General features: G+C 33.0%; 20 protein-coding genes across 20 annotated transcripts; 6 read left to right on the forward strand and 14 right to left on the reverse strand.

Annotated features, from left to right (window-relative positions):
• Nucleotides 1-8,403: 8,403 nt before the first annotated feature.
• On the forward strand, nt 8,404-10,112 carry TRIADDRAFT_61539 (uncharacterized protein; the record flags this gene model as incomplete). Its single annotated transcript, XM_002117476.1, has 6 exons — nt 8,404-8,439; nt 8,674-8,787; nt 8,873-8,972; nt 9,036-9,175; nt 9,224-9,320; nt 9,877-10,112. 6 exons carry the CDS (start codon nt 8,404-8,406, stop codon nt 10,110-10,112), a joined length of 723 nt encoding a protein of 240 aa, XP_002117512.1.
• A 3,252-nt stretch (nt 10,113-13,364) lies between these two features.
• Nucleotides 13,365-14,720, forward strand: TRIADDRAFT_61540 (uncharacterized protein; the record flags this gene model as incomplete). The annotated part of the gene is made up of 1 exon (XM_002117477.1): nt 13,365-14,720. The coding sequence occupies one exon, from the start codon at nt 13,365-13,367 to the stop codon at nt 14,718-14,720; it is 1,356 nt and encodes a 451-aa protein (XP_002117513.1).
• Nucleotides 14,721-18,628: 3,908 nt separating this feature from the next.
• Nucleotides 18,629-23,498, forward strand: TRIADDRAFT_32641 (uncharacterized protein; the record flags this gene model as incomplete). The annotated part of the gene is made up of 12 exons (XM_002117478.1): nt 18,629-19,105; nt 20,649-20,919; nt 21,066-21,281; nt 21,367-21,614; nt 21,745-21,956; nt 22,199-22,367; nt 22,432-22,514; nt 22,604-22,625; nt 22,716-22,938; nt 23,050-23,125; nt 23,221-23,290; nt 23,361-23,498. 12 exons carry the CDS (start codon nt 18,629-18,631, stop codon nt 23,496-23,498), a joined length of 2,205 nt encoding a protein of 734 aa, XP_002117514.1.
• A 1,531-nt stretch (nt 23,499-25,029) lies between these two features.
• On the reverse strand, nt 25,030-27,014 carry TRIADDRAFT_64355 (uncharacterized protein; the record flags this gene model as incomplete). Its single annotated transcript, XM_002117517.1, has 1 exon — nt 25,030-27,014. One exon carries the CDS (start codon nt 27,012-27,014, stop codon nt 25,632-25,634), a length of 1,383 nt encoding a protein of 460 aa, XP_002117553.1. The 3' UTR covers nt 25,030-25,631.
• Nucleotides 27,015-28,977: 1,963 nt separating this feature from the next.
• Nucleotides 28,978-30,324, reverse strand: TRIADDRAFT_51073 (uncharacterized protein; the record flags this gene model as incomplete). Its single annotated transcript, XM_002117518.1, has 2 exons — nt 28,978-29,420; nt 29,541-30,324. 2 exons carry the CDS (start codon nt 30,322-30,324, stop codon nt 28,978-28,980), a joined length of 1,227 nt encoding a protein of 408 aa, XP_002117554.1.
• A 2,030-nt stretch (nt 30,325-32,354) lies between these two features.
• TRIADDRAFT_32645 (uncharacterized protein) lies at nt 32,355-33,710 on the reverse strand (the record flags this gene model as incomplete). Its single annotated transcript, XM_002117519.1, has 1 exon — nt 32,355-33,710. The coding sequence occupies one exon, from the start codon at nt 33,708-33,710 to the stop codon at nt 32,355-32,357; it is 1,356 nt and encodes a 451-aa protein (XP_002117555.1).
• A 2,012-nt stretch (nt 33,711-35,722) lies between these two features.
• On the reverse strand, nt 35,723-38,317 carry TRIADDRAFT_32725 (uncharacterized protein; the record flags this gene model as incomplete). Its single annotated transcript, XM_002117520.1, has 9 exons — nt 35,723-35,846; nt 35,950-36,093; nt 36,168-36,241; nt 36,338-36,439; nt 36,502-36,555; nt 36,640-36,804; nt 36,916-37,121; nt 37,203-37,347; nt 37,526-38,317. 9 exons carry the CDS (start codon nt 38,315-38,317, stop codon nt 35,723-35,725), a joined length of 1,806 nt encoding a protein of 601 aa, XP_002117556.1.
• A 6,906-nt stretch (nt 38,318-45,223) lies between these two features.
• TRIADDRAFT_61546 (uncharacterized protein) lies at nt 45,224-53,471 on the reverse strand (the record flags this gene model as incomplete). The annotated part of the gene is made up of 26 exons (XM_002117521.1): nt 45,224-45,331; nt 45,423-45,584; nt 45,672-45,842; nt 46,042-46,174; nt 46,271-46,347; nt 46,450-46,713; nt 46,804-46,965; nt 47,049-47,231; nt 47,303-47,434; nt 47,519-47,687; nt 47,757-47,824; nt 47,968-48,186; nt 48,285-48,475; nt 48,550-48,642; nt 48,767-49,052; nt 49,159-49,490; nt 49,583-49,666; nt 49,752-49,890; nt 50,008-50,050; nt 50,127-50,204; nt 50,543-50,665; nt 50,758-50,835; nt 50,969-51,067; nt 51,228-51,299; nt 51,491-51,607; nt 53,431-53,471. The coding sequence occupies 26 exons, from the start codon at nt 53,469-53,471 to the stop codon at nt 45,224-45,226; spliced, it is 3,624 nt and encodes a 1,207-aa protein (XP_002117557.1).
• Nucleotides 53,472-60,230: 6,759 nt separating this feature from the next.
• TRIADDRAFT_32659 (uncharacterized protein) lies at nt 60,231-61,379 on the reverse strand (the record flags this gene model as incomplete). Its single annotated transcript, XM_002117522.1, has 1 exon — nt 60,231-61,379. One exon carries the CDS (start codon nt 61,377-61,379, stop codon nt 60,231-60,233), a length of 1,149 nt encoding a protein of 382 aa, XP_002117558.1.
• Nucleotides 61,380-69,769: 8,390 nt separating this feature from the next.
• On the reverse strand, nt 69,770-71,104 carry TRIADDRAFT_38448 (expressed hypothetical protein). Its single transcript, XM_002117523.1, has 2 exons — nt 71,081-71,104; nt 69,770-70,946 (listed from the first exon to the last, which is right to left on the reverse strand). Exon 2 carries the CDS (start codon nt 70,903-70,905, stop codon nt 70,390-70,392), a length of 516 nt encoding a protein of 171 aa, XP_002117559.1. The 5' UTR covers nt 70,906-70,946; nt 71,081-71,104; the 3' UTR covers nt 69,770-70,389.
• Nucleotides 71,105-74,982: 3,878 nt separating this feature from the next.
• Nucleotides 74,983-75,889, reverse strand: TRIADDRAFT_61549 (uncharacterized protein; the record flags this gene model as incomplete). Its single annotated transcript, XM_002117524.1, has 3 exons — nt 74,983-75,239; nt 75,632-75,657; nt 75,810-75,889. The coding sequence occupies 3 exons, from the start codon at nt 75,887-75,889 to the stop codon at nt 74,983-74,985; spliced, it is 363 nt and encodes a 120-aa protein (XP_002117560.1).
• A 2,371-nt stretch (nt 75,890-78,260) lies between these two features.
• TRIADDRAFT_32734 (uncharacterized protein) lies at nt 78,261-78,623 on the reverse strand (the record flags this gene model as incomplete). The annotated part of the gene is made up of 1 exon (XM_002117525.1): nt 78,261-78,623. A coding segment is annotated over one exon (363 nt), but the record flags the coding sequence as incomplete, so codon positions are not given.
• A 7,961-nt stretch (nt 78,624-86,584) lies between these two features.
• TRIADDRAFT_32712 (uncharacterized protein) lies at nt 86,585-87,049 on the reverse strand (the record flags this gene model as incomplete). The annotated part of the gene is made up of 1 exon (XM_002117526.1): nt 86,585-87,049. The coding sequence occupies one exon, from the start codon at nt 87,047-87,049 to the stop codon at nt 86,585-86,587; it is 465 nt and encodes a 154-aa protein (XP_002117562.1).
• Nucleotides 87,050-89,620: 2,571 nt separating this feature from the next.
• Nucleotides 89,621-90,361, reverse strand: TRIADDRAFT_4073 (uncharacterized protein; the record flags this gene model as incomplete). Its single annotated transcript, XM_002117527.1, has 1 exon — nt 89,621-90,361. A coding segment is annotated over one exon (741 nt), but the record flags the coding sequence as incomplete, so codon positions are not given.
• A 7,164-nt stretch (nt 90,362-97,525) lies between these two features.
• Nucleotides 97,526-97,810, forward strand: TRIADDRAFT_32688 (uncharacterized protein; the record flags this gene model as incomplete). The annotated part of the gene is made up of 1 exon (XM_002117479.1): nt 97,526-97,810. A coding segment is annotated over one exon (285 nt), but the record flags the coding sequence as incomplete, so codon positions are not given.
• A 7,575-nt stretch (nt 97,811-105,385) lies between these two features.
• On the reverse strand, nt 105,386-106,396 carry TRIADDRAFT_61553 (uncharacterized protein; the record flags this gene model as incomplete). The annotated part of the gene is made up of 1 exon (XM_002117528.1): nt 105,386-106,396. One exon carries the CDS (start codon nt 106,394-106,396, stop codon nt 105,386-105,388), a length of 1,011 nt encoding a protein of 336 aa, XP_002117564.1.
• A 9,906-nt stretch (nt 106,397-116,302) lies between these two features.
• On the reverse strand, nt 116,303-117,109 carry TRIADDRAFT_61554 (uncharacterized protein; the record flags this gene model as incomplete). Its single annotated transcript, XM_002117529.1, has 4 exons — nt 116,303-116,482; nt 116,556-116,698; nt 116,773-116,872; nt 116,969-117,109. 4 exons carry the CDS (start codon nt 117,107-117,109, stop codon nt 116,303-116,305), a joined length of 564 nt encoding a protein of 187 aa, XP_002117565.1.
• A 6,154-nt stretch (nt 117,110-123,263) lies between these two features.
• On the forward strand, nt 123,264-126,000 carry TRIADDRAFT_38449 (expressed hypothetical protein; the record flags this gene model as incomplete). The annotated part of the gene is made up of 10 exons (XM_002117480.1): nt 123,264-123,372; nt 123,800-123,933; nt 124,263-124,340; nt 124,418-124,574; nt 124,675-124,732; nt 124,845-124,973; nt 125,072-125,217; nt 125,288-125,358; nt 125,463-125,574; nt 125,780-126,000. The coding sequence occupies 10 exons, from the start codon at nt 123,264-123,266 to the stop codon at nt 125,836-125,838; spliced, it is 1,053 nt and encodes a 350-aa protein (XP_002117516.1). The 3' UTR covers nt 125,839-126,000.
• A 2,212-nt stretch (nt 126,001-128,212) lies between these two features.
• Nucleotides 128,213-130,031, forward strand: TRIADDRAFT_61556 (uncharacterized protein; the record flags this gene model as incomplete). The annotated part of the gene is made up of 8 exons (XM_002117481.1): nt 128,213-128,266; nt 128,574-128,734; nt 128,906-129,002; nt 129,146-129,179; nt 129,391-129,495; nt 129,586-129,643; nt 129,760-129,841; nt 130,017-130,031. The coding sequence occupies 8 exons, from the start codon at nt 128,213-128,215 to the stop codon at nt 130,029-130,031; spliced, it is 606 nt and encodes a 201-aa protein (XP_002117517.1).
• Nucleotides 130,032-132,044: 2,013 nt separating this feature from the next.
• TRIADDRAFT_61557 (uncharacterized protein) lies at nt 132,045-138,036 on the reverse strand (the record flags this gene model as incomplete). Its single annotated transcript, XM_002117530.1, has 19 exons — nt 132,045-132,131; nt 132,249-132,304; nt 132,405-132,462; nt 132,686-132,808; nt 132,903-133,001; nt 133,260-133,355; nt 133,462-133,530; nt 133,601-133,675; nt 133,822-133,942; nt 134,200-134,277; nt 134,417-134,453; nt 134,817-135,403; nt 135,550-135,657; nt 135,749-135,831; nt 135,938-135,980; nt 136,097-136,177; nt 136,295-136,365; nt 136,578-136,755; nt 137,969-138,036. The coding sequence occupies 19 exons, from the start codon at nt 138,034-138,036 to the stop codon at nt 132,045-132,047; spliced, it is 2,118 nt and encodes a 705-aa protein (XP_002117566.1).
• Between the last annotated feature and the right edge of the window lie 6,143 nt (nt 138,037-144,179).

Here is a 144,179-nt window from a genome sequence, read left to right on the forward strand (position 1 = left end):
TAAATTATCAACTAGTCGCCTTCCAAAATTTGTGTGAATTGATAGAATGGAGTCATTAGTATATTAGAACTCTCAAAGATTAAATGTTAAATCTATAATTTCAAAAAATACCAACAAGGTTGTAAGAGATTGCAAATCCTGAAATGCATTCAAATCTATTTGCTCTATGTTGTGAGAGGTCAGATCTCTGAAATATTACCCGTTAAAATTCATATTTCAAATTAAAATAATTAAAATATCTGCACCAACTCTTACGATACTTAAAAGTATAGAAGTAAAAGAATACTAAATTATATTTAGCTATTAAAGTAAAATTTCAATTTACAATGTTTTCAAACTTATCAGACCATCCAGAGTATTATTGTTCAAAGCTTTCAGGTAACCGTTAGAATAGTAACTATTGAATACATTTTATAAGTAATTAAGTAATTTAATGTACACAAGAATTGATAGTAGATCATGCTGCTATAGTAGTAATTATCTTGTTTCTACATTACTTACAGTGAACTTAGTTGAGTAGGCAATTTAAAAATGTTTCCGTGTAGACTATTTACCTTAATGTCCTGCAAATTTCTGTAAAAAATTTATTAATTCAAATGCAATTACGTGATTCAATACTTCTTCATAATAATTTACGTTCATTTTCCTTCCGTTTCTACTAGTTAAGCGTAAGTCCGAAATATTCTGTAAATCTTATTTACATATTGCAATTAAACCATTGTAGTAATAGCAAAGGAACAATTTTAATAATTCTTTTTCTTAAATCTAAGCAGTGCCGTAAACGATGATTGTAGCTCAAAAATTAGATTATGTAAATAAATAACCTAACTTACAAATATTTCAAGTTTTCTAGGCAGGCCAAGCTATCATAAGCGATGTGAATAATTGGATTAAATTTCAAATTCCTATTAGAATAAGAAATTTAGTTGCATTTATTTAAATGAATAACTAGATAGAAATCCGCATAAATGAAATAACCATCATAGCTCTTCGAAATGGATTGTTCATATTAGCATAGAATGGTAGATGTGGTAACGGTGTGAATATAAAGCAGCATTAGATTAATTACTTACAAGTTTTTTAGCTGAGTCAGTTTGCAGAACGTTTTGGATCGGATAGTGCTGATTGAATTCCGACTGAGACTTCTAGATGGCAATCATATTTTTAGTTATTTTTTGAATCTTTCTTTAAGTTACAATATTCATGTATCGTTAAATAAACAGCGTTACCAGTGGCTATTACTCTACTATCTCTTCTATTACACTTTCCATCACATTATGATAAATTTGATAAATTTACTATAATAATGCTCACAAGGTTTCCAAATGATCTAAGCAATCATGGCCGGCTATCCCTATATCAGTCAAGCTATTACCATCTAAAAGTCTATGATATTAAATTGAGAAAGCCTTAACATTATCAACAAATTATCAGCTAATATCTACAACTGTCAGCATATCTTACCCTGATAATACGATATTAGAAACATTTAATAGGATGAAATCATGGATTACTCAAATTTGGTAATAATTTGAAAACATTTGCTATAAAAAAATTATAACCACTTAAGAGTTGCTTTAGTGATAGGCTGATATTGCACTATAACAACTAAATAGTAATAATAATAAAAATTAGGCCACTAGAACTAAATATTTCGGCCTGTCAAATACTTTGCCATACTCTATCTAATAACAAGCCATTTCTGTCTTATCAAAATAATGTACTCGTATAACTGTGACACTTACAGCATCTTCAATTGGCCCAATGAACAAAGAGCTCGAGTTGCAATTGCCGTAATGCCATTGTAGCAAAGGCTTCTATAGATATAAGAAATATATTGGGATATTCATTTAGTAAATGAAATTGCTGCTATTAAATAGTCCACCGTATTTACTCAAAATTACATGATATTTGTCAGGATTAAAACACGTAAATATCCGAATTACTTGCAGAAACATAATTTTAAATTAACATGTTGCAATATATAGAAAATTTTTTATCGGGTAAATTAGAAACCAGATACATTTACATTAAAACTAATAAAACAGAAACCATTCTTATTAGATATCACTTTTTATTTCGATTACCTAAAATCACACAGCATATCGTAAATTATGATTCAAAGACTGAAAATAAACTGCAATGTTAACAATTAAGCTAAGTCTTCAGAATTGGTAACTATCTGCTCTATACTTAAAGTAACGCTTAAAAATTCGATAATGTTTACCGTGAAACAGAAAATTCCTCTATTATCATATTGAATTATGTAAATAAGTACTTCAGTTGAAGTAATAATAAAAATTCATCTTACCAAGAGGATTCATTAAATTAATAAATAATATAATTCATGGTTATTAACATCTTATGTTACAATGAAAAAATGCGAAAACTTCAGGAATCAGAGTTTATATTATTAAATGTGAGTTCACTTCACTTTTTCAGTAAAGGTGAATCGAGTCTTACAGGGTATTTAATTGCCAAAGCTGATTAAAAGTATCATTAGCTATTTCATGAAGGTAGTTGCCATCTAAATTTCTTGAAGATAAACATGATCAAGCCAAGGAGATACATTAGTATTATTTATACATTTTAAATAAATATTTGGTAATGTCTAAGTTGCATTTTATAATCAGAAATCATTTCTGTTGTAATAAGAATTAAGCCTACAAGTAAATTAACTTATCCAATGAGTAAAATGCTTCTTTATGAATACTTTTAACTTGATTATTTTCCAGAGATCTTATTGAAGAATAAAGAATTAGTAGAAAACTGTAATTAATTTTTATCAGTCTAATATTACGATACAATCATTTCAGTATATTGTTTGTAACAGCAGATGCTCAAGAAATTAAATCTGATTTCTATTGTTTTAGCCAAGTTTTCCTAGCTATTATGTCTAGTTTTATCAACATAATAACATTTGAAAAGATTATAAAAAATTTCGAAGCATTTGAAAAAATCATTAGGTGGATGTTAATTGTAACTTATCTTCGAAGCTTGCAAATTATTTAACTAATGTTAGACTGGAATAAAATTATCATTAGCTTATTATTAGCACATTTTATAAGCGGTATTTAATACGATACAAGCTTTAGTTTCAGTTTGATAGCGTTAGCAGCAGAAAATAAAATTACAAAGAATGTCGAATAGTTGAATTTGACATAATTTATAGTTAGATATATGTACATAACATTCAGGCGATCATTTATTGAACTTACAAAGACTTTAAATTTGGAAATTTGATAAAGTTGTTCCTATAGATAACATTAATAGTCGATGAGGTAATTTTCCTAAATTCACAGAATGAATTCATTATTCTCGGATATAGGCAATTGATCCTTTGTATATCCGGCAAATATGGCTTTTACTTTTTAAAAATACGGAAATTTTAGATTCAACTCACAGTTCAGTTACATCCAACATTTCCTTAGGTGAAGGAATGAGACTCATGTTATGATCATGGCATAATATCCTGATTTTACTGCAGTAACATGATCGAGGACAGCAATCTAGATATAAAAGATGTACGTACGTAATTTGCTGTACAGGTATAGGATCATTGTCAATCTACACAGAGATGATGTCAATTGTATACTTTCATAACGATCATAAACGAACATAAAATATTTTAAAGCAATAGTTATACTTGTGAGTTTGTGATATACCGGTAAAATGTTACGGTACTGCATCAATTACAATTTGCATGTCTTAAAGGTAATATTAAGTTGCTCGTTTAGCTGAATGTAAATTTATTTGTATTGACTTCATAAATGTGAATAAATTTCTGTAAAATCAATTTCACCTGCGTTAGTAAATACTTGTGCTGCAAATAAATAAGATTAATCAGAAAGTTACAAAATATAATACCGGCGAAAAATTTCTTTTACTTTAATCTTTCTTCTTCAAATAATTACATTATTTTGATTTCTTAGCTATTCTACTTGGTATTGATACAAGAGATTGAAATGGAAAGAACAAATGAGTATTACCTGTTACAACAATCAACCAAGACCATATCAGGATAATCGCCGTAACTTTTAGAAAAGTAAATTTTCTGGACATCTCCATTGCAAAAGTGGCGATCTCAAATTGAAAAACTGAAGACTATAGCTGACAGACTAGCGTTCATAAATGTAAGATCTAGTAGACTGCAAGATGTTATGTAAGCTCGATGAAATATATGTAACGTGAATATAAGTAATTAATGCCTGCTATTACTTCCTTTAAGTTAGCAGATTCAATTATTAATGTCAGTAGCAAAAAATCTCATATAGACATGATTAAAAATGAAATAATCAATATCTTTGTTAAATAGCTGAGTTTAAGTTACAATGCTTTCAAATATTATCAATAGAGAGGATAGTGATAATTAAATGGGAGGAACAATTATCTTCTGTTCTCCTTATATGTTAATAAATCTCGTAATGCTTTTCATGATGTGAAAGAATTGGATTCAATTATTGACTATCTTTACGTTAAATAATAGTTCATTAATACGATAGTAATATAAGGCAAAACAATATTATTTCAACATAATAATAGGTAGTATTGATATAGTAAATCTAGATATTGATTGTTTAAAGCCAGTGCTAATTTCGATTTATCTATTTAAATGATAGTAATCTAATAAATAATGCAAACTTAGCTATCAAATGAAAAAATATAAATAAGGGCTAGATAACTGTAAAGGCATTTTATAGATTATAACAACGGTAGACGATTCAAAATGTAAATATGCAATACTTTAAACATGAGGGAAAGCTTGAACGAATCCGGATAATTTATATTTTTTGGGAGTTGACTCTTTATGCATTCGAAATATAGCACTCTTACTGTAAAAATTGTATATGGATTAATAATAGTACTAATTTGTCAGTACAAAAATCAAATTATTAAAAGGGTAGTTCTTTTTAACGTCAAGTTATGTAGATTTGCAGGATCAACCACAGTAAAAAAAAATTTAAGTTTTAATGTTTTAGAAGGTTGTACGTTTGTCATAATCGAAGAAAAACAAGAGAAATAAATTAGTGAATAGTATTGTAATCTTTATTGCAGCTATTGTGAGAAGGAATCCTGTAAAACATTACAATATAGAATAAGTAAAGTAATCTAGCTAACTGAGTAACCAACGGCGCAGAACTAAATAAGTTTGAGGCATAGATCATTAGTATATATACATATGGTGGAGAGATAGGATACATTTAGAGAACAAGACTTGTAGTATCGACAATTTTAGACAAAGTAATGTTGAAAATATTAGCGATTTGATATTCTCTTGCAATTTTCGAAGGAATCAATGGTGATAGATTATATTATACACATTTACTACTTATGTCACATTTTCGCAACCTTTCATACTAAAGCTTGGGTTCATTTTTCAATCGCTTTCTAGCTGAATACTTGTAGTAAATCTTACTAATTGCGTGGGATCAAAGATATATAGTTGCAGCGCTGAAATAGCTTCAGATTAGGCTCAAAATATCGTGTAAAAATAGTTCATGTTGTTTGCTAGACGGTAAGAAGACGAATTCATGTTTAGTTTAGCTAGTAGTTGGAACTTGTTAGAAGGCAACTTCGTTATTGTTGAGCAGTCGATTACTTAATGTCAGAAATATGGTATTTTTCAAATGGTGCTGTAGCTGATAGATTTTTTTATATCGATATTTAACGCTCTTAAATATAGATACCTTTACAATCTTATTTCGCTTTATTCTAATATAGCTTGTCATGTTGAGATACCGATTGCACTTACGGTCTTCGCCATTTTCTATAATCATTTGCTATAACATAGTCTATGATGGCATATGTTGTATCTAATTATAAAGTACTATGCATTGTGGTAGTCTTACAGCTAAAAGAATTCTACTTAAATTTTGAATATAGTAAATTATGCTAGATGAATCGGTAAGTTTTAATCGAAATGATCATGCAATACCGGTAATTTATGACGAAAAATTGCAGATAATAAGCTGGACGAAATTTGGTTCTAGCTCCTAATAATAAATTGAAATATCTCAGATAGGTAAACTACTTATTGAAATCTACTTTACTAATACTTAGGTCCAGGTACATTTTAATGTTATAAATCAAATGACTTATAGCGGAAAGATGAATTAGATGCCAAATATGAAGATTGAAACTCTTTTGACCGGTAAGACATTTTATGACACTTATATGCAGGACAAAGCTCACAATAAATAGTCAAAAACTGCATTATTCGACAAATCTACGTCACAAACTTTATTTCACAGTTAGAAGAAGAAAAGTTAAGGTAATTAAAGAGAATTGTAATTTGTTGATCGTTACTTTTGACGTTATACGCTTAATTAAGATGTAGAGATGACAATTTAGATCGAATAAAATGTATTATTATCGATAACGCTTAAAAACACAGTAAAAAAGTTAATGGTCATGTCTTTATTGCAATAACTACGATCAAAGGCTAAAGAAAATCGATTTACATGGTCATCTGTACTGGTTAGTAAATTGTTATTTATCTTTCGAAGCAGTAGGTATATGTACTTTTTCGTTACCATGTGCTGTATATCCAATCTTTTACATATTTACGAGTGTAGTAAAAGGACTAAAAGTAGAGTCCTTTGTAGTTTTTAGTATGTAATTAGTATTATTTTACTATAGAAAATACCTAGAAAGTGATAGTGTCTTTAAGTTTTACCTTGCCAAATCATCATGTCGCCATCTTTTCTTCTTCATTATTTTACAAGGTATTATATAGATTACTATAGAAGTAGCCCTATAGAGCAAATGCCTAATCTAAAGAAAGGGCGTTCGATCGTCTATTCAAATTGTAAAGGAATTTGACTTAGTAGCAAAACCCTATCCTTAGAGAAAGGGGATTTATAACATGACGATAAAGTACTGTAATGTAGTCTATAATCGTACAGTTACAGTACAATCTGACGCTAAAACATCAACTGTCAATACTCGCGAATACTACGCGATACTAATGTCAGGAAAGTAGTCGTAGTAGTCATATAAATTTTTTTTATAAGCGATTACTGTGATCTTTATAGAAACCGAATTTTTCCGGATTTGTGTCCGATATAGTTTTCGGATTCTGCGACCGGTCGGGTTTGTGTCCGATATAATTTTCCTGTTTTGGAACCGGTCGGGTTTATTTTTAATTTATGTCTGAATTATAATTTTTCTGTTTTAATTTTGGATTTTTGTTCATGAAAAATATCGTAAGAGTTGATTTTTGAGATTTGGACTTTTTGTTATGAATTTGAAACTTTGCAATTTTATGACGTGACTTGAAGTCACATTAGGAGATTTAGTAAGGAAAATAGAAAAGAAGATGGAAATTGGCAGAGGTTGTGTTGATTGTTAGGTAGTTAGAATGTTGTTTTTATGACTAAATCTTTATGTTTAAAGGTTGATTTTTAGACTTTTATAGTGTATTAATGATACAAATTATGTTAGAAATGAAGTTTGATGTATTTTTATTTTTATAGTTAATTTGTTAGTTTTGTAGTGTTTAGTAAGGGAATCGTAGGGTAAATTGTGTCTGAACGTTGAATGGTTTTTGTTTTCGTAAATGGTACAAAGTAGTTTTCTAAAACTGATCTTAAGAGCGATTGGTTAGCAAATGTTTAGTTATGAATACCTCAGACGGCTCTACGAAGCCTATAAATGATAGTGCAATTAGAAAATTTAGAGGGAGAGTAGAAGAAGATTTTATTTGAAGAACTTGTTTAATTTAAAAGGCCTTCGGGGTCGAGTTGTCGTAAGTTAAAACGTTCTTTTTTTTGAAAGGTTTTTTGGTCGTTGACAGTTTTTAAGTCTGTCATTTATTTTAATAATACTTAAAGCTAAGTATTTGTAAGGTTATTCGGTTTATACTTCTCTCCATTTTTGTTTTGAAATAAATTGTTGTTCGGTTATTTCCCCAAATTTTATTTGGTGTCAAAGTATTAGCGTTAAGCCGACCGGAGTGCAACGAAAGTAGAATCAAAGTTTGTTAAAGTTTTGTAGCTTGATCTCTACACTTGTCATTTCATTACACGAGTATTATATTTTCAAAACATTTGGGGAGATTCCAAAGACTATCTGTTATACCAGCACCCTAAGATTTTGCCGTATATGCAAGATAATGCTAATTGCAAGTTAATACTAATTGCAAGTTAATACTAATTGCAAGTTAATAGTAATTGCAAATTAATACTAATTGCAAGTTAATGCTAATTGCAAGCTAATACAAAATAATATGCAGATGTTACCTATTGTCTAAACTATAAATAGGTTCAATTTAATAACATAAAGAAGTATACGTGACAAACACTAAATCTTATATATTGTTTTTCAAGTTACATAGAAATAAAAATAATTAATCCTTTACTTATGATTCAAGTTAGAATTAATAGGGACAATATAAGAGTAATGATGAATCAACATAAAGGCTTAGATATAGAAAAAAAAGTAGAGTATCAATAGGCTAAATGATTAACCATTATTGCCAAGACTGATATCGTTGTAACTTATAATGATTAACTATTACTGCCAAGACTGATAGCGTTCTAACTTACCAGTATTGTTGTCTTTATAAGACTGTGTGTGATTATAATTCACTTCTCATAATTCTCTACGTTTACGCTAAGTTAAAAAAAGATGAAGTATTTTATTTACAGTCTTTTGATTCTATTTTGCTTGCAGTTGCTATTATTTAGTTCTGCTAAAACTACTCCGAACTCAGTCAATAAAATACAGTCTATTCCGATTTTAATTAAAGTGCATTTATTAAATGATAGTTCAGGACCGTTGCTCCAGGTAAAGTTTGAACTTCAAGATATTCTATACCATTGTATTACTCTTTCCATTTTCGTCGGTTTATTTCTAAATTAATGGCTTTTAGATACCTTTGAAAGTTGGCTACATCAGTGGGGTTGTCTACGTTAATGGTCAGTCTGTGACTAATGGGATAGTAACAAGGCTTCACATGCAAGTAACTGCAAGTAAGCCAAAAAGTAGTATAGCATTTCCTAAACGAGTACATTCTAATCTTACCTCCATGATAGATAGTGAAAAAGCTGGTCATAAGTACCAATCCAATGTTCAGATTCAAGTCAGGATTTTCGTTAGGCAATTACCTACAAGTAATCAAAATAAGTGTCGCACTGCAGTAGAAGAAGAAGTGGTGGAAGTCGATTCATATTCGGTAAGAATAACAAATAACTGCAGATTAATTGATTATTGTGTATGGTAGCTGACAAAGAGTATATTACCTTTAGGTTCAGCAACCAATAGTCGAACAAGTCTTGCTATACGACGATTGTGCTGGACATCAAATCCAATCTACAGTTGTAAGATTAATATTGGAATACAGCAAGATATATTCGATGCGTAAGGAGTATGATAAACATATATATGTTAGACCGAAAATGAAGGAAATCAAATCATTTTCTAAATCCCATAGCGTCTGAGGTGAAATTATTTCACTAGATATTCTATGCCAATTAAGAGGGAAATCCCGTTTATGGCTAGCATCCTATTGAAAGATTAGTTTATAAACACTAGCTTGTCGATCTTTCAATAAGATCAATCGACACTATTCTACTTATCCCTGTTATTAGCATTCAATTCAATGATTTTTGGCTTGATTGATTTTATTCAAGAGTCATGATGAAGAAAATGCTAAAGGTTTCCTATCGCTATCTGTAGTGTATTGATATTTCATGATAATTAATTAAAGCTTACGTATCCATTTCAACGTCATTGATAGTCTTGCTTATGTACACGCAAGTACCAGTTATAATATTGACTAATGTGGCAGTTTTAGAATTCACTAGTGCAAACTCCCGTCGCTTTGCTGATGTCTATGGCATTTGTTGCTTTCGCCTTCTATGACGTTCACTGTAGTGTTATTGTTATCGCAAAATCCATTTTTAACACTTTGTTCATTCCATGTTACTTCATGGCAGCTTCGATGTGAGCTTCTGCAGCTAGCTGCTGTATGCCTTTCGAAAAAGAAAATGAATAAAAGCTATAAAAATGATACAATCCATTTTTACATGTCGTTGTCGTCGAGTATGATAGACGGACGTGTCCAGATTGGAGACACCGCTCTGTGTATCTTTTGCGATAAAATTCGTTGATAAAGAATACATAGAGTATCTCTTCTAGATTCAACATGGGATGTAAATTTGATCAAGGGTTACACAATCTTGATATCAATGAATCTCAACGAATTGGAAGACGTTACGATCATTAATAAATACGCATTTACGAAAAAGACGTATTTTGATCATCAGTACTATACGTGGTTGTTACGATTTCATTTTTGAAGATTTACTTTTAGACACTGTTAGAAGAGTTTACTAGAGCTTGAGTAGTTGTTATGATACACTGCTCGTTTTGATATTAATTTGTTATAGCTTGTGTAGATTACAATTAGCTTGATTTAGTAATATACTGTTAATGTTGTTGTTGATCAAATGTTTAAGGTGTTAGACAGTCATGTTTGTGATAAGAGCTTAGCACTTTATTAGTTTACTGTTAGCTGCTAACAATACATGTTGGTAATGAATTTTCCATACGGAAACCTTAGTGATAGCTCTTATTATGATATATATACTTTTGGAAGGGTGTTTTTGTTGTTTTCGCACCTGATCTTCCACAAGAACATAAAAGACCGGTGTCTGACGATTGAGCTCGACAGTTAGAGCGTATGTCAGTCTAGTCTAGTTGAACAGAGTTAGATAGCTAGTAGAGATAGTAGAGGTAGCTTGCTGGTTGAACCAATACTGTTAAATTGTGTAAGTTCTTTTAAGTAATAAATATAGAAATAATTTTTTTATTACCTTGTTCACTGATTTGTAGCGCTATAGCTATAGTAGTATTCGGTCATTGGGACTATTGTACGTCGTACTATATGCAAATCATGTCTCTTTCGAGTTAGTAGGAGACGTTCTTTATTTAGCGTTAGTGTGTGGACATACTTTGTTACTGGTGGACAGTGACAGTAGTGAACTCAACTTTATTCTAGATAAGATTACCGTTATAAGTAGAAAACTAGGCAATAACATGCTAGAACGGCATACTATAAATACTAACGGACATCTTATCACATCAATCACATAAATAGCTAATTTATGACGTCCGTCATCAAGTAGACAGGCATTGCGGTAGTCGTGTTATCTAAATCGTAATCTTTATTACAGATTTTTTCTAAGTGAAAATAGGAGAGTATATTCTGATTTACAAACAACCCTGTCGAGAATGCAAATCAGTCATCTAATTAAGCAAACTAGTGTCAATCAAGTACCCAATACTACTTCGTAGCAGTTGTATTATTATTAATCGCTAAATAGATGAACATACAGTATATTGACTTCGTTTTAGTATACATGGACTGCACCATGCTACTGAAAACGCTGCTGCTCAGATATAAGCTCTGCTAGACTATCATTGCACTGAGCGTCAATATCGAGCCATACTGAATTTTTCACTCATAGTGAGTCAACAAGTGTGCAAGAGATTAGTTAAAATATCTTCAATAAAATAAAAATAACCTGTCCGTACTCGCCATAGAGATAAAAAAAAATCCTTTCCATATACTGTATCATGGTTTACCAAAAGAAGAAGACGTTTTGTCTTAGTTTTGTTCTATTTTGAAAGAAATCTTCTTTTAGTAATCCATGCATGTACTCACTACCCACACCTATCAATTGGTGGCCGAGGATACCCTATCGCGTACGGTATGTATGTGAAATGCTAAAGTTGATTACGCTGCCTAGCGATGTGTTTGAAATCCAGCAAAGGCTAGGCATTTAGTATAAAATGGGACGAAAAGCAGCTGATTAGCGTGTATGAAAATAGCGTTGGACGCTGCCAACTATTGCTCCATCTTATAAATGAATCGATGCAAAGCGCCTTAAGAAGGTTTGATGTCTTTCAATTTTGAACGTATTTACTTTGAATTTGGCTACAATTCTACCACATCACTGCAACCTTGAGCAATTATTACTTGATGTCTTTTTTTTGTTCACTTTGACTGAATTATTGACTTATTTTTTTTCTTTCAAATTCCAAATACAAGCCCAAATACTAATTCAGTTACTTATACGGTACGCGATACAGTACGGTAGAGCGAGCGAGTGGTTTGCATTACAATGTAGAAAAAGGCTTCATTTTTCTCTAAGGCGCTAATTTTAATTTCACTTTGAGCGTTTCAATCATCAATGAATATTGTTCATTTTAAAGCATATGAAATGCGAGTTGTTTATTTAACTTTGAATCAAATTAGAGCGGTAAAATTGTCGGGAATTCGATGACTTAATATTAGTCTTGAATTCCCAGTGTAACACACAAACCATTATATATATGAAAATATCGTTATCTATAAATAATAAATTTATACTATTATATTGTATTATTCGTTAACATGTTCCTAATACTAACAGAAAATCCTGAAACATATAAGATTGAAATAAATAATAATCATCGTGTTAATAAATTAAATTCAAACAAAATAAAGATTATCAAATTATCATGTTGAAAGAGCTTTTACTGCATGTTTGGTATCTATTTTACAGTATATGACCAAAGTCTGTATTATTGAAACTATCTGATCCTCTGACACTATTATAACTGGATGCAATATATACTTCATTGCGTACTATTTTACGCTAATAATTATAAATATATATACTGTATATATATGAAAATACCGTTGTCTATAATAAATAAATTAATACTACTATACTGTATTATTCATTAACATGTTCCTAATGCTAACAGAAAATCCTGAAATATATAAGATTGAAATAAATAATCATCGCGTTGATAAATTAAATTCAAACAAAATAAAGAATATAAAATTATCATGTTGAAAGAGCTTTTACTGCATGTTTGGTATCTATTTTATAGCATATGACCAAAGTCTGTATTGTTGAAACTGTCTGATCCTCTGACACTATTATAATTGGATGCAATATATACTTCATTGCTTACTATTTACGTTTCAGACCTCTATCTAAGCGAGCGGGTTGTAAGCTAGTATATTATAACAGAAAGAGAGATGGACAGACTCGTCGACAGCGTACAGGTGCTTCCCTACAGTCACCAATCGATCAGTGTACTGTAAGTACACAGTACACTGTACTGTAACCAAGAGCTGGCTAGACTAGCCCGATCATCCAGATGGCACGTGACCTTTTACAAACTGAAGGCCCATCATCGCCATTTCTTCTCCATCAGGAAGCAAATCCAACGCCTGCGATACTGTACAGACTAAATTGATTTCCATTGGACATTTTAGTGAGCTATTAGTGGAGAAAGATTGCCAAGAATAGAAGTAGAGACAGATGAAATCGTTCTTGATTCCAATATGTGCTCTGCTCATCACCATGAGCCAAGCCTCAACTCGTAACCAAGATCTTATCAAAGTGTTGCCTGGTTTACCTTATTCACCACCCTTTCAACAACATTCGGGATATTTGCAAGGTCTTGCCAGCAATCAATTACATTATTGGTTTGTTGAATCACAACATAATCCTAAAACTGATCCCTTGCTATTATGGTTAAATGGTGGTCCTGGCTGTAGCTCGATCGATGGCTTATTGACAGAAAATGGCCCTTTTGCAGTGAATGATGATGGTAAAACACTCTATTATCGTAATACCACTTGGAATAAGTTTGCTAATGTGTTATATCTGGAATCGCCCGCTGGTGTCGGCTTTTCCTATAATCATGTTGGTAAATATCATTGGAATGACGATGTTGTCGCCCAAAACAATCATGCGGCCTTACATTCCTTTTTCAAGAAATTTCCATCATTTACTAAAAATCCATTTTTTATTACCGGTGAAAGTTACGCTGGCGTTTATATTCCAACGTTAGTGGCTCGATTGCTCAACGATAGTAGTATTGCCTTGCAAGGTTTTGCTATTGGTAATGCTGTATTAAGTGCAAAGTTCAATACAGATTCATCAGTTTACTTTGCTTACTATCATGGCATTATTGGGGATGATTTGTGGGCCCAATTACAGTTATACTGTTGTACCATTGATGGTTGTCAATTTTATCAGACGAAATCCCAGCAGTGCAAAAAGTATTCCATGCAAGTTCGGCAAATGGTTAGTAATCATTTAAATGATTATTATATTTACGGTGATTGTCAAGGTGTATCGGCAAAGCAATTTCGAATTCAACATATCTTGGATGATTGGGATCAAGTAACAGGGACTGGCCATCCTAAGGGGCATCCAACGGCGCATCCGACACCACCAGTTTTGCCGTGTATTGATTCCAAAGCTGAAACGATCTATCTTAATCGACATGATGTACGCCAAGCTTTGCATATTCCACATTATGTACCTCCTTGGCGAGTATGCAGTGCAGCGATTAATAAAGATTACAATCGAAATGTTCGTTCTCCCATCGATTTATTCCCGAAGTTACTTAAAAAGTTTCGCGCATTGATCTATAACGGAGATGTGGATATCGTATGCAATTTCTTGGGCGACGAAATGGCTGTCAGTTCATTAGATCGTCGTGTCATCGAGGAAAGGCGGCCATGGTTTTATAATGATACTTTAGGGCCACAGGTTGGAGGCTATGTCGTCCGATATGATAAAATCGATTTCTTAACCATCCGTGGTGCAGGACATATGGCGCCTGCCATTAAACCATGGCAAACTTACCAAGCTATATATAATTTTGTATTTAATCGTACCTATAGCGATCTACCTAATATTGTTTAGATACCATTCTTCAGGAAAATGCTCTATTGAAATATCAGTGATAGAATAAATTTAATATCGTATGCGTTGGTAGACGTGAATCACATTCGAAAGTTGTTTATATAATAATAATAATAATAATAAAGAAATAGAATAACTACAGTAGAAGACTCGAATAGAAAGCAAAGCTACAGCTCCATCATAAATATTTTATTCGCTCAACAAAATTGATATGTAGTCTAGCATGGAAGAAATTCTTTCTGCAATTATATTCCTTCCGTGCCTAGTTCTACTGTATCATCTTACTTTATGTACGACATCACCTTGTATTCATGACTGTAGATTAATTGTATCAATAGGAAATTATTAATTCTAGCCCTACTGCGGCTGCAAAGTTGCTTATTATTATTAGTATGGTATTATAGAATATCCATGGTTATTTGACTAGAATAGATCTGACAACAATTGGAAATGGTTGATATTTCAGATATTTCAGTTTTATAACTATACTGAAATACTTTGTGATATTATTTTAAAATAAGTCAGAAAATATTGAATTTGAATTTTATCTAGTTATTTTTTTAAATGATTCAAGATACTTTATATTATTTCTGATATGTTTTGCACTAGATGCAATAATGTGTACTAGCTTATTATGCTATCGATGTGAATTTACAAAGGTGTATTTTTGTACATGGATCGATATCCGAATATAAGTGTAGAATACATGATGCAAGTATTGACCTATCCGACATGCACATCGACGTGTATTTAACAAGTGTAATATAACATAGTTTAAGATGAATAATTTCTAAAATGAATAAAATGGTGTATGACCTTATTTCAGCTACTAAAAGTACGCATAAATCGAACGGTATACAGTACATCCATTCCAATCACCTTCTGCATTTGATGTTAACACTTTCCACCTGCTAGTACATCTTCGTCTTTCACTGTCAAATTGGAGCGCTGAAATTAATGAGCTAATTATCATTACTGGCCAGCATACCAGTAGTGAAGAAGTGATTGTAGATTATACACTGAGTCTACAGTACGCAACTAGACTGAACGATTCACGATCTGGATGAAATCTTGCAAGTTTAGAAGACAGAAATAAAAGGGAATTCATGCAATGCAGTACAAGCGTTAGCTATCCCTATTGCCTCTCCGTCGATATTTTCCCTATAGATTCAGTCCCGTCCATAGAGATATAGAAAGTACCTCTTCTACTCCTCTTTGTGGGGATTTTCCATATAGATTTAGTCCCGTCCATAGATATAGAAAGTACCTCTTCTATTCCTCTTTGTGGGGATTTTCCATATAGATTTAGTCCCGTCCATAGATATAGAAAGTACCTCTTCTATTCCTCTTTGTGGGGATTTTCCATATAGATTTAATCCCGTCCATAGATATAGAAAATGCCCGTTATACTTCTATGGTCCCGTCCTGTCCATAGAGATATAGAAAATTTCTCTAATACTTGTTGTACCTCTATGGTGCCGTCCATGGAGATATAGAAAGTTCCTCTTATACCTTTATGATCCCGTCCATAGAGATATAGAAAATTCCTCTTATACCTCTTTTGTATTCCGCCTAGAGATGTAGAAAATTCTTCTCTGCCTCTTCTATTTGTATGGTCCCGTCTATAGACATACGAAAAATTCTTCTTATACCTCTTATACTTTCATGGCCCCATCCGTAGAGATATAGAAAATTCCTCTTATTCCTTTATGGTCGGCCTATAGAGGTATTGAAAATTTCTCTTATACCTTTTATACTTGTATTGGTCATGTCTTTTGAGATATAGAAATTCCCCTTTTAGCTCTTATACTTGTATGGTCGCGTCTATAGAGATATAGAAAACTCCTCTTTTACCTCTATGGCCCTGTCCTTAGAGGTATAGAAAAATCCCCTTCTACCTCTTACAAGTACTTCTATAGTCCTGTCTATAGAGATATAGGAAATTCTTCTTCCACTTATTATACTTGTATGGTCCCGTCTATAGAGATATAGAAAATTCCTCTTCTACCGCTTATGCTTCTATGGTCCTGTCTATAGAGATATAGAAAATTTCTCTTCTACCTCTATGGTCCTGCCAGTAGAGATAGAATATGTAGAAAACTCCTCTTCTACCTCTTCTTCTTGTATAGTCCCGTTTATAGAGATGTAGAAAATTCTTCTTCTACCTCCTCTATTTGTAAGGTCCCATATATAGAGATGTAGAAAATTCCTCTTCTACCTCTTCTATTTGTAAGTTCCCATATATAGAGACGTAGAAAATTCCTCTTCTACCTCTATGGTCCTGTTCATAGAGATATAGAAAACTCCTCTTCTACCTCTATGGTCTTTTCCATAGAAATATAGAAAATTCCTCTTCTACCTTTATGGTCCTGTCCATAGAGATATAGAAAACTCTTCTTCTACATCTATGTTCTTGTCCATCGAGATGTAGAAAACTCTTCTTCTACCTCTATGGTCCTGTCCATAGAAATGTAGAAAATTTCTCTTCTATCTCTACGGTCCTGTCCATCCAGATATAGAAAATTCCTCTTCTACCTCTTCTACTTGTATAGTCTCGTTGATAGAGATGTAGAAAACTGCTCTACCTCTATGGTCCCGTTGATAGAGATGTAGAAAACTCCTCTTCTACCTCTATGGTCTTGTCCATAGAGATGTAGAAAACTCCTCTTCTACCTCTATGGTCTTGTCCATAGAGATGTAGAAAACTCCTCATCTACCTCTACGGTCTTATCCATAGAGATGTAGAAAACTCCTCTTCTACCTCTATGGTCTTGTCCATAGAAATGTAGAAAATTCCTCTTCTATCTCTATGGTCCCGTTGATAGAGATGTAGAAAACTCCTCTTCTACCTCTATGGTCTTGTCCATAGAGATGTAGAAAACTCCTCTTCTACCTCTATGGTCTTATCCATCGAGATGTAGAAAACTCCTCTTCTACCTCTATGGTCTTGTCCATAGAGATGTAGAAAACTCCTCTTCTACCTCTATGGTCCCGTTGATAGAGATGTAGAAAACTTCTCTTCTACCTCTATGGTCCTGTCCATAGAGATCCAGAAAACTCCTCTTCTACCTCTATGGTCTTGTCTATAGAAATGTAGAACATTCCTCCTCCTCTACCTCTATGGTCCTGTCTATAGAAATGTAGAAAATTCCTCTTCTACCTACTTTTTATGATCCTGTCCATAGTTTAAAAGAAAATTTCTTTTACCTTCATGGTGGGTAGATGAACTAGATGATGAGCCTAGAAGGAATCATCAGAGTGGATGTTCAGCGCTTCCCAAGCGAAGTTTGTAGTCATTAGTTAGGAGACAGCGATGCGTTCGATACACTACCTTCACCGAGTGGATTGGTTGAGCCGGTAGACAAAAACACTCAGCCATTGTAGTCAATACTATAGACACGTTGGCTAGAAAAGAACAGTAAGCAGTCGGTGAGGGCAGTTGGGCCATTACCCCATACAGACTTGTATTGTCAGCTAAGGTTGTAGAAAGAGAAGAGAGGAAAGAAATTTGGCAAACAGTCGCTCGGCTTGAAAGTGCAATCATTTGGATGGTCTTTCTTGGGCCTTTTTCATGTTTTAAGTTGGTGCAAGTTGAGTCATCGTAGGGTAGATACCATTGGTCATCGTGGAAGAGTGGATTGAAGGGTCAATCTTTGCGAGATCAAGGCAACAACATGGCTGATAGGCAGTCAACAGCATGGCGTGGACGTGGTCGCAGTCGTGTTAATCCTTCTTCGCATCATCAAGGAATGATGGAGAAATCGCAACGACGTGATCATCCTAAAATGGATAATCAGTATAGTCGAGGCCAGAGGGGATCGCGATCCAAACGTGCTTATCCTCATCATCAGCAGCAAGCAGTACCAACTTCTTCTAATCCAATAGCAACAAGCGATCAAGAGGCACCAATGCAACAAGCGGAAGAAAAACTACGACGAAAACAAGATCAATTCAATCAAAATGCGGCTACTATCATCAATGAATTAAGTAAAAATCAACCGTTGGAATCGTCCTCTGAAGAAGAAGACTTGGACGATACCACCATTATTCATCAATTATTTGTACGCTATGGCGATCATCAGCAAGAAATGGACAAAATGATCCAATATTTTCAAAGTTGTTGCCGTAGTGGCAGTATGACTTGCTTGATTTGCATCGGTGGTGTTCGCCATCAAGACGCCATTTGGACATGTCGATTATGCCAATGCATCTTTCATTTGGCATGCATTGCTAAATGGTCCAAAGAAGGTTCCGTCCATGTCAAGCCACAATTGTCAGCACTCTTATTTCCACAACAAGAGACAAAATGGTTATGCCCCAACTGTCGTGGCGAATATACAGCCAAGGATTATCCAACCAAATATTATTGTTATTGCGGTAAAACTGTAAGTCTCATTCAGCCATATTGCACCCAATTCCTTTCAATGACAAGAGGACAACTAGTGTCTCATTAGACCAGCTGATGTCCCATCGGGCCTACTCATGACTTCAACATTAAATCATGCCATTATTTCTACATGTTGACAGTGAGATAGACTGCTAGACATGCTAGCATACAGTAATTTATTATCAATGAATGCTTGCAATGATCCAATGGCTAGGCTAGTCTGCAATACAAGATTACATAAGTGTCCATGGAATGGCATCAATGGGCTACTGTAATCAGCAGCAATGAACAAATTCTTTTTTTTCAAATGTATGCCATAGTAGTGTTGCTACCTGTACAAATTCACTCGTCAGTCTTGAGAGTATCCACTCCCTTCTTAGATTAGAGTAAAAGGATGACTGTTATTGCTTATCTTGCATGATGATTCTGGACTTCTTTTTGAGATCACATAACAACCATAGACTCAATCAATTAATGAATTAATCAACTATGGACTATGCTATTTTCTGCGTAGACAGCCCTTAAGTACCATCGATTGCAGTCTGCACCAATCCAGTCCAATTGAATGAATTACAGTAGATTACTCTGTCTACTTTATACTTAACTTAAAACAACACAACTTTTCCACGCACGCTTTAAATACTCCATTTTATTTCATATTCGTTGTTGGCCCAACTTTTTGCCAAATGACATGTTCAATAGAGGATAAAATAATGCCTAGCCTGCTCCTTGTTTTCTTAAAGTGTTGATAGCGTTCCGCCTTCTTTAGAGAGTGCTTAATAACAATCTCATTCGTGATTCATTAATATTAGATGATTACAAATTATAGACCGATTCTCCGTTCCCACACTTGATGCACACTTTACAAACAATTGGAGGATGCTGGCCGTTTCTAAGTAATAGTGGCATTAAACTACTACATTATAAATAATGCTGTCGACCAGAAAATAGCATTAAAGAGGATACTTAAATACAAAAAGTACGATTATTTCTATTCTCCAATTCCAAAGAATAATTAATTGCTGCAGTAAGTAGTGTCGTGAATAACATTGCTTTATAAGCTATGCCAATAGAATTCAAAGTAATGCACACGAGTCCAATTGCTATATCAAATCAGATTTTAATGCAAACTCTAACATTAGAAGAAAATGTTAGTCGCTGAAGAAGGAAATACGCTAATTGATCTTACAGTAGTATCAGTTGCATACCTCCGTGCATAAATGCAAAATGTGGCTAAAGTATTGCTAAAGAATACTCATGATAAGTGCAGGATTAGATCTGCTCGTACCAGTATTTAGTCATAATTGTAAAATGCGGATAAAGAGGGAATTTCACAGAGCTTTATAATCATGATAGTGAGATGCCATTAGTCGATCTCCCAAGTTGAATTACTTTCATTCTAATAATTTATGTCACTAGTATGAATACAGGTATAAAAACTTGTATACGATTCGATTGCAAATCTGTATAGAGCATAAGATATACTTATATCTTTACACATACTTTGGTCTATCGGTAAAGTTAATATTATATTCAACTAGATTGATCCTAAATTCAATCCCTGGCTCGTACCTCACTCTTGTGGTAACCTATGCGAGCGTCTTCTACAGCCTGAATGCGGTCATCGATGCCAATTACTCTGCCATCCTGGCCCTTGTCCTCCATGCCCACAAATGGTAAAGTCTACATGTTACTGTGGTCAAGGGGGAACAACAATTCGAAGATGTGGACGTCAAGAATGGAGCTGCGGTCGGCCGTGCAATAAAATGTTAACATGTAATAAGCATAAATGCGCTCGATTCTGTCATTCAGGTGAGCTAAAGTAGAAAGTGATCTTAATCGTAACTTAGAATAAATCGCTTATCCTAATCAGTACCTGATTAGAATAATTATTAGCTTTACTTAACGAATTGTGGATAAACAGGATGTAAAATATTCAAATAATTATTGTTGAATAGGCGAGTGTCTGAAATGTGATGAAGTAGTGGAAAGATCATGTCGTTGTGGTAAAGAAGTTGCACATAGACCTTGTGATGAAACCGATTGGCAGTGTGATAAGATTTGTAATAAGGTTCTTTCTTGCGGATTCCATCGTTGTGAACGAATATGCCACGATAATGCATGCGGCAATTGTCCACGTTCAGGAGAGCGGAGTTGTCCTTGTGGCAAATCAAGTATGTATTAATCATGATTTTAATCATTACAATAAATAACCCTTCGCTGCAACTGTTTAATACTATATTCGCTCAATTCTTTTAGAATTTAATCTGCCGTGCACAGACGATGTTCCATCATGTGGTGATACCTGTGGTAAAATCTTAGCATGTGGTAAACATAAATGTACTGACAGATGCCATCATGGAGATTGCTATAAATGTCGACAAATGGTCACTAAAATGTGCAGATGTGGAAAACATCAGAAAAGCCTACAATGTCGTTTAGATTTTACATGTGAATCAAGATGCCAAATCCTAAGAGATTGCGGCAGGCACCAATGTAATAAAAGGGTTCGTATTCTTGCCAATTTATAAATATAAATTTATCTTCATTTGTCTTTGGCTTTATCTTTATTATGAAAGTGGTAGTAAGTATTTCGTTCATTTCCTTTTTTTCGGCCATGGAATGACCTTGTAACAGTGTTGTACTGGTAATTGCCCTCCTTGTGAACAGACTTGTGGCCGAACCTTGGGTTGTGGTAACCATAAATGTCAGACCAGATGTCACAGTGGACGGTGCTATCCATGTCCGCAGACTGTCGATGTTAAATGTTATTGTCAAGCAACTGCCGTCACTGTTCCTTGCGGGCGCGAAAAATACATCGATCCCCCGAAATGCAAAGAACTGTGCCGGTAGGAAGTCTACCTAACCTTATACTTTTTACACTTAGCATGTCATGATTTCACAAAAATGCATTGATTAAATTTCAATATTTCACCATCGGTAGGAAGTCTACCCGATCATACTTTTACACTTAGCATCATGTTTTCACAAAAATGTATTGATTAAATTTCAACATTTCACCATAAAGTTACCGAAAGCAGTGCTTGCTTATAGAGACTAGTATTCTTTCTAATCGCCATCAATTCGATAGTATTCCACCAAAATGTCATCATGAAAAGCGCGAACCGCACTTATGCCATTACGGAGAATGTCCTCCATGTCGACAAATATGTAACTTAATATTAAAAGACTGTGAACACTATTGCCCTGAAATTTGCCATACCGCTGTTGCCATAGTGCAGAAAATGACAGCGTTACAGGTACAGTTCGTTATAAAGTTTTACTTTACTTCTTGTCCTATACTGAAAGCCTCTGCCATGATAGATTACACGCCTAAAAAAAGGCGAAAAGCCAGTAACTCAATACAAAAGTAAGCCTTGCCTTCCTTGTGTTGTGCCAATAGATCGGTAAGTTGCGATTATAAGCTGCATGCAGGATTGCGTCCTTTGAAAGGGTATGCTATTTTAATGACTATCTTTGATAATTATAATTATAGGAAATGCTTAGGAGAACATGAGGTGGGTTTAAAGCTAGCCATCTTTGCTTAATTTGAATTAGCGATTCATCTAACTTTGGAGTATTGAATGAATATTACCGATCTGTTGTAGATCCAATCGTTTCCATGCCATCAGCTCAGACCATATTCGTGCGGTCGGCTATGCGGGCGAAGCCTACAATGCACGAATCATACGTGTAGCTTAGAGTGTCATATAGTCACTAATGCTCAAGATGAGTACAGTTCTGGATCAGAGTGCTTACAATGTGAAGAAGCCTGCCTCAAACCAAGACCAGATGGTTGTGACCATGAGTGTCCATTACCTTGTCACCCCGGTATCGATTACGAAAATTAATGATGATAACCTTGTTTCTAATACTGCATATATGATGCAAAATATTATCTTACTATTAAGTTAAATAAACAAAGGGTTTAATACTTTACAGGTGAATGCCCAACTTGTACACTATTAGTTAAAAGATGGTGTTTCTGCCGTTTAGTTCTTTTACATATCGAATGCAAGTAAGTATGCAAAAACTCTCCGAATATTGCCAATTAAAACTAATACTCTTATGTCTTAGCAGTTAAATATTAACTTTAGTTTATTTGATCTGTAGTGAACTAACCACAGCTGATGATGAAAAAAAATTGATACTATTGTCATGCAAAGGCCAGTGTCCGAAAACGGTATTAGAATGGCATAACTATGTGCGAAAGGACAAAAATTTTTACTTTATAGATAATATTTTTTTTTCAGTTAACGTGTGGACATAGATGCGCAGATGATTGTCATCCTGGTGAGTGCCCCAGCTGGACAACTTGCAACAGGAAAAGAACTATTCGTTGTGCATGTAAAAGGCTTAAAAAGGTATCATGCGTAACCGTAGATCTATAAATATGGTGGTGTTTCGTAAATTACTTTGTAGTCTTACTAATGTAATACCTGCTAATAGGCTGTAACATGCTCTAGCATCCCTCTCGATTATCTTCTTGATTGCGATGATGAATGTAAAAGAATTGAACTAGAAAAGAAAAAAGTAAGACTTGACTTAACTGCCTTTCTATAATAATATAAGTAGCTTATATTATGCTATATTAATAATAATAATCAATCGAACCTAACACCATCCGTAGCTAAAAGAACAGCAGATATTAGAGAAGGAGGAGCAATTAAGGAGATTAGACCAGGTTGAGTCTAGATGGATATTTAAGTGTTCTTGCAAACTTGACATCGTTAACTTTACTATCTTATAGGAAAAGCAAGATCAGTCACAACGAGAACCTGGTCGTAGACGGAAACGCAGAAAAAATCGAGACGCGCTGGAAGAAGATTCTAATGCATCATGGTCTTCTCGGCATCCTACTTTAGTTAACTTAATTCGAATTTCGATTATCGTTTGTATAATAGCTGCTTTTATTGCCTTGATTATAAGAAAATGAATGAGATTCAAGCTATGATATAGAACTGTAGTTAAACCGATATTAAGACGCAAAGTTCTACACTATATACTAGACTATCACTGTATTTCCCTAATACATAACTACTGTAATTAGCTGAAATTATTACAAGAATAGAATTACATCATCTGAATTTATTTGGGCTTGCCTATCTCCCTCATCAGTAAAAACTGAATCAATTTTTTATGCATTTATTATGTATTACTTGTAATGAAGATGAAGAGCAAGTAAACAAGCAGTATCTTGGTAAATAGGCTTTAGTACTAATTTATCATTCTAATGACAAATGACAACTGTGGGAAACAAATTCTTTGTTACATAATTCGTTGGGCTTTCAACTTAGAATTATTATCGAAAATGCTAAATTCCTCCTATTTTTATATTTAACCAATACAGAATTATTAATTATAATACTGCCATTTTATAAATAAAGAATTCTTTAAATGAAGGCGATTGCCTACATATACGTTCGTATTAAGGAACGTAGTTTTTACACGTTGTTATAGGGAATTGAAACTAAAGGTAGTTGTATTGTCAACAGCGATTTATATGATAAATGCAATAATGGTATTGCTGTACATTATTTATTGTAATTTAATTATAAGGACTATGGTCACAGTTTTCGCGATAGTGCGCCTTAAATATTCGTATTAAACTAGGGTTTGCGATTACATGTATTATATTGGTTGTAGAACCGAAACTACTAAAAATGTTTCGTTGCGTCTTTCCATACTCAACTCACGTAGAAAGGTTGTCAAACTTACTCGTATAATCCGCCTTAAGTTCTTTTATTTAAAATTGCATATGATGTCGGAGCCTAGAGAAGTTTAACAAAATCTCTGTGTGTGCCTGTATTAGGCCGTCCTATTACAATAAAAAACTACTGTTTCATTGAGTTATGACAACAATCAAGATAGAAACTCACTTTTAGAAATGAATCTTCAGTTAAGTTAAGCATATCTTTGAAAATCAAAACCAAGAGAAGTAATCGTTTATCTGCTCTTAAGCTATCTAAAGACATATAAAAGCTGCTGCGTATTTGTATAAGCAGCAGTACATGTTGATTATGAGAAAAAGACCGAGCCATTTTTGGATAATGCATGAATAGTACACACTCAGTAAAATCAAATGTTTCTAACAGCGAAAAGATCACACGAATCTTGCATATAGCAACATATTCAATTTAGGTCTGGTAAAGTATCGCTAATAGAAATCTCCATAATCAAGATTCAACAATTACTACAATAAGCAACCGCAAGCTTAGACAATATAAGTATCGTTCGACAGACTAACTATTGCACTAATCTACCATCTTGACAGATTAGTCAGTTATAAAAATGTTAAGAGAAAATTAAACTTCAGCAAAGGCATTTAGTCTCTTGCAAAATTTTACCATTTAAGGAATCTGACACAACAACGCATTCATCATATGCAACAAAGCCAAGAAATTTACAGCTATATTTTTATTCTTTCTATAGACCAGTAACTGTCGGAAATTTCTAAGTAAAACAGCAAGTAACTAAATTATTCAAGCCATTTAATCTAAAAAGGAATCAATGTAGATAGCACTTTATGGTACTACTTTAGTACTGTAAGGCTTATTGTGGATAAAATTGTAAATCATTTGGTAAGCTTGTTTAGGCCGATAAGTTGGCACTTGATGCCCTGCACCGCGAACTGTAAGGAAGTCAAGTTTATCAAAGCGAATAACATAGCCACCAACCTGTTTACCATTACTATCACTATAGAACCAAGGTTGACGAGGTTTAACTTGCTTACGATTTAATGAATGGACAGCCATCTGATCACCTAAGAAATTGCAAACCATGTCAACATCGCCATTATAGACTAATGCACGATATTTCTTCAATAATTTAGGATATAATTTGATGGCTGAGTTGTAAGTGGTCGTATAATGAGCACTAACAATGTTACTGCATCCACCCCATTTTGGCAAGTGGGGAGCGACATGCAATGCTTTTTGTACAGCTTTGATGTTTAAATAAGCGATAACGTGGACCGGTAATTGATCACTACCGAAGCTGTGATCGCCTACACTAGGAAATAATTCAGGATGAAGGTAGCGATATAAGATCTTAGCCTGAGAGTCCATGAATTTAGCTGGGGCACAACCTTCACAATCAGCATAAATATCATAATTATTTAAATCATTACCCATGATTTTTTGTGCTGCTGTTAGTGCTGTTGTGCAATGGCTATTTTTGGGATTATGGAAATTGCAACTACCATGAGTACAACAGTATTTCTGCAATTGTGACCAGATACGCTGGCCAAAAATGCCGTGATAATAAGCAAAATAGATCATTGTATCATCATTAAAGCGTGTATCACTTAAGCCATTGCCTACAGCGAAAGCTTTAAAGTTGATTTTAGAATCGTTCATTAATCGTACAGCCAAAGTTGGAATATAAATGCCTCCATAGCTTTCGCCGGTCACATAAAATTCATTCTTTGCAAATTCTGGAAATTTTTTAAAGAAAGATTTGAGTGCAGCGTGATTATTATCAGCGACAGCATCATCGTTCCAGGTATAATTTTTTTTCGGATTATAAGAAAAACCAACACCTGCAGGCGATTCCAGGTAGATGACGTTGGCGAAATCATTCCATGATGTATTACGATAAGTTAAATGTTTGCCATCAGTTTTCACACCATATGGACCATTCTCAGATAATAATGCAAGCAATGAACTACAACCTGGCCCACCGGTTAACCACAAAATCAAAGGAGCGGCTGATGGCTTTTTGCGTGATTCAACAAACCAGTAAAAAAATTTATTTCCATTTAAGGCGTCCAAATAGCCAGAATATTGCTTAAATTTGGGCTGATGTGGCACGCCAGGCAATGAAGTGATTAAATCGCCTTTCGGTGCTGCATCCACATAACTGCAAAACACCAAAACTGCTAAAGTAAGACAGATTAAAGTCTTCATCTTGGCTACCTCGGTATCTTCTCAACTTGGGAAGTCAATAAAGCTGCCCAGTTAATTAGCTAACGGTAGTCGAATCTTTTCATCATGCGGTAGTCATGGAATCATGTTATTGTCATGTGACTATGGGATTTCCGCCAATATTCCTGTGAAATGGAGGCAGCGACTCCATTAGCATATTCTATAGCATGCATTTCTGCACTCTTGCGTGGGTATGCTGATAGAAATTGCTGTCATCTAATTAATTCTTAATTGATCTTGAATGATATAGGAGGAAATCATACAATATGGATAATTACTATGTTTCAACAGAAATATGCTTTAAAATCCTCCTTAGGTAGCTTGATTTAGAGTTAGAATGATATTATTCGATAGCAATTCGATGATCGATACAGATAGAATGCTTTGGCTAGGTCGATTTTCTAACCATGAAGAACAAGCAGCATCTGCCATCTCGTTAGGCTTTTCTTCACCTTAATTCCTGAAAGGGTAACTGATATTGTTGTCGAACAATTGCGTTCAAGTAGACTATAATATAACTGATCTCAAGCTGAGAGTACCCAAATGTTAGAAGGGGAAATGGGTATAGCAATGCTTATACGTATGGAATTACAGTTTTATTTCAAACTGACGATGAAGCTGAAATGTTCCTTTATTATAGATTAGAGCTATGTATTTTTTAACTTAACTTTGTGACGACTGTCGAAATGTCTAGTCGTAGCAGGTTTCATGACTATTTGTCTATTTTTTTTTCCCCGGAATAGACTAGCGGATAAAATATTCAGGTGATAGATTTCATAGCAAAAGATTGGCGTTAATCAACACTATTCAAATTCAAATAATGATATAAAAAATAAATCCCATAAAAACGAAGTATAATATCATTCCAATTGAGGATAGCTTTTACTTGTAAACGATTTCGATGCCTAGACGCATCCGCTTTCATGATCATTACCTGCTAGAACTATTGCGTTGGACGAGAAATAAAGCAATTGATAGCAATATTGTCGTATCTATGGATACTGAATATACATGAGCAAAGGTGTTGAATCCTATCTTCCCACCTTCGATTCACTTTTGACGACTACTCATGAAGGCAAATACGAGAATATCCTAAATTATCATATCTTGACAATTCATGGTTGGTAAGTTTAATGGAGTCATCGTTATTCAAGAAACTTGTCATACCTAGATAAAATGGCGAATAGAGGTAGCACTAAAGCGGACCACTAAATTAGACTACCACAGCATGCAAGCACTAAAATCTCACATTCTGTTCATAGCAGCATAAGTAAGGTAGGCTAACATCCGTAAATAACATGGATTCTTTGTTATACAAATTCTCGAAACACTCCTGATAGATGCGCTCATCAAGGGGTAAATAATGTCATTTAATCAACTACCCCATCTAATTTCCGAATTATAGTAGGACAAGTAGTTTGCAAGAAGTATTCTCAGGTTGCATACATCTTATTCGGAATACCTTAATGGTGATGTTGATAGGGAAGAGATCGAAAGACACTCGTAGCTAAATCCAATTTTGTCTTAATATTATTTCAGTGCAAGCTTCATTACAAAACAGAATTTATTCACGACTTTTCAAGATTGATATACTTTACATCGAATTGCTCTAGTAGTATACGATAGAGTAAAAACGAACAAGTACCTTTTTGATTATTGCCACATACTGTTAGTATGCCATAATCAACAGACGTGCAATTCATTATCATACAATTACATTTATATGGTGTTGCCCTGATAGTCCATCTATCGAGGGATTACTTTGACTCTTTCGATTTTAAGTAAGTCATAATCGCTATTGCACTTTTACCATCTATTAAGTTAATCGATTAAATTAACGTTAACAATAATAATATACTGTAAATAGGTCGAAAGTAGAATATGCATTCGCACACGTTAAGAAAGTTCTCTTGATCTATTTCATACGAGTAATTTCAATGTAGAATCATGGTACTACTTTAGTACTGTAAGGTTTGTTATAGATAAAATTATAAATCATTTGATAAGCTTGCTTTGGCCTATAAGTCGGTACTTGATGACCTGATCCACGTACTGTTAGAAAATCGAGCTTATCAAAGCGAATAACATAACCTCCAATTTGTTTACCATTACTATCGCTATAAAACCAAGGCTGACGAGGTTTAATCATTTTAAGATTGAGCGAATGAACAGCCCATTGATCACCTAAGAAGTTGCAGACCATATCCACATCACCATTGTAAACTAATGCACGATATTTCTTCAAGAGCTTAGGATATAACTTGATAGCAGAATTATACGTTATCGTATAATTTGCGCTTACATCACCACTACATTCACCCCATTGCGGCAAATGATCGGGTATATGTAATGCCTTCCTGACATCGTTCCTATTCATATAAGCAATATCTGAGGGTAATTGGTTACTGGTGATTTTAAAGTTATCATCATCGAATTGGATAGGATAATTGTGTGGATATAATCGTTTGAGTAATGCTCTAGCTTGTGCGCTCAACGATGATGCACAACCATCGCAATCGGTGTAAATATCATAATTATTTAGATCATCATTCATGACTTGTCGAGCAGCAACCAATACTTTCTGACAATGTTTATCGGTTGGATTATGAAAGTTACAAGAGCCACGAGAACAGCAATATTTTTGTAATTGTGACCATATACGCTGGCCAAAGATACCATGATAATACGCAAAATAAATCATGGAATTATCATTTAAACGCCTATCACTCAGGCCATTGCCTACAGCAAATGCTTTCAAATTGATTTTAGAATCATTCATAACACGTACAACTAACGTTGGAATATAAATTCCTCCATAACTTTCGCCGGTGATATAAAATTCATTTCTGGAAAATTCAGGAAATTTCTTGAAAAATGATTTCAAGGCAGCATAATTGCTATCGGCCACTTGATCATCATCCCAGGTATAATTTTTCTTGTTATTATAAGAGTAGCCAACACCAGCGGGAGACTCTAGAAAAATGACATTGGCGAAATCATTCCAAGAGGTATTACGATAAGCTAAATTTTTCCCTCCTGGGCCAGGATTAAAAGGTCCATTCTCAGTCAGTAAGCCAACCAATGAACTACAACCAGGGCCACCATTTAACCACAAGACAAGAGGATCACGGAAAGGTTTTCCTTTCGACTCTGTAAACCAGTAATGCAATTGATTGCCATTGCCACCATCTAAATAACCAGAATACTGCTTAAAAGTTGGCTTATGAGGTAATCCAGGTAAAGAAGTGATTAAATCTTCCTTTGGGGCTGCATCAACCTCGCATACAGCCATTAAAACCACTATACTAAGCCAAAGCATGATAGCCATGATGAAGGATTGTCGATATTCTCCTTGGCTACGGGCCTGGAAATGATGCAGGGTCGAGCAAGGATGTTATGTATACCTTTATAACACGCTCCCTATAATACAGTATTTATGTATAGCCTGTCCGAGTAGTTCTATAGCGAAGTGTGAATCTGCGCCGGAGCGCTGTCCTTCTGTCTTTCGCGTCTGTCACCGTGACTCAACCATTTTCAAGGTGTTCAAGTCTAGTAAGGATACTTAAACAGCTGATAATCAATAGAGTTTACTATTGAGTTTGTTTTACAGTCTTTTATTTAGACGTTGAAGAGGCCTTCTAATTTGAATGACCACTCAAACAGCTCATAATCAATATAGTTTACTATGGATTGGTTTCCAGTCTTCTTGTGAATAGGTTGAAGGAGATGTTCTATATAATCCAGCTGTTGCAACACCACCAACTGAAATCAAGATGGCTTACTATGGATCGGCATCCAGTCTTGCAGCGAGTGGGTTCAAATAACGCAATTAATTAGTTTACTAGACATGTTAGAGCTCAAACTGCTTATAATCCGTATAGCCTAATATGGCTCAGCTGCTAACCCTTTCGTGAGTGGGTTCCAAAAAATGCCCTATTGCTGCAGTCGGAGCTCAAAAAGCTCATATCGAATTTACTTTTGCATTAGTTTGCAGTCTTGTATTTCCACGTTAAAATTAACAGTTTAATTGCGTGGTGTACACTATACATGCTACAAGATAGAATGATTTTGTCATAATCAATATAGCCTACTATGGTTGGCTGCCAACCCTTTCATCAGTGGGGTTCAAGTAGGATCAAAGAGGTGCACTACCTCTGCAGATGGTGCTCAAACAGCTCATACAGGATTTACTTTTGCATTAATTTGCAGTCTTGTATTTCCAAGTTAAAATTAGTAGTTTCATTACGTGATTTACACTATACATGCTACAAGATGGAATGATGATTTCATAATCAATATAGCCTACTATGGTTGGCTGCCAACCCTTTCATCAGTGGGGTTCAAGTTGGGTCAAAGAGGCGCACTACCTCTGCAGATGGTGCTGAAACAGCTCATACAGGATTTACTTTAGCATTAATTTGCAGTTTTGTATTTAGATGTTAAAATGAGCAGTACAAACTTGTGATTGCACAAGATGGAATGGTGATATTATGGCTTGGCTAGAAATTGCATTCAATTTAATTTCATAGTGTTATTTCTATTACATATAAGAGCATATTGTTGAGGTTTCAAATATATTTAAATTGCTAAACAAGTTGTACTGAATTCGTATTATATATTAATATTATTCAATCCACACAGATATTTCAAATTCTGCACAACATATACTGTAGCAATGATAATTATATAATTATTAGCCAAATTTATACATTATGCAAAACGTATAGGAGCACTCTTTACATCTTAGTTTGTCATCCTATGCAGTAATGTAAAATATAGAATACCAATCATTCTATCCAATGTAAGTACGGGTATACTACAAGGCAAAATAACTTATCTTTTGGTATAAAGATTGGATAGAATTGTATTTCACCATGTTACGTCCATAGCATCGTCGTGGTCTGTCATAGATAACATCTATAAGATATAAACAAGCCAGATTACTTTACAGTTAGTACTGTAATGAATGAATATAGGTAATTTCATTGAAAGTCCACGCAAAAAGTATGCGCTCATCATTGATATGAACCTAATGCAAGCTGTTATTAGTTGTTATCGTCATAAATGAACATTATTATAACGGAAGGCATTAAACGTGGGCTATAAAAGCCCCCCTCGACATAAAAAGGGGTTGGGGAGGAATGTCTTATTTCATTAAAATGCTACGCATAAAGTATAATCCTTATCAACATGAATCGAATACAAGCAGTTATTAGTTTATCATCATAGATTGCTAAATTAAGTATCAATCAGCCAGAATCAATAAAGCCAGCTTGATTGAAGTCCAATTTTACCATACTATCGTACACGAGCATGGCCAGTTTAGGGCACTACCTTAGTGCTATATGGCCTATTATGGATGAAATTATAGATCATTTGGTAAGCTTGCTGTGGTCTAAAAGTCGGTACTTGATGACCTGATCCTCGCACTGTGAGAAAGTCAAGCTTGTTAGCGCGAATAACATACCCTCCAACCTGTTTACCATTGCTATCGTTGTAAAACCAAGGCTGACGAGGTTTCACAACTTTAAGATTGAGAGAGTGGACAGCCCATTGATCACCTAAGAAATTGCATACCATATCCACGTCACCATTATAAATTAAAACACGATATTTTTTTAACAATTTGGGGATTAACTTGATTGAAGAATTGTATGTTGTAGTATAATTAGCACTAACAGCATTACTACAATCGTTCCATGCTGGTAAATGATCGGGTATATGTAATGCTTTTCTGACATCTTTCCTATTCATATAAATAACATCAGGAGTAACTTGATTATTACTCATATAGGGTTCATCTAATCGGGAAGGATAGAGTTCTGGATGCAGTCGTTTGAGCAATACCTTTGCCTGCGAGCCCATCGATGATGAACAGTGAAAACAATCAAAATAGATGTTGTAATTATCTAAATCATCATTCATAACCTGTTGAGCTACAGCTAATGCTTTCTTACAATGAATATCACTTGGATTATGAAAGTTACAAGAGCCACGGGAACAGCAATATTTCTGTAATTGCGACCATAGATGTTGGCCAAAGATACCATGATAATAAGCAAAATAAATCATGGAATTATCATTTAAACGTGTATCCATTAGACCATTCCCTACAGCAAATGCTTTCAAATTGATTTTAGAATCATTCATAGTACGTAGAACTAACGTAGGAATATAAATTCCTCCATAACTTTCGCCGGTGATGTAAAATTCATTTCTAGAATATTCAGGAAATTTATTAAAGAAAGATTTTAATGCAGCATAATTACTGTCGGCAACTTGGTCATCATCCCATGTATAATTTCTCTTGTCATTATATGAATAGCCAACACCAGCAGGTGATTCTAGAAAAATGACATTGGCGAAATCATTCCAAGATGTATTACGCAAGGTTAAATGTTTACCGTCGTAGCTGGGCATAAAAGGTCCATTTTCCAGTAGTAAACCAATAATAGAGCTACAACCAGGCCCTCCATTTAGCCACAATACAAGTGGATCACGTAAAGGTTTTCCTTTAGATTCAACAAACCAGTAATGCAATCTATTGCCATTACCACCATCTAAATATCCAGAATACTGCTTAAAGGATGATTGATGAGATAATCCAGGCAAAGAAGTGATCCAATCTTCCTTAGGTGCTGCATTCCCGGGATGCAATGTCGTTGTCCATAAAATCATCGCAAAGCAAAACAACATCGCCATGTTTACGTCGTTGCCACCTTCGTTGTAATTTGAAAGATTGCGATCTCAACCAGGCAATTCGATATTTTATCAACTATTTAGACTGTCTGCTTTTCGTTACCAAGCATTAAGAATTCAATGATGGTCTAAATGGATAGAAAATGTCTGTAAGAAGATTTCTGTTTGGCATCAGTAGCAGACTAGTAGCAGTTATTGTGACTTTAGAATAATTATGCAGAAATGGATACTGGGCAAGAAGAAAACTGCACCATGATGGTCATATACTACTGTCGTAATGGGTAGTTTTATACAGTATGCTATAGTAATACCGTTCTCGGATTCGATAGCAGAGATGCTGTTTTAACATACAGTTAAGAGTATAGATGCCCGTACCCTCGCTACTGTTACTCGTTTTCTATGGCAATTTGTTGTTATGGAGTCCAGTATATTTTTCACCTTTCAACTTAGTTTAAATTAGTCTGCTTAGAATAGACTTTGCAAGCTCTGAGCACTCTTTATTAGCCTACTTAGCATAAACTTGCTTAAATAAAGAGTAAAGATAATAAGACAGCATTAAACAGATACCTATACAATAGCTATTAGTCAACCTACTACTGCTCATTTTCTATGGCAATATGTTAGTACTGATTATTAGCCTGTTTAGAATAGGCTTGGAAGCTCTGAGTACTGTTCATTAGCCTACTTAACATACGAGTAGACTCGTCTAAATATAGTGCTAGTAAGGACAATTAGATAGCATTAAAGTGTAGAAAGTATTGATAACAATTTCATAGCTACTAGCTACAAGGACTATACTGTACTACTTGCTTTCCATGGTAATCTAATACTATCGAGAATGCATGCAGTCTGTTGCAAAGTTTATTCAATTACAGTAAGCGCCTGCTTCCGTTATAGATTTAATTTAACTTTATGACTTGATAGTATTCCCTCTAATTAGACAAGACGTTTTCGTAGACTAGTTTAAAAGAGGCAAGTGGAAGACACAAGATGTATACGTACATTTACATGGACGGAATAATACTCATAAATCTGCTGTAGAGTGAATGTACTATTTATTCTTATTTCAATTGCGTACGATCGACGGCTACACAGATCAAGATCGCAAATTATAATTTGAAATAATAAAATAATGCCATTGATAAATTTCCTACGATGTTGAACAATGACGTATTCTTCATATCTTAAGGTAAGCTACAATACAACCTTTAAAGGAGAGACACTAGACTACAAGCTCTCACTATCGCAACACGTGGATATGGGTAACTAACCGTTAGCACTTTATGTAGAGATATATTCCACGTTAAGCTATGAAATAATGTCCTATTTATTTCCATCTTTGTAAAAAATCGGACTGACGAACTATGATTAATATAAGGTACCATATCAGACAATGTCTCATGCTTCGATAGGTTTCTAAATTGGCTTTATTGAAACATTGTCCCATCGTTAATAGCATAGGCAAACAATCGATAAAATTAACTGAAACAATTTGAGCGACAACTCTACGGTGTTGAGTCCATCATAAAAATTTCATCGTACCGAAGCACCATCGACTCAATGGTGTTGCTACAGAGTAACTCTTTTATCATATGTAGTAATACCAGAAATTAATTAACTCCATACGTGAGATACAATTTAAAATCAACTGAATTTATCCTGTGCTTCCTTAAAGAAAATAGGAATACTTTCAAATCATGAGCTTAAATAATGAACTAGGCATCAATTAAGCGTGGAAATACTTTTTAGTTCGGTAATAATCTTCAATTCCATATCAGCATACGGTCTATACCTTACATTAGTGTATCCTAATAATAACATTACATTATTGATTGATGTCTATACGAAGGCTAACATGATCATGAGGTGTACAAAAGTAATATGTTCATGACACAATCTGAGATCAGTAGGCCCAAGATTGGACATGATGATATTCGAACAGTCTACAAATAATTCTGATATTATCCGAATAAAGTTATACCTTCCAATATTTATGAGAGACCGAAACCAGCATTTCCATTGTTAATTGCATAGAGTAACCGTTCTTTAAGCTTTGCTTTACTGGAATAATTACATAACATTAACACGTTGAAGCATGTATGAGAAGTCGGTAGCCTAAAAATCATACATAGAAGAAATAAAATACCTGTCATTTACACTTTCTATTTACGAATAGTCCTACGACCATTACCGGTATAAAATATAGAAATAATTTTACCTAGTAGAATCGTCACCATTTTTAATAACGCGAAACATAATTTTTGATAATCCTCCAACTGGTACGCGATCACTACCAGTCGTAAATTTTAAGAATTTACGTTTACTTTCTTCATCGAAAGAATGTACTACTTCCCAAAGATCCCTGCCATATGACATTTTATAAATAAACCGTGAGTAGCAATATTTGTACTTTATATGAGCACTATTTTCAATTACTTGACTAAGGTTGAATCTTTTGTTAATCCTCCATCATAATATGTAACTCTTTCTAGCTCATGAAAATCTAAACACTTTTCCTACATGATATCATTACATAATAAAGGATTAAAAATTAGTAATACGATGAACAGTTTACATTTATCTTGAAGAATATCCTGCAATCATACCTTACTACCGCATACAAGCATATCAACTTCATCAGGTCGAAACAAGTATTTGAGCAAAGAATCCTCAGTTACCATGTTGAAACCCTTTTTGAAAGCATCAAACTATAAAGAACATAGCACTTAGTTTTATATCATAAGGCTAACTAATTAAATAAAGAGTTTACCTGATTTTTGACCGAATTTGTTAATAGAAATTCCGTGTAAAGTCTAATAAATTCCTAATACAGTAAAAATATTACATTCAGTTATTGGTAAAGTAATAATGTAATCATCATAAAGACTAAAATTGTTTTCCTTCCAACCTCCCTGTTGTTCTTATTTACAGAAATTTCACCACCATTCTCCACAAGATCTACAGTAACTGCATCACCAAATACGTTTGTGTAACTAATTTTAAAAGTATACATGAAGTCATTTTCCACATCGCCTTCATAATTTAATAAGTTTACCAAGCTTTGCCAAATTTCCTAATAAACACCAACATAGATGTACCTATTACATACCAGGCTATAATAATTTGTACTACGATCTTTATTAATAAAGGATATATCGATTGAAGTATACTACTATATTCATACTGGAAAGCAATCACTTAAGTCTTCCAAAATTAATTTCTGCCCATATAGTTTCCTATACAAAGCCATAGGGAAGGTAACGTCTAAAATGATGCCATTGTAGATAGCTAATCCTACAAGTATACCAACTAGCTTATATTGTGCATCTGTTTCATAAGAATCAGGTGTAAACCAATAAGTCCCAGCTTTTTCATTGTACCTAAACATAGCTTTAGGAAATAAAAGCAAAGCGGAAGGTTAACAATGCTTAGATTCAAGGAAGACATGATATTTGATGTCATAGTAATTACCATATTCTGGATTAAAAATTTCCTGATTGATAAGTACGAAAAATTCCTTGGAAAGTCCACCATCGTCTACACCTTCTTCTCCGACAAATTTAATTCTCAATTGTTTTAATAAAGCACTTGGATTATCATCTGAAACATGCTCCAGCTGTATAATAATATTATATAAATAAAATAGTGTTGATTTAATATTATATAAATAAAATAGCGTTGATTTAATAAATATGTTACAAATGTAATATTGAACAAATGTATCTGCCACTATCGATCAGGTTTAACACTATAGCAACGTAACGTAACATTCATAACTACTGCTGTTGACGTACCTGCCATAAAGCATCTTCAATAAGATGATCTCTACGAACACGAATTATTAAAAATGGATTAGGTACATCACGATTGAGTAGGCTTAAAATAATTGCCGCGCCAATTTCGTCATTCTGTCGTAAACGACAATCCAACGAAAGATACTGCGTTTTATTAAAGGGCATAATAACGCAAGGAAAGTCCAATAAACATATGTCATTAACAGTAAATCTTCGATAATCGTAGCGAGGATCGATTGCATCACTTAATGCCTCATTATAAAATGCACTAAACGTAACGATTGGGCGACGGCAAATAGCAGGATCAATATTAAGTAGTCTCTGTAGCTCATGATGTCTAATGTCTTGTTTTCGACGAAGCCCACCAACGGTTCTCATAAAGACGCCAACTTGATCACTTCTTGCATCAGCATTGGCGGTAGTACTAGCTTGATTTGTTACTATCTCAGAATGAGCAAGGTTACTTTGACGTGTTATACCGCCTAAGCAGTTAGCCAAATAGAGCATGTCTAAGTTGTATAAGATGTTGGATAGAGAAATATCTATCGATGTCAGTATATCGGTATCTGAGCATGCGAGAATATTAACGACGGTACATGTTAAGTATTGTTGTAAAGAAATAACAAGTTGAAGCATTTGCGATTCATTAAATTTTGCCCAAAAGCGTACAAGTTCAGCTTTTGCCGGTAATGACAAGCTGCGAACTAATTGACAAAGTCTTGGTAAAACATTCTCGAAATACTCTGGACTTTGTAATTGTGGATTTTCGTATACTATAATAATTATTGACATTAACAATTGATCGTCAATTCCACCTTGTAAGTGTTCCATTAATCCATTGGTCGCAATAAATAATCGCTCTTCAACAGAAGAATGGAAGTGGTCAGAAAGGATAGTATAAATCTTTCGAACATAAATAATGTCTACAAGTTCCACGCTGTCACCATTTATACAAAAGTAATTCGATATTGACTCTGGAGAGGAGAAAATATCGGCAATTACGGTATTTAAGGCGTCGTAATTATTACTTTCTTTACACTTAGCCGCAGTGCAGGTAAGAAAATGTTCTGTTGCCTCTATAATATGACATAGTAATGAATCAGCCAAATACATTAACAATTGATGTTATAATTTCACTGTAGCAGACAGTAACTCCACTTCTACAGGTGCATGGGTCAATAAAATAACTAGAGTATAATGAATTAATTATTACAGATATGCACAGTATCAATTCGGTTTATTGTGTGCTAATTAAAAAATACTGCAGTAACATCTTTCCATGGAGTTATTTGACTAATAATTCATCACTGGCCAGACTACTGTACCATGTCCATATCAATAAATTGAAGATATGTCAACAGTATTTTTACTGTCCCATAATCACTGAGTTAGTTATATACAAACCGAAATCTCTACATATTTTCCTTTTCTTGTTGTCTAAAACTTGATTATCAGAAGTACTGCAATCATCACTATTTCCTTCCCTATAATGAGAAATAATAGAAGATATTTTATAAATCAATTAAAATTATTATCCTGACCTTACAGACACTTCGATTTGACTTCAAATGAGAAAATATGAAAGTTGTACAGTACAAACGGCATATTATAATTAGTGATATAATGGCTGTACGAAATCAATCGTAAGTTATTTTATCGTTTGTTGCTCACAGCTACTTATAAAGCAAAGACGGCTGATGTCAGTACGACTGTGACATTAAGAAATGCTTCATTAGCAAAGTCGGCAGATCTTATATGAATTAAAGTTTAACTACCATTAAATTCGCGTACTATAACCTTGAATAGCGATTAGTAAGTAAGCAGATCATTGGCCGTTTAATCCTCTTACATCGAAGTATCGATCAAACCTATGCTAGACTTTGATTATATGTACTCTTGCCAAAACAGCAAGACTGTAGCTATTCTTATTTAATAGTCATCAATTTTACATGAAGCCATTGTGCTATGTGGCTTGATTAAATGTACGAGTATATGATGTTTATAATTTATTAATAAAGTATTAACTCATCTAGATGCAGAAAAGTTGCTTCCAATCATGGCCCCTAGCCCACAAGAGGGAAGTAAGAGTGCAAGGATGAAAATGAAATTAGCCAGTTAATTTATTGCTGATGCTAAATTGAATAATATCAATGTTGGCCATCTCGATGTGTAAAAGTTGTATCCAAGCATGATCTCTAGCACATAAAAGGAGAAGGTACTGGAAGGATAGATTAGAACAAGTCAGTTGATTTATCACTGTGGCCAAATTAAATGATGTCAATGTTTCATCAGTGCTTGTGTACTACCCAGCCTACTTTTCATCCATCCTTTTGTTATCATCGAGTTGCTAACAAAGTACTACCATCTAAGTTTAGCCGCCGCCAATGTGCTGTTTACTAGGCAAACTTCCCATTCTTTTTACTCAATTGTTGTAATCACATCGAAAGCTGACAGTTAGTACATGGTGGTTTACAATATCTTATTTGTACACCATTATTAGTGTAAACTTTGCCTAGCAGATTGATTGAATTTATTCTGTCTGCATTACATTATTATCAGGTGCATGGATGAATGTTGCTGAAGGATAACAAAGCTGCATCCTATAACTATGATTTTGTATGATTGATAGGATGGGATCGCAGTTTACCCAGTAATTTTGTTATTGATCTTACTGCACGTATTAGTAATATGAATGTTAATCCAATTTATAATAACATCGTATACGCATACAATCATCCATCCATAGTTTATGTAGATGATTTTTTTATATATACATTCTGTTTATTCGTCACAACATCAAGCAAATGGATGATTGCTATTGAATACCAATGAATGTTGATGAAGTTCCACCCTATGATGGAAATTTTCTAAGTTTTCTATGCTAGAATTGCAGCTTAGCCGATCAAAATCTGTTGTTTATTTTTCCTGTTTTTTATTATTATGATCTGTTTTCTATTCCGTTGGCTAGTACATCAAGTTTATATGAATGTTAATAAAGTTACCCCACACAACTGCAATTATCTACGATCCTTCCGGCAATATTTAATCCAGTAGATATGAATCACTTTTTTTACGGTATGAAAGGGTAATATTGAGCGATAAGATTAGTATGGGTTATGATCAATCCTAACTCTACTTAAACATGGGAATACTAATGATCTTAGCAGCAACTTATATTGACAACATCATCAAGCCGTTCAATTGAACATTGCAATTTCAACGCCGGTAGAAAGCGTATGGATTGATCCACCATAGCTATACCTTGCAAGCACATTCTACTCGCATGTATTCCATTATCGCTAATGGAAATGGATATTTTGCTAGAACTGCCATCGATAGAAGAACTTACATTGTTTTTCGTTAACAGGAGATCTTCCAGTAACGATGTTGAGACGAAGTACTTGCACAGTGCTGAAGTTTTATAGCCTGCAAATGACTTCGTTTTAGCCACAATAAGAAATGGGATACAACTTGATTTCAAATATATCTGCAATATAAAAATATTACAAGAATAAAATTAAATACCGTGCTGTATCTGTATGTAACGGTCGATCTGTCTAGTTCTATGTTAAACCAAGTACTGTAGTTTTTATGTCCTTTGAGTAAATGGAAGCGTGCTGCGTAGAAAATAGAGTTTATGGTAATCTATACAGAATTCTTTAACAACGTGTTTTGTAAACATAGCAATCTAGTTACTGGTATGTTACACTGTTTATGCATGAATGAGTGATGATACAGAAAAGGATTAATAAAAGTAGTTATAGCAATCATGACTGGCTGAATGAAGATCCAATGGATAGCCGAAAAGTATATTGTACGACATTGGATCATTGTCGATTTCATTGCTACAAGAGTAATGTATTCAAGGATTACGTCAAGTATTGAATCCATCATGGTAAGCCTTCTTTTTCTCCATAGTTTTTCTATTCCTTGATAAAATATAATGTTCAACATCAAATTTGCACAACACCTTGTCTCTCTCTCTATCCACATCTAAAGACGCCACTTAAATAAATCATCCATGATATTTTACACAGTTCAACCAGTAGAAACAGCGTCCAAATATGCTTGGACGTCTCCTTTGTCTATTTGTACAGCAAGAATCCAATACAAGCATCTCTCATTTTCATCTGATTGGCTGCGATAGAAAACAGTAAGCAATGGAATAGTCTAAAAGGCTAAAAGCTTGGACTGTTCGCGTATACAACAGGGAGAAAAAATTGAAATCGCTATCGTTCAATGAGCGAAGAGGATGGTTTGAGCGGCCTGAACATCGATGACGACAATCGGATAGCGATCGCCAGCCAACTGACGGAAACTATCACTGTCGAATGCTAGCTTACTCGACTGCTTGTCAACAACTCCAATGCAAGAAATAAACTTAGCTAGCTATCCAAGTCCACTTACCTAGAAGATAACTTGAATTCAAGAGGAAAGCAACGAGCAATAGTCCGATTGATGTTGGAGAGACGAGCAGGCATCCAAGGCAACCCTTTGAGGAAGAAGGTTGAACCAGGCATCCAATGTCTGTCAGTCTGTTTGGCTGTACTCCCCTGTCACGTCACGCCGTTCAGTACGTCACCCATCGCCAGCCAACGGCCTGCCTGGTTTGCTGGTCTCCAGCCAGACTAAGCTTTAGACTGCGCTTCAAGGTCTTGTTTGAGCATTCGACTGGAGTGTTGTCCCTTGGCGACCGTTCATACAAGCGATAGCTCTCTGTCGCTAACAGCCCATTACTCCCTATCCTTGACTATAGGCAGAAAAAGACTTCAACAACAAGAGCTGACTTTCACCAACAGCGCTCTGCAGGAGCTAGTTATGGCCGATCTGGCAACAACGCCCGGGCTAAAATGATCTAGGAGTAGACTTGAGAAGGAGCCATTAGCTCATTTAACTACAATTCTGAGAAGCCAGTCATGGCCGATCATACAGCAATGTCCAGATTCATAGATGGCATCATAGAAGTGATGAAAATGATCCAGGAGTAGGAGGTTTAGCAACAATTTTGAGGAGCTAGTCATGGCCGATCTGGCAACAACGCCCGGACTAAAATGATCTAGGAGTAGACCTGAGAAGGAGCCATTAGCTCATTTAACTACAATTCTGAGAAGCCAGTCATGGCTGATCATATAGTAATGTCCAGATTCATAGATGGCATCATAGAAGTGATGAAAATGATCCAGGAGTAGGAAGTTTAGCAACAATTTTGAGGAGCTAGTCATGGCCGATCTGGCAACAACGCCCGGACTAAAATGATCTAGGAGTAGACCTGAGAAGGAGCCATTAGCTCATTTAACTACAATTCTGAGAAGCCAGTCATGGCTGATCATATAGTAATGTCCAGATTCATAGATGGCATCATAGAAGTGATGAAAATGATCCAGGAGTAGGAAGTTTAGCAACAATTTTGAGGAGCTAGTCATGGCCGATCTTGCAACAACGCCCAGACTAAAATGATCTAGGAGTAGACCTGAGAAGGAGCCATTAGCTCATTTAACTACAATTCTGAGAAGCCAGTCTTGGCTGATCTTGCAACAACGTCCAGATTAATAAATGGCATCTTAGAGGTGATAAGAATGATTTAGCAGTAGACTTGAGAAGGAGGTTTAACAACAATTTTGAGGAGCTAGTTATGGCCGATCTTGCAACAACGCCCAGACTAAAATGATCCAGGAGTAAACTTGAGAAGGAGCCATTAGCTCGTTTGACTACAATTCTGAGAAGCCAGTCTTGGCTGATCTTGCAACGACGTCCAGATTAATAGATGGCATCATAGAAGTGATGAAAATGATCCAGGAGTAGGAGGTTTAACAACAATTCTGAGGAGCTAGTCATGGCCGATCTTGCAACAACGCCCAGACTAAAATGATCCAGGAGTAACCTTGAGAAGGAGCCATTAGCTCGTTTGACTACAATTCTGAGAAGCCAGTCTTGGCTGATCTTGCAACAACGTCCAGATTAATAGATGGCATCATAGAAGTGATGAAAATGATCCAGGAGTAGGAGGTTTAACAACAAGTCTGAGGAGCTAGTCATGGCCGATCTTGCAACAACGCCCAGACTAAAATGATCCAGGAGTAGACCTAAGAAGGAGCCATTAGCTCATTTAACTACAATTCTGAGAAGCCAGTCATGGCCGATCATGCAACAACATCCAGACTAATAGATGGCATCATAGAGGTGATAAGAATGATCCATGGGTAGACTTGAGAAGGAGGTTTAACCACAATACTGAGGAGCCAGCCATGGCGATCTTGCAACAACGCCCAGACTAATAGATAACATCATAGAGGTAATGAAAATGATCCAAGAATAGACCTAAGACTTACAGTAAGTCTACTCCTGAATCGTTTTCCTCCTCTGTAGGATGATATAATTAGTCTGAAAGTTCTTGTTAAGATCGGTCATGTTTCTCGGAAGTGCTGTTAAATGAGCCATTGACTCATTCAGTAGCACGTCTGAGAAGCCAGTCATGGCCAATCTTAGAAGTACAGATAACATCAAAGTAGTGATGAAAATGATGCAGGAGTAGACTTGAAAAAGAGCCATTGGCTCGTTCAACAGCCCTTCTAAGGCAGTCATGGCCGATCTTAGAAGATCGCCCAGCCTAACTTATATCATCCTAGAGGCGATGAAAATAATGTAAGCACGAGCACGACTAAAAGAGAGACGGACAGCAGATTGAGAAAGTGACTTGAAGAGATCAGGCTTGGCTAGCTGTAATCACTGGTCAAAGCTTTCTCTTTTCTTTGTTACTAGATTCTGAATAAAGTGATGCAGCTGACTTTGCTCAAGACTATATTACATACTTTTTCTTATCGCAGTTACCTACAAAAGGCAAACCCAGATCAAACTCAAAATTGCAATCGCCAATTCCATTATATTTCAGCAAAATTGTAAAATGTCAAACATACATCATGCCTCCTTTAAGGACATCATGAAATAAATGTATTTCTAGAAGATACCGTCTCTCTGTCGATCAGTAGATGCTGATAAAATTCTAAGATTAACATAAGCATGTACTAATGTAACATCAAAGCCAAACATTTATCAATCACTAAAAATCTATCCTGGAACAGCGTAAGGCATCATCATTTTACTCCGGTATACCATAATGTTGTACAGCCTACGATCGTATACTACCAATACTACAATTTACTGTTTACATACCAAGCTATAAGATGACTACTATTATACTTTAGATCGTTAAATAGAAATAATTGATGGTACTCATAACGCCATCATGGTAAGCCAATGTGTATTCCTAATCTAACAATTCACTTTATGCACAATTTCCCATCATCGCATCATCACAAAATAGAATACCATTTTGAATTTAAACTATAAACGGAGAAAGAGATTTACAATAATGATAATTTCTCCTTTAAAGTCAATTGTCCACAACTTAAATCATACAGTAAAATGGTCAATACTTTGAAAGAACCGACTCTTTCAACATCAACCTATATTTTCGATTGCAACGTGTGACCATCCAATCAATAACGAATACATACTACTAACCAACATTACATTAGGCTTATTATAGACAACGACAGTTTAGCAATTCCTTATATCGATCCAATGAAAAGTATTGGTCATATCGTAATTTCTGCGTCTTTCAATTAATCAAATTTTAATATGATCTTAAAAATTGTCAATCTGCCACAAAATAATAACTTGAGCGCTCCATAAGCTATATTATATTATATTAAAGTGTTTCTTTAATTCTTTAACCAAAAGCCAATCGCCTTTTTGCATCTCATCTCTAAAATAATTCTTCAAGACATCGATTGAATCTCGACTAATCTGGTTTGTAAAAAAGTTATGTACATTTCAATCATACATTTCATAAATGACATTCTCATACAACTCAAGGTAAAATTATTTAAAAATATACCTTGCTGACAAGTAGATTAGTAGCATCGAAATGGCGCCCGTATAATTTAGGTGCATCACCACCAATATTTTCGATCTTTATGCAAACTTCCTGACCTTTCTCGCCGCATTCAATCTGTTTATGATTCATTTCTACACTTGTAACAACACCAATATCTACGTGCTGTGACATAATAAAAGTAGTCTTACCATTTATTCGCAAACTCATCAAATCCGTAAACACCTTTAAAGTAAGTAAATATTTGTATACCTCCTTAGTTAACGCTGTCAGTGGTGTACCACTTCGAATGGTACCATCTTCGATGCGCACTCCAACAACGATCGGATCGCGAGTATTGAAGATATATTGGGGTGCGATACGCAACTTTGCTGGAAATATTGCAAGATGTTTATGCTGTTCCTTTAATTTTTTTATCGCTTCCTAAATAGTACAAACGAAAACCAAATTTTGAATACAGATAAATTTTTGTAGCAATCAAGAACGCCTAGACCATAGTAAATGGGACGTACTCCACATTCAATGTTATTAACAGTTATTTATAATAATGTATACTTATACTAATATCATAATCACACTTCCCAACTACTACACCTGTTAAAGGTACTACGACATCCCTCACCTCCCTAAAAGCCATAAATTTATCAAATAAATGATAAATAATATCTGCAGAAAAGATTCTGACACCAAGTTTCTTAGCCATGTCGGTAGCATCTTGCTCAATTTTCACATCAAAGGCTAGGATTACGGCATATCTAAAATGAACGTTGTATTTTCAGAAACTGTTCAGCTTATGCACCTAAGAAAATGAAAACAATTACTTGTTAACATTACGTTCTCTGGAAACTTACTGAGCATCATGTTCCAGCATTACGGATGCTTTCATAACGTCCTTTTTATGCACAGGACCAACGTTAATACCTGAATACTATTTCCATTTAAGAAAAAAAATATATACCAACTTAACTCGTTTCTGCATTGTATCATGCATAATAAAAATCACTCATTTCTTGAATTATTGCGAACATACAGGAATTTTTGACGTTTTCAAAAATTCTATTAAAGCTTCTAACGAGCCAAGAGTCGAAGCTTGTACATAGACACCACGATCCGATAATTTAATAGAATTTAAGGATTCTGCCAATCTTGCGCTAACTTCTTCTTTTAGTATATCCACTTCATCTGGTTTCTTTGCAACAAGTACTGATGTACCAGCCAAGATTTTATCAAGATCTTTTCCGATAATTTTAATGCCTTCTGCTGCTTCAATTTCGCTATGTTGTATATATTGACTCTACAAAACAATGACAATCGCCAGCATATAAAATTTATTTACTGTACAATACGCGTATAATATGTGGCTAACGATACTATTATTACCAACCTTGACGCGAATTTCTTTCAGCGGCGGTGTTGTTAATAAAGCACGGGCTTGTGTTACAACAGGACCATCAAAACTGCTAAAGACTAACGTATCTCCTTCTCTCAATTTTCCGTTAGTTAGTACAACATCTACAGTAGTTCCAAGGCCAGGTAAGGCTTTTACCTAATAAAACAGATATTAGCTTATAACTTGCACCTCTATTGGAAATAGGTAGAGAAATATTCACATCTTTTAAACGATACTACCTCCATAACGCTACATTCGATTTCATTAGAATAAGAGAGTCTTGTTGTTAACATTGTCTGGCTCAACTTTACAATCAGGGCAATCAAATCTCCCATACCATCACCAGTTATTGCTGAAGTTGGTACAAGTGATACAAATTTTCGTGGATCTTGATTTTCGTGAAATAACGCAGCATTTAAACCCTACAGTAAAATTTTCAAAGGGCGTTAACATTTACGAGCTAAATTTAATTGTGTAATTCATAATTACTGACTTGCTCAGCCAGTGCAGTGATAGCAATTCTACAACGGTCATCAAATTCAAGTTTAACATTCCGCTTTTGTTTCTTCAACGCATCAGCAACACTCGTATGAGGAGCTTTCTTCCATTCAAATAATCTATCAACCTAATATTGAAGCAATAAACCCTCAATGTGTGAACATTTCGTCACATTTACATAGCTATAGATGAAATCTAAAAAAATTTAAACCTTATTTAAGGCAACAATAAATGGGGTTTTTCTCTTTTTTAACAGATTAATCGATTCTATCGTTTGAGGTTCCAAGCCATGCATGAGATCAATTACCAAGATAGCAATATCACACAAGGATGAACCACGATTACGAAGATTACTAAACGTTGAGAACTGCTCATTAATACTTTGAGAAAGCAAACACAGTAATCTAGACCAATCAACTATGCAGGTATCAGGCAAAAAAATACGATACCTGAAAGATTCATGTCCTGGAGTGTCAATAATTAATAATCCCGGTAATTTTAAATCAAATGTAGCAAACTAGTTCAAAAATTAAATTTAAGAATGACAATCCGTAAGTTATATGGTACAAACATTTATCCGTAAATTAATACATTTGTATGGATATTCATTAGTATTGTTATTATTCAAACGCAGGCAGCATCTAAATATTTGAAAAGTACCTCCTTAATATTTTTGGTTTGCTCCCTTATAGCTTCGACTGGCACCTTCGTTGCACCGATTTGCTGTGTAATTCCACCAGCCTCTCCATCTTGTACATGAGTCCGCCTTATCTTATCAAGAATCTTTGTTTTACCCGTATCCACATGTCCAAGAACACAAATAACAGGGGCTCGTAATTTATTAGGGTCGCGGTTTTCTTCATTTTTCCGCCTACGCTCCTATCAAGATTTTGATAAAGTATTTCTTTCAATTAAAAACTACATAAAATAAACTTGAACAGCTGTAACATCATCTTTATTTAAATTTTTCTCATTACTTGTATCCTATTTAAAGCTCTTTCACGCCGACCCTCAGCAGTAGTTGTGTCATTATCGCTATCGCTAGAACTTGATTCAGAAGATGATTCTTCTTCGTCAGATTCCTCCTCGCTTTCCGATTCTGCTACAGGTGATTGAACGTCAGGAGCCTTTCCAGCTTCTTGAGGTATTGCTTCGTCGACCTTAGCTTCTAAATGTATTTATATAATCTTGATATAATTTTGCAGATCCAGAAATTAATACCCAATTAAATATTTAATATACCCGTATCATCTTTATCATCAACTTTCTCAAAATCCAATTTATCCCATGATTCAGCAGTTGCATTGTCATCTTGAGCAATTTCTTCTTTGATTCCTTTTAAAGAGGCAATAACGGTTAAGCTTATATAAAGTTATATAATAACAAGTCGACAAACTTTAACCGTGGATAATTATCAAAGAAACAGTTAATTTTAGCTTTATGCTTGATTACTTATTACCTTCAATAGCTACTGACTCTTGCCTTTCTTTCATTACACTAGCACTTTCCTTTACAGATGCATCAGTTTGTTCTTGCGCTGACTGAGCATTATTTTGATTCGATTTCTTCTTCTTGCCATACACAACCCGTTTTTTAGGTTTTTCCTCATCCGCTTCCAGACCGGTATCTGGGACACTAAAACCTTGCTGTCTCATACTTTCCAAGCGAGCTTCAATTCTTGCTTTTTCTTGTTTTTGAGCTTTTGTCAATAATTTACCTTCTTTTTTGAGCCTTTCTTTACGTTCCTATTGAATCCAATAATGTAGGTTACTTAAATGCAAGAAGCTGTTTGATACCTATCAATTCTATTTCTTAGGCTATTTAACATTGCTTCGAAAATAAAACGGTAACCTTTTCCTTTTGCTTCTTCCGCTCACGTTTCTCTTCCTCTAAACGTTTTTTTTCTAATCGAAGACGTTCTGCTTCTTCTTCCTTTCTTATTCTTTCTTCTTCCGCTGCTTTCATCGATTCTTCTTGAAGTCTTCTTTGTTCCAATGCTTCTTGCATTAGTTTAATTTTTGCTTTAGTAGGCTTTTTTGTTTTCGAGGCGTCGTCTTTTTCACCCTTCTTCTTCTTTTTTCTTTTCTTTTTCTTCTTACCTTCACCATCGCTTTCATCCTCTGATCCTGAAGAAGCTTTTTCTGCTGGTGGCTGTTCTTCTTTCTTTCCGGTTTCAGGCTTACCTGAGCATCAATTTATAACACAGCCATCTTACACAAGACCATCATTAACAAATCAACAAAATTATCATTTTCGGTGTTAAACAGCTACGTACCATGAGTTGGCTGTTCCGTAGTTGCATCAGCAGAAACTTCAGCTTTCTCATTACTTTCTGAGGCTTTAGACTCAGTTACCTTACCTACGGTATAAACATAAAATTAGCATGAATTCTATGTTAACGATCATAGTCGGTGCCATAATGTATTTCAAAAAATGCAAGCGACCTTTCGGTTTCTGTTTTTGCTGTTTTTCTTTATCAGCTAACTTCTTAAGCCTTTCTCTCTCTTTCTTTTCTGCTTTCTTTTGAGCAGCAGATTTTATTACTACGCCTTCATCATTGTCCGTCTTGGTGGTTTCTTTGACCTATGAAACAATGCATATTTTACCGTGGATGGAATTAGGCATAATCTAATAAGACGATTTCTAACGCAATACAGATCAGATTAGCAAATAGAAGACATTAAGAAAATGTTGACAAACCTTTTCTGTTGTTTCTGTTTCAATATTTTCATCATTAACTTCTCTATTAAGTTATAAATATGTAGCATAAAGTAGTCGCATTTATATCAATAATTTTAAATAAAATTGAGCATCCGTACCTCGTCGGTTTTTCTTCAACGCTAGCTGTGTCAGTAGCAATGCCCATTTCCTTCTTTATTTCCTCCAAATCATCATCACTATAATGCGAAAAAATTGTTAATTTTATTTGATAAGCTAAAAAAGGTAAGGTATTTATCATGTATAATATTACAGTATTTATGCGTATAGAAGAAAATTTTTCATAGTGTTCAACAGGCAAATCAGCAGGCGCTTTATATTTTAGTTATTACTAACAGATTCAGCAATAGCGCAATTTAATATGCGACACGATCATTTATAACGATATAGCAACCCGTTAGCAGGTAAATAGCCACGCCTAATATTAATTTTAGGCATGCGATTACTACTATGTGTCATTTTCTGATCAAATACTGTAACATTCATTATTACGCTGTATCGTTAAAGTACGACATACTAATCGTCTATTTCTTTCTTTTTCTTGTTTTTCTTACTGCGACCTTTCGATTTCTTACTAGCTGCCGCCTTTTCATCTTCTAAATCCATCTCTTTTATTAAGTCTGCCAGATCGTCTTCATCGCTAAAAGTGATTGAATAGCAACGATAGTTGTGCAATATCTTTAGACAAATTGCAGACAGCACTAATATAATCAACAAAATACGTAACATTACAGTATTTCTCCATGTGTCTTTCCTTTCTTCTTCGATTGAGTCTTGGGCTGAGCTTCGCTTTCAGGCTCTTCTTCATCCCTATGAAAATTGTATATCAAAATAAAATTTAGACATGGACTACTTATGGCGTTAAGCCTACATCAGTATCGACTTTTAAATGGGGATAAATAACATTAATGTATGAAATATAGCTAATGAATAAAAATGCTACCATTTTTGTTTCGTTTTCTTTCCCTTCGACTTGGCTCCTTTCTTTCCAGGATTTTGATTTTGACTGGCATCATCTGCTTCCGCATCAGCTTTATCATCACTAAATACGAAGTCAACAGTATCAGTACATATCTAAGTTGAATATAATAATGGCTTCTATACAGTCAGTATGGTAACTGCATCACGTATAAGTATAAGTCATTCAAGACAGTATCCAGCATTGCTACCATCATACTGTTTCTAATTATTAATTGGCTTACTTAGGGTTTAAATCTTTGCCACGGCCTTTGTCGTTTTGGGGGGTTTCAACTTCCATTGGTAACTCATCATCACTGCAATAAGGTCATAATTAAAAACATGATAAGAAGGATTCAAAATTAGCAGCATGTAGCAAAGGATTCATCTACAGCCTCTTATTGTAATGTTCATTCGATTTAAGTAAGTTCAATGCTAATAGCCGTTGAATTGATCCTTGCTCAATGGAGAGTCTAATAGACTGACAGTAAGCTGTCATAGCACTTACGAATATTCCTGGCCCTTCTTCTTACGACCCTTCTTATCATTTCTTTTAGCCACTGGAGCAGCAGCTAAACCTTCCTCATCGATATCGATAGTATTTTCAACATCAGCACCTTTAGGCCTATGGTGCAAGTCATCGATACGATATTAAAAAATTAGCTATAATTTGGACTGGTGTACAACAGAATTAGTACATAATATCAGAGGCAATGTAAAAATACGATGGGCTAATTTCTAGAGAAAAGTATTTAGTAAGCAAACAACTACAACAGAAATAGTGCATAATATCAGAGGCAATGTAAAAATGCTACGGGCTAATTTCTAGAGAAAAGCATTTAGTAAGCAAACAACTGCATAATACAACAATTAGTTAGTTACAATACAAAATAGAATATTTTAAATGTATATGTACTTTCATGACCATAAATTAAGTGATAAATCACAACTTCTCATGATAACGGAAGCAACTATTCTATTATTCAAAGTGAATTAATAGAGTAAGGAATGTATTGAAGTGTAGCCTAATGTCGCTGATGTTGATGACAAAGTTTTAATATCTCATTGATGTCATACCAAATCCCATTTCAATTTTCTACCTCCATGTCCAAAATTATCGTTTTAAGAATCAATTTACTCTCCAGAAACCATCATCGATGACAGTTTCAACATCTTGTTCTTGCTACATGAAACCGCATTTCAGTTTCCATTTTTATTAATTATTGATTACTATCATTAAAGAATTAATTTTCTATCCTGAAATTGGCATCGTTTCCAAACTATCATAGAGTAGTCATTGCCCAAATCTTATTTCTGTTTCTACCTCTATCCCTGAATTATGTATATCATGAATACATGAATCTATTTTCTATCAGGAAACTATCATCGATGATGTTTTCAAGCTACCGAAGAGTAGAGAAGTCATTGAAGAATCCAACCTAGTTTGTCTTTTTAGTATCTTTACTGCACGATTTTGATCAGTGTATGAGTAACTAAGTATAGCTTAACTTTAGTCATGCTGATGATAAGCTTTAACATCTCATTCATCCAATATAAAATTCCATTTCACTTTCTACTTTTATGACCGATCAGTATCATTCAAGAATCCATTTTCTATCGTCAACCTGTCATCGTTTCCAAATTACCGTACCATAGTTATATAGAATCGAACATGGCATCTCAATACCTATACTACATGTTTGTTGGATCTGTCTATGAGAAATTTAGCACTTCTTCCTGTCACTTATGTTGCTAATAAAACTTGAATATCTTATTTACGCCATATCAACGCTATTTGAGATTCTACCTTTATCCTTCCATTCAATCCTCAATCAATCCATTTTCTATCCTGAAATCATCATTGATGATGTTATCAACCTACTGAAGAGCAAAGTAGTCACTACACAATCCAATAAAGCCTATTAAGTATCTTTACTACGCATTTTGGATGGGTTCCATCGCGATTTAATACGAGTATAGCCAAGTTGTAGTCATGTCGATGATTGACTTCAATATCTCGTCTTTGCCCCTACCAAGCCCATTTCAATTTCTACCTCGATCCTGATTGGTATCACTAAAGAATCCTTTTCCCATCCTTGAATCATCATGTATGAAGATTCCAAGCTCGAATTATACACACTATTCATTACAGAATTAGCAAAGACAACATGATATTGATGACTACCACTCCTCCATGGATTTTTCACCCAAATAAGAATATTCCTCGACATTTGTAATCCTCGATTGCATTGCGATCATGCACGTCGCTATAATGCAATCAGACTAGCTTCCATAGGATCAAGCCCATATCCTCCATCATGGTATTGTCATTGAAGGGAAGAAATTGAGTAGAAAATGGCGATAGAACATGGATGATGGATGCAATGAAACATACTCATCCTGTTGACTATTGAAAATGAATTGCTTTAGGGATCATTTTCTACTTACTGCTCAGCTGATTTTTTCTTGTCCTTCTTAGATTTAGCCATAATCTCTTGACAATAATTCAATCCTCTATCCACTTAACATCAATGTACCAAGACTAATAGTAATGATCCTTTCACTCCAGTGCTACTAATACACAGTTAAGATGGATAACTTGCAAGTTGAATAAGCAATTAATGGCCAAATGGAGCAAATTGAGCAAGATGAGCAAGATTGGAAGAGGTTAATGGATGCCAAGTTCCACTACCACGTTGGAATTGGCGTTTTGACCAGTGGCCACCGACACCAAGCTATACTGTAGCCTAGAGTGTAGAGTCGTTACCCAGTCAGTAGAGTATCGAGGGTTCAATGAGTCATGGTGGGGTTAGGTGGGGTGTTGTAGGGTTTAGTCTACTGTATGATACCGTCGTTCCATAATATAGAGATAGTATGGGATTACAGTCGGCACACCCAAGCAACTATCGACTATCTTGGAAGTTTGCCGGGTGGAGTCATGCGTTTCCGAATCATACGCTATAGTAATCAAGGAATAATCAACTCTTGATTGATACATCCTATAGCAAGAACCCAGTTGGCCCACATGGGAATACTGAGTTTGCGCAACCGGTACGCAACCAGGCCCTGGGAGAACCTTCAGTCTATCCGTCGTCTCCGCCTAAGATCCATTTGGCATCTTCTAGTATTTGCCAGACTTGTTCAAGTTGACAATATATATGTTATATATCCAAATTCGAGTTTCAAAACTTTATTTACTACTTCCTTTGGCATAATTGTATGTATTAACATTTCCAGAAGGTTTTTGATCAGTATCGAAAAAACCTTTACTGAAAGAGTCTAGGAATAATTAATTAATTGTCTAGAACTCGTGGTATATTGACAAAGCAAGTACTGCTCAAATAGCTACTGAATCAGGCTATATTCTATTTAATGTTTGTGCAAACAGCTATGTCTTTGAGATACACAGTTATAGCCTTGATATTCTTGGGATTTCTTTGGACAATCCTGAGGAAAATGCAAGCCGTTCCTTAGGAAAGGCCAGCCAATCTACGCTAGTGGTAATACATTTGTTGCCTCTCTCCGTCCAAGGGCTGAACTTTAATGTCCCAGTCAACCTATTTCTTCTAAGTATAGCAATTATCATTAGTCTGTACTGCTCATTGCAAGATCAAGCAATATCTTTATTCGATATATAATTGATTACTGCAACGAAATGGCTGGAATTGACTTCGACATTCCTTAAGATTCAAAGGATTGACCGTAGCAATAGCGTAACGAATTATCGTTCTGGATGAATTCGAGAGAAACGACTAGCCTATATCGTATTCAGCTCTATCTTAGAAGACTTGACTGTGGCGGATTCATTTCGTTAAGTAATCATGACCATGCTGCTCTATACGAGCTATCCTAAGATATACAGATAGTGACATGCTACAATTTCTTTTACAATTCATGCTACAATTCAGGTATGGACAGTCTAGGAGCAATAATAACCGTGCTGCACTGCGCTATCATAAAATAAAATGATTAATCTCGCTCCGCTTAATCCAAAATCGCTTCCGTTTAGAGCTGCGACTGCATACAGTATATCTGAATACTTCAATGATATGTCAAGCATTGCCTCGTAAATAAGATACAACAATAATATAATCTAATTGCATATCAAATGGCAATGTGTACAGTATATCATTTCCATACCTATATACATCGCTATAACGTTCAATCGTTAACTAGGTATGAGCAATGATTATGATTATGGTCAATAAAATCCATTTTATCCATAAATAAATCAAGATAAAAATACAACCATGTTTCATATCAGATCGAAATTCGATAACGCGTATAGTTAGCATCTATAAAATTTCAAGTGCCGTGCAAATTAGAAAGGCTAACCTATTCCTTTTCATTCATGCTGTCTTGCTTAGCAAAAGCTAAAATTCCCATCCTCTTTAGCGGGCAACGTAGGGCAATATTTTGAGTTATTGCTTCCTGTACGTTATCCATCGGGTAAGCGTGGCCACTGCTACAGTCTCATTAAAACTTATTCGTGGAAAGGCTTACGGTAGTTAAGAAATGCTTATGGAGCACATTAATCTCCACTGGATCAAGTATGGAGGAGGTTGCACTTAGTTCGGGCACCATATGCATCATATAGTAATGATGATTTGCCCAAATAGAATTATCGAACGTGTGTTACAGATTTGCAGGATACAGCATGATATAATATTATATTCTAACAATCCGAATAGGTAAGCATTGCCAGTGGACAAACTACAGTCGCATTAAAGCTTATTCTTACAATGCTTAGCCAAGAGTTGTTAGTGAGAACTACAACCTGTAGGGATGCAATAGGTAGAACTACAATCTGTAGGGATGCAATAGGTAGAACTACAATCTGTAGGGATGCAATAGGTCATAGTTGGATGTTCATAACTGTACAACCCTTGCATCGTTATAAGTGCAAGGCCAATGATGTTGAGTTACAATCGCCAACGCGATGGCATAATCATAGGCTCAGTGCTCGTGAAGAAGTGCAGTCTCTACGGTAGAAGAATCAAGCAGAGTGCAGCTAATTTTTGCCTTTGTACAGTCTTAAACTTCAATCCAAATTTGGTCTTATAATTATATTCTAAACCTGCAGCACAATATAGGTTACTCCAAAAGTCATAGGCAAGCATTAACATGAGTAATCCTAAGGACACCGCTGCAGGCGCATTGAAACTTATTCTTGCAAAGCTTAGCCAAGAAAATTCTATCAATCTCTACAGTAGAAGAACGAATGAGAGTGCACCCAATTTTAGGCCCCCGGTATTTCAATTTCAATCTAAATTTGGTCAATTACATTCTAAACTTGCCACACCGTACACATCACTGCGAAGTATTAATTACTACTAGAAACCCTTGAGAGAGGGCCATTTGTAATGTTTACTCCGTCAATAGAGCAGAATGTATCCCAATTTTGGCACCATACAATGTTGAAGCTAAATTTAGCCAATTCTAATTCTACAACCTGGAGCACAGTACTGAACTCCAACAGCGCAAGCATGTAACCATTCATTCATGCTGTGTTTATTCGTACAGGAGCCTGGACCAATAAATATATAGTCCAGTCCAGTTAGATAAACATCTTGTCAGGTTCACTTGGCAGTTTCTACTGTATTAAAGAAGCATAGAGTATAGCAGATAGACATTATTTGAAAAAGAAGACGAAAATCTCATCTACAATCTTTGATCACGAGCTTCGTTTTCGATACATTCATAAGAATCAATTGTTGATGATGGCTGGCTTTTTGAAATAGAATTCAAGATTGGTGAAATTACTAACGTGTTTATTACCCTTTCTCATGGCCGCAAGTGGATATTGGACTTATAGATCTGACATATCAAATGGCTTTAATGTTCCCAACCCTTGCAATGGAGCAACGATTTGGAACGGCATGGGTCACTAACAATCGGGCGGAGGCGGCCCCAGAAATCCATTTGGATTAGCTTTTGCATCGCAAGGAAGAACATAGACATTAGCACTATGTCAAGAAGATAGCGATGGAGACGGTAAGACAAACGGTGAAGAATTAGGCGATCCTCAATGTACTTGGACTAAAGGTGCAACTGCCAATAGGACAACTAATCTTTCACATCCTGGTGTTTGTGAACCCATTAACTCGCTTGCCTGTTGTTCTAAACAATCATCGTGGCTGTCCTGCATGAGAGATTGCTCATCAATTTCCACTGAACCCTCAACAAATGCTCCAACTCCATCCAACCTAATCACCACAAGACTAGTGCTATTAATTCTACCAGTAGCAATGCCCTATAGACGACGGCCTCTGCCACATCATCGAACGGTGCTTCTACAAAATGGACTTTCCGCGGTATCATAATCAATCTCATGGCGATACTATTTCTATTTGCTCTACAGTAATTCCCTATCATCATGTTGCTAGTCTTTCTTATGTACCAATATCCTATTTAAATTAATTAGCCTAAATAGATAGGGATTAATACGATGCTTACTGCTTCTCACCTACTAGAATGAACTAACTCATAATAATCCACTGTCTGCCATTGAATGGCTTCTATAATTATACCATCTAGAAACTAATATAGATAATTTAAAATCATATTTCTAATATATATTGTGGCTTCACTGCTTAAAGGATTCTTGCTTGTATAAACGATATAATTTGTCATTCTTTCAAATACTATGCATGCTGCTAGAACGGGCCCTTATGTAAGGGATACCGGTAAAAGCGTTTTTTGGTAAGGCAGTCGTTAAGTATTATAGCGGAAAAAGAAGGCATAGATTTGCTCCAAATAGATCAGTCGTCAATTCCTTAATTACTAGACTTGATATTATATTCCACAACAGTTTTTAATGCCTTGGTCACCATGCTACTGTACAACTTTATAGATTAACCCAAAAAGAAAGACCCCCGTATATCCTAAAGGTATACATTATTCCAGTGGCTATTCTGAATATTTCATTCCATTATTTTATTTCCTTAGCTGCTATACCATTATCTTGCTATGGGAATCCTTCTTCTGTTCAAAGACGTTAGGAAACTTATAGGAATAACAATAATGATCAATCTTAAGTATTTACGTCATGAATCATAATATTGGCCATCCTATATTTTCGCTTCATGACTTCATTTTTCGTCGCTCTTGTACTAATGCCGGCCAACTTGATCGATGATAGATGTAACGCTATAAATGATTAAAGCATCGACAATGAAAAACTGAAGAAATAAGCCTATCATGAGCTCGGTAATTTTAAAAATGAATTTAGCAGAGATTAAAATTCTCCTCCCTTTTGCTGCTCTCGTAATCTTAAATAATATTGCATTCGATGGCATTGATATTGAATAACAGATCATGAGGTAAATCAAATAACCATCGGAGAAATAAATGATAATAGATCGTAAATAGTGATAGCCTTCATTATCAGTTGTTAGAGACTCTTATTCCTTGCAGTTGCCCATTTTATAACATCTCGTAAAGTATCAAACATAAAGAGATGTTCACTTCGATTAGACCAGTAAACGATCCTATTGGCCATCTCCAATATTGGACTTAATGATTTCATTTTTAGTCGCTAGCTAGCCAGTCAATTTCCTACTCGCCAAATTCTTCTATTTCAATCTCACTGTAGAGAATATTGCATTAGAAGGCATGGATGGCACACAAGAAATTGAGGATAAGTGAAATCACAATGAGGGAAATAGAACGATACCCGTCATAAACAGAAATAGTCCTCCTTTAGCATTACTTACTGCCTGGTAAAAGATTTTTATTCCTTTCGTTTGCTATTCTATACACTGTAATATCAAAATTGGCTTAAAAAACTAAACATATGAGTAGATACACTTTGATTGACTCTGTAAATGATCGCATTACTTGTCTCGAAATTTTGACATCATGACATTAGTTTTAATCGCTAGCTAACATGCAAATTTTCAATTTGCGAAAATTCTTCTCATTTCAACCTCAACGGAAGGGTAACCTAGTAGAGAATGAACTAATAAGCTGTAGGCTGCTACACAATCTCAATTAGATCGTAACCTATCCATAACGTTAACATGGATTGATTTCGTCTAGTAACTAGTGGCAATAGGGTATCCTGTCATGTTCTACACTATGTAAGTGATGAAGTAGATGTTAGCTGAAATTATCTCTTTGGTAGTCGTAGGAACAAATACATTTATGAATTAAGTTGCTGTAAGAGAGTATGGTATTCGATATAAAAATTTCTGTATCAGCAAAACCAATATGGCTGCTACTTTATTTATCCTAATAATTTATTCTTCCTGCTGTTATGGTAATGTTTACCTCTCCATTTCACCGAATAACATACACTCAACAATTGATAAAATGTCAACATTGTGATAGTCATAAATAGTGATACGTAAAAAGACACTATCTTAAAATCTTTAGCATGATCGATTACTTCATCCTTTACTATAATACAGAAATTCATAAATCCTGACAATAAATAGCATACAGCCAAATATAATCTTTCTAAATATGAAGTATGGACTACCAAAATAGCTTAATTCATTTCAAAATTAAGAATAACTTGGACGTGAACAACTGTTTGATACAGAGTCATTATAGCAATGTTTAAATACGCATACAAATATATTATGGGCAGGAAATAAATAATAAATTGTCGTCTAACTACGTCATAAACTCTTTACAGTTACACGGATCTAGGCAATAATGTGGCGTAAATCGATAGACTAAATTGATCATTATTTAAGTAAGCAAATAATTATGCCATTGCTAAATACATTCAAAATGATAGATTCTGACTCACTCTGATGATACTGAAACCTGATTCTATCTTATTAAATAAATACGGATCTAGATACTCTTTACAGTTATCTTCACGCAGTCCTAAATTACGCATTAAATCTCAACAAGGATGAGTCCTAATGCACAGCCAAGAAATAGCATGGCGTAATTTGATATTGTAAATAGTGATCGGCGACAAAGTAAGTATATTTGCTCAATATTACTGTAGAATACGCTCGAAGTAGATGGATTATGGCTCATTTCGATGATACTGAAACTTGATTTGCATGTTACGAAGCACGTATGGATCATGTATAACTTAAACATCAATTTGGATGAGATTTAGAACATTTTTACCTAATTAAGCTACTTTCTTGCTATCGAATGATCGTCAAATAAGATCATATCATTGAATGCAAATCTAGGAAGTAATATGGCGTAAAATGCTAGACAAAATTGGTGATTAGATGACAAGGTAGGTAAGTGAATAGTTGCAATGCGGTTGAATACATTCAGGATGGTGTTTCTGGTTTATTTCGATGAAATTGAAATTTGATTTTCCTGTTATATAGTAGATACGGATCTGGATACTCTTTACAGTTGTCTTCATGAGGTCCTAATGTATAACTTAAGTCTCGATAAGGACTGGATTGAAGACCCTTATTTCCAATTCGAGCTATTTTCTTGCATACATTGCATAAGCTATTCCTGAGCGACCTTAAGTGAATATTATAATTTTCTCGCCACTGAAAATACGAGTTATATAATTTATCATTACTTGCTACTTTTTCGATATAATTGGCCAATTCTCGGACATTAGCAAATTTCAAAGCATCAATAAAAGATTGCGGAGGTAGAACATGCCAATCAGAGTAATTGGCTCCACTGATAATAATCGGAATTAGGTTATTTTCGAAAGCATTTCGATATGTCTTTTCCGTTAAATAGCCATTACAAACGCTGTTTTCTAAGCTTAAATAAAATTTATAATTGGACTGAATATGTTGCCAACAATGTTTATTTCTAGGGCATTTCTGACCACATCGACCAAAGACATCGACATTAGTATAATTTTGCAATGCACGAATGATATGCATTCGATGTGGATAACACTCACTAGATACAATGGCAATCATTCTGGATCTATTTGCAGCATATTTAATGTTGGGTGAAAATCCATTGTGATACCGGCCACGAGTAACATAGCCATAAGGCGAAGGAAGATCTACTTCTTTCATGTAATTCATGATCCAATCGAATGTATTATTGAAAAATTCTTTTAGTAACGGTTTTTGATCTAGTTTCAAACTCAGAGGACTCTCTAAAGTATAATAAATCCATCGCTGAAACGGAGGCTTTACAGTATTATTGGGTAAGCTATCCGTATCTTGCAAAATGTTTATATCGTTTCCATGGAATAATACAGCATCAGCACTAGAATAATAATTTCTATCACTAGTAAAATGGCACTGCACCGACGATAATCCGCAAGAATGATAACCAAGAGGCTCTGGCCAACTATTAAAAAACAAACCAGTCCAATAGAGTATCCTTATAACTCTTAACGGTTTTGCTGTCATTACTGTAGATGTCTTTATCGTTTCATTTCGAGAATCCTTAACGCGTTTATTAACGCGTTTAATAATATGCTTTAAAAGCATAACCGGCGTTTCAGTAGGATATATAAAATAAATTAATGTGTACATAGTTAGAATTATACAGCAGTATTGCAAAATTATTTTTAAATTTTTCCTAGCCATGATGATTCATTATTGAAGATTTGTTTCCTAACAATCATTTCACCATATTTCTTCAAAAGAAGCAACAATAAGGATTGCCTCTAAACTGAGATCCTTTTTAATTTATAAAACCAGGCTTAGATAATGACCGAGCCAAAAAGGATTAAACGTTTCCAAAAATATCTTCTAAATACTAAAAAGTGAGTTAAATATAATTGCTAGCACAATAAAGCAAAACTAGCCGTCTTGAACTACAGAAGCTCACAATAAAATGACGCTAAAGTGTCGAAAGGCTGGAATTACCTTCGTAACGAAATAAACAGCAACTGTCTTCGTCTTCTACAAATAGCTTTATCGTTTATTTAGTCACTGGCTTTCATAGCGTCATCAAACTAATTATCGGTAAGCCTTTCAATCCGCTTAATATAGAAAATTAACCGGTAAAACGATTTATATATTGGTCAAGACTTAAAATTTGGCAATCAACCGCAATTAAGCTAAAATAAAATCCATGCCGCAGCTGAATACAACTATCAGCGCCATTTATTATTTAAATAAACCTATAGATTAGCTTATAGCGATCTGGAAAAGTAGTTGAATGTCAGCATCTGTTTGAATTTTCGTCTTTGAAGAGACTCTTAAGTGTTTTCTTTAAGCTATATGATTTTCTAAGCTATTTCTTAGTATTTATTACAGCTTTCTACCTAATCTTTTTCAACAGGTTTCTCCTTGCAGAAGTGGCTAAATGGCTGCGCATGCTTCGTGCATGCAGAAGGGACTACCCTCGCTCAGTTTCTATGGTTTCTGCTCATTCAATCGATATAGACTACTGCTCTAGAATGTAAATAAGCAGGTAGAAACTTTTTAAGACTTTAATACGTTTCTTATTTATACATTCAGAAGTTTCCAACTAGTTTATTCGAGAGTGATGTCAGACAATGTAATAGTTTTAAAAAATCACAATGGATCTTCAGTAAAATACGCGTACTTCAATATTTACTGCGAATAAGGATAAAAAAGTTAAAATCTTGACCGTAAATAGGGTCTGTTATTAGCCGGCTGGAGTTAGTTCAGTCATACTTAGTTTCCATAGTTTCTGCTCATTGAATCGATACTTACTACTCTTTGAGGATTTCTTCTTGGCAGTCCTAAAGCATGAGAATACGACAGCTAAATTCTGGACAAGGACAAGAATGAAGACACTTTCCACCTACTCGAGCTATTTCTCGTACAATCAATTGACCGTTAAATTATGCTACATATCTGAATGCACATTGAACAAATAAGAAATAACATAGCTTAAATGGATAAAAAATAATTAATTATATTATTAGTTGATAATGTAAGAGGCGCATAGCTAGACCATGGGTGAGTGCGTTTAAAACGATTCATTTCGATGATCTAAAATTCCGTGTTATTAAGTAAGTATTGATAATGCATAATTTAAATCTAGATATGGATAAGATTTAGGATACTTTTGACCAATTTGAGCTGCTTCCTAGCAATGGAATGGTCGTCCAATTACGCTATATACAGTAAGTGATTATACAACTAAAAAGTTACGTGGCGTAACTTGATAGACTAAATTCATCATGAAGTGGCAAAGTAAACGAATGGTTATACCATTGCTTAATTTATTCAAAATAGATAGATTCTGATTTATTTAAATGATACTGGAACTTGATTTCCATGTAATTGAGTTTATATAGGTCTAGATAGTTTTGATATTTGCCTTCACTCAGTCCTAAATCATATATTAAATCTCGCCACAGGAGATGGAGAAGACCTCTTCTCTATCTCATAGGCAAGTCTTGATGCACAGCTAGCTAATATTATGGTATAGATAGATAGATTAACTTGATCATTAAATGACAAAGTAACTAGATTTACTATTGTTAAATAGGTGAAAAATAGATAGTTTCTGATTTATTTAGGTGATACTGAAGGTTTATTTCCATGTTATGATAGGCTTAATTGATTATTAAATGACAAAGTACGTAAATAGATTTACTACTATTAAGTACGTTCAAACAGATAAATTCTGATCCATTCAGATTATACTGAAACTTAATTTCCATGTTATGACATTTTTCAATACATTCAAATAGATTCTAATTCAATTAGATAATACTAAAGCTGATTCCATATTATTAAATAAATGTAAATCTAGATGCTCTTTACAGTTGTCTGCATGCAATCCTAAATTATACATTAAATCTCGATAACAAATGTATAACCTAAATATCAAAAAATGAGATTAAGGACGCATTTTAGCTGCTCAAGCTATTTTCTTGTAATGAAATGATCGTCAAATTGTACTATGTCATTTAATGCAAAACTGGAAATTAACAAGACGTAAATTAATAAGCGAAATTGGTCGTGAGATAACAAGGTACGTAAATAAATAGTTGCACTACAGTTTAACACATTCAACATGAATAGTTTCTGGTTTATTTCGATGAAATTGAAATCTAGTTTTCTTCTTATTCAGTACATGTGAACCTCGATATTCATTACAGTTGTCTTCATGAAGTCCTAATGAGGTCCTAATGTGGAACTTAAATCTCGATAAGGACTGGATTGAAGACCCTTATTCCCAATTTGAGCTATTTCTTGCATACGTTGCACATACTTCCCTAGTACGACTGGACTTGAACATTATAGTTTCCTCACCACTGAAAATATGAATTATATAACATATCATTACTAGATACTTTTCTTAAATAATTGGCCAATTCTGAGACATTAGCAAATTTTAAAGCATCAATAAATGAATGCGAAGGTAACACGCGCCAATCAGAATATAATTGGCTCCACTAATAATAATCGGAATTAGATTATTTTCGAAGGCATTTTGATATATCTTTTCAGTTAAGAAGCCATTGCAAACACTGTTTTCTAAGCTTAAATAAAATTTATAATTATATTGAATTTGTTACTAACATTGTGTATTTCTAAGAAATATTTGACCACATCGACCAAAGACATCGACATTAGTATAATTTTGCAATGCACAAATAATATTCATTCGATGTCGATAACACACACTGGATACAATAGCGATCATTTTAGGTCGATTTGCAGTATAGTTGAAGCAGGGTAAGAATCCATTGCTATGCTTGCCGCGATTTACATAGCTATGAGGCGAAGGAACATCTACTTCTTTCGTGTAATTCACGATCTAATCAAATGCACTGCTAAAAATTTTTTTAGTAACGGTCTTTGAATTAGTCGCAAACTCTGAGGACTTTCCAAGGTAAAATTAATCCATCGCTGAAGCGGAGGCTTTACTTAGTTATTGGGTAAGCTATCCTTATTTTTTAAAGTATTTAAATCATTTCTGTGGAACAGTACGGCTTCAGCAATAGGAAAATAACTTTTATTGCTATTAAAATAGCACAATACGGACTATAATCCGCAAAAGTGATAACCAAGAGCTACTGGCCAACTATAAAAAAGATCAGCCCAATAGAGTATCTTTATAACTTTTAATGATTGTATTTTCATCGCAATAGATATCTTTATATATTATTTCGAGAATCCTTGGTGCATCTTATAACATTCTTAAAGAGCATAACGGGCGTATCACTAGGATAAATATAATTTATTAATGTACAGAAAACTAGAACTATATAACAGTATCGTAAAATTATTTTTAAATCTTTCCTAGCCATGATGATTCATTAATTTATTATTGAAGATTTTTTTCCCAGCAATTATTTCTCTATAATGGATCAAAAGAACTAGCATTACCCATAACTTCTAAATTGCGATCTTTTTCGACTTATAAAACCATGCATAAGCAATGACTAACCAGTAAAGAATTAAACGCTTTCAAATGCGTATATATTTATAAGTATGATACAGAAAAGTTTATTCATCTAACTGTTGGCACAATAAGCAAAAATAACTGTCTTGAACTGTAGGAGCTCACATATAATGACCCATAGGTTATTAAGCGTACTTGAGCCGGCAACCAACCACGGAATGACCTAGAATAATACCGTATCCATGCCACAACTGAATACAACTTTTGATGTAATTTGTTTTGAAAATAATCTAACAGACTAACCTCTAGCGATCTGGAAACGGAATTAAATGTCAGTAACTATTAAAGTTATTTAAATATACAAGTAGGCCAATACTTGAAATCAGCAATCAACTGCAGAACGAGTTTGAATAATACTATGTCCACACCACAGCTGAACGCAACTATCGATATAATTAATTTTGAAAATAAACCGACGGACTAGCTTCTAGCGATCTGGAAATAGAATTAAACGTTAGCAACTACTGGAGTTTTCCGTTAGATACCACACGGAAAAAAGACTTAGAAAAGGGCCTTTCTCTATTTAGAAGTTTGCTATTAATGCTTTCAGCAGTTTTTAATTAGTTTTTAAAGAACGATTCCGGTATAGGGATAGTTCTAGAAGAATTGTAATGTCCCTGCAGTAAAACTATTTCAATTCTGACTGAAAGTCAGGACAAAAAGTTAAAATCTTAATTGTTACAGAGTCTGTCATAAGCCGATTGGTGCTGGCTCTTTCATACTTAGTTTGCATGCCTTTCATGGACTGAATAGAGGCTTACTACTATTAGGTGTAGAAGAGGGTAGAAACTATTGATGAATGGATCATAATATCAATATTTTTTTACGTGTAAAATTCATTTGTAATGGCGTAATATCCAAGCATTTACCAATCCTACGCTTTATCAATAACCGCATCTGCCAGAATACGAGATATCGTAGTATCCGTTCATTATTGGTAGAAGTCCTTTTAAGACTTTAGTATATTTTACCTAGTAATACCATTATACTGGTAGAAGTCTTTTTAAGTCTTTACTATATTTTATCTAGTTATACTTTTAGTAGTTTCCAACTAATATCGCAAATTAAACTTCGCGAGTGGTCCTTTATTTGATATAGTAGTCGTCTTACCATCCTACTAACTTGAGAGATTTACAGAGTCGATTAGTACTGAGATTGACGAAAAGTGGTAGTAAGTTTGATTGAATTGAAAAATTACTTTATTAAACACTGATGTGATTACAATCTAAGTCCAACACGATAAAAGACTTGATCATAATTAATTACTTTTATATCATAACTTGAACTGGAAAATTGGACTTACGAGTATGTCTAGCATGCTAAAGCAAACTGACCTAATTATCAGTTAGTTATCATTTTATTAACTCCAAGATTGCATAAGAATGATTTTATTACTAGGGACCAAATTTGATCTATCGAATAACGGGTATACTAGATCAAAGTCTATTTTACCTCACTGTACATAAATAGACAATCGTCCCGAAACAATGATCGCCAAACAATAAATCGTAGCACATGAATTATCAATACGATGATTGGGCAAGAATAACCTTAATCCGATTACTGAAGTGAAATTAAGCGATTTTTAATATGTAAACGGCTTTAGTACGCCTAATTCAATTTTCATCCTACAAAATGATAATTGGGTAAAAATGATTTTATTCCAATTATTAAATTGAATTCATCTCATGCCTAATAAATTGTATAAGTTTCAGAATCTAAGTAATATGATTAAACAACTGATAGCGATTGTAATCAAATTAACAGTTTAAATTGAGTTCACGTTAAAATATAGTACTTTAAAATGATTCATGTCGCAGCTACTTTATTGCCGAATAAGGCTAGTCAAAAAGCTGAAAACCCAGTTGGCTTATAAATAGAAAAAAATTCTATGCTAATCTGTATTCTTTAGTATATTCGTAATCAATTCTAGATTAGATTATCAAGAAGTTTCAACAAGAGTAAACTATTTGATTTCGATATAATACGATAGACCGTATTTAATGGGTGAAACTATGGTGTAGGCAATTCAAATTAATAAATTAGGTAGAATGAAAATTAATTTTCTTGCTGAAACGTATCTTTAATTTTAATATAAGGTAATATGCATTATTTATTTAATAAGCATGTTTGTCGTAGAGGTGGTTCGATGTAGTGAATCAGGTAACGTGAAAGATGTTTTACGTTCAGGTTAATTTTTTTACTGGTAGAATTGCAGTATGCAGAGTACGAGCTAATGAAATTCAATAAAGCGAAAAAGAAATTTCCATTTTTAAATCTATATCCAACCCACTATTTCTTGCATTTATGCCTGTCTGGAAGGATTAACATTAGCGTATCTATTCAATACAGAAGAAGGGGCCATTCAGCATTAATTTAATTAATATTGATTGTGTCAGTTTCAGTTGCAGTAGCAACAATGAATGCTTTCCAGGTAGGACATCTACTTGATTTTACCTTGTAATAGATCCCCTTTATATTGACTAACAACAAGTTTATTTTCTAACATGCTACAGAATAATTATCTCTATAGAAGCCAACCCAATTGCAAACTAATTTCTAAACCGCGAGCAATATGACAATGAAAGTAAAATTTCATGTGCCAATTAAGTTGTTTCTTATATACTAGTACTACATTACAGCATTATATTGAAGTAAGTTCTGACAATGAATCTGCTTTTATTCATGTTCCATCTACCAGCTTTCTACTCTCTCCTTATCCACAAATACATGCGATAATAATAAAAAAATTGTCGATGAAACCTCGACAAAATTTCCTGTTCAACATAACACTAGCGCTAATTTAATGGTCCTACCCAATCGATTGTCGATGGACATTGATGGGCCATCAAACACGTGATCTAATGTCAGTTATTCTTCTATTTTTCAGGCCATTAGAAAATTGAATTTGATATTATGCTGGTTGCTATGGTATTAAATTTAAAATTTTAATCACTGCTACGGTGCTAAAAGAATGTCTATCGAGTAAAACCATCATATCATCCATATTGACTCTTATAGGTGTCAAAATTGATCATTATTTCACAGTTTAGAAAGAAAAAGATCAGAATGATAGAATAAAAATATTGCTTTCCTTTCAGACAGTATCACACACAAATCATCATGGCATACAAAATCAAAGAAATAATGAGGGGTAACTATACTCTTTAGAGAGCCATGAATTAGCATTTTTAATGGTCTGATGGAGTGAGTATCTGGCAGAGTAATATTGATTACCGACAGCCTGATCGAAAGATAAATTAATTCGTTACCATCTAGCTCACTGCTAAAGCGCTTTATGGCTAAAAATTAAACGCTGAAATCAAAGCCAAAAAAGTCAGCCGGTAGAGAGAAAGAAATAGGGAAATCAGTTTAAGCCTAGCGACATCAATTTGATCACGATGGTAAATTTCAATTTCAATTCTATCCTATTGCTATCAAGCTTAATAGCAAAGTAGAGTCTTTACGAAATTAGCCAGACTTTAACAGAAAACAACCATTTCAGGTCATCAAATTAATCGAAAAGTAAGCGTAAGAATACAGATATTGTAGAATATAAAGTAGTAAGGCTGCAATCAATTAGTTGCCCTCCAATATTTGAAAGAAAAGAAAATTCCTCAAAAGAGTTAAAAGGAGCAATGCCGTTACTGTAGTTTGATAAGGACATTATTTGTCTACAGTCTAATTATCGATGAAAGCTTTGAATTAGAAATTCCTAAAGGTCCATACTTGTGATCGTTTACGTGGCCATTCAATATCATAGATTAGATGAAAGAATAAGAGTAACTGTCGAAAGTATTCCCCATGATTAATATATTGTAATCTTAACAAAGACACTAAAAACACTATTTATTCCGTGAGAATATGATTTCGATAGATGGTTCATCGAGGTCGAAAGCTGAAAAAGCAAAGTCGTTGTCACAATGATATCTTCTATCTTGTGGCTCTAATAAGCATTTCGTTCATCTTTACTGTCATTGATAGATTGATCATAGAGTGTTCTTAAAATGAGGATGATTTATCTATTAAACGCAAATTGCTATGTCAGCATGTATAGCAGGCAGTTTACATTGAGAAAAATTTGGATAAGGCCATATTAAAGAATCAAATAAAACGTTATGTTAATGAAAATTCTAGCAATAGCAGAGTTATCCTAGACTGGGGACTTGACGGATAAGCTATTGAAATTCATCTAAAATAATATTTTTTACTTCAGAAATAAGACAATTTTTTAGCGAATTCAAGGGATAAAGAAGAACTCAATTGCAAAAGTATGGCGATCGTAGCTTGGATTACGTTACTAAAACTTCAATAAGTGACTCAGCATTGATTGTGGCTGCAACAGAAATATTGATAAAATAAAACTAAAATTAAATTAGTTTGCTTCGATATAACTGGTGATAAAATTGCTACCATCATATTTTCCTTGTTCGATGGAATATTTATTTTATTATTTATTGATATTAGCAATCGTTAGCATTGCCTTCAAGTTAGTACACACAATACCATGTAATTGGGCTATAAAAAAGCAAGAAAATTTTACGGATCCACCGTAAAACACACTATCATCTAAGGCAAACATATATTAGATTAGATAGAATAGTAAAGAAGACTAGTAGAAGACATGTCCATTTCGGTGGACAAGTCTTCATGTTATAACACGGAGCTATGTTGCTCTACTTTATGCTATATTATTCATCTTGTATTCATTTAAGATAAGCGTAACTAACCAAAAACACTTTAGTCTACTTTGAAAACCAAAGTATTCGCTGCAACAACAGTCAATTTTGAATACGATGCTTTAATACATCAACGACATACTATTGAAGAAAACTACGGATATATAATTTGATGTATTCTTAAACGTATTTTATTACTAGCTTCTTGTATAAGTGTTACTACGAAGAATTAAGGAAAATTCTAGAACTTTGCTAATGTAACCCGAACTCAGTAAAGGTTACGTTTTACTAATAGTTGTTAGCGACTACACAAGTAGATAATTTATATATTATCGAGTAAAATATTTCCTTGATATCCAATCTATTCAAAATCGATCTATGCCCACGTTCAATATCAACAAATTAACGTAAATGAGAGTCTTCATTACTGCAAGGCGCAGATAATTAAAGTAACTAGGACAAAAAGTACGTTATAGGTAAGAGTGCGGGGAGCTCCATTAGTCGTTGTGCCTGTAGGACATGCAACACCGCATGACAGCCATGATTGCTTGCCACAACACGTTGCAGAATTCATTGGCTCACAAATACCAGGATGAGATAATCCAGTTGTCATATTAGGTGCACTACCTTCAAGCCATATGCAATCAGGATCACCTAATTCAGCACCGTTTGTCTTGCCATCACCATCACTGTCCGCTTGACATAGTGCCATAGTCCATGTGCGGTTAGCATTGGCAAAAGCAACACCAAAAGGATTTCTTGCTCCACCACCAGCAGCAGCTTGATGACCAACACCAGCCCAAATTGCATTGGATGAACTACATGGGTTAGGTACTCTTGCACCATTAGGAATTTTAGTTTGATAAGGTAGATATCCATAGATATCGGTAATAGTGGTGAAAAAAACGATGGTAACCAACAAGTACGCGTATTTTGCCATGGTTAAAATTACTTTTGGGAGATTTACGATTTGTTCAGGGTCTAACAAAAATTGAAATGATAAATATTAATAATAGCTTTATGAAGTGCTATAGAAAATAGTATTCAAACTCTAATAATAAATTATATTGAGTCTGTTCCATGAGGAAGAGAAAATGAGAAATTCTCCAACTCACCGTCAACGACTTTTTCCAATTTTGGGCTTTTCTGAGAATAATGAGTCTAGACCACAAGTAGCAACGGCTTATAATCGTTCAGCACGTAACCAGTGGCCTAGTCGATAGAATAATAGTATTGCCACCTATCGTACCCGGTATCAAGCTATAACATTGTTTAGTAAATCAATTAATCAAGTTTGAATGTATAGTTAATTTACACATGAGTCAGCAGGTCATTTTGCGATCAAGGTTTATCGGTATAAAATGCACTTCTTCAACCGCATGAATATGAAGGAAGTTCATTTAAAAGTAAACAATATCATCCATTGGAGAACAAATAAACTGCCCGATTGAGGAAGGATTCTTTACCAATCAGAAAGCGATGAAATGAATACAATTTCAAGACTAATGCTTGATTGGCACCCAACAACGGCCATAATAAATATGAGATAGAAAAGAAATGCACTATTGTTGCTAGAAAATGATTCATGATTATTATTTTTGGGGGATGATAAATATATAATTAGAGTATGCAGCATCCGAGTAACAAAACAGTACACTCACTGTGACATCATCCTTGATGACGATAAAAGGAATAATAGTATACAACACCTCGCCTTATCTTGATCATCCAGCAAACATCTTCATTATTAGCTTACCTGAATATCATGGTGGATCATATTAGTTAAGTAGGTCTACAGAGTATGATTAGGTAAGTTACAGTAATGAGCGCAATGCAATTTCCATCTATCCTATCGTGATAGAGAATTGGTCAAGCTTTCTAAGCTGCTAGTTTCCATTGGCGTAAATTAGTATTCGAAATTTCGTGTGACTTCTTTTAAGTTATCCATAAGCCGACCAGGTTAATAAACATATTGATCCATGCAAGGATGGATTAATTAATTCATAGAACATGGATACGCATCTGTTTATCATGAGGTTTATACGTAGATGGCGTGGCTATGGACTTACAGCTATCGAATTATTATGGAAGGTTAAAAGCACGATGATAGCGCGTATTACACATTCTTTTGTTAGCGCTGAATGATATTTACTTGGATACTATTTTTGTGTACTAATATTGCCAAATTTTTAGACCGTAGTGAGTATTTCATTTAATACGTCGTGACTAGCATTTATAAGAACATGAAAGGGTTACAAATATGAGTCACTTTTAAGTTTCTTTTCGCCATAGCCATTCGCAAATTGCCTTTAAGGATGATTCCATGATCGAGAATTGTTTTAGCAGAGAGCTAAGAAGAGGAATTGAAATATCTTTTTATGCTAATGTTACCTTTCAAAGGGTTATGAAATAGAATATCCTTCTCGATTTAAACCTGTATACTGCAGTACATTACCTTAGTTGAAGCAAACAATAGAGAAAAGAAAGAACTAAATTTCCTTATTACTGTGGCCTATGTACAGCACTAGGTTCAAGGAGATCTCGTTAACTTGACTAACAAAATTTAAAACGCTACTTATTGCAAAAGGCAAGCAAATTCTTGGCATTGGTTATTGTCAATTGCCAGATAAATAATGACAGAAAAGTGTGCCCTAAATCAATATAATGACCAATATCTTGATGGACTAAGATCCATTCTGACAATTAAACGCTTTAACATGGATATTTTGAAACTATAACTTCCACATAGGATTCACTTGCAGCAATTAATTATTAATTAGACTATATCAGAAAGATTAGATTTACACCAAGAGGCATTGATTTATCTTACAACTTAGCATGGAAAGCATTAATTAAAGTATAGTATAAGATGTAGTTGCTAAGGAGGGCATTGTAGAAGAATTAGCTGTAACTGTTATAATTTGCGTATGGCACCAGATGATTTTGTTGTTTGGATACCCTCACAAAATTCATTATCCTACAAACAAAGACCTAAGACCGATGAGCATTTAATGAAACTATTATATCATGCATTTCTCTAACGTTCATATTAGGATGGATTTTAGGCCTATAAGATTGATGGGAATGTTTCGTTAACACTCCATTTATGTCGAATAAGGATTTATACGATATGGTCAGATATTAGCTGTAATCCTAAGTGAAGTCATCATCATTACTGCTACTTACCAAATTCTAAAATGGCATGGATCAGCATAATGATAAAGAGTATCATCAAAAATTTATTACCAGTATATTAGTTTATACCATTTAGCTCTCATCTTAGTTGGCTCTCTTCTTAGTCTTTTGCCTCACAAGAAATCGCATAAGAGTATCTGATATAGATTTCGCTAAAGCTTTTGGAGGCAAGATGCATGTAACAAACTCATTTTCTGAGATTTACCGTATTTATTCCAACTTGAAATAAGTCTGATTTACTAGCATATTAAACCCAGGATTTCTATCCTGTCAGTAAAACAAGTTTAAGGTTATGAATTTAATATTTCAGCCAATAGTACTGTTGCAATGACATTAAAGCATAGGATGAAAGCATTGCTGACGTCAAGAGAAGAAATGTAATTTCAATTTTAGCGTAAAAGTGTATTACACTTTTCATGCAACATCTATATTCTGAACTACTATCGCCTTTACTACCTTTATAGTAAGAAATGTCGATCTCGTGTAAATTGAGCGATGACAAAAGTTGCACCAACTAAACTAAGGTCTTCAGTCACGTTGAAATTTCATAATTAGTAACTAAGATAGTCAAAAATAACTTTTACCTGAAGACACAATATAGCATAATGTTCAAATTAAAGGCGTATAAGTATAGCGTGATGAAGCTATTAAGCAGCGGTAAACATTCTAAATGTAAACATAGCGAAAGAATTACCAGTCTATTCCAAGTTAAAAGAAGTTCCTTGTAAAACTTAAATGGACCACTATGTCAATTGAAGTAAATTGATGTATGATAATGCTGGAAGAGACTCATCGAAAATCAAAAGCTACATTTAAAGCAATCTACTCTTCAACTTAATATACCCGTTGCTATACAAAGCTATCTGATAACTCTAACGATAATTTTGTAATTCTGCCATCACGCCATAAAGACTACTATATAAAGAATGAATGATATTATCTATTCATTAATTAATTAATTATTAACCAAACTAATAGTATGTATTACCATTAACTAAAAATAAATTATTTTATGGAAAAAATCTTTATCACTAGCATCCGTGGTCAGTAATGATAGAAAAGTATGTCGGAATATCTGATACATTTAAAGATTGAACATGTACTTATCATATACAAAATAAATTTTATTCCTTAAATTAACGTATAAACAATCTACTACCGGTACTTCAATCTATGAGGGTGTTGGTTCTTAGTCCTTAACATAGCACCATGTTATATCAAAACGGAATTAGTCATTTATACCAATATTCTATGGCAAGTAAGCTTTGTTAATAAGCTAAATTGATATACGAATACTTTTACTGGTTGATTATAATTTTTGAATAGAATATTTAAATTTAGGAATCCTAAATTCAAGATACCAACGGATATAATCTAATCAGAATTTCTCATCTTTTGGACTTACATAACTCTGGTTAAAGATATTTCAGTCTCATGAAGTAGAAATATTAAAATAAATGTAATCTTTAGACTTTGCAGAAAGTCATCGTTTCTTATTTCCTATAATAAAATATAACACTATAGTAACATTTAATGAGGATATCAACCAAAGCACTGTAATAAGTTATTTTAGCACAAAAAATTTGTCAACAAGGCCATTAAAAGAGAAATAGACTAATATGCGATTATGCTACAATCTCCATTAGTCGTTTTAGTCCCTTTAGTCATACATAGGTTGGGTTGTAGCTTGTGTTATAGCAATATTACAAGCAACGCCGCACAACAGCCATGATTGCCTGCCCCAAAATTGTACAGAATTCACTGGTTCACAAATGTCAGGATGAGATAACCCAGTTCACATATTACGTGCACCACCTTCAACCTAAAGGCAATCGGGATGGCCTAATTCTTCAACATTTGCCTTACCATCGCCATCACTATCCATTTGACATAAAGTGACTTTCCAGCTTCTACCAGCAGAGGCAAACCCGACACCAAAAGGAATTCTCAGATTACTATCGGCAGAGGCCTGATGGCCAACGCCAGCCCAAACGTTATTGGGATTAGAATTACATAGATTTGGAACACTCAAGCCATTAGAAATTTTATTTTGGAATGATCCATAGCCATAGGTATCGACTATAGGTATCGACCATAGCACAAGAAACGACTAGCATAAGCAATTAGTTTTCATATCTCGCTATGAATCGCAAATTGGGAATGAGTAAATGGAATGGAACATTCTGGTGAATTAATTTTACACCCCAAAAATAAGAAAAATGATCACAATCAGTTGCACGACTTGATTATTTGTAAGTCAACTATAAATAGGTAATAAATCGTCGAAAAACTCAGAAAGAAATTGTATATTTACGCTGCTGATCTCGAAAATATTCTTTAGAAGAAAAACTTGATGTCCACTATTAAATAAATAGTAACAATGAAGTCCAAATGGCGTAAAATTGAATCAGAATAATGAATCAGTTATGATTGTGAATCAGCACAAGATTTCTCACTCTAGTGATGCTAACCTCTGGATGTATAGAATAGATGCCTTCTATTGCATGATCAGTAAGGTTAAAATTAATATATTTACTACTGATTTTCATTGTATAGTACTTTTTATACATATTAACCTAATCAATTTTACCCGCTGAATCAGAGATGAAATTACCTTCAACTCAACCTAATGCTAATCTCAATTCTAACCTGATAGCGAATTGTTCTTGACCAATAATTAGAGAATTTAAGGCATACAAAATGAGACTTGAATGAACTAAATGAACCATTTTTACATCATCTTATATTGAAATAGTTATCAAAATGATTTGCATATGTAGTTTCGGAAAGATTAACTTATGTACAGAATTTATTGTTTCAATTTGCTTGCTCTATGAACTTTGATATTATAGCTAATTCTGTACCTCATCTTTTAATATAATATATTAATAATAATATTACGACTATTTCTGTTCTATCTTTATAATACAGTAAATTAATAGTGTTCAAAAATTTATTTAATTGATTTAATATGCTGTTAATCCTCATAAAGTGGTGACATTATATTTTGACAAATACTATTCAATACTACCTTAATACTAGGTAAAGTTAATTGACGTACGAAAACAATTCTATTTTGAGTTAAATTAGAGTACTGATTTACCTTTTAAAGCTACACTAAGTATGGCATCATCGATTTAGCTTTCGAGATGACCAATTCTTAAACACATGCTGTATTTATAACTTTAAATTGTCAAGGTTCAATCAATAAAATCTAATTTTATAGACTAGATATCTCTCTTTAATCAATACTATAAATATTGATTAAGAAACAATCAATCATGAAGGCTATTTCGGGCTTAAAGAACTATCTATACTTGCAATACCGCTATTTAAATTCCTTCACAGTTCATTTATGTTCGTATTGATACTTATGAAAAACCAGTCTGTGTCAAACCATAAGAATTTCAAATAAATGTAGTAGTAAAACTAGTTATTGGGGTCCATAGGATGATCCATACCGAGTTAAACAGAGTGATATAGAGGGAAGTACAATCTAAATATTGATATCAATTACTTGGAGTATTTTAAATATGAATGTTGTGATTTTAAGTTTATACGATATTACATTATCTACAATATATAGAATATGTATAAAGTAATCCATGATAGAAATGTTGGTGTCAATAACCGTATACATTTTCTGGTATCTGTTTATGACATCAGCCCGAATTTTATTTTTCTTTCTTAAACCACGGCTCCATCAGATTATAGTATTGTAATAGATGCTATATAATTATATAAGGGAGACTATAAGATATGAAGCAGTAAAATGTTCTGATATTGATTTCTAGCTATGTAATATAGTGCTCTATAGAAATTATAGTTGAAAAATTGCATTAGTCCATGAATTCAAACTTTATTCACTAATCTGAAAGATAGTAATAGTGTAATAGATAGGATATTGTCGTATAACAGAGTTTATACTTTATGAATCATAAAAATACTGCAATATTAATTCTCAAATAATTATTAAATTCCAAATATTTAATATTGTAATTACTTTTAATCTTGAAATCACTACGCATTGCTGATTTAAAAAGTCACATAAATAGAATAGATTATTGCAATGGATGGAACTGGATAAACCATTTCATCATTATTAATGCTTCTCAACATCTAACGCTGAGCGTTTAGGTTTTTAAAGACAGGATCTGTGTAAGAAATTTGGAGACTAGCAATTAAGGAAAATGGAAATAACAATCAATCTATCGCTCATTCAAAAGTTCAGTATGTACTTTAAGGCAAGAGGTAGATAAGCATGAAATGGGCTTTCGTCCATTCATTTTACAATAGTATGTAATTTATAATTGCTAATAGTATAAATATGCCGCAGTAAGGCCCAAATTGAACGACTCCATTCGTTGCAGTAGCACCAATGGGTGGGCTGGTGGTTAATTGAGGAGTTTTTTGAGTGCTAGCTTGACTAGTTGCATTGGTCATAATTTGAGTATTGGCGTTAGTTATACCTGTAGTAGTTGTAATCATCGATTGCATCGTCGAATTTGTGACGGGTTTAGTTGTAGATTGTGTTACAGGTGGCATTGTAGGTATGCTAGTAGATTTTGCTGTGGAATTTATGGCTTGTGTTGTAATGTTTGGTGCAGCCTCAGTCATTGCTTCAGTGCTTGCTTTTAGTGTAGCATCCGTTGCGACTTCAGTCATAGTTTCTGTCGAGGGCTCCGTATCTGCTTCTGTCATGGCTTCGGTTGCTACTTCAGTATTTGCTCCTGTTATGGTTTCTGTAGTCACTTCTGTATTTACTGTTGCATTTTCTGTTGTATTTCTGTTGTATTTGCTGTTGTTTACTGTTGTATTTACTGTTGTATTTGCTTCTGTACTTGCTTCTGTTGTAGCTTCCGTTACGGCTTCTGTTGTGGCTTCCATTGTGGCTCCTGTTGCTGCTTCCACTGCGGCTCCTGTTGTAGTTTCTGACATGATTTCTGTTGCAACTTCTGTTGCAGCCTCTGTTGTAGCTTCTGTGGTGGATTCAGTGGTGCCTGCAGTGGTGGCTTGAGTCGTTGACATAGTGGTTGGACATGTAGGATTACACGATAACCATGGCTGCTTATTACCACAACATGCAGGTGAGTTGATCGGCTCGCAAACTCCTGGATGAGATATCCCGGTTGTACTTGGTGGAGTAGATCCTTCAGTCCAGACACAATTTGGATCGCCAAGCTCTGCACCATTGGTTTTACCGTCGCCATCGCTGTCCATTTGGCATAGCGTTGTGCTCCAAGTGCGACCAGTTTTAGCGAAATCGGTTCCAAATGGATTTCTAGCCCCAGCACCAGCCGTTGCTATATGACCGATACCATACCATTTTGCGCTAGGATTACAGGGGTTAGGAACATTATTACTATTTGGTATCCTATCGAGATAATTATCATAGCTGCTAATAAACGTAAAATGGAAGGTACATAAGAATGTAACCGTAAAATAGAATTTTAAAACGATCATTTTGAATAACGAAATGGTTAAGAATGAAACTAATTCAATCTTTCCGTTATGCGGATAGATAAAAGCTAACTAACGATAATAGAATATTATAGCAATGAAGAAAATGATGTTCGATTTGATTCACGTTCAAAACTGCTTAAAATGACGTTCGATTTAAATCACGTTCTAAACTGTTTGAAATTGGAAATTCACACAATCAAAGGCCCGCATTTAATTCAGCTTTCTGGCTCACTGGCATACACTTAAACTAGCGGATGTAATAGTTCTACCATTATATAAATAAATGAGTTTATTAACAATTGGTGACCTATCCAATGTATAATGACAACGCAAATACTACTCAAAATTACTATTCAAATAGGTTCCAGTGTTATTCTATTTTAGCAGGGCTTGTTGACTATTATCTGATAGGTAACCTATTGAAAGTTATCCAGTTGTTTACGCCCAACTGATTGACATTTCCGAGTTCGGCCTACCTCAGAATTCTTCAGTGATTCTAATATTAATACCACTAGCTTACTACTCCAGCTGGTACTGAATATAATTTACATAGATAGAAAAATGGTCATAAGTGATCCTATGTAGGTACCCTGACTTAAGCAGGTACCTAATAGTAAATTATCCAAGAAAATAATTTAGTGCTGAGGTTTAAGGCAGGGACTACTCAACAAAAATTTCCCATCATCTTACCGATACTCCTGTTTTTCCCCAATTACAGCCTTTCTTCGTACAAAATTATTTTCCTCTACGGCGTAAGATTTATTGAGTAAAATTGATAACTTTGGCTTGCTACGGCATTTGGTATCAGTTAGGAAAATTTTTGCTGAGTAGTTCTTGACCATACCATGATCACATGAATTCACAAAGCTAAACGTCACGCGGTTAATATAACAAATATCTTCAAGATATACATATATATATATATGAGATAGTTTACTGCGATTGGACATACTAGTAAGTGGCCTCTGGTGATACAAAAACCCAGAGAAAGTCTCTCTAGTCTAGGCTTCAAGATAGATCTGGAAAAAGTTCTAAAACGTATCCATAAGTTGCAGACACGATTGAATACGCATATTTTCATTATTATAGCACTACTGATGATAAATACGTAATACTATTACAAGCATTTCTAGAATAATTAATTAATATAAATAGATCTTAAAGCAACAGATATTCAAATGAAAATATACCGTACTATTATTGCATTTCTCTATCATGAATAGCATGCTGGTTGTTAACGTTTAAGACATTGGATTCGTGTTCAATGCTATAATTTATTAAAATAATTGCATGTCGAACCAGAGTCTACTATGCTAAATAGAGAATGAAGCATGCAAAATTCTAGACATATAATCATCCAAGCAGATCAAATGGATTGCATATCTTGACATCCTGTTACTTCTTTGGCACTGAAAATTATATTAACTACCTCCTATTATAATAATATTATGACACCCGATGAGTGCTATGACAACACCATTTGTATTCGTGATTTTATATATTCTTTTTCAGTTCTTGCTATATCGCACCGTTCAAGATAACACACTACTTATAACGAGGAAAGAAACATCAAGAAGATAATCGTTTAACATACTTACGTTAAAGGTTATGTCTACTCTTGCCATACATTCCTACGAGAGCATTTACAGCATTTAAGAACTTGCATCCAAATTTGGAGTTTTATGATATTACAAAATGGCAAGAATTTTTGAATGAAGATCATTCGGTTTAGTATTATACTCAAGTAAAAATGTCGCATGTGTTGAAATTTTTTCTATTACAGCTATTTATGCACGTATAAGTCTGCATATAATCTAATATACAGAGATGTATTTGGCAAGATAACTAACCATTAGATAATGTCAGAAAAGCAAAATCGTTGGTTATTGTTAAGCTTGTAGATAACGTAGTTTTATCAGTCACATAGTAAATTAAGGATATCTTAGTTTCTATTTACGCTGTTTGATGTTGAGGTCGTATCTAAAACTTAAGAATAGTACTACGAATCAAGATTAGATTAAAATTCAATCTCGTTATTCGTTTGTTTTATTATTTTTCCATTGACTCTGATCATCATAACTCCGGTTTTAGTAAAAAACTGCCAGCACTACTGATAGTTCTTTCATATATTTAGAACAGATACGGTTAACATTGCAGTATAGTAAGTATTTCCTCATATATGCATCTTATTGACGTAGTTCTAATTTGTATATTTAAAATGCTAAAATACTACTGCTATAAATTAATCTATCATCCGCTGAATTTAAAGTATCGAATCTACAATAGAATCTCAAGCAATCTTTATTCAGTGTTAGGAGAGCAAATGATATTTAGTTAGCGAAACTAACTGAATGCGACTAGACAACAAGAACTGTTCCTAATAATCTATTTGTCAAGCATAAGTTGAAATAAAGCCAGCATTATGATATTACCTATATTCAAGCATTGTCTACACAGTTATTTCCTTCATTAATTAAAATTGGGCTCCATGTATTATACTAAATAAATAAGGTATCTGATTGAGTCTAATAGCAACAATATTCATCACTGTAATGAAAGTTAAGGTCCTTCCATTGATGACTACTAGCCTAGCTAACATAATTAAATCATTTTGAAAAAGCTAATGTCGCAGTTTTCTATGATTGTACATCTTTTCCTTATTTTGCTGTTAGATTTCACGTAGTCATCACCGTTTGTATCCTAGCTGACCATCATCCAGTAAAACTTATAATTGGCATCCATAATTAAGGCTGTAATAAATTCTAAATCGATAAACTTCATAAACATCTGTGCTAATGAGTTATCGTTTCATTTCATGGTTGTATTTAGTGTAGAGTAAATAACCATTGAACCATCACTACATAATAAATACAATCCGTTTTGATCATCCCAATTACCATACTTGTTTTGCCATTAAGAAAGCACTATTCGGCACTATTTTGCTATATCTACGTCCTATCTTATCTGTAAAGTTGATCGAAGACTACTGTTACGGAGCAAAGCACCGTACTTGCTAATTAAATAGAATTTGTTAGTATTTAGCTAATGGATCATATTGGTAAGTGATAAATGAAATTAAGAATATTAAGAATGTCTAGATTGCTAGACAACAAAAGGCATAATTGTATTTTGCAATTAATTAGTAGACCCTATATAGATATTAATAATGGCGACACGTTAGCACCCGCTAAATCATGTAAATCTTATATTGTCAAGTTACTATGTGTGCACCACGAATTTAGTGGAAGAGTATAAAAGGACGAGCGAATGCTCACTTTCAGAGTTCTTTATTAGATCATGTAAGGGAAGGTACTCGGCTACTCTATTAATAAAAACTATACTAATCATGTAGAACAGTCTTATCCCTGTGTGACCTTAAGTAGTATAGAACTACCATACAGTAGATCTCCAGGTGTAGTAGAGCAAGGTATAAGTAATCTATTAGTTTAGTGTAGTAGTTCGCAACATAAGTTTGTGACAACTACATATAAAAGTGCGAGTTAACACTTCATTTGATAGAACAATCTGTTGACAAGAAGTCAGCTGGTAATAAAATAAAATTAACAAAAATGATTCATCCTACACATATAATTTGTAAGTATTAAATGGTACAGCTAAAAGTCCGTACGTACAGTATATCACATAACGCGTATATCTTATTTTATGTAAAACAATAGATATTTCTAGATGAATCCACATTTGTGATATTTCGCGTACTGTGTATATTTATACTTTCACTTTATATTGTCACTATTACTTCGCACTGAGTATATTGCATGTATTTGACCTAATAATTTAGCTTATATCATTGTCTATTCAGCTCATTTGACCGCAGGTTTTTGCCCCAAATTTTAATTTTATTTAAATATTATACCTGGCATTTACTTACGTGCTACGTTAAACGAAGAAATAAAGATAAATATTATTGCCTGGAAAGATGTTGGATGAAAAACAGATGTACCGGTAGCTAGCATCTTCTTTCTAGCTTAGTTGAAGAACTGTTTGTTTGATTTATTTAAGATCTGCTATCAGAAAGTATTGCCATTGCTACTCGAAAATTTTGCTTTAACGTAAACGTGATCATTTTCCGTATCATTTTAAAATTCAGCCCACATATCAGTTTAGCATGAAAAGGTATTTTAAATTTACCAGCACGTGACTTCAATATTAAATTTAATCCAAATTTAGCAGTAATTTAATCTACGCAATAGAACTATTGAAGCCAAGAGTTTGAGTCTACTTATTTATCAAACGATGTCTAAATTCAAATCACCAGTTTTTCAGACATGAAATCTACTGGTGCTGCCAATCAGTAGAAAAGTAATGATTGGTTACTAGAGATACCGAAAAGTGATATGCTGAGATATTTTTATAGTAGTTTTTTTAAATTTTGATACAATATAACTCAAATTTTAATCTGGAAGTTAGTAATCCTAATTTGCAGTAAGAAGTTAAAGTAAGTATTTTTTTATATCCCTTAAATTATAATCTACAATTAGAATGAATATAAGTTTAGCATTAAGAAGGAAAACTACGTCAATTAAGTTCATCGTATACCTTTATATATTTTTAATGGTATTATTACCATTATGTATGTTTTTTAAGTATATTCTGTACAATAATTTCGTTAATAGACTGCAATACTGTTCATAAGCTACATAATACGGTCTACAGTAGTTTCATAAGAAATAGCTACCTGATTAATGATAAAATTTTAAATTAAGATTAGTTAACATAATATTAAGCCAACATTGAACGAAATCATCATTTGATGCTTAAATATTCGTGTATATCCATATTTCTTTACATCAAGTGACGTGCATTTGTAAGAGGATTGCCTGAATGATCTACGCTCAAATTCGGAACTTTAGTCATTAATTAAAGCCACTTTACACGGTGTTTATAATCTAATATGATAGACCAGTCGTACTTGCTGGAGGAGAACCTAAAGTTCAGATACAATTTGGATCGCCAAATTCTTGACCAATAGTCTTGCCATCACCATCGCTATCTTTGTGATATAGTGATGTAGTCCAACTGTGACCAGCGTTAGCAAAATCGATTCCAAATCAATTTCTAGTACCCGCACGCGCTGAAACTTCATCACCAATACCAGACCAGATCAAACTAGGATTGCGATGGTTACGTACCTTATTACCATTTTGTAGTGATGCATCCATATTTGATTATGCGGATAGCTATATTTGATATAGTTAGGTTACTTTGAAAAGATACTAGTGCAAGCTCCCTTCGCTTTGCTGACGGTTTACGATAATGTGCTCATTTAACAGATAGTATTACTATTTGATAGACCTGTCAGAGATTCAGTAACTTTTTAGCGTGTATCCGTGTACTACTGTACAGTACTTTTACATGTTGACTAATTATCGTGCAAGATTTATGTAGCTAGAAACACTGTAGTTGTTAAGATGCCCTTCGAAGAATGGGCCTAGATGTAAATAGTAGAGTAGTGGCATTTTAAGTAGAATGATTTAGATTGTAAAAAATGATGTACAATTAGAGAAAAGCATTTTGTTTGATGATTCATGCCTGATTGTATATGAATCAAGCTGTCATAAATGGTTTTAACGAAATGTTTATAAGAACTGCAGAGATAAGCCTACAGGAGAGAAGAGATTACACTTCGCTTCGAGCTCGGAATACTTTAGATTTTAGACTAGATTCTTGTAGTAATTAATTATTGCTCTACCATTCCTAAAACTTTGTAATAAAAGCCTTTTAGAAAATACTATTTGACAAAGATAGTTATAGTGAGGCGCATTCATTACACCATTAGGAATAGAAGTTTGATATATATTACAGCTGTTCAAATAACTGATCTAGAGGGTATAAAAGATTAGTGTCACGAAGTAGCCTTAAATAGTAATCATTTGAGGTACCAAGCTATCTAGCCCCCAAAAATACATTAAATAATTCAACTCTAGCATTTTACAAGTGGATTAGTTAAAAACTTTTAGTCGGTTGATAGTAATGAATATAAATTTTACAGTTTAAATTTCCTCTTTTATTTATAGGACTACTTAAAGAGACAATTTATACATCCAAATTCGAGTTTCAACTTAATCTGCCCCTTTATATGGACATACTCGTATAACAACATAACCAGTACACTTTGATCAGTAGGCAAATAAACTCCAAAAAAGACTCTACTAATTGTTAGCTGTCTAATGTATATTGACATAACAAGTATTACTCAAACAGACACTGAAGCAGCTATATTCTATGCAATGTTATTATCATAGTGAGACATATTGAGCATTATTTACCTATTCTGATGATTAATAACAACAACTGCAAACGGGTCTGAAGCTATAGGAATTATTTATAGACAATCCTTTGCCATTTTAAACAGCTCCATTGATTGTGATTATAATTCTGCAATAACTCTTTTCGAAACAGAATCTATTTCCAAAAATTAGGAGATAGCTTTGCAAGATTCCGTGTAATATTACAGTACTTTCACATGACAGTATTGGAGATTAGTAGCAAAGGAAGAAAGAATCTGGATAATATTTTTAAGCCTCTTATTCGGTATACAGTAATTATCCTATATAAATGCTAGCAAAGATCACTCCTTATTGTTAGGCGTTTTAAGAACTAAGTACCTCATAATGAACAACTTTGATGTATTAAAATGTAATAAACCAAACTGATGCCTGTTTAAATTCGTTATAGGTTGCACGAGTCATGCAGTATTAGAAGAGTTTTTAAGGTCTGTAATGTCATGAAGTACCTTAAATAGTGCAATAAAAGTAACTGTGGCGTAATAAACTAAGAGTTATCATGCTAGCATTACTTGTGGTCAAACTGTATTCTCTTGAAGTGTGATGAAAATTGATAATCAGTTGACGAATAGAATGCAATATTACATATTTTCTTTTTATATTATAGTGTTTGGACATGATATTCAGCCAATAGAAATAAAATAGAGTACCTTTACCAGGAAATGATTACCAGTTATCTAGCGTTTTGCTAAGGAAGTGATCGGTTATACTTGGTTTAATCAATTGCAAATAGCCATTAAAAAATGAAAATTTTTAATCAGTACGATTACTGCGATCAAAATTTTCTCGAAAGCGATAGAATCAGGACGCCAAATATGCCTATATTAATTCAGTTTAGTTAGTTTTAAAATCGAACCCATTCAAACTTACAAAGTACGGTAAGGCCGGCATTAACGAGGGCATGTTTACTAGCCCTTGCTATTACGAGTTACGAGGCGATTTCAAGGATTATAATTAATTATACTACAGTACTTGCATCGACAAGAGAGTGTTTTTCTTTCACCATAACAATTTTTAAAATGGATTGCCTGGAAGTAAATAACCTATCATTATTCGGCTATTTTTAGATCTTATAAAACTTAAAGAACCTGGACTTCTAAGATCTACAAATACTGACAATCTGTAGTTATTAATCTTGCTTAGCTTAATTACGGTTTACGATTAATCTAGGTTGGCAAATGTATTTAATTATAGATCATTTAAGCGATAATTGTATACCGTACCGGTAACTTACGATATATGTATTAATATATAACATATATGTACACACGTACATCCTTTCGATGCCTGTATACGTCTTCGTAAACTTAAGTATTCAACTAGCTATTAGAATAAGATTGTATTTAATTTATTTTCGATAACGTGGACTTCATCTGTGATCATTCAAGACAAAATACACTAAAGTTTTACTTTAGACAGGAATTCGATGCAGTAATCATCAAACAAATTTAAGAGTGCAAGTACTGCCTTGATTACAAAAATACTAACTCGTTCCTTTTAAGCTCATATTACAATACCTAGCTATAGTGATATTCTCATCATCTTAAATAGTAGAAAAATATTAGGAAATACGCTTCACACTTTTTAAAAGAAAGAATTAAAGCCATTTGACACGTTGGTCATTAATGCTACGATGTAGTTTGCATGTAAGTACGATTATAGTTCGGTGTTGGATGGTTTGTTTTCCGTCTTATTTGGGCAATCGATATTGCAACTTAGCCATGACTGCTTCTGACCACAACACGTAGGAGAATTGAGCGGCTCACAGATTCCTGGATGAGAAAGACCGGTTGAGATTGACGGAGTTGCACCTACAGCCCATGTACACTCAGGATCGCCAAGTTCTTCACCATTTGTTTTTCCATCTCCATCACTATCCATCTGACAAAGTGATTTAGTCCACGTATAGCCAGCATTAGCAAAATCAACACCAAATGAATTCCTTGCATCAGCGCCGCCAGATGATTGATGGCCAACCCCAAGCCAGGGATTACTGATGTCCTCATGGCATGGATTAGGAACTTTTACACCATTTGGGATTTTTTCAGTAAAATCGCTGTAACCATTAATACAAACAACTTGAAATACACACAAGCACTTGATTATTAGCCACAAATTCATCGCGATCGTTGACGTTGAAATACACGGGAGATCTTGTCAATTATAAATTAATTTCAAAATAGAACCAAAGCCAATTCTAACTTGTCACTTTTATCAATATTCTAAATGGCTAAGCAATCCCTAATGCAAGTATCACCAGATCCAAGAATAAGACTTCAGTTAACAACTTGGTTTGAAGAAGCCAATCCGCCTTAACTCACGATGAAATCTTCAGCTTGCGATGCCACTGTTATCCACTATCTTCTATTAGTGTATATGGGCTCGTTATCTTCGCCTACCAGCAATAGCAATAGACTCATTTAATTGGATCGCTAACCAATCAGACAGAGAATCAGACTAACGATGATTTTCGATTGTCTACTAATCTATTCTTATCTAGTCGACGATTGTTATAGAGACAATGGAATAGCTGATAGCACAGAGAAGGAAAAATCGAATGTAGAGAAATACTAGCTAGAATTGACAATCTTTTGGTCAAACCTAGTGCGGAAAATGGTTTAGGACTTTTAATCGGTGGTGAAGATTTCTTCTTCTCCTATAATACTATATCAAGGCGTTTTATAAGCCAAAAACGTGGACTACGAGATATATTAGTACTAGTAGATAGATAAACTTGAGAAGTATATGACTAAAAAGGGCTGAAGAGTTGCTACTGGAGACTCTAGTACTAATATTAGACGGATAAAATGCGTTTGCTCAGTTGCATAATGAGTTTGCGTAGTATGCTTTCAATCAACTACTTGATTTTATAACCGACTTAATGTAAATCAGATATTTTTGTGATTAATTAATTATTAAGGATCGATATTCAAAATTAATCATTAATATTATCATATATCCCACCTTATGGTAGATCCGAGAAGCGGTATAGCAATTCTGTACTTTATTCAATGAATATAGAGATTATGATTAACAACAACTACTTGCTGGGGCCATTTATAATTATATACCGAATTCGTAAATTTAACTCAGGAATAGTTATCAGTACTGTATTTACATTAAGTATTAATATCTACTGATTAATTGTAGTTCAACGGACTACTTGCTGTATGAAGGCTTAAATATGCATACCTGCTGGATATCTATTACTAGCGTCCATAAACTGTAAAACTAGTGTTATACTTATATATCCATCAATGTATGTGTGGTAAATAGTTTCACGCGTCAGGTCATCAAGACTTCATGCTTTTTGAACTAGCGTCGATACCGATTCACGCTTTACTTTATATGATCGTCTATACGTCAAGGAATATTTTTACCTGCTGGGTCAGTGAATCTTCATACTTAATAGCGTTAATAATAATTAGTTATCCGCTGTAATTAATGTCAAGTTATAGAATTTGGATGCATTAATGTTGTTCCCAATCAGCTATACGTACCAATATTGATGCAACGTTGATTTATCGATACTGTAAGAATGAAAGATCCTTCAGATATAATAATAATACTTTAATATTAATTGTTTTAACATGGTATTCACAGCAATGACAAATTGAAGATATTTTCTTTCACCAAGTTTAAGGTTATATTCTAACGCTTGTTAATAACAGAAGTAAAATTCGTCATATTTTGGAATCAACTGATAAAATAGTAATATCCGAATAATGTAAAGAAAGTATTCTGGTACAACATCTCCGTTATGATTTTAATTTATATAAGAAATTTTCAAGTCTTACGATATAAGAAGCGTGAGTGTCGTAAAGATTATGTAGAACATCTGTATCATAGCCGCTAATTAGTTAAACTTAATTATGATTAAATACATGAAAGATTGACATCTGAGATTTTCAGAATTTCTTAACGTTTGTTCGCATTAAATACATCCAGTCTTGAATGATACCATTCGCATACGATGATAATCATAAGCCATAAATTTCTAATTAAAACTGGGAGTCTAAAATAAACATCTACTATTTAATTTAAGTACCATATTGAACAGAACTTTCGAAACAATTTAACGGCAAAAACTTTTCCATTTAAATACGCTAAATGTTTCATCGGCCTTTCGCAAAGCATTTTAACTTAAAATGGCATATATTATGAATCGATGAATATGATAAGCGGTATATTTTGTACTTGATTTCATTTATTACACCATTTTTAGAATTCACTTTGAAACTAATGAGCCTATAAGTAGTCTAGAACTTATTTCTTATATTAAGTTATTCCCGTAGTAGTTGAGTTGAATTTATATTTTCAGTATCTTTAGCAGTATGATTACATTTTACTAAACCACCCCTAGGATAGCTTTAGGTATTTTTCTTAGTGCTAACAATGGTCTGGAGAACATCTTGCGTTAGTTATGGCAATATCTATTTTATCAATTTAAGTTAATGTGAATTTTCCATGATGTTCTTCCGATATAGCATAGATATTGTCAATTTGTTGCTTTGTCTGTCCATTTAATTCAGTCGGGTAGAAAAGACAGTTACGTTCCGCATCTCCCCATTTCTTCCATAAATCGTAATGTGTCGATTTTCGTTTATCTGCTACCCATTTATTATCATATAAGTTATTGCATAAGCCGCACAAATCGCTAATATCATTTCCCTTGTCGACTTTGTAGTGTAAACGCCACATGAAATAATGATTATATAATGTATCATCATTATCGAGTTGTTTTAAATACTTTGCTAGTTGATAGCTGCTAGCAAAATTGAAAACATTTATGAGAGAATACGGAGGTGCAGTCCTTGGATCTTCATAATTGGCACCTCCAACAACCACAGGCACAATATCATATTTTAAACCACGGGTATACAATTCCTGAGTAGCATAATCACGACAAATAGAATCTTCCATAATAAGTAAAAACTTATATTTTCGAGCAATCATTTCCATACAGTGTTGAGTCCCATTAGGGCATGTGATATTCCCACATGGTCCATAAGCATCAATTGGAATAAATTGTCGTAAATTATTTAGGAAAGTTTTGGTTTGATGATTGCATCTTGCTGAATAATATGCCATTAATTTTGTCTTTCCTTGAGCATAATTTCGTTGTGGATCAAACTGCTGCTGAAAATTGCCTTTTGTAATCGATCCATAATGATGGATTAAATCAGCATCATGAGTATGACTCATTACTAGATTAAACATGGCCAAATGAAAGCGTAAAATTTTAATATGAGCTTGTTGATTATAAACTGGACTACGTCGATTATGATAAATCCATAATTGTTGCTCAGGACGCAATTTCATCTCGGGGAAGTATTGGAAAGAGCTAAATTCCTTTCGGTAATTTTGAAAAATGACCGCAGCACTTTTAGTATACTGGCTAGGATCTCGCACAACACGACAATGATGCTGTCCACAGGATAAATCAATACCAGCTTCAGATTGATGACGATTTGGATGCTGGCTCCATATCAGAATTGTTTTGATTCTGGGTAGACGATTGATGATCTGCCTCTCTAATGGACTACTAATAGATTTGGGCTGGCGTAACATCTGCAATGGCCAAGTTTCGCCTTCCATTGGATCTAATTCATAATTTTGTTTTTTATGCTTAACCACCGATGGCATAAGCGCTTTTTTTCCTGATTTTCTACTTAAATGTTGCCGTCTAGATAGATCCGAATGAACTTTATTAATTGATTTTTTAATACCCAATTTTCTTTCTTGTAAACTCGATAGTCTTGACATTTTTTGCTTCTTATGCATTCTAACCGATTGATTTGCTCTTAGTCTTATGGTAGAATTACCGAGTGATCGTAATTTTGTGACATTTGATGTTTTCTTTGTCTTAATTCGAAATTTTAAGTTCTTCTTGGATGGTAAGTTCTGAATATTGCTTGTATCCATAGAATCGGATTCTTCTTCGTCTGTGTCGATCAAGTTTTGTCGATTTTTATCTCCTGTATTGACGGTCTGGCGATCCATTGAGTAACGATTTTTCTTCTTGGCTTTGTATTTCCCCAATTTTAGGTTCATTTTTCCCTTAGCATTCTTTTCCGTTAGTGCTTTGTTCGAGGATTTCGATATTTTAGATTTTGGAAACGATTCCTGTTCATCATTTAATCTTTCTTCCTCTTCATCCAATGGAGAATCTTCATCATCATCGCTATCAATTTCATCCAACTCAATAGACCCAAGAGTATTCTTATCATACTCTCTGCCGCCACTTATAATTGATTTATTCTTAGATGTCTTGACAGTTTTCGATTGATTTGGTTTTGATTTTTCTTTCCCATTCTCGGAGATTTCTGCATAAGGATCTTCTTCTTGATAAGGATCCAGCTCATCTTCATATCCTAAAGTATCATCGAAACTGTCATCGGAGTCCGGTACTTTTTCCTTAGCTTTAATAAAAATCTTCTTTCCCTTCTGGATTTTTGCTACTTTTTTTGCGTTGATCGGCAATTTAGTATGAAGGTGCCAAGTTCTATTCTTTTTTTTTAAATCTTGATATTTAACTTTTCCTTTTAAATGAGATAATTTTCCATTTTTATGGCCATGGCGAAGTTTTGACAGGGCTTTTACTTTTGTTTTCTTCCTTGCAATTTCAGTTTTATTTCTGGAAAGAGATGAATTTAATTTGGAATTCTTGATGGCACCTTTGGAAGTTGCATTTTTAGAAGGTACGATAACCAATCCTTTATGCCCCTGGTGACGATGGTGTACACCTTTGCTTTTTAAACCGTTGGAAGTTTTATTGCTTAATTGCCGATGAATGACGTTCGAAGGATTTTTTTTCAATTTATTACCAAAGGCTTGAGAGTAAACATCATTTTTATTTAAAGCAAAGGTATTATTAGGTTTCTTTTTCGGTAATGACTGCTTAAACGGCAATTTGAAGGTATCCAATTTTTTCTTACTCAATTGTTGCATGATCTGAATTTTTTTACGCTGATTTGATGTATCATTCATTTTAGATTCAAACTTATAAAAATTGGAATTCAATTTAGATGATTGATGGAATGATTTCTGCTTAAGTTTAGGCGAGAGTTTACTGCCACTGTCAACAGAATTGGACTTTAAACGAACCGATTTTGATTTGCTATTGATGTAATTTTTAGCCGCATTTTGAAGATTTTTTCTCTCGTCTAGAGGTGATATTTTCTCTTTCTGCTGGTGCGATTTCTTATCCTTAGATGATTGCTGATGCTCAGGCTGACTAGTTATAATCATGGCGAAAAAGAAAACAGCAATTAAAACTACAACTAAAACTTTACATCGTTTTAATTTACGATAACGCGATTCTCTAATCATTTTGGATAGACGATTAGTACGAGGACTTTCATCGGGATTATTCATGATGGCGATTTAATACAACTAAAACTAAAATGACAAATTGCTAATACTATTAGACAAATTGAACCAAATTGGTCAACATCTGTATCATAGGCTATTCATTGTCTATTTCAGTCGCATCCGATGAATTTGAAAAATTCTGTTTTTCTCATTTATTCGTGTGAATGATCCCTTTACCAGATGTTGCCTACAATTTAAAAAGTTGATTGGACGCTAAAATTATCGATCGCGTGCCGAAATTTGGCCATTTCTATTTATTTTTGGTCGTCTTTATTAGAAAGGGATCCACCTTAATCTTTTAATTCAAGTTGTACATAAATTCACTCTTTCGATCCATAGACTGCATAGCCACCAGGGTTAACCTTAAAATATTATATATTAACTGATGATTTACAACGCTCGGAGAATTAGGTTCTACGTAAGGAATAGGGTAAAATTTACAATTATTATTATCATGCTGAACGAGCGTAAGATTTTCTTATATGATATCACTAATTAAGGATGTTACGGACATACGCGAAATGTAAGCAACATAAGGCAAAAATAAAGGTTGAATTAAAGTTGATGCTGTGCATCAGTAAATAATAAATATTATTGTGTGCTATAGAATACGCTAATTTACTTATTTCAAACTCATCAGCGTTCGTAGTAGATAATTATACTTCTAATTATATCAAAGATTATCACTAGATATTCCAATAATTAGAAGTTATTTTTAATCCGCTATGATCATGGCACGTGCTTGGGATAATACGGCATCATAACAGCGATCAATCATGTTTAATTAAAGTATAAACTCATTATGCGATTTAATCAACTATAAGAAAAGGGAAGCGATTGAATAGTAAACCTAAAGCTTATTTATTTGCCTTTGCAGCATTAACTTCTACATAACATTAGTACAAAAGTAAGCAGTGAAACAAAGTGTTATGTAAAACAACCGCATGTTCATGAGACAGAATTTATTCATAAACCACGGTATGATGGCCATGGAAAGCTAGGCCAAGCTTTGCATAAGATAGAAATTAAAAACCCGTCTACATTCACATAATGCAAAACAAGGTAACCATTTATTGATTACATTTTATTTATTTGCAAAACTTTTGAAAACCTAGAGCAAAATATTGCAGTGAGAAAGCATTCATGTCATGGAAAGAAATCTTGCTATTTTGACTTCTATCATTAACATTTAGCATGGATTTAGTTGCCTAGAAGATTTGTTGAATCTTATTGACTAGTTTTCAAAAGCCGTCGATCCGAAGCTCTGTTAAAACAAATTATCTAAACGTAGTAGGATATGGAAATTTCCTTTATGTTCTATACCTTTTGTATATCGCGAGATTGAAGACTAGCAAAGATAATGATTTTTGGTAAACAAGTTCCGTAAATGATGTTATTAAGCGATAGAAACTCTTGGTTTTAATAATCTACAATAAGTGAATTGCTTTAATGCAATTAAATTAGTATCGGAAGTTTAATTTATCTTAATATACATATTAAATTGCCCCTTATTACTGAACGATATTTACAATCTACTACCATATAGTGGAATTTTATTACATTTCGAAGAATATTTCTTATCGTAGACTTTCTCAACGTAGCTTTACTTTATTAGTAACTTTAGAAACTAGGTAAATCATGCATACGGAAAAAGTGACAAGCAAGCTTTTAATGTACTTTTAGCAAAAGGTGATTTAACAGCTAGTCTAAATATACGATGAAAGGGTTTTGATCCTCAACATTTGCAATTGCAGAGTCGAAATTTGAGTTATTAATTCGAGAAAATCTCTAATATGACGTAATATAGCCAGCATCGCTTTAACCTTAAAAGTAAGGTTTAATTAATATCTATCTGTCAGAGAAGAATTCACTTCTCTGCCTGTAATAGCTTATCCATAACGCGATACAACATCCCTTTGCCTTATTTTACTCGAGAGTTAATAATTATATTACTTATTGAGCACGCCATCATCTACAATCATCCTACTATATATCGAACAACTGACAGTTTAACTAAGTCACAGATTGCTTTACTTTAAATAGCAATGATGTAATATATAATATTACAATATAATATTATATATAGTTTAATAGATAAATGCTTACTTCTATGGTATTATCTATAGTATTATCTATTTGGGTATTGATAATCGATAATGTCATTCTAATCGTACTGTAAATTAACTAATATTTACAACATAAAGTCAGAGTTCAGTTTGTTCAAAAGATAGAATAATGATTACCGATTGTCTGACGATAGCGAGATCGCCAGTATTTAGAGTTGTCTTTTTGGTAGATATTGAGATGGACAAATCTGATGGTAGGCTCGTAGTGTTGTATTTCTCGTTTTCCTTTTAAATTTTTCCGTTACAATTGTAGAATTGTGACCATATAATTATCAAAGATTTGAGTTAGCGATAATAGTGATGAGCCTGGCAAGTCTTTTATGACTATTCATTCAAGCAATGTATTGTGTGAAATATTGTATCATGCCTGTGATGCAGTGTTATGTCATACCGAAATTCTGAACGTGGATTAACAGTTAATAAGAATAATAGTTTCGTAAGAATTCTTAATTATCAAACAGCTGATTGATTGGTCGATCCGAAGTGCTAAATTATCGTTCCATTACCAAATGCTAACTACTGATATAAATAATTAATAATTACTTAACAATTTTATACCTGTGTTATTGTTCTGTACATGCTGGCCTTAGACGGATGATATTATTCAGGATTATGGATTACCTAAAATGGAAGCAACCATTCTTTATCGATAATGATTATAATCAATAGCTTGAAGAAGCATTTTAGCACTGACAGCGACAGTACGTTACCATTGGTATGAATTGAATGAAAATAACAGATATGTACTTATTGATTTAATGAAGAGCTGCTAACTTAATTGTTTTATGAATAATTTTAATAAATTTCTTGAAGTCTAATTTCTTTGTACAAGACATAGACAGGTTAATTTATATAAAATGACAAATTATCAATTTGTTTATTTAAATGTCACACAGTATGTACACAATTTTTACGCAAGCGTAAGCAGGCCTAATTCACTAAAACTGCAGAGCTAATAAAAGCACTTAATTTTTCAAAGGCAAAGTAAAGAGTGGAAATAAAGTGCTTTCTACCGATTTATTTCTAGCCATGATGTCTCAATATCGAAATTTTACGTCGATTTTCCTTATAGAAACTATTATTTGAAATCTCTAATCATATTCGAATTCTAAGGAATAGGATAGAAAATTGGCAGTAATTATAAAACAGCTTTAATAATATTAAAACTCTTCAAGTAAACAATGGCAAACCTCATTTCTAGCTATCCTATCTGCATATACTATAATTCTTTACTATTTTATGACATGGCTACCACCTAGATAATGCAGATGGAGAGCAATAATAATGCTGCTAATGCTGGTTAAATTTCTAGCAGAACACGAAATAAATTCATTGCTAATTTATAGTTCAAAAATCCTATTTTATATCTAATTTCTATTTACAGCTAGAAAAATCATTCTAGATGGTGGATGAAATCATTTATTAGCATTTTAATTGTGCCCTTTCCGTTCATTTATCACCATCGAGTATAATATAGCACAGCATCCTTCTACGGTTATAAATTGAGAATTTGGACTTATTTATGACGTCATATATCAGAATATGAAATACCAGATGTTACAACTTTTGCCCAATGTCATGAATTGGCAGGGAAAATATAACAGCAGTAACAATCTGAAGGTAATGGTTTATCCAACCTATCTGTTTACTGGCACAAAACACATTGACAGTAATAATATTCATGCTTGATCGCCGATTATCGTTGCTTTCGGTGAGAAATACGCCAAATGGTTGCATTGAAATGATATGTATCAAATTAGCATGATGGTATTTCAATCAGAAAATTGGAAAAAAATTAGTTCGTATTGATTAAATGACAATAAATACCGTTATCAGCCAAGTTCATGGATATCAAGGTCACGATTCCGGTCGTTTTTGCAATGTCATTTTGATCGTTTAGTCATGTAATAGCCATTAAATTGTAATGAAAATTTGCCTATTTTTTACTGGAAGATCCTTTATTAACTTGAATACTTTGGCTATTCTGGTAGATTATAATGACAGAATACTCCAGATCCAATGATCATCCGTAAATAAGTATAAAAGAGAGATTACTGCACTACCTATGCCGCAAGTCCCAGTCGAAACTTTCTCTTATAAACGACGATAATACTAAATCGATTAAGTTATGAAGATTTTGAGGCTTCATCATTCGGTATGAAAATAAACATTTCCTTTAAATTGATTCATTTCTTGAGTCTTTCTGTTATCGTTTACTCTGGGAGTTTAAGCTCTACTGCAAGAGCTATCAATATATTTGACTTTGATCATTATTATAGCTGTTAATCCTATTGATTTATCCAATGTACAGATAAATAATTAAATTGATTTTATTAATATCCATAAAGCAGAAATAAAAGTAAGATGGGCCAAAAAACGATCTTTATTAAAGCAATAAAATTGTAAAGACAGAAATAAAAGAGTCAATGTTGGACACAGTCATTGTATCTGATACGAATTAGGATATAGTACTGGTAGTTACGGTGATTTTTAAATTGACACCTATCTACTTTCAGTATTTTTTTAATGTATGTATTAGTTCATATCCAAGCAATAAAACAAAATAGAAAATAACATCAGCTTATTACTTTCGCTTCCGTTTTCATAGCTTGCTTGGAAGCAATAGCTAATAATATGGATAATTAATATACCGGCTTGAATTAGTATTGTATTCAATCATAGCTTCAGAAAGAAATCGAAAATGATTTTTACATCTCTTTATTCCTATTTTCAAACACTTTAAGAATGGAATCACTTTAATGCCTTTTATTTCATTCATCCACTTTTTAGAATAGTGAACTAAATTGAATAAAATCGTATGGACGCTTTTCTAATGAAAGAAAACTTGAATAGAAGCGTAATTTATCTAAATGAAAATTCTTTCAAATTTTTTTATCGGCGAAAAGAAAGGAAAACTGAATGGAAGTGCATATGTATAAGGCTATTCGCGATCATATTCTCATATCAGTTTAAAGTGATCCTTTATTCGTTTAAGAAATCAACGATTAGAATGGCATCTGCTTATGTCTAACTTACTCACATAAGTATTATGATCATGGTAATGCAATTTATACAGCCTTTTCCAGTGCAAAATTGATATGAAAACAGATTACTTAATGGTAACAGATTTTCAAATCATTGCAATCTTCAAACCAATTGGTCTTGCACAATTTCGCATAATGCTAGCTCAGCTAGTGCAGCATTAAATCCTTTTGGTATAGCTTTTAAAAAAACAACATATACTTGGACGAATGCTTTATGTCAAAACGACAATGACGGCGACGGCTTAACGAATAGTATCGCGCTTGGTGATCCTAACTGCGTTTGGAATAAGAATCGCACACCTCATCGAATCGTTAATATTACTCATCTAGGAATTTGAGATCCTGTTAAAGAGGCAAAGTGCTACGGTAAACAAGACTGGTTATTATGTCCTTTCAAGAATGTTATCCCTCCTACTATAAAACCTGCAGGTACAACACCAATCCCAACCAATGCAACAACATCAACCAATTCTGCTTCAAGTGCTATACCATCCATCCAATCTATTTGGATAATATCTAGTTTCTCCCTAATATGATGGGTAAAAACGGACTTGTGAAACCTTTCAAAGAGTCATTATTTGAAAAGTATTCATTAATTTTCGATCAATTTTGTATTTATTATTTTCCTTTTATCGCTTTTAGTGAGCTTTATGATTGATATAAAGATAAATCATGGAAGATAGCAGCTATCATTAATAAATACTGATTCTATCACGAAAACTCTTTATAAGTAAGATTTGATCTCTTCTATGCGACAGTTTCAATTTATTGAGCCTATAACCCTTCTTGTAGCTAATATTATAATCTGTCTACTAAACTACTTCACTTTAACAGTATCTAAATTATACGAATGTCCTAGATCCTATCAATGAAATTCTTTACGTTTATCTTCGTCAACTTAAAGTAATCCATGACTTTAATCAATTTATATTTTCTGCACCTAAGCTCAAATTGAAAATGCAGCTTTGCACTTTAAATTAGCAATTTTTAGTAATTAAATAAAATATCATGCTTCATTACATGGTATGGTAGTCATCAGCGCTACCTAAATTTCTTCATCGCAATAAATAGAATATTAAAAATTAGATATTATAATTCGTCCACAAGTTCCTTTAAATAACGGAACTTGATAATTTATCTATGTCCCGTTTATTTCTTAGCTATTTTAAAGGACCTGTTGGATTTCATATTTTCGTCTATAACGATACACTATTAATATTTCTTGCTTAATTCATATGTTATCAAACCTATGGAAGAGTTTTTGGAAGCCTTAGGAAATACAGTATTATATCAGAAATAGTAATTAACATAATTACAAAGATTTTGTAACGATAACTAACAAAGAATTTAAAAAGCTAAATTAATTAGAAAATGCAATAAACGAGGTTAAAGCAATATAAGAATTTTTAAATTGGAATCAAGATACGTTTTAAATGTCTCATAGATCAATACTATCAGTCTACAAGCTGACAAGCGGCTATATCAATATTTCAACAGTTAGCGAATCGATCTAGTTACGATAATTGAAAAATCGATTGATATTAAATTCATTGCAAACAAGTGTAGTAAGTATAACTCGTTAATGCAGTACGGCATCGTGCTATATTTTAAAATATATTTAGCTAGTGCATGCAGCACTTCAAGGCCGTATCATGAAATAAAGAAATAGTTCTGAATTAGTTTATATTTTATGCTTAATAATAGACTTCAAATATAGCAGATATGAAATCCTTCTATTAGGCTTGTAGAAGACTAGGTATGCCCTACTAGAAGTATATCATCCAACTTATTGCAGATACCTTAATATACTACGGTACTTTGGTTAATAATTTGATTGCACCTTAAATGTATGACAGAATTACCATTGTACTGTAAACTATGATTGGTAGACATTAATTCATTTATCGATGATCTTGCACTGCCAATTTTGAAGTTGTAGTACTATACTGAAATCAATGTTTTTCTTAAAATAGCGGTCAAATATTTGAGTTGATGAATAAGCTATCGTGCTTATTAATGTCTTTCATTATATTTCGGATTTGAAATTTGGTTAACATTAATGTTACAAATTAAGCAAATGTGATTGTATTGTACTCCACCAAAGGAATTAAATAAGCTATATATTTTCCTGAATTACTAATTTTATCTAAGGAATTTTAGTGAAAGACTTTATCTAGAGCTAGAATAGAATTACATGATACTATGAAAGTATCAATATCAATGATTTTTTGATCCTCCTTGCTAGTAATCGAAAAGTTAAATGCAAAAAATCAGAAACAAATTGCCGCCATAAAAATGAAAGTCAATCATAAATTATCACATCCACTAGCAATAAAATTTTATATTTCTGATTTTTTGCATTCAACTTTTCGATTACTAGCAATGAGGATCAAAAAATCATTGATATTGATACTTTCATAGTATCGATTACTATTATCGCCACTATAAAACTAACGTGAATTACATTTTAATTATGTGCGATACTGAGGATTGGCTACGATAGCAATTTGATACCTGTAGAGAATATAAAACATCACTATGTGTTTCTGATATATTATCGTTTATTTAAATCGGTAGCTGGATGACGAAACACTGTGACTAAATTAAATGCTGAGATGATATGAAATGATAGAATTATTTTAAGCCAAACTATTTGTATTTCTATATTTACACTATCATCTGGCAAGGCATTTAAATATTATCATTCAATTAGTGAGCACTAGCCTTATATCGAAATTCAGCTAACGATTTAATAATAAAGTAAACGAAACAACGATTATCACCGTAGTACAAAAGTTGAACAATTTTCTTACAAAACTACGTATTTAGGTGCCACAGCAAGAATGATTTGGTAAGATTAATTGTTTACTAACATTGAATTGTGAAATTGATAATAATAAATCAAATCGTATATTGCTTTCAGATTAAACAGATTTTCTCTCATTGTATCTTGCTAACTAAACTTTGATTATTTCACGAAACCGAATTTCTGCGCTTTTATTCCATAAATTTTTGAGGGTTGTTAAATACAAAATTTGCAACGAAAATTACGTGTGAAAGTAAATTGGACAGATGTAAAATCAATTGTTAGATTAATTTGTTCAAATGCCTCAACATTGCAATACCGTCGAATATTTTTGATATATTCTTCTGAATAATTAGTTATTATTTGATATAGAACATTGGGTGCACAGCATATTTTACTGACTAACGATGTGATTACTAGACCAGCGTAGTAACTTCACAATTTGCAGTTTCGCACATTCTACAATATATCGATTTTCACAGAATTATGTAAAATAGTCCGAAGCTTAGTCTAGGGTGAGTTGTATAAGAAAGATTTAAATGTAGGTTATAGTCTATCGATTGCAGTTCTTACTTTAAGTAAATTTTCCTCTTATATGCACATTATTTGTCGTTATTTTATCCTATAACTGTAATTCATACTGAAACTGCTATTCTGTATTTAACCAATTTTAAACTAGACATAAATAGGGATTCATCTTGTATGCTATAAATAAGTTAAAAATAATTGAATTAATTATCTGGCGATCATCAACTGCAGCTCTTCCAGCTATTATTTATTACCTTCCCTCAGTATTCCTGTGCCATTGTCTATTAATTATATTCTAAAAATTTTGGTCTAGATCAAGAAAAAGATTACTAAGCTTATCCTATCTTTAAATTAAAAGCAAATAATAAAAAAGTACTTTAACTAAATTAAAATTGCATATAAAATAATTTTATTAACTATTCGTTGAGTTAGGTTAAGGACCTTCTTAGTTTAAATTTTAAAATCTTTGCAACAAAGCGCTATGAGATTTTAAATTCAGTTAAAATAAAATTTTACTTGTAATCATGACCAGAGATACAAGTTACCATCTGTAAAGCTGGATCTATATAAACTATTATGACAGTAACCTATCAACAGAAAATTAATTGCTGGGTTTATTATTGCAAAACTTTAGGAACCTTCAAGATATGTGAAACGATTGCAAAATTGCTTTTGTTGAGTTCTTAACTTTGTCTTAAATACTGACCCTTTTGTTGTCGAAAATTCGGATAATAACTTAGGATAAAATTTAAATATAAATTACTGTTGCTGCTAGAACTACATACGACAGTAGTATGAATAGTGTATAATACTGTAGTTTAAGCGTAATATTCGATTTACCAAAGATTTTGGAACAACTTGCCATTATCGGAATTAGAGTGTGAAGACGACCGTCAAAATTGTGTATAAATTAATTTTAATTTGATAATTTACTCCGTTAATCGGCATGAAAATCTTTAAAATAAAAAGTTATTGAATTAGTTTAGACCTGAAACAAATACGTGTAAGAATGGTTTTCTTTTATTAATAGTTGGTATACGTAGTTTTCTTAAACAAATAGCAAATTCCGAAAGAACTAACACCTGCATTAAATTGAAAGCAGAAATTAAATAACTGATCTGTAATAAAACCGGAAATATTAGCCATAAAGATTTACCTATAGAATTTATATATGTACAGTATAAAAAACGGCAAGGAATAAAAGTTGCTTCAGTCCCCGATAATTGCGCTATTTTGCAGCGATATAACTACAAGATAACTAGCACCGAATAATGATACGATGGCATCTGGAAAATAAAATAGTTAAATTATATCATAATAAGGTAAATAGCTTGTTGTTTAGTAATAGCCAGAAATTTTTGCATCTTTCAAAGCTTTACTTGGATCTCGGGCTCTTAAGAACGAGCAATTAATAATTTTAAACTTGTCAAAATAAGCTTACGGTCAATGAAAATAGTTCTATTTAGCTGCAGTACGCACACATTAAATCGATATCAAGTCAGTAAGACCTTAAGGACTATGTAATAATAGGAAAGAATAAGTCATAACGGGCCCTAATTTAATGTAAAGTAACATGCAAGCATATCTTATGTCATCTACCTCTTATATCGCATGTTTTTATGCAACTATCAGATACTAGCTATGCAATAATCAGGTGAAACTTCTGTTTATATGTACAGCACCAATCTGAAATTAGACGTTATTGAATGCATTATTGTTGCGTAATGAATTTATATACCGTTTAGAATTTTTGATTTTAAAGTTGAATTAAAAAAATAAGATATAAAGTATGAAATATGTAGAATATTTCTTTTACTTTTTCACATGTATAAACAATCAGAACCCTATCGTAAGTAATTTACTACATTATTTACATACGTTCATTTACATTAAAGATGTTCTAAACTTCTTCATTATTCGGAAGTTTAGATTCTTATTGCTATTGTGACAACCTAAAAAAGTTGAAATTTATCAAATAGATTGGTGGATTGCATATAATTACCAATTTCGATGTAAAAATTGGACAATGATAGCTACGTAATCATTGTCAAGATGATTTTATATGACAAGTTTTATGAAAGCTGGCAAGTGATGGTTTTTAACCTAAATTATTTAAATTACGAAGCACACAAAAGAGGACCGAATGCTAATGATTCCCTCATTCTAATATTTTTATTTCAGCCACAGAATTCATACAAAACCTATATGAAGGAAAACATCGAACGCCTGGGGATTGTACGATTGTAATCAGTTCCATTTTAGTCTTTTTTATCTACGATATAATTCTAAATATAGAAATTATGCGCAGACTGTACTTGTATAAAGACTTGCGGATATATCCAAGTATCGAATCACAATATACCATAGTAACCTTCCATAAAGACAGGAAGCGTTTAATATGTTTTACCTACGATACGACCGCAGAGTAAATAGTATTGACAATCTCAAAGTTCCCTTTTGTCCAATTTTAGCTGTTTACAATTCTCTCAACATTATTATGATCGTGATTATAAATAAAATTATTTTATAACAGTATTAAATAAATAGCGTTCTTATTGTATCTATGATAGCGAATTTTAGTATCAACTAGATTGAATGTACAAGATTAAAGTAGGTGTAAGAATTTCTTCATATAGCTGAAACTAACGGCAATTCTTTATAATCAAGAATCGCCCCTATCGTAAATACTGGTAAGATGTAAGTTTTCTCAATCTAAGCTACTCTATCACTTTCAGAAATTTTGGGCCAAATAATTTTACGTATTGTTGCCGTCAAACACAATAGCTTTACACAAAGATAGAAAACAAATGAGAATATACTTTGCAGAAATTCCATTTACTTTATTCCTTCAATGTCAAGAATAGTAATAAAAACGTAACATCTGACAACTAATAGCATCATAATCTTAACCAGATCTATCATTTTATAATGGTAAAATGTCAATTATCGACATTATAGAACAATTATTGCGTCGAAGATGTTATTAATAGTCGTTTTAAGATAGAAATATAGATATTGAAAATCGATAGTGTCGGTGTACCCTATCACTCTATATTATTTGCGGTATACTAATGCTTCTATGACACGATTGTAAACTAATTTTTCACTAATTGGCTAGTATGGACGAAATAATTAAGTTATGCTTTATAAAAATTACTAAGTAAACGCATTTTTTCGTATTTCCGTATAAACAGGAGGTAAATTCGCAATAAATTATTTCATATAATAAAGGCTACGTTTATGCGACTATTTTGCAATGAAAGAATGCTGTCAATTAAAAAAACAAAACAAATGAAATTAATTTAGTATCTTCCGTACATTAAATATTGGGCCGATGCTTTTTCTATAGTATATTAACAACCACCTACTTGATTAAATTGATTTCTTTTTTTTATTGTTTAATGCCTATTCTTGCACTACAATTTTTGATTGAATTTTAAACATCGCAAATCTTAAATTATGAGTAGTAAATGCCAGAAATTGATAAAACTCATAGCGATTGAACGTTATAAATTTATATTAAGTTGAAAAGTTAAATCGAAGATGAGATCTTTGTCAGGGTACTCATGACTTATAAACTTTAACTCAATTTGATGACTATTTTATTATTTATAATGACAATCACTTGAATTAAAATTAATATATAGTAACAAGATAGTCAAAAATTACAAGTTACATTTAATCTAACTATTTGATACATGATTTTTCAGTCATTAATCACGATAACTGAAATTTAAAATTGACCGCTTTTTACCTCTCATTGATAATGTTCAAATATTTATTACTGATGCATGTTAATAGCGTTTAGAAATAAATAGACGAAGTTCTAAAGTGGTCGAAGCAATGTTAAGTTGAAACTTATTAAATAAGAACTACTTATGCAGACTACTGGATAGTGAAACTAGCAATAAGGATTGATTGAATTTGAAACACGAGCCAAGGTCATAGCAAAGTGCTGATCTTAACTATATAAATCTTTCAGTCATTTTCATCCATCATATCTATCAATTACAGTCGTGAAAAATTGTTTTTCAGAATTGACAATTCGAACATTAAAAGACAAAATCCTCATCCAATTTATACCTAAACGGTATACTCAGAATTAAAGTTAGGCGAGATTTATGAACATAATCAATTTCAAATTTTGCTCGATTAGAACCAATACTAGCAAGTCTATGCCTATCCTAGCATATATCAATCTTCTCTGTATAGCCATAATTATACTATATCCATTTTTAATCGATTGTAATTATTATGAAATAATTCTTAAGTAGTACGAGTAATTAATAATTTACATCGAAATAAAATTTTCTACCCATCAAGAATGATTAGAGCAAGTAAAAGATAAATACTTCCACAGGAAAAGAAATCTTAATTACACATGAGCTCGCCATATTTCCATATTCATTTGAAATATTTTTCGAATAAGTTGAAAATTTAGGCCAATATTCCATGGCTGGATAAGCAATCAACAATAACTAACGTTCTAGAAGAAAACTCACATGGAAGAAATTATTTTCTTCTTCTATCATTTGTTATAATATTATTTGTTTCGTTATTAATGTCAATAGGTGATCATTTATCGTTCAATGGTATTATTTCGTTTTGTTCCTGATGTTGCCAATGTTGTTTCAGGTTGTTTACGTCCAGTCATTGTTTCCAATATAAAATAAAACTTCATCCTCAATGATCTCATTCTTGCAAAGAATATCAATGGATTTAATGCACTATTAAGATATAATAATGATATAGCAAAATAGTGCAAATCATCGGGCACACAGGCAGTGCCAGCAGTCACAGGATAAACAATAAAACTAATGATACTCCAAACAGTAAAGCACAATAAGAAATTAAGGAATAGGATAGATAATGTCAAGGTAAAACGTTTTTTAGCTCGATCCGATGAATACTGGCATGTATTTGCTGTGATAGATTCACATCTATAACGCATTAAATCCATCTTAATTTTTCTCAAGACGGTATAAATCTTCAGATAGCATATAAATGTCGTCAATAATGGCAAACCGAAATCAATTAGCGATTCGAAAACAGCATTAATTTGATTTGCTAAGCCTTCGTTCCAGGTTGGTAAGCAAGATCTTTCAATAATATTATAATCATAATGACTTAAACCCCAAAAAGGTAGTAAGCACATGATAATAGCAATGATCCAGACAAGAACGATGGCATAAATTGCATGCCTAGGAGCTAATTTAACTGCTGGTGATTGGCACACAACCAAATAACGAAAGATAGCCATCGCCGTCAAGGTATAAGTGGTACCAATAAAATATATACCGCTAATAAAACCATGGAAGGTACATAATTCATAACCTAAGCCATTACTATTCATGATTATATTGACTATATACAAGGGTAATCTTACGCCGCTTTGCAATAGATCTAAGCAGGTATGATTAATAACTAGATAATTAATAGCCGATTTTTTTCTCTTATCAAGAAATAATGAAATCAATAAGAATATATTTCCCACTATTCCAAAGAATCCGATGATCGCTAAATACCCCGCTCGTAATCCGATTTTCGTCGGCGATAGATCGGAAATATTTTCATAGCACGAATTACTCATTATCGGCCAGGTCATAGAGACTTTCTGTTCTACTCAATTTGCTCTTATACGTAAGATTAATAAAATGGCTAAAAATAGACCAGTTTGCCTCTAAAAATGACAGAAAAAATATTAGATTGAACGAGCGAGCACATAATGCATTAGGAAATGAAAATTTTTAGGTAAAGCGCTAAAACAAATTGGTACTGCAATGCATTTTGAACAATTTATCGAAGAAAGCACATATAAAGGATAGTATTTATAAATGAAACGTCACGCAATATAATCAGTAGTTAAGTAAAAGTTTCCGATCAAGTTATGAAATAACTATATATAAAGAATATCAATTAGTAAGAACTTCGAGGAAGCCATCTAATTTGATTAAAATAAATTTATTGATTTTTAAAATGACAACTTCGAAAATAATAAAATTTACGAGTGGGAATTGCTATAAAACTATGTTTATAGATCATTTTATCTGAAATTTACACTTCCTCGACCAAAATAGATTTTGAATTTAAATTTTAAATAAAGTAGTGATGAAAATAAATACGAATAAGGAACGCGTCCGGTATACTGTAGAACACTTATAGAAAGGGGTATTGTCCTATTTCGTTTACTTTATAACTTAAACAGAAATTTTCCCACTTCCTTACGTATTATTACTACTCAATGGAAAAGTCTAATATTTTGCATATGCTATAAATTCGTTTTCACAAGTGACTATATAGGAATAACATCATAGTTGATACTTTCAGAGATATTTAATATCCCTCGATCAGAAAAATTCTCAACTAGCTTAAATAAAACATTTTTTTATCTTGGCCTTAAAACAAAGCACTAATGAAAGGAGAAAATATAATTTTAAGATAGATTTTAGTTCGTATTGTTAAAATGTTCGGAGTAACACATAATATAAAAATTGCTCATTTGCACGCATGCATTAATGATTTTGGAATTTAAAATAAAATATTTATGAAGACGATCGCATAAGAGCATAAAATTGATTAGTATAAGCGAGTTTGTTAGAATGATGAGATTTATTACCAAAACTGAAAACTCTTTACTTACGTAAGTATTTTTTATACTAAATTTCATATATTACGTGAAAATCAGATAATGACGATCACCAATATTAGTATACGGGAACTGAAAACATTTCCAATAAAAGTAAGTCATAAATTAAATTGAAATTTTCCTCTAATCTATCAGCTATCATACTTTAAGTATGCAGCTTATAGTATATAGAAGTGGATGGAGTTTTAATAACGCACTTAATTACATTGTAATTATCGCTACTTTATTAGTAATTTATCTTATCAGTTTCATTAGCGCTTAATTAAAAGAAATTTTAACTTTTTTTATTGTTATTTTTACGAAATTAAAGCTGGTATGAAACTTGAAATTTTTATTCATTCGTCATTCTTACCATAAAATTAATCTCTCAAAAGTCGAGGGTTGATCTTAGAGGATAGCAAATAATTGGGATATGGCAGAAATTAATTGTATTGGATCAGCCCTCATCATTAATTCGTAAAAGTAACCATTACCAAATCAAACGGAAATTTGCCTGTCCACGAGCCTGTCCTACAATACTGATGGAAGTTTAATTGATGCTATACTTTATATAGCATATGTTAGCTATCAGGCGATTGAAAAGGATGGTAAAGATTCAATTGCTATAGTAACGTCAAGGTTATCTCGTGACGTAACACAAATGCTAGGAAAAGGTCATTGATTAGCAACATAATGATGAATTGATAATAATATATTTCACTTGTCATATTAGAATCATAACAGATGTAGATAAATACCCCTCTCTTTAAATATCTCATAACTTGAATAGAAATAAGAACGAGAAATATAGAGCAAAAGAGAGATGTGCGAAAGATATGCACATTTTTGAAGCGTGTTTTATAAAATTGTGACATTTAGATAAATAATCGTTATTCTTATAGTCATTCTTAGTATAATATTAGCAATGGTCAACTTAAAAGATACCAGAATTAGATAATTTCAGGCTAATTCATTTGAAGTAATACGGTAAGCTGAGCATAAGGATATGATTTTAACACTGTAATATTTCAACAGTAAACGTAAAATAATACTACTACAATAACATTATATGCACCTAAAGTACTGCAAATTTCGCTCAAATTTATATCTTATCTTGAAAATCAGTTATTATTTCATTGTGTGCCTATTGAAAAACATTTCAAAGAATGTATATAATCGTATTGGCTCAAAATAATGGTTAAGAGGGTATCACTCATCTTTATTCTCTATAAAATAAAAATTCTATTGAAAACACTCATTCAAGGAATGGAGTATTATTTAAATTTTATGCAATCTATTTTATTACGTTGATATCAATTCCTAAACAGCCACATTATTATATCTAACTTGGCGAGTTCGTTGTTATTAGATACGGATAGATGAGAAAATTCGCAAAGAGGAATTTGATTATGCGTACATTAATAGCTTTCTATTTTTATGTGACGATGCAATACGATATTCATGCAATGGCTGATTTCGGTTTTATAGGACAATTTTTGATAAGATAGTTCCCTAAAATAAGTTCTATTTATTGAGGTTTCAGCCAATTTACGCAACTAATCCAATATTTTTTAATACCTATCGTTGGCAAACAGTCATTATCGATTTGTGATAATTTTTCGTAATTATATAAACAATCATTTCATCTTAGAACAAAGGGTATTTTTAAATTTACATAAAGGGATGATCAAATCATTACCAAGGCGACTGCGAATTTTATTGGAAGTACACTGAACGGTTTATATTATTTAACGGTAATCGAAAATTAAATAATTTGGATTTAATAGCAACATCCAATTTTCTCTTTAATTTCGCTTAGAAATAATTCAATAAAATCAATTTGTTCTGGCGCATACATATATACGTATATTGTTAGCAACAGCAAATGATGTTACTTTTGCTACGTTACTTTAGTTAATCTTAGGTCTCTATTATCCGCTTCGATATTAAATTTGTGTCACAAAACAGCTTTGCAACAAGATAACGTAATATACGATCAATAAGTCAATTCCTTGAACCACGTATCAAGGAACGATATCTGCACTATCACAAACACTTTTGCTCTACTAGCAGACTACACAAAGACTTAGACGCCTCGTATTTTACGTTAAACACTAAGTTTGAGAATCCTTTTTATTACACGATTTACTGCATTTATATATTATTCTTCAATAGCTCATGAGTCGTAGTTAATACAATTAACCTCGGAATCATTTACTGGATTAAATATTAATTTTAGCTACTGCTCCCTTAATGCAGACAACAGTATTTACGAACATAGACATGTAATGACTAATACAGAATAGTCAGATTACGATATGTCCTATCACGGAACATTTCCATGATAATTTACAATCTACTATAACTAAATTACAATCACAATGATTCGAACTGTAAGTAGATGATTTGCATTCCTTATTATAACTATTAATTTCAGTATATGTATAAGTGTCACTGTGATAAAAAGTCAGTGCTATATTAAAACACAGTATATCCAAATTACAAGTTAACTAAATAAGGATAGGCTAACAGAATTATTCTAACATAGGTATTTTTACTGTAATACAGTATATAACACTGTAACAATCTGTAAATATATCTTTTACGAGATGTGTAAGACTCACTCTTTCTTGAAGCATTCATAAAATTTTAAAACGGAGCATCCATTAGCATTTAAGGGTAATTTCTTGTTTTACTTCAAAACTCATCAATATTCCTGCAGTCGGGGATCTGCATAGATAATATAATTTACGGAACGCTATAGTGTTTCCTTATTCTGTTCCATGGTCTTCTAATACTTAGACTAATATCGAGAAAATGATCAAATCTAGAATACTTCATTTATGGAAAATTAATCATTTTTAGATAAAAATGGATAATTTAATTCATAGTCTAGATATAAATTTACGTAGATGTCGTAGGCTTAATTGGATTATTAATGAATGACACAACTGTCACTAAACAACTTTCGTAATCGTACCTAAACTAGTCTATCTACTCTTACGGTTCTCCGACTAACTCCGAGATCTTCAGTAAGGGAAAACTAACTTATTCCTATACTATAGTAATCGAGTCAAACGATAGGTTTAGGCTAATAAATATATTTATTAGTAGCCCATTTACGTTAGTACCAGTGTACACTACGTTAGCCTTAGTGGAACTGAGATAAAAAATTAATAATCAAGCTTATATACTGTCACGTTCTGTAATAGTTACATAATTAGTATGTTACCTTCTTTCTATATATGGTTAAATATCACGATGTTATCATGTCATGCATATATAGATGTAGTTATGGTACTATATTAAGCTTATCTATATATATGTTACGGCCATTCCTAAGAATGATTTTGTCCTTAAGATTGGTCACGGCCAATGCTAAGACTCCGGCCATTCCTAGGAATGGCCGGCGACGACTGCGGCCATTCTTAAGAATGACCGCCAATTCCTAGGAATGACCGGCGACGACTGCGGCCATTCCTAAGAATGACCGGTCATTCCTAGGAATAATGGATCATCCCTAAGATTGGCCGGAAATTCTTAATGCATAAGAAATTATCTCATTGATGAATTCTTGAATTAAAGAACTGATAAATAAAAATTATTCTTTAAAATTCCATTCCCAAAATTTTATTGTTAAAAAAATTCTCTAATGCATAAGAAATATATATTCTCATGTTGCCATACTTGGCATGATATTCTATTTGTAATGTCTAAACTAGAGAAACCTTTCTGTTAGTGATGATCTTGTGATCTACGTCAGTAGATCAAAGGTCACAATAAAGAAAGTATATAAACTCTTTATTTTAACAATAAAGTTAGTTCTTCAACTTAATTACTGGGTCTCCTTGCTGAGTGCAGATCTAGTACTTGTTACAAAATTTGGAAGTTGTAACATATACAATTTCATATGTCACACAAATAACCCCGGTGCTAATCTTTCACATTAAATTATAATAATCAATTAACAGTTGAGGATTGTTGTCTACAACACGACAATCTTTAATAACATTTTTAATTACTATCTTAAATTACTACTACTTATACGTAAGAAGCATCAAGCTCCTTAACAACAACTTATCATGAATATTAAAATGTGGCTACAGAACTATCTATTTTGATGCTACTTCATTACTACTTATGTCCCTAATAAACGACGTAGCTTAATACGCTAATCAAAATTCTTCTAGACTATTCCTATTTTAATACTACTTTACATCGAAAGAATACTTTTTAAGCTAGTAATAGTTTCAGAGTATATAGAGAACGTAGAAGCCCTATCTCACGAAAATTTGCTCATTAAAATAATTTAAAATCCAACATTGCAAAATCATATTGTCATAAAACATTTTATTACCTGACCTCTCATAGTAAGGAATTCACTGTAATATTACTTTACTTACAGAGCGATTATAAATTGCGGCATACAAAAATTTAAGAATATTAACAATATAGAAAGGGCTATTAAATACACATTCGCCTACAAAATTGTTCATACAATATAGAACTTTCGAATAAAGATAGAGTCGCGAAGTCTATCCTGTATTTTCATGTTCTTTCGTTTGCTCAATCAATCTTCGAATATGTCATAGTTATATAATATTTAATCGAATAACGTTGCTGTCTTAGTATAACAATAAAGATGTCTAGGACCGGTAATATTTATACATAACGACAAGAGGGATACTCGAACTAAGTAGCAATGCGCTCAGATGGTCATGCGCTTATAAATATCTGTATAATAACCATCGTACATTCTACAGTAAATAATAACTAATACCAATAACGCTAAATATATTTTATTGCAAATCAAAGAAATTATGTGATATCGTTTATATATCGTATTTACCCGAATTTTTTGGCTTTGACATAGAGTGTTTATTAATTTAATATTATAGTATAATTTGTCGGAAAATTTTGATTTCATTTGCTATCTATGATGTAACATATTTTCCTAGTACCAGAATAAGGGATAAATACTAGACATTGCTGTAACAATTATAGACTAATATAAAATGATAAAATCAGAACGTCCAGCTTATCAAAAAGATTTAATATCTAATAATATATTAGCGCAGAATTAAAATTAAGATAGGAAATTCTAAGTCATTCATTGTCGCAAGCAAGATATTTTACCGAACCAATGAATAACATTTTCTTCCAATTACTCATATCCTTCATCTAAAACAACGATTTTCTGATTTTTGTTAATACTTTTTATTGTCTATAAAGTAAAACGTTTTGACGGAAGATTTCTTTTCTTGAAACGTTCTGTGGAATAACGATGATAAAAAATGAACAATCTCTTTTTCTCAAGACAAAAATACCATTACGTAGCATTTTATAAAATTTATCAAAGTGAATATGATAAATTTTAAAAGGTAGTTATGTTGATATTTTTGTTGACTAATCGTCTCTACGGTTGTAAATAACATGTTCCTAATAAACGATCAATTTAATTCATAAATATTGTAATTAAAATATTATTTTTTATATTTTCTTAGAGATTGTAACCCAAACTAGTTGCATAAATAATAGCTTGAGCAAAACTAATCCTTATCACATTTATTGATGTATAGACATTTTCTAGCATTATTAACCTATGTGCCATCAACTTTGAATCACCGTAAAATTGGTAATATTCTTAGAAAAGATAGAAACGACGATATTAGAAATAAATCTGACTGAATTTATAAACTTGAAGAATGGTGTTAGCAAATGATCATTTCTAACAGATCTCTACAAAATAAAAGAGTGGCGTTGATTGCAAATTTTTAATACATTTCAAGTATCAAGTTATAAACAAACGTTTTGTATTCTATAATGTCCAGATAGTACGAATATATCACATATCGTAAAATGAAGAAAGGATTCTTAAAAATGATTGGAAAAGAACTAATTACACTTCTAATGTGACTTCAGTAATAGATAGAACGATGTCATGAATTCGAATGTGATCGATGATATATGGTTAGATCGTTAGAATGCATGTAAATGCCTTACATATTCTAAACTCTCATTTAAACACTTATAATGTCTAATTTAATGAAATTAGCTTAAGATTTCAATACCTATTCGCATCTATCACATCAATAAAACTATTTATCTTGTTAGCAGGTGATAAACTCAACAAAATGTGATCAGCTAGGTTCAGTATCGGCATTTTACTGTATAAGCCATAACAAATTCAATTGAGTAACGTAGTTCTGTCTATTGTCGGATTTAATAAATTTAGTTTACTACGCCAAATATGAACAGTATTTCACTTATTAAATCTGCAAAAACAAATATTATTACCAACTTGAATTTAATATGCGTATTTTGATGTACTAAATGCTCTTTTAAATAATTATAATTGATGAATACCATATGATCACGTACTAAGATTTTCTTAATTATTTCGATCAATCAGATTAAATTTAATAATTCAGTAGTTATCCCATTTTGCACGCAAAAATAATTTTACTGAAGGTGAGTTTTCAACTGCTAGATTTGATTTAGCCCAACACTTTTACCTCTGAGAAATGATATGTGTGATAGGCCGTATTACTTCATATTATCAAAACCTTATTTGTCAAGCTTAATAAAATTTATGTTGATATATTAAGTTGCGCTGAATTCTTTTCCTACAATAATGTTAATATTTGAGCACTAAGACTATTAGCAGACTTATACGGTGAAAATTAAAACGCATATTTTGGCTATAAAATTGTTTTTTATTCAGTACAGCATTTATAGTTACTATATCCGGAAGTTATTGCTATAACTTTGGATCAATACTGGAGTAGTGGCTGACGGCTGCAATAGGATTAATCTTACATTTACAGGAAAATGAAATACGTAAATATAAAATGAATGCACCACGCAGTGTATAATTACGGGACAATTTATCAGTGTATTACACTTGATCGTATTTGCGGAAATAAACATCTGCATATATTAGCTAAGAAAGAATAGTTGGTCTAATATCGTAGCTAATGCTGATAGGCATTTAAAATAAGATATAATCATTACGTTTATTTGCGTAATCGTTGATAATAAATGTCAATTTCAATCGAATAATTATTTTATAGAATCCTTTTGAATTCGGGTTTAAAGAGATAATTAGGTAATCTGCCAATTTATGATGTAATGTCCATTTTTGAAAATCATTTACGATATTTTATTTAATTGCTTGTACTAAAATTTTATGACAATATACAAAACTAAGTAAATACCATTAATGTTTACTTTATTTTATTTTACATTATTTTAGTATTAACATAGCAACTTAATGAAATTCATTAAATTTAAATTAAAAATATAGTCTGATCATGAAATAGGCAATAGTATTTACTGCAGTACCTACAGTTTCTTGTCATAGGTTCTTAGCAATTTATTGTAATTCTTACTTCGTATCTTGTGTTATGCTATACCTTACTAATAATTCTTGAATATTACTTTTATGGCGTCAATGCTGTGATCACTTACTGTGCAATTTATTAGAGAACATTATTCAGAAGCTTGTCAAAATGCAGCTTTTCAATTTTAATATAAGACACCAGCAGTATATTTTCAACTTTCAAATACGAATAATGATATATTATGCAGATGTAAGATAGAGTAGACGTGGGGATCAATAAATTCTTAGAAGTAGAATGTGATAATTTTCATTATCTATTTACAGTACAGTCTCAATGTAGTAAGATAGAATACTCTTGACAAAGGTATATGTCAAAATTTAGGTCTATTTTACCTTCGTTTATAAAGTCATTATATTTTCTACTATAAGTTATGGTTTAAGATTTCCATTTTCTAGAAACATATATATGGTATGCAACCATTCAGTTAGTAATTGAAACCTGCAGCACGGTCTTTTCTTAAGGATCTATAGTGGCCAGGCATTATATGCTCATACACATTGCTTTTATTCAATCAAGTTGCTAAGTGTGGATATACTCCTACTGTAAACTAGCCTATATCTACTCCAATTCTGAGAAGTATTTCGAGTATTTATATAAAACTTCAATTGTATTCCCATATATAATCATGCTTATAGACTGTACATTTTAAATTGATTGGTTAATCATCTATATAATTTGCTTCGAAGTTCGAATTTTAAAACTACCAGTACCGCTTAATTTAAAATTTTTATTCCAATTATAATGCTTAAATTTAATAAAGACAAGAATAAAACTTTCCGTTGCATCTAGTCTCATTTATTATGAAGCTAATTAATCGTATTAATTATTTCAAGAACACGTCATTACCGACTTTACTGAACATTTCCAGGAATAAGATGTCATGATATTTAATAATGATATCATCTACTGTATTACTGCAGCATACCTAATAATTTCAGAAATTAAAGTAAAGTTTATGAGGTCACTAAATACAGTTTAAGAGATTAATACAGCAAATTGAGTGAAACAAATTTAATAGCTAGAGATTGAAACTAGTTTTGTAACCAGGAAATTTTACTTTTATATATCCAATAAATGGTCTAAAACTTTTAATCTTACAAATTATTACCGTATATTCTCAACAGCTTTACACTGACTTATTAAGCAAGTAATAAATCTGTAAAGCAATGGCTTTTATGTAGAGTTTTCTGAACTGCACTAGTTAATGATATACTGCACGTAGTTTTTAATTGGCTTTAAAATGAAAGTTAATACATGACTTGAATCTAGTGATTATACGACATTAGAAAAGAAGATTTTCAATGTTGCTGTATAAATTTTAGTTCAATCTTAAACCTGAAATATAACACTTCAAGCTTGCACATATGGGCGATTTTAGTACGCTTTAGACTGATATCTAATAATTATAAGCCATTAGCAGTTTCAATTATTTTAATTTAAAGCGTTAACAACTTTAAAGTATCGCACATTATTGTGGTAATTCAGTACTAGACTGCTCTTCTACTGACAAATGATGATGTTCATCATCACTGTGATTCCTACGATGAATTGCGCTTTCTAAATGATTGCAATAATCCGTTAGGTAACCTACGAATTTTCCGTCACATTCTGTAAGTATTTTAATTACTGCAACCTTGAGTTGTTTAACCTGCAATAACAAGATTATAGCATTAAAATCGAGAAACATCAGGACAGTTTTTTACATCAACTTCATGTTGTACCGGTCTGTTATCGAGCTTAGAAACTTCTTCTTCAATAATGTAGACATCATTAATGCCATTCACGCATTTTAAGACACGAAGTAAAACTCTCACTTCTGTTTTAACCGATCGGATAGTATAATATCCTGAGTTTGGATTAACCACTGGAGGACGTAAGAGTGAGTAAAAATTAATGAAAGCTTCTTAAATCGTTATTTTATTTGAAGGGATAACTTACCGACATCTTTATTTGAATGCAATGCGGCAACGTGATTGGGCTTGATTGGAAATCCATCAAAGATTACTTTACCATCATTAAGTGTAGCATTACTGGAAATCTAAAAAAATTAGCTCCATCTAATTATTCATAGCTGATGAAATTTTCTTTTGAAGTTACTTGAGAGGAAATAGTATAAATAGTAGATAATATATACCTTTATAAAATTGATCTTGGGTACATTAAGTTGAACGGTGATAGAAAGATCGATTCCGCCTGCAGGAAATTCACTAGCCAAAGTATACGAAATGAGTTGGAAGCTACTGAGGATCAGTAGGGCGCCATGAAATTTGTTCATGATTGACCTTTATAATTAGCGGTAGTATTAATGGAATGGCAGCAGATAGGAATTATTTTAAACTATTAAGCGATTCAACTGGAGGTAATCTATCCGAAGAATGGTAGTTGAGGATTAATTTATATCGTCTAGGATGAGTCGTTCTTGATTGGGTTATTTCCGATAGTTGACTAAATATATAGTGGGAGCGCTTTAGCTTTTATACCTCCGCTTGGACTGTGATCCTCTAATCAAATTTTATTTGTTGACTATGGCGCTAATTTAATGCTTCATTAATCTGGCTACCGTTCATAAAAGTAATAATTGATATACGAAAATATCGACGCAAATTGGTAATACACTAATAAATTTAATATTTGTTTTGTATTTTACTATTAGTTATTTGTGTTAACAGCTGCCTAAAATCTATTTACGTTCAATTCTAGTAAGTCTGCATATTCTAGATAATATCAGTTAATAAGTACGCTGTCAATTAATTTACTGTAATTCTACAATTATTATTGATGAATTCTAATATCATTTCTTTATGCCCACTATTTTTTTTGGCTGGGCAATAAGATGCTTATTGTACAAAGATTGTCCCAATAATAAATTTGAGGAAATTTAATTTTAATTGCTTCACTAATTGTTTTAATTAGTTTATTATTGCATCAGCAATACAGATTACATAACAACCAATACTTAAAATATCACGAATAAGATAAAATAACAGCAAAGCCGAACTAAAAAGCGAAACTAAATATTATTATTTCCGTAGAATTCTATATCTTCTATTAAAATATCGTTCTTCACGATTGATAATAAATATAATATGATTTTGACGCATTTTACACCCCAGTGCTGCTTTATGAACTTGAAAATTAGCCGATGGTAAAAAAATTTATTAATCACGTTTAATTTTCGATTATAAGTATTTATGTAGTGATTCCTGATATTTGTTTGATATATTACAGCTTACTACAGCAATGTTGTGATTAGATCTAATTATTAATGATATTCTGTTGATTTGTGCTTCAGCTTCAGCTGAACTTTTCATATTTAGCTTATCATAAATATTAAGTGACATTTGTTAATAGCTTCATCAGGTTGTGTCAACTCATCCGAGAAATAATCTTTTATTTACATTAATTACAGCCGATGTAAAAATCAAGGAGGATAACAGGGCTATATTGCAGAACTAATTATGAAATAATCCTTAATACTTTGCTAATGAAATCATTGATGTTATTTGTATCTGTCATTTTGGATGTTCCTTTAGTTATAATTTTATTTAGTATTTGGAATTGTTTTCTCGCCTGAAAATCTAATTAACTTTATTCGATTTAATGCAAACTTTACTCTATAAAAATTGAAATAGTTCAATGGGAGTTTTTTTGATGTAACGGTAGACATTATTGAACATTTTGATTGAGTAACGATGAGAAAGATATTAATCGAGGAAAATTTGTATACCTCAAATATTTCCTTCTAACAATTTCCCGTTTATCCACTCATAAACGAATTTAAAAGATAAGAACTTTAATATCAAGCTGCAAATTAGACAAATAATTACTAGTCTGTCTTGAGAATTAAATGCAGTTTCATCTCTAACAGATCAGTACCTGAAAAGTTATCGGCTTTGATGATTTATATCATAAGTTTACAGACCTTTATGCCGTCATACTTTTGTCCTAAAATGTTTTATATACTGTTTAGGAAGCAATATTAATGCAGCTATTTGGAATTAATTCGGAACAAAAGAAGTTAGTGCCCAATACATATAATATTAGATTTGATATTGTATGTTAATAAATTCTACAGTTGTATTCATGTATAATAGGCAGTGAATGCTGTATCTTAGATTTATGCCCCATTTTAATATCAATATAATATGAATGCTGTATCATAAATTAAATACAATTTTGATGTCAATGCAACATAATCACAAGTAGTTGACAAGTTTTTTAAAAGAAAGTTAGAGCTGTATTGCTGTATTTCCAATAGAAATGCGAAAAGCTCTCCAAATTCAAATTATTAATGAATATGTACTGAATATAGCCTGACTTTGCCCATAGCATCAGCAAGCTAATTTTGATCAGTTACGGTTAAATTGATGATTACCATATTGTATTAAATTGTATATTTGCTTATTTATAACTACACTATAAGGTATTGACGAGCGAATTATTAATTACTGTTCGTTAAATTATTGTTTGTTTAATTAATGATAGATCAATACTAGTGAAAGGACAGCATTGGTTTCAGATGGATTGACTTTTATTACCTTACCTTATATCGCCTCTGTTATATTAGAAATGATAATTTACTTACTAGACAATATCAAAATAAATATTAGTTATGTAATAGGCGATGAAATAACCCTAAGAATAATAATATTATTTTTTTTAAGGCTGCATTAATTCAGAAGTGAAGTAGATCAGTTTCCGTGTTTGAACGAAAATAAATTTAAATTAACAATCACGTTTTCTTTTCAGGACTGAGCTATTACAAATATTTTTTAACTAGCAACGGACATATTTGATTAAGTACAATATATACTACTTACAGATTGTCTCCACCATAACTCTTCTTAACTATTTAATTTACTATAAATGGAACGTTTACTCGAAATATGAATTACTAATAGCGAATGTATAATACGTATATTAGGAAAATCCAAGTACAAATTCCAAGATACCGTAGGAGATAAAATGATTTCCATACTGCTTTGTATTCTAAATAGTAAGTAAAGGTATCCAAGTTACCCTCTCAACTGAAATGATAGCTAAGCTGAACAGCTAATTTCCATATTGGATAGAATAATGTATAAGTTATGAAATCTCTGATAATAGCGTTAAAATCAGTACGCGTATGTATACAAATATTTCCTACGTAGATTAACAGCGACATATATATGATTTATGAACAGCTTTAAAATTTCTTACAGGTTAGACCTATTCAAGTAAGTTAACGTAGTTACTTCATAACAACTTATAAAATTCATCCTAACTAGGTTATTACAGGTAAATAAGCAGATAAAGTATCACAAACACAGGATTCCATGAGCAAACTTTAATCCACAAATTGAAAAAATAAATTCATTACAGAATAGAGCATCTGTATGGAGGAGTAGAACTGAATCAGTACACTTTTATTAGTGGATCTATCGATAAACTCTATTCTGCTCTGTAAACAAGTAGATGAAATACAACGAGCACAGGACTGGACAAACATGACTTCATTGACAGATAAAAAAAAAAACAGTCCGTGTTACGGAACTACGTTTTCGATATTAAGGTTGTGTTGCAGTAGTTCTTCCATACTGATCATATGAACTATATTTTTTAACTTGTAATCATTTCTTATAGTACTTAAGCTAATAATATGGTTCGACTAAGTTACAATCTGTCATGTTTGTTATACTTTAGCTGCGTTGACCTACTTTGACTGGATTTCTGTTGTTCACTTGCTTTATGCTATCTTATTATAAGTCTAAGTATAAAAGCTAGTTATTGTTTGTTGTTTTTGTTTTTCTGTTTGTTATAGATTGCTAGTGAGAACTACTAAAATAAAATCGAAACCTAGAGTAAGTTGTACTGTATTTTTTGCGATTGTTTTTTTGAGTCTACCTAGGAGGCTAGTTCTAGATAGTTTATGCCATTTAGACAATTTTGACAGTCCATCACAGAATCGAGCATTTGCATGTATAGAATAGCATTCAATCTGTATACTTGTTGACTAGTGGATTTATTACTGAGCTATTCTGCTTAGTAAACAAGTAGGTAAAGTATCGTAAGCCCAGGATTGGACAAATATGACTTTACTTACGGATGGAAAAATTAGTCCATCACAGAATCGAACATCTACATGTATAGAATAGGATTCAATCCCTCCACTTGTTGATTAGTGGATCAATTTCTGAACTATTCTGCTCAGTAAACAAGTAGGTGAAGTATTACTAGCCCAGGATTGGACAAATATGACTTCAATTATGGAAAGAGAAATTAGTCTATCACACATTGATCATCTACATATATAGAATAGAGTTATAGCGAATCTACAGGTATTGAATAGGATTCAATCAGTATACTTATCTATTAGTGGATCGATCACTGAACTATTCTGCTCTGGAAGCAAGTAGATGGAAGTTCAACTAGCACAGGACTAGACGAGCATGACTGTAATGCACCGATTGAGAAATAGGTCCAGTATAGAATTGAGCACCTGCATGTAGCAAGCTTAATATAGACATCGAGCATATACGTCTAAAGGAAACCATTTGTTAGTTAGGGGCCTAGAGGATGGAGAGTGAACTTAGAAATAGATCGGTTTGTATCTCCATATTTTTAGATTAGCTTATACGAGCGTAAAATTGCTATAAACTATAATAATATAAACCATTGATCTCAGTCCAGTTTGACTCATTTTATTGTGAGATATAGCCGTTGAACAGATTAAGATACAGACGACTTTATTACACTAGAATAGACTATCAATCAGTACAATTGTTGACTAATGGATCTATCGCTGAACTATTTTGCTCCGCCAACACTACCAACATAGGATTTAGGATTTGGTGAGCACAGCTTGATTGACAGATTGAAAAAAAAATAAGTCCATTACCGACCGAATTCAGTATCTGTATCGATAGAAGAAGACTAAGATGGACTGCTAGAAATGCATCCATATCGAGCAGACCCGAACCTTGCACGACCACTTTCTATCAAGTTCTTGCAAGATTTGGCTAAAACTGTGACTATGATTGAACCGAAATTGACTTCCTCTGATAGGCAGTGTTGGTTATTGGTGATGCTAGTTGTTGGCTTGGGTTCTAGCCCTTGCTTACAGCCTGTTATTTAACTTCGGTTGTACTTTTGTTTTTAAATTCTTGGATTATTTAACCCAAGTTATAACATACAACCTGGCAGATCCAACACTGCTAACGCTGATAGCTTATGTTATAGGACAGACCATGGATGGACACTGAATACTGAGTACTGAGTACCAGTACAGTACAGTGTACTGTACTGTACTGACTGTACTGTACTGTACTTGCGTAAACTAATTCGAATCAGAGTACTGTAAGGTGCCCTAAAATCACAAGAATGAATCAAAATGTAATAAAATTTATACAAATATAAAGCTGAATAACTTGGCTTATTAATTTACTTAATAAAAATGAACTTAATGGAATAACTTTTATGTAATATTGTATTAAATTCCGAATTTTCTACAGTACTAAGTAAAAAACGTGGTTATCTAACCATCGCTCCTCCCAGAGTACAGTATAGGCTGTATGGTATGGTATGGTACAGTACAGTACTGAACAGTCAAAGTGTCTAGTTTGTACTGTAGTGCCCAATTCATTGTCAGGTGACTCCATAGTGTACAAGTGTACACTGTACATTCTACATTGTCTGCCATGTTATACAGTCGGACAGACGATGGACGGAGTCACCTGACTGTCAATGCCATAGCGTACTGTACCGTACAGTGTACAGTGTACACTTGTTCGAGTTCGAACTGGTTGGTCAAGGAAGATTCTTTATCATACTCCCTCTACTAGCAACGACTGCACTTTCAGTAGGGTAACAGTCGTATCTAGAATGAATTGGTGTCTCTTGCCTGCAGTCATCTTGTACGTACAGTACATTGCATTGAAGCCAATGACGTCATAAATGGATGAAATTGTGCTTCATACAATACCTTACGGTACAATAGACAGTATCAACAACGCCACCAGTAAGTGATTTGGCTGGCTGGATGGTCCACTACCAATCTTGTTTTGAAATCATTTCTTCCTCATTACCCATTCTAACCAACATCGACTGCAGAAGCAGAGGGAAAGTTGGCTGGCAATTGAAATCAAGTCAAGGGAAAATCGCCTGTCTATTTTCACTTCTATTGCATGACATTGAAATACAACAGGATCGATCGAAAGGATTGTTCATTACTAGGAAGAATTACCAGTACAGTCTGGCAGATTCATCGTTTGATGGTCAATCAAGAGTGTCGTTGCCTCGATTCTTGTTATGGCTGGCCTACAAACGACTTCCCAATGGATTTGTAGACCATTTTTAAGGGTATTTTATGCAATAAGTGCATGCTAGCGTACTGTATTCGTGATGGGGTGTATCCACTAATTATTATTTTTATGTACAAGTCTTTGAAACGGATGCCATCGACTGTCGCTTCGATTCGTGATTACAGTAATATACCAAAGAGTAAGAGAGAAGAGATTGCCAATGGGCCTGGTTTAGAAGATTTTATTGTCAAATCTCCTAGTGAAATCAAGAAAGAAGAGTATTTTGCTAAACGTAGACGGTAAACTATCATAATTCATCAATGTCAAATGAATGAGGAATGACACTATTCATATTGAGATATCCACACGTTATAGACGAAATCATCTGTAGTTGATCTAATTTTACCATGTCATGGATAGATACGCTGTTAATCTTACTCAATGAAATCGTCTTGAAGCCTCTCTTAATACTGTACACTATTCATATACTATTCGAAATCGTCTTAGTTGATCCAATTTTGCCACATCATGGATAGATACGATGTCAATCTTACTCAATGAAATCGTCTTGAAGCCTGTCTTAATACTCTATTCATATACTATTCGAACTCGCCTTTAGTTGATCCAATTTTGCCACATCATCGATAGATTCGCTGTTAATGTTATTCAATGAAATCGGCTTGAAGCTTCTCTTAATACTCTATTCATATACTATTCTAATTTCAGCCTTCCTTTACCGCCGTGGCTTAAAACGACGATACCTACGTCCAATAGTTATAACAAGCTAAACAAAGATTTAAGAAACTTAAAATTACATACGGTACGTATGCATTGGACCATGTTTGTAATTATACTTTCTACAGTCTTCTCGCATAATCAATTGGTTGTTGGACAGTAGTGAAATGCCTCTGTAATGATTAATCATCATCGCTAGCAATAGCTCGCTTGAAGTTGACTCTTCTACTCCCTTGGATAGCAGAGAACTTTTCATAACCAATTTAATAGCTGCATTGTCTATTCTATTCAGTCATTTGTAAAAATTTTTTCCTGTAGTCCAACACCGCCATGATGATCATGTTAGCCATTTTAACCATTATTTTTAATAGTATCAAAGCTAACATCAGTAGTGTATGATTTGTTAATTAATAGGTTTGCGAAGAAGCAAGATGTCCGAACATAGGTGAATGCTGGGGTGGTGAATCTGGAACTGCTACTGCAACAATCATGGTAAGTCACGACTAAATAGGATTACCCTTGAAATCGGTTCTTGATATTGTTTTTTTGTATACCCTGTGTATGAATAGGTTCTAGGCGATACATGTACACGTGGTTGTCGATTTTGTTCCGTTAAAACAGCACGTAAACCTCCTCCACCTGATCCTGATGAGCCTGTTAACACGGCTATAGCTCTAGCACAATGGGGTCTTGATTATGTAGTCTTAACTTCTGTAGATAGAGATGGTATGCTTACGATCTTATAGCATGATGCTACCACTGCTATAGCATAGGATTGGTAGCCTAGAAATGAAATTTATAAATTTATTTTTCTATATGGTGGCAGATCTTTCTGATGGTGGATCCAACCATTTCGCTGAAACTGTGAAAGAAATTAAGAAACGGTATTCATTGCTATCGATGGACACAGTAGATTATATAGAATTCATTTATAATATAGAACGACGTGATTTCTTTCATCCCCAACAATTTTAATATTATTTTCCCTTGATCTAGCAATTTATCGATGCTGGTTGAAACTTTAACACCTGATTTCCGAGGGGATAAAGCAGCTATTGCTACAGTTGTCAATGCGGGAGTAGATGTTTATGCACATAATGTTGAAACTGTAAAGAATCTTCAATGGTATGTCACTCCTATGCTTTCACTCCTAAGCTTTCATGACTTGGAAATAGATTGTTGATTGTTGATGATACATCTGCAATTATATCTCCAATTGATAGGCTAGTACGTGATCCACGCGCAAATTATGAACAATCTCTTGAAGTTTTGAGTTACGCAAAAATCGTTAATCCCAATCTTGTTACTAAAACGTCCATAATGTTGGGTTTGGGAGAGACTGATGAATCAATACTCCAAACCATGAAAGGTTACCCTATAGAAGAGAAATTTGTCCTTGTCTTAGTATAGAGAAATTAAATCATTTATCTTATCGATAGATTTAAGAAGTATCGATGTCGATTGTATCACCCTTGGCCAGTATATGCAGCCTACAAGATATCATATTAAAGTATTGAATAGTCTCGATAAAGACTTGAATTCATTTTGAAAATGTGATCTTTTAACAAAATGCAACATCTCTATTAAACATTATTATCATGTCATGGATCGTAGGTTAAGGAATACGTTACACCTGCCAAATTTCAGCATTGGGAAAAAGTTGGTAACGAACTAGGTTTTGCCTATACTGCTAGCGGCCCTTTAGTACGGTCATCTTACAAAGCAGGTAACAATAATGGTTCTATAGCAGTTTAAAATGACAACATGGTAGCATATAATAGCCAGTTCATTGCTACGTTTGCTCCTTCCTATATCCTTACTATACTCTATTTGTCTACATAATTTCCTGCCGAAATGCAACGCATAGCCTGCGCTGAATAGCAAATACTGTTCACTGATACCCTTTCATCTATTTTACATCGCTACTGTAGGTGAATTCTATCTGAAAAACCTTGTTCATAAAAGAAATAAGACCAATGGATCTGACTAATTAACCACTTGTAGAAAGAAAAATGAACATCTTATGATGTTCAATGACGTAATCAGCTAAGCGCATGAAGTTTAGTTTATTAATAGTATAAAATCCGCTATAATGCTATCTATAGACTGGTTATTGTGCAATAGATACTGATATAAAGTGGAGCTATAAGAGAGTTGCTTTGTAAAACTTTGCATCATTTCCTTCCGTATGGTGATATAAATATGCATGCCATACTATTACACTGAATTATTAATTATTATTATTTTACTAAAATCACAATTTGATAATTTATAAGCTCTATCAAGTATTGCCTAGGTGATTCTGCTATACGCGTACATATACTATTATTTTGAATGCTAAGAAATATATCATAATTTATAAATAAAAGGTAAAGATAAATTATGATCAAACTTGGTGTAGTGCCGCGTAAATTTTAAGATTCCTCCAGTATTAACTAGCTAAGTCATACTCTAGTTATAAGTCCTAAGTACTATAGAAAGCAAGGGCAATCTTAGCAAATTGATCAAATATAAGTGAAGTGAAGTAAAAGAGATCTTACACTTAGTTATAAACATAACCAATTTAAAATTGTCAGTAGAAATTAATTTACAATTAGTATCAATTATCTCTTTTTCATTGAGTATTAGGTAATACGTATAGATCATTTATGCAATGCTCATGTCATTGATCAATCATGTTATTTGTGTTTGCTCATAATACTGTTATAAACCTCCTTGCTTCGTCTGTAACAGATTACAATTAACTCTATTATGTAATTAGCATTTGTATCCATTGAGACATAAAGCATTCTATGTATTTTAGATAGCTAGTTAGCTCAAGCTTTTTCATACAAAAAAAGGACAAAATAATTTTTACTCCACGTTTATTCTTTTAGTTTTTTTTCTGTAGTCTATGGATTATACTGTATATTAACATTTACAGTAGGTATTTACTGTATAGGCATGGACTACTGTAACTGTGCTAGTTTTCTTCTCATAATCGAAGATACACGTTGTAGCTAGAGAGATTTGCAAGGAGCAATACGTCGCACTGTACAGTAGGTCCTTCTCGTTCCCCGTACGTTGATGAAACTACTTCTGCGATACTACAGAAGCAATATACCTGGATCGACGATGTGACCAATAGGCCAACTCGAATAACGTCGAGTAAAAATAATTTTATCCCTTTTTTGTATTTAGGTATATCATAGACTACGTTAAGAAGACCTTTTTTTAGTCTTCTCGACGTAGCCCATGGTTTATATACAGTATGTTAACCCATAATTTTTTTCCATTTTTTGTATCTAGGTATATCATGAACTACATTAAGAGGGCATTCTTTTAGTCTTCTTGATGTACGAGTAGTCCGTGGTTTATATACTGTATGTTAACCCATAATTCTGTCTCTTTATTGTATTTGGGTATATCATAGACTACGTCAAGAAGACCTTTTAGTCTTCTTGATACACGAGTAGTCCATGGTTTATTTACAGTATGTTAACCCATAATTCTGTCCCTTTTTTGTATCTAGGTATATCATGAACTACGTCAAGAAGACGTTCTTTTAGTCTTCTTTATACGCGAGTAGTCCATGGTTTATATACTGTATGTTAACCCATAATTCTGTCCCTTTTTTGTATCTAGGTATATCATGGACTATGTCAAGAAGACGTTCCTTTAGTCTTCTTGATATACTAGTAGTCCATGGCTTACATTAGTTAACCCATAATTTTGTCCCTTTTTTGTATCTAGGTATATCATGGACTACGTCAAGAAGACCTTTTTAAAGCCTCTTTGGCGTAGTCAATGGTTTATAAATCTTCACCCATAATTTTGTCACTTTTTGTATTTAGGTATATTATGGACTACGTCAAGAAGACGTTCTTTTAGTTTTCTTGGCGTAGTCCATGCTTTATATACAGTATGCTAACCCATAATTTTGTCCCTTTTTTGGAAGACCTTCTTTTAGTCTTCTTGGCGTAATCCATAGTTTATATAAGTTAACCCATATTCATATTATATACAGTAAAAGTATGCACTACTCCTTGTCTTTGTCATTGTCCACAATAGAGAGAGATTTTGATTGGTTGGGCAAGTGCATACGTCATCGTTTGCAATGGCGTTGGACGTCCAACTTGCGATAAGGAGAGAATGAAAGTTGGAAAAAATGGCCGATTGTCATGGAGACGATGAAGAATTTTCCCCCAATTCTTCATCTAAATATTAGTACTCTCGTTTCGTCATCTCCAGTTCAAAATGGCGTTGTCTGTCTCTAAATTGTCAACCAAATAAATGGAGAGTGTAACTAACGTTCAACGAAACGAACGCATTGCCCGCCCTATTCTAACGCAGCGGTCAATCACTAGCAGGTGGAAATACCTGCAATGAATGGCGATCACCTTGGAACGAGCAGCCGAGCAAGACTAAGCAAGAAGGCGGTGAGTTGCTAGGCGTAACGAGTAATCCATCACCTTGTGTATGTGATACTGTGCTATCCTATTCTTTTGGGCGGCGTTGATTTTGGAAAATTATTTCCTCGCAAAGCAAAGGCAATTCGTTGGTTGTTATCCAAAGACGGTTACTGCCTCGATTCTTGCTATGGCCGACCTACAGATCATTTCACCATGGACTTACTGACCGTTTCCACAGGTAATCCAGAGACAGATTGAATGTGGCCATCAATACTTGCTCGCCGGTAGATATCACCCAATATCAACAGACTAATTGTTCTTTTTGACACCCAAGGCTTTGAAATGGATGCCATCCGCTGGCGTTCTCCATCGTTATTACGGTAATCTACCAAAGAAGAAGATACAAGAGATTGCCAATGGGCCTGCTTTACAAGATTTTATCGTCAAATCTCCCAATCAAATCAAGAAAGTTGATTTTTTTGCTAAACGTAGATAGTAAGCCATCTTTTGCTACTTATATTCTACCAAGGAGAAATCCAATGATTCTTGCCACATTTGTCCGCAATGAAGGCGTATTCTATCACCTGCAATGGATTCAATCTTGCAAAATACGACTGATTTTATAACTACACTTAACCTTTACTTCGCCAACTATTCTAATCATAGCCTTCCTTTACCACCGTGGATTAGAAAGCCGACGATACCTACGCCCCAAAGTTATAACAAGTTAAAGAATGATTTAAGAAGTTTAAATTTAAACACGGTACATCTATAGTCATCTTCCCATTAATGACTCTTCTACTCCTTTTGATGGCCAATTCTATTAAGTCATCCACGTCAATTTATTCCTGGTATAGAACGTATCTATGTTAGTCGTTTGAACCTGCATTTTCAATACTATCGAAGCTAACATTAGTAATGATGGTTCTTGAATGGATAGGTTTGTGAAGCAGCATAATGCCCAAACATCAGTGAATGTTGGGGAGGTGAATCTGGGTCTGCTACCGCATCAATCTTGGTAAGGCTTGGCCAAATTCGACTGAATTTAAAATCGACATTTCAAATTAGTTTTTTAAATCAATCCATAGATTCTAGGTGATACTTGTACTCGTGTTGTCGATATTGTTGTCGATATTGCTCCGTTAAAACAGTACTTTCATGTCCGATGCCTGACCCTGATGAACCTATCAATACGGCGATAGCGCTTGCAAAATGGGGCCTTGACTGTGTCGTCTTAACTTCTGTGAATAGAGATGGTATGCATACTACCTTTAAACTGGATAGAAACGATCTAGTAGAATAGGATGGCTAACATTTTAAATGATATTTATTCTAAATACTGACAGATCTTCTTGATGGTGGATCCAGCCATTTCGCCAAAATTGTTCGAGAAATTAAGAAACGGTATTCATGGCTATAGAAAGAAACACAGTTGATCATATATCGATGATTTATTGACAATACACAACTATCTGATATCATTAAACACAAGCAATTTAAATTATTGCCCATTAATTCAGTAAGTTATTAATGTTGGTTGAAACATTAACACCTGATTTCCAAGAAAATAAAGATGCCATTGCTGCGGTGGTCAATGGAAGGGTAGATGTTTATTCACATAATGTTGTAACCGTAAAGAATCTTCAACGGTATGATCACGATAAAATAAATTGTAGATTGTTGAATGCAGGTCTCTGCAATGAATGAATTATATATGATTGCTGCCGCAAAAGCTAATAACTGACGCCCTTTTATCTATTTTATATCGCTACTTTAGGTGAACTCTATCTGAAATACTTGGTTCATAAAAGAAATACAACCAATAAATCTGATTAAATAAAAACTTATAGAAAGAAACATGTACTCATATATTCAAGTTATTTCAATCGAGTAATCAGCTAGGTGCATTAAGTTTATTGATAGTAAAATCCAATATGATAATGTCTACATTATTATGCCATATGTACTGATATAAAGTCGGCCATAACAGTACTGTTTTGTATGATTACATTATTCCTTTCCATTTAAAGTTATAAATACCCCATACTGTTACAATGAACTATTATTTGCACTTTATTAAAATCAGAACTTGATAACTAATATGTATGGTCTTAAGTGTTTTTGCTCAGACCATTCTGTTATACACATGGTATCATGAATGCTAAGAAATAATATAAAGATTAATTTTTAGAATTTGCCTTCCAAGTTTTTGAATCGTAATAAGTATTATGGCTTTAAAATAAAGCTAATTTGGTTTGATTAATGTGGATTTTACTTAGTATCTTAGTATATTGTGAACTCGATTACTTTATTCGGGTTAGAGGTGAACAATATTCGATAGCATAATCTTGTTAGGAATGATATACACATTTATAATAGTGTGAGGTTGATAGACCAAGAATCTCCTAGACTTTAGAAAATTAAGATTTATTGAACAAAACCTCGTTTACAAAGATCGATCAGCTGAGGACCTCTCTAACGAGAAAGAACTATTTTACTGAACTAAACTACTCGCTTATATACATTTCTGCGTTAAAAACCTTAGTACCTTATTTACTATACACTTCAGTATTACCGTCTCAAATACAGGATAGTTTACACCTTTCACGTGAAGCTCTAGTGTGAACACTGTAGCACTCCTCTTCAAGAGGATACAGTTACTAAGCTAGCTATATTTAATACTTAAGCTTCTAACGGAATATGTATCACACGTTGAATACAATAACTATAGTAGACATTACTAAACATATCATCAACTTAGAATACATTATTACACTGTCTTACAAATGGCAAGCAGTAGAAATTGTGAACTTTGATAAATAAAGCTTTACATCGTTCAAAAATCTTTTAAAATTTGGTTTGTTAAATTTAAGAATCTTGAAGTACAAGTAATTCACATGCGGTGGCATACGGTACTCTTGAACATAGTCTAAAGGGTAGATAGAACAAATATTTCCAACTAAGCTTATTTGATGATTGCTTAATATTGTAGACGTATAATTTAACGCACAGCTAGGCATACGTGGTTCAGCTAGTCGATAAATAATATAATTGGCAAAATTTTATTACCAAACATGGTAGTAAACAATAATCATTTACAATCTAATATTCGCAGTAGAAAAGATTTAGTTTAACCATTTATCTATTATTTGTTTTGCATACAATATTATGTAATAAATCAGTTATAAAATAGGGATCAATAATATTATTTATACTTGCTTATAAGTTATAATATTGTTGCGAGCCCGCTCGCTTCGTCTGTACCAGACCGCAATTTACTCTAATATGTTATTTAGCATTTGAATAAATCCAGACATTATGCCTTCCATACTTGATAGCTAGTTTTCTATAGTTTTTTCGCAACACTAAAGCTTAATAAAGCGAGCATAGTATGCAAATATAACTGCATATCTGAACTCTATTTATTGCAAATTGAAGTTATTCCGCCATGAGTATAGATGACATAAATTTTAGCAATACAATTTGTGGACAGTTTCTTTAACGAAATTATAAGGCCATTTAATAATGCCTATCATCTTAACACTTAATTAATATGCATTTATTAGCCCTTTCACAGGGTCAAAGTTTAGACAGTAATTACGATATATTTCACATATTATTAGAAGTAAAATTTAATATTTCATTTACATACTATACAATATTGAATTATATTACGGTTTCTTTTACATTATGCATTTATGGCCATAAAAGTTATCAATATCACAGAGCGTTGGATAAATGGTTACATGCAATGAGAATAGAACGGCCACTTTGAGATTTAGGAAATATTTTTTAAAGATGCAGTTTACACCATTGTATCTACATTTTTCCTTTTATGATTTCTTCTTAATAATGATTTGAGTGATCTCCTTGAGCCACGATGATTTTCAGCCTGTTATATTAATAGTAGGAATTAAAGATGAATAATTTAACAGGGTATCTTTGCTTAATCCTTATATAATAATGAATTATTCTACGTTGCACAAACTAGCGTTCCTTCTATTCTTACCGTGGTAGTTGTATCTTTACTCTTGGATACGTGGGAAGATGCCGCATCCTTCGATTCTATAATATTAAATGACAATAGATATTCAGATATACGAATTTAGGCTAATAGTACAGAATCGCTGTTGCTCATGTTATGCATGTATATGCTGCACAATACCTGTCTCTACAACTTCTTTTATATTTTGACTACCATTTATACTTGTACGACTTGGAGCCTATAGATAGAAATCCATCATTTTAAGATATAGATTGCCTTGATTTTTCAATCAGCCAAAACTCTTTTGAATTTACGGTACAGTATTCTATAGATAATACTCATCATGCCATTTGTGACTAATGATAAAGTAATGGCTACTCCAACTAAGGAATTTCTGGAGTAACTAATTCAGTATTTCGGTGTAGGCATAGATAATCTGACGTCATCAATATAATGTTTACCTTAGATTCTAATTTTGGAGTTATTTCATTACATTCGTCATCGCTGTCATTATGGTCTGATTCTTCCACACCGACATGTCTTAAGTTACTGTAAGAGTGAGTTCGATTTTGTAGTATAATTTCCTGTGAGGTAGATTGAAAGATATATCTTGTAAACTGATACATTTCTGCACACGACTAGTGGTGAATAATGCAGTTTCGCGTAATAATTCATTACCTCGTCATTACAAGAAATATAACTGGATGGATTAGATGCATCCTTATCTAGATCTTTAGTTTTGATAGGTATTGAGTGCCGGAACGAATTTGCTCCCTCCTTGGTGGAAATGATAAAATGATTAATATAAAAACAAAAAAATTGGCCATAAAGGCATACACAACTACTTTACTCATTAATAACAGGATATTTCAAAACTCAAATACGGTAACAGATATATATTCATGGTTATCCTTATTTAAAATCCTCTATCTTGAATATGACTAAGCATCGATACATTTTATAAATAAGAAGAAAACGCAAGTTTGCTTTTGAAGGCTCTCTTAAGCATAAGCTCTAAACTACTCTAGTTGTTACCTCATTGTCATTATTTTGCTTAATTGATGGAGTAATATCGCTTGATTTTTTACTGCAGTTTTTAAGGCTAGAAATAACTTGTTTCCACGTTTTAGCCTATAACAGTCCAATAAATTAAAATAGGATTAACAGGATCCAGACGGAAAGGAACTCAATACATTGATCAACATTGTTGTATTTATATAGACGTTTTGTCACATACATTGCTGCTAGTAATTTCATAAGATCGGACTCCATTCAAACAATTAGGAGGTATAATGGATTGTATACCCTAATAAATGATCAAGAATTTTATTAATTTTCTATAATTAAATCCATAAATAGCGATTTAATATACATACTAGTGAGACTTCTACATCACTAGGTTCAATTCTTGTGCAAACACTAAGGTTAATAACAAAATCGTCTAGACTGTCCTGTAAAAAACATCAAATTTGTCAATTAGTAACTAGACTCATGATGTTATGTAGGCAGCATATTGTCAAGTAATTCGTTAGATAAAAATATTAAGCCATCAATAGCTCATTGATACGTATAATTTACTTTGGACTGAAAGACTTACATTGATTAAGGAGAAGTTATAAACTTGATTAATAGGAAATTTTTTAGTAACATGAAATAGTTCTGTTTTTCGGCCTTCTGACCAGTCACCATTGTTGGAAGTTAAATTGACGAAGAAGTATCTAAAATTATCAATAAAAAATATAATTAAGTTTTTAATTCTATTGTCTATTGAAAGAAAGTAACATTTATATTAATACCACATATGAAATCAAGATTAATTTGCGGTAATAAAATGAAATATATCAATAGAATAAACAATATTCATAAATCTGTGATAGGATAACTGAACAATCATTTTACCCACAACTATTTTCTTGTACTATATACCTATCGGAAGTATCAACCGATATAAATATTATAAAAAGATCAAGCTTACACTTTTAATCGTGGTAGTTTGGGAAGATTACATTCAGCATCCATTAAAGTAATACATAATTGTCCTTTTTTCTGATAACTATAGAGAAAAATTATAAATTAGACGATTAGATAATATTATTCATGAGATGTAAGAGTAAAGGTTCAATTCTAAATCAACATAAACAGCCAATAAAATACATACACGTATACATGTCTTAAATATAAATTTAACTTACCATATCTCACTTCGAACAACAAACTTCCAAGGTAATTCTAGATTGAATCAATGATAAAGGAAATAAATTTTATTTTTAACTTTTCAATATCTATTCTAATCATTTGAAAGTAATATAAATTGCAATTTTACTTTAAGTAAAATGGAGTAGGGGAAGGCGTATTATTGTAAACTTTGCTATGAATTTCGTAACTTATTATAGACGATCATATGGTGATAATCGAATTAAATTTTTTGCCTGGTACAATGCCAACATTAATTTTGACAAGAATGTAAATAAACAACTCTATGTGATAGTGATGATTTGTGACGTAGTGACTAGAAAAGTTTGTCTAATGACAAGATGATAGCATAGCAATGGGAATGGATCATCGAATCCAGTAGAGACGAACTAAACTTACTTTTCTTTAGATTGATTGAGTTATAACGACTAAGGATAGATTGCTCATCGTTTTCTTCGTTGCAGCTTTCATCAGAATCACTATCCGATAAATCACTATTATGTTCGCTGTGGCCAAGACTGGGGCAGTGAACTCCGGTACCTTCGCTTAAAAGGGAAATCAAGGATACTGCTCCTCCTTTAAAACTGAAGCCGGACCAATCTCTTTCGGTTATTGATTTCGATCTTTCCGAAGCTATGCTTATTTTACTATCTAATGTCGATAAATGTTCATCTTTTAAAAATTCCAATTGGCTTGAATTGATATTGCGAAATTCTTTACGTTCAATTAATCCTGGCGACGCTGTCTGATGGCTATTATTACTAGTTATTTTGTTAGTATTGTTGTTATTATTGTATTCTGTAGATGTTTCTTGATTTGGTGAATACGATGATGGCGGCATATATCTTGGGTGAGGAGAAGTTGTTTTTGTCTTCTGTGTAACTACATTAACACTAGGTAATGTCGGTGAGAATGCTGATCTTGTGGTATGGGCCATTCCCTGAACTGGGTATGCTGAGGCAGTTGGAATAGTATTATCCGATGACCTAAAAAAAGAGGAGTGGTTGCGATTTAAATCAAGTTTAGAGAAGATGCAGTCCTATTCCTACTTACTCTATTGCCTAAAACGATAACTATTCTCATAAATTATTTAAATAAATCATTATTGTAAATCTATCCTTTTCCAACTTACCATTGTTGTCGTGGTGCGGCCCATCTACTGGCCGCATATTCTTTTAGCTTACGTTGTAAAACAGCATTCATATCTAATGTTGCCTTTAATCGTGCAGCTAACAAGACACTAAAATGTAAAGAGAATGGATTAAATTTCAGACTATCGTATGATTGTCTAATATTTAGAAAGCGAGCATAAACGGATGTAGATTTCTTACTTTTCTTCTTGATAATGCTTGTTCTCTATTTGATACTGTTTAACTTTAGATGTTAAATAGTCAATATGGCGTTGAAGTCGTTCCTATTATTAATCAATGAAACTTATGATTATACTGTATATATATATCATCTATTCAACTACAACAGTCACGTTATATATTACAATTCACAACACATGATTTATTTACCGATTCCGGCATCGAGTGTTCACTTCTTGTTTGACTTAAACCGCTATATAAAAAATCGTTTATGACATAAATTTAGTATAAAGGTTTTTAAAAGATCTACTTTCCAATTTACAGTAAATCGAGAATTATCAAATGCTTATACAAAATTCGCTAACTTACCTATCAAGAAGGCCGCTACCGTAGATACCATCACGCTCTCCGTAAGGATACGAATTGAAATTAGGAGGCCGATTAGTAGGTCTAGCAAAAGTTAGAATAGTTAGCACGCTTTTGACATAAATTCAATTGCAAATAAAAAGTTGGATTACAATAATCAAACTTTCCAATTCAATTAAGTTGATTGAATTTTTTACTTACTCATAAAAATTATCTGGCATTCGTTCAAAGATCAGACCAGGATCATTAGTAGAAGCATGGGAATAAGAAGACTGTGACGGATTAAATAAAATTGAAAATAAGAATTAGGGCTCAATACGTCTAGTCATCGTTGATCGTTCTATTCACTATCAATTATTCTAATTAATGAACATGAAAAGAAAATTATAGTTTGAGTGGAAATTTTTAGCAGATATTCAACATTGTAATTCATAACGCTAATCTTATTGAATATCAACATCTTAGCCATAATTATTCGACTCACTGGTACTGATGCCAGACTAGACTCGGAACTACCACGATGTTGGAGAGGATACATCACATTTCTGTTTCTATAATCGAATTGGCGTGGTGAGGAAATTGAATTAAAGCTGTCGTTTCTATTCGGCATGCGATTTGCTTCATCAGAAAATCCGCTTAAGCAAGTATCGAATGTTGTTGGCCTAAGATTGCAAAGATATATATATACATAATTTATTAGTTTAATTTATTTATATTTTCGTATATTATTATGCATGAAAAACGATTTGACTATAAATAACCGGGCCTTATGATTGCATCATAAGGATTTTTTTCCGTATAAAACGCACAAGATTTAAAAGTGTTTGCGTTAACGAATGAAGAGTTTGATTACTGATAACTGCAGCTATTGTTTGCTGCGGAATTAAATTATTTCTTTCCTAATCTACAAGTTAAATAGGTCTTGCTAGATGATTCAATACAATCAGAGCATTTGATGAATCAATTTTTTTGGATACCCAACCAATCGATGTTTCGTTTTCATGGATAGAGGTTATCAACTTTATAAAGTAATAGTATAAAAATAGATCGATTACGGTCATTTTTAACGTTAGTTCATACTTTTCCCCTTTTCTATAATTTTAGCGCATCCTTATAGGGTTCACAAGCGTTTATATAAGGGAAATGTTAGCTGCTAGGCCATCTTGCGCTTAACTACACACCGTGATATCATTCATGGAGGATAATAAGTTACTGTATTCAAAATATATATAATCTTCAAGGTTACTAATGTTCTAGGAAAGAGAATACTCTGCTGGTATAAAGTATTAGCTATACATTATATTGTGATTATGACACTCTCTATTTCCCCTTTCCCACCTTGTAAGTGACAACAAGTTAAATTGTGCAAATAGCGATTTTGAGAAGTTAAAAATACGTCCAATGAAAATTGAATGCCAAAAAAGTAAAATGAAATTCTTTCTAAGTGATATCAATAGCAAAAACTAGTAGCAACAGTTTACTACATAAGGGATAATGCGCTATTATAGTTAATGACTAGCCAATGGAATCCCCGGCGAATTGACCGTTTGATTTTACTACTACTGAAATGATATAAGAATTCGACCACTCTACCACTGTATAAACTAATCACTTAATCTACTATGAAGGTCTACTAGAAATTATTCATTTCATCTTGTGAATTTAAACCGATACGAATCATCTATACTAAAAAACGAGCAAATTACAAAATTAAAATAGGCCCATCGAAAATTAGATTCAATTTTGCTTCAAACTGATACGCAATGATATCAATTTGATCGCGCCGTAATTTGTACTGCGGTCGTCTTTTTGACTATTGAGGAGATAGTCTTCGATTTGAATGACATTAACTTGGAATTTATAGAATTCTCTCACTTCCGATACACTTGTTCATGAAAGACCAAAAATATGCAAGTACGAATAGTAGAAGAATAGTCCGGCATGATTACGGAATTTAAAATCTATATATAGGTCAGATATTGTTAGATTGATGTTCTCACACGCTGATTCTGAACTAAAGTAACTAGGTGTTCGTGACTTTGCTAGCTAGCAACGATAGTCTTTAAGGAATAAAGTTCGGTGGCTATGTTTGATCCTGTTAGCCATCTCATAGCGTGTTTTAATAGACTACGGGGTAGATGACAATTTTTAACAAAGATCTAAAGGCGGCATTCCTTTCTTTGGCTAATGTTTTGATTTTATGCTCCTCTCGAAGCCAAAAACGATTCAATTTCGATCATTGTAATTATTATTCTATTTAGACGATGTAATAAGTGTAAATGAATTTTTACTAAATACTAGTAACCCAAATTGGAATTTTAACCGCAGTAAAAATGTGGTAGATTATAAATATCTAGTTGTATACAAGCTAGCTCTTTGCGATTAGGTGTGGACTGAAATCTCATTGCAATATTCTATCGTATTAGATCTTATTTATGATCTAAATACATGACATTTTATTCTTTTAAAGTTGAATGGCACGGGCAAAGATGCTCTACTTTATTTTAATTAACAAAAATAGTTTATCATTACGCCATTTTAATTAAAGATAGCTGTAACTTATTTTGCTGCAGCATTAATATTTAGAATAATGACACTATTTGAATTAGAAAAACCAATGAATAATTTGTTCTACTAATTACTATAGCAAAAAGAGAAAGGTAAGAGAATGAAATGGCTTTATTAGCTTCATTATAGAAGGAGACAAGGAGTCGACTATTATTTCGGTCTAGTATCTTTTTGATATTTATAACAAAGCGCAGCAATTATAATTATTATTGTTAAACAGAGTGCGAAAAAATGTGTCAAGTAAGCTTAAACCGTTGCTCAAGAGGTCAAAATCTAATAGTGCTGTTCTTTTTACTTGTACTTAGCAAATCATATTTTCAGCTTAAGAAATAAGGTAATAAATTTGAATTATCTTGCAATTTGCCGATGAATAGATAGGGAAATACTTTAAGCTATAGTCGACTACGATAGCTTGAGCTATCAAGATTTCTTGAGATGTGTTCATAGCCACATTTCTATTAATGATGGCTACAATAGCAAGATGAATTACTTTTTCTTGCATTAAACAGAAATTCTATTCTATTTTAAAACGTTATTTAATACTTAAAAGACTGAAAGGTTATTATTTTTCGAATTGGACAATAACTGATAAATACTTTCCGATGTAACTTACAATTTTTTGTATTAGTTAGTAAGGATGGATAGAATAACTTACTATTCCTCACACTATAGATTAAAAAGTGTCATGATGGTAACAGAAGAAAACTCATCCATGGCAAATGAAAAAAATTAATCTTCAAAATCCTCCCCCCCCCCCCCTCAAAAAAAACTCGAAAAGAAATAAGAGAGCCGTTAAAACAAAAATAAATGATACATCTCGATAGTAATATCCAAGAAATGACTTACATGGGCATATTATCGCCATTTGTCCTTTCTGTGCTACTAAAACTATTTGAAGCCATGGCGGAACTTTGATAGAACCGCAGTTTTCCACCTGGCTATACTATCCAATAATTTTGTCGATGCCAAATGCTTGATCTGATACGCTTAAAAATGCTTGTAAGTCTTTACTATGATAGTCAATCGATGATGATAAATGATCACTTGTGAAAATTCGATCTAATCTTGAATTGATAGTGACATAAAAAAGATTTTCCAATCGAATTGAATATTTAAAACGTTTCAATGTGTGCCATTGCAATCCATTAATCGTGTAATCCAAGTCTAAATGGAAATATAACGGAATGAAGGAGTAACCGGACTAATAATAGTAATTAATATTGCCAGCCTAGAAACTGATCATTGCACAAAATTAAAATTAATGATAGAAGTAGCAATCACATTCCAAGCTTTGAAGATAGAGCTATTCTTTAAACTGCTATGGAATATCAAACATGCACAAAATCGTATGATCAAATCAATACATTTGGTTCATTGTTTACTAGAATGTATCAGCACAATTATGGAAAGAAGCCAACAAGTTGATAAATGACTGACAGCTGAAATATGAATTTATACAATCGAGAAATAGCTATTAAATTGTAGTAGTAAATCTCTCGTGCCATATGAGTATCACGTTGAGCTCTATTCCATCGACGATCGGCGTGATTCAAGTTAGTAGAGTCTAAATTATATGAAAAAGCAATCGAGGGAAATGACAACAATTAGAATACAATATACATATAAAAGTATGATTGTTATTATTTCAACATTGCAAGCGAAGGAATGTGGATGTCATAATTAATAACAATATGATCAATAAACGTCATTAGCGCTAAGTTAAGTGTTTAGAATAAGCAATACAAATGAATTTGAATATAACAATTAATTAATTAGTTCTTCTACCAATGATATTCACCATGCAGTGTGTAATGTCTTCACGTGTATTGCCATTATTGATAATTGTTAGGCGCTACCTATTGAGAAGAAGGATCTAAAAACAAGTTTTTCAACGTACCATGCATTCCATAGCTATTTTGTTTGTATTTTTGCCATTTATTCACATGATATAGGTAAACAGTGATCCTCTTACTCTATCGGTAAGATCTGTCATTTGGCATAGCGACTACAACAGTGATAAACAATGGATTCGTTCTATTTATTCCCAGTCTATATGAAATTGCCATCTGTTACATGACAAAAACATAATATCTTCGTATACTGTTCGGCCCCAATCAGTCTAGATAGACTACGGGTGATGATGAGTAAGTTAATTGATTCGTTAGTACTATAGTTTCTACTGTATTAGCTTACAAGATAGCAGGTAATAACCCGTAAATGATGAATCCATGCTGCCGGTATCTTAATGCCACACCTAGTTATTACCTATCTTAACATCATTAGATCAACGAATGGTGCTTTCCACGTCGATTAGGTTGGCTGAAGGTTATATAGTATTAATACTAAGCTATTGGGTGCAATTGTCATACAACTAAATTTAATTTTGATATTATCTACTGCGTATTAATCACTAATTTTCGAAAGAATACTTTCAATTCTTTTTAATTAGCTTTGATGATAGTCTAATCATTTAATTTATTGCAATAACGCATTCAACGTTAATTACAAGTATAACTTCAACACACCTTATACAGTGTAAAATCGTGATTTTTGGGGGGACGGAGGGAGGGAATTTTACGAATTTGAATGGAATTTAAAACTCGCATCTCTCTCATTAGGCTTTTTATCAATTACACCTAGACCGCAACGTTTGTTATTGATTTGCGGTTTCTTTCTTAAATATATGACGATATATTACGAGTAACATGTCATGTCCAAGAATAGATGATAACACGCTGATTTCTGAATTGGATACGACTAAAATTACGTCTACTATCTATTCCAATGTGCGATAGAGCTTATAGCTACACCAGGGTATAGAAATTTCAATACTGCTTAAATTAAAATAATCTCCTCTACAGTATAAGGAACACTCAATGGTATGCAGCATAGATCAACTTCAGTATCGAAAAGCAACTTTAAACAATATATCTGCTACTAGTAGTAAATGATAACTGAATTCCTTTACTACTTCCTCTTTTGTCAATGGCTAATTTATGCAGGGCGATTATTTTTGAAATGATAATAAATAATAGTTATGCTTTGATTCATAGTCTATAAAGTACTGATGAATTGTAATGAATTGTGATTATTTACATTCTTCAATATGCACTTAAAATAATAAAAAAGGGTCCCATCGATATTAAGTGAAACGTATAGTACCATAGTATATAATCGTAGCTGATGATACAGTTATCAGATATCGGCCACTATGAAATCTCACTTTATAGCCAGATATCTCGGTATAAATAAATATTAAGTAATTTACATGATAATCGAAATGATCAGCATATGCCGGTATTAAAATTGAATTAATGATACGCGAAATTATATGATATGCCATACCTTATCCTACTATTACGGCTAGGTACAAGTAGGGTATCACAGGCTTACAGCTAGATACTTTGGTAGTAACACAGTTAATACGAAAATGTGAACTAGCATTCAAAATTCAGTAATATGAACTAATACTAATCGAAGATATGCGATTGTAAAGGATTATAACAATTATAATTATTAAATGGTCATATGTTGCATTATTTAAGTATTTGCCTGATGTTTCACCTTGCTGTCAAGCATGCAGACTTGAATATGCTAATATTTATCTTAAACTCAAAGAAATTTTTACAAGATCACATTTAACATGTGAACCGCTATTGAATAATGCTTACGCTATATGACTAGATGCTAATATTAGCTGTAGCCAATAATGCAGAATTTAATAAAAGACAGATTTGCTACTACGTAAGTATCGATAAAAATTATATTTTGCAGGTTCATATACTAGTTGTTAATAGAAATTTCAAATTGAGTTAGCGATACAACATACATCCAGTATTGTAAGAGTAGCAAGTAAAAGAATTAATAGTTATTAAATATATAAGTTATATAGCATAGGATATAATGGTTTTATTAATTGATAGATAAAACTGTCTTCGTTTATTACTATAATATAGGACTAAGTTTCGTAATGAAATGCTATGATAGGCTAAGGCACGATCCACCTACAACAAAATTGTTTTTCTATCTGTTCAGCTAAGATTTAGAGTAACAAATACTGGAGAATAAAATTTTTTGATGTTAAACTGACGGGAACTATACTTGTTTATTTGATTTAATCTTTCACAATATTACTTCCGTCCTTTTTCAAAACATAAAAATTGATTACCGTACATCCCTCTACGATCGACGTACTGTTTTACAAGCATGTTACGTATTAACTATAGACTTAATGTTATTACCTATTATGCATGCTACAAATAAGATTGTAGACAGTATATCAACACCGCTATAATCCTACGCTATCAAGGCGATCACGTCTCTCATCTATGCATAATTCGAAATAGTTCAGATTAATGATTGATTGATTGATGACTGATGCAATAACCGAGAAGGTTACCCATCGTTACTTGAGGTATTTAAATAAAGTAAACAGATGAGAAATGTTTACACTACAGTAAATATTGTCGTCAACGTGCTGTATCATCTGCTTATTTGCTTGTATAATTTCTGAATAATAAATTTGTTATTCTTTAGTAATTTCAATTGGTACAGTATATACGGTATCACTCAGCACTTCCACGTGGCTTAAGGGTCCTATTTTTAAAATTTCAGATTACCATATGCCATTTATAATACTGTCTATCTCTTACACGTAGGTAATATAATAGCTATCCAGTAATCGCACTGTCTAACATCTAGCTACAATTTTTAAGGATTAGTCATGCCGGTTAGCTTAGCCCCACCCAACAAATTTATCTATGTGCGATATATATATTTATATGCATACAGCATACACCCTTAAAGTATGAGCATAATGCGGATATGATACCTAATGTTGACTGAAATACAGTATTATATAGAGTAGTAATTACTTACTGTTAGGCTCAAAACGGCAATTATGTTTTTGTAATTTCATTATCTGCGGTTATATTACAGCATTTATATTAACTTAAAATGATACTAACATGCTAGTATTTTCGATTAGTTTATTTGTTTTATAAGTATATGATAGCTTATTACCAGGGTCAATAAATCTAAATTCTTTCATAAAAGTTACGATATTTTACTCGAATATAGCAGTATCAAATTATTTACATCTCAGTAGCCAATCGGGTTACCATTGAGGTCTTAAATTCGGTTAAAAACTATCATAGGAACTTGAGCTTACAAATTTGTTATTAAAATTGCTTCATTACCGTCATGTTAACTTATATATTTTAGCGAATCAGTTGTACTCTACTTAGCTAGTTAAGGAACATTAATTACCATTATCACGTGGTGGAGACCTATAATCTAAAAAATTTACTATCGTATAGCTTGATCAGATTCTTAAAACTACGATTAAGCTAGCTAAAATATCTGCATAAATATATACTGGCATGTTGCTAGTACATCGCACTGAACGTATCGCGTTTACTTCGAAAATATAATTATATATGTGAGTTCATCAGAATGGTTCTTATACTGTAAGATATTGCTGGTATTACTTTTTAAATCCTACTAATTTAATGATGTA

This window comes from Trichoplax adhaerens, genomic scaffold, assembly GCF_000150275.1.
Source record: "Trichoplax adhaerens TRIADscaffold_25 genomic scaffold, whole genome shotgun sequence".
Lineage (NCBI taxonomy): Eukaryota > Metazoa > Placozoa > Uniplacotomia > Trichoplacea > Trichoplacidae > Trichoplax > Trichoplax adhaerens.

What these genes read in the sequence shown, in the direction of transcription:
- TRIADDRAFT_38448 (XM_002117523.1), bottom strand. Translation starts at nt 70,905, where the DNA reads ATGGCAAAATACGCGTACTTGTTGGTTACCATCGTTTTTTTCACCACT.